Source organism: Podarcis filfolensis (genome assembly GCF_964270895.1).
Source record: "Podarcis filfolensis genome assembly, chromosome: 12".
Classification (NCBI taxonomy): domain Eukaryota; kingdom Metazoa; phylum Chordata; class Lepidosauria; order Squamata; family Lacertidae; genus Podarcis; species Podarcis filfolensis.
In genome coordinates this window covers 6,643,632-6,756,902 of record NC_139614.1, presented here as the reverse complement: position 1 = coordinate 6,756,902, position 113,271 = coordinate 6,643,632, and the positions used below count along the sequence as shown (strand labels likewise).

At 43.0% G+C, this 113,271-nt stretch overlaps 3 protein-coding genes across 5 annotated transcripts; 1 reads left to right on the top strand and 2 right to left on the bottom strand.

Moving 5' to 3' along the window:
* Positions 1-5,702: 5,702 nt before the first annotated feature.
* DPY19L1 (dpy-19 like C-mannosyltransferase 1) lies at positions 5,703-45,399 on the bottom strand. The gene is made up of 23 exons (XM_083577908.1): positions 44,951-45,399; positions 43,167-43,235; positions 41,842-41,866; positions 40,912-40,999; positions 38,460-38,597; positions 37,163-37,283; positions 35,556-35,649; positions 32,459-32,516; positions 25,983-26,074; positions 24,725-24,824; positions 23,604-23,681; positions 21,976-22,062; positions 20,869-20,934; positions 19,215-19,295; positions 17,845-17,946; positions 17,332-17,403; positions 16,860-16,900; positions 16,255-16,282; positions 14,793-14,912; positions 14,008-14,182; positions 13,434-13,533; positions 9,976-10,101; positions 5,703-7,831 (listed from the first exon to the last, which is right to left on the bottom strand). The coding sequence occupies exons 1-23, from the start codon at positions 45,327-45,329 to the stop codon at positions 7,675-7,677; spliced, it is 2,397 nt and encodes a 798-aa protein (XP_083434034.1). The 5' UTR covers positions 45,330-45,399; the 3' UTR covers positions 5,703-7,674.
* Positions 45,400-58,664: 13,265 nt separating this feature from the next.
* LOC310745480 (uncharacterized protein) lies at positions 58,665-60,865 on the top strand (the record flags this gene model as incomplete). 2 transcript variants are annotated; one of them, XM_083578163.1, is made up of 6 exons in its annotated part: positions 58,665-58,868; positions 59,226-59,367; positions 59,445-59,563; positions 59,650-59,799; positions 60,203-60,613; positions 60,725-60,865. In XM_083578163.1, the coding sequence occupies 6 exons, from the start codon at positions 58,665-58,667 to the stop codon at positions 60,863-60,865; spliced, it is 1,167 nt and encodes a 388-aa protein (XP_083434289.1). The 2 variants fall into 2 exon arrangements, with proteins under 2 accessions (XP_083434289.1, XP_083434288.1); XM_083578162.1 differs by having other exon boundaries at positions 60,203-60,865.
* A 5,750-nt stretch (positions 60,866-66,615) lies between these two features.
* Positions 66,616-110,311, bottom strand: TBX20 (T-box transcription factor 20). Of its 2 annotated transcripts, none has more exons than XM_083578149.1 (8): positions 109,865-110,311; positions 101,466-101,706; positions 97,468-97,632; positions 90,933-91,041; positions 88,087-88,245; positions 82,970-83,046; positions 72,565-72,677; positions 66,616-71,050 (listed from the first exon to the last, which is right to left on the bottom strand). In XM_083578149.1, exons 1-8 carry the CDS (start codon positions 109,989-109,991, stop codon positions 70,710-70,712), a joined length of 1,332 nt encoding a protein of 443 aa, XP_083434275.1. In that variant the 5' UTR covers positions 109,992-110,311; the 3' UTR covers positions 66,616-70,709. The 2 variants fall into 2 exon arrangements, with proteins under 2 accessions (XP_083434275.1, XP_083434276.1); XM_083578150.1 differs by lacking the exon at positions 109,865-110,311 and adding an exon at positions 104,692-104,946.
* Between the last annotated feature and the right edge of the window lie 2,960 nt (positions 110,312-113,271).

Here is a 113,271-nt window from a genome sequence, read left to right as displayed (position 1 = left end):
ACATCTGAATGTGCAGTTCACAGACACGGAGTGGATAAGTGAAGCCCATTTCTGCAAAACTCGGGAACAGGACTAAAATTAATACACAGGTGACGTTGAATTCTGATTTAACTTAGTTACATTAATCTGAATCTGTCAACTCTGTGCTGCGGAGAATGTTCAATTAAGGGTACACTGCTTTACCCATGGTGAACCTTTGAAAAGGAACTGAAATCCCGGGGAACAAATTTCATTTTAATAAGCTAGATTGTACTGCAACCTGAGCTACCTGACCCTGCCTGGGCACTTCTATTTTTAAAGATGGAAGTTGACAACCCCTTGATGCACAAAGTACTGATACTTAAAGAGCTAGTAGCTTCCAGGCTGGAGAAATTATGCTACTGGAAAGATTTGAGGAACCCCTCTGTTAATAATTGGGATAGGAGGCTCTGGTAGTTGGCTTCAGACAAGAAATGGACTCCACAATGTAAAGGGTCAAGGGGAGAAACATAATCAGAAAAATTATTGGGCGTTTGCTTCCTATTTATTACTTACAGTAAGGCAAGGGATTCAAATGCTGCTCCAATTTCTTTTGGGAGTGATTTTCTGGTCTCCAGCTATGCGAGCATGATTTTTCTTTTATTGCGTTGTAGGCTTACCTATCTGTAACAATACTACAGGTGGTTACTTAATTGTGGGTTTCTTTATTGTTGTTAAACAATAACAACAAATTGATTTTTAAAAAAAGAATCAGAAGGGACTTTAAAAGCTCATCTCGTTCACCCTCCTGCTTGATGAAGGATCTGCAATGTAGAATCCAACTGCAACAAGCATCCTCTTTAATGGAGAAGGGCAGTTCTGGAAGCTTCTGCAGTTGGTCTGTGCATGTTTAGTTCACAGAGCTGGACTGCTCAAAGACCACAAAGAACATCTACAGCAAGGATGGAGAACCTGGTTCTCCAGATATTGTTGCACTGCAACTCTTATCATCCCTGACCATTGGCCATGTTTCCTCCCAGGTAAGGGGCACATCCTTCAGTATTCTCCCAAATTCCAAAAAATTCTATGCTCAGTAGATATCCAGTCTTTAAAATTTATCCTGAAACATACCTCAAAGTCTGAAAATAAGAAACCATTGATTTTGAAAAATGGTTCTACTGCAACACATTTCTTCAGCTGCCCCTGTTTCTTTATTCTAACCGCAGGGAAGCAGCTGTAAGTCTGTGCACCTTAATTCTGTCTATTCTTCAGCCCTAGATTTCTTGCCATATACATATGTTCAAATAGCAGGTAACAATGTGGCTTAGCTGCCTGATGAGCCCACTCAAACAGATGGTCTTCTTGCTTGGCAGACTTGTAGCCATAATTGAAACACATAGACACTAAAGCTTCAGAAACAAATCCAGGCTGAATGATGAAGTCTTTGGATGGATGGATGCATTATGCATTATCATTTTTGGGGGTTGGGTTTTCGACTTCCCCACACCCCAGGTACTTAGTTGAACTAATAGTCAACAGAAGCATAGGGCCCCAGTCAAGGGAAGTAATAGTCCCATTCTATTCTGCCTTGGTCAGACCACCCTGGACTGCTGTGTCCAGTTCTGGGTACTGCAATTTAAGATGGATATTGACAAGCGGGAACGTGTGCAGAGGAGGACGACCAAGATGATAAAAGGTCTGAAACCAACCCTTATGAGGAAATGATTGAGGGATTTGGGTATATTTAGCTTGGAAAAGAGGACACTGATATGATTTTGTTGTTTAGTCATTTAGTCGTGTCCGACTCTTCGTGACCCCATGGACCAGAGCACGCCAGGCACTCCTGTCTTCCACTGCCTCCCGCAGTTTGGTCAAATTCATGCTGGTAGCTTCGAGAACACTATCCAATCATCTCGTCCTCTGTCGTCCCCTTCTCCTTGTGCCCTCCATCTTTCCCAACATCAGGGTCTTTTCCAGGGAGTCTTCTCTTCTCATGAGGTGGCCAAAGTATTGGAGCCTCAGCTTCACGATCTGTCCTTCTAGTGAGCACTCAGGGCTGATTTCCTCAAGAATGGATAGGTTTGATCTTCTTGCAGTCCATGGGACTCTCAAGAGTCTCCTCCAGCACCAGTTGTCTTTGTCCATGGAGTTTTCTTGGCAGGGATACTGGAGTGGCTTGCCGGTTCCTCCTCCAGGTGGATCACGTTTGGTCAAAACTCTCCACTATGACCTGTTCATCTTGGGTGCCCTGCTCGGCATAGTTCATAGCTTCTCTGAGTTATTCAAGCCCCTTTGCCACGGCAAGGCAGTGATCCATGAAGGACTGATATGGTAGACATCTTCAAATATCTGAAAGGCTTTCACATGGAAGATGGAGCAAGCTTGTTTTCTCCTGATCTGGAGAGTAGGATCCACACCAATGGATTCAAGTTACAAGAAAGAAGATTCCAACTAAACATTAGGAAGAACTTTCTGTTTGACAGTGGAACAGTCTCCTTCCTTGAAGGTTTTTAAGCAGAGGGTGGATGGCCATCTGTCATGAATGCTTTAGTTGAGATTCCTGCGTTACAGGGGGTTGGGTTTAATGACCCTCAAGGTACCTTTCAACTCTACAATTCTATGATTCTATATTTCAAGGGAAGAAAATGTATGAAGAATCCAAATTGCAATTGCAATCTATTTTAGGAAGCAAAATAGTCACCTTCCAATCTTGGACCTGAATAGGGCTAGCACAGTTGTAGAATCATAGAATTGTTGAGTTGGGAGGTATCTCCAAGTGTAATCTAGACCAACCTCTTGCAATGCAAGAATCATAGCCTTATATTCAGCCAGACAATTGGTCTGTCTAACCCAGGAATCCCCGAGCTGAGTGCAGCCCCAATCCAGCTTGGTCCCCACCTCCCAGGTTTTCCCCAAGCTGAAATTCTCTAGAAAAACACATGACCTTCATTGTCATTTTTATACAAAACAAACCACCTTTGGAATGTATAGCCTTTGATAAGAAGCCCAAGTGGCCAGCATATCTGATATAGGCAGCAGAACTGAACTGCTAGCTGGACGTTTGACTCAGAAAGTAATTATCTTCAGCAGCAACTGGAGTTAATACTTTTGCTGTATTTGGCAGATACTATGATACATCTGTGCAATCAAAACATACTTGAGATAGCCCATTAGTTTTCTGCTCAATGGCAGAGCACATTGTGCTGTTCCGATGTGTCTTTTAAAGGATAACTTGCACTGTGACCCTCTCCCCCAGTAGTATGAAAGGAAGTCTCCATTTCTGGCGCAACTGCTCACTCAAAGGAATTTCATGTTGCACCAATTATTGCTTAAAGGTCAGTGTTTGGTGGCCGTTTTTGTCAAGAATCACTTGCGGTATTGAGAGCAGAAATGGATTGATTCACTGAGGTTGCTTCACTTACACACACCCAGTTTCAACGTATTGATCTACATTAGCCTAAGCCATTGTAAGTTTAAGTGCTGTCACAAACACGGCTGAAGCAGTGTCCTTCCAAGGAAGCGAGAACAGCACGTAGGCTGCTGCATCAGCAACTAGGCTGTGTCTTGAAGAGCCCTAAGATAAGGAAAAGTGTGAGTCTTCACTATGCCAAGTCCAAGAATGTAGGGAAACTTTTTGATTTGCATTTAAAACTTTGCTGGCAAACAGTGGCTCCCCAACTCCTGCCGCTCCCCTGACCACAGACCATTTGAGAATTGCTTGGGGTCTTGGAAGAGCGGATAGTGAGTTTCTTGCCTGTGGTAGCAATTGTGATGCATTGTGCTGGATGCCATACAGTTTTTAATTGTAGTTTCCTCTGGAATTCAAAATTGTAATGCACTATAATACAGTATAAGAAATAAAAGGCAAAAAAAGAGAGTTAAAAATCAATGTGAATATTTGATGCAGGCAAACCACAGGCCACCTGAATGAAGCTCACAGACCATAGTTTGGAAACCCACAGTGGAAAATTAATCATTTCTTTAGGAAAGTCTATACAATCATATTGAATAACAGAAGAACAGTTAGATCTTTTGTATTTGCTCTAAGAAGATCAGGTGCCAAGCATTCCACCAGAGGGGTTATCATGCATCGCCAGTATGTTTGCCTCCTTAAATACTCGATTGGCTATAATTTGATATTATACTGCAAGTATTGCAAATTCCTTCAGTAGCCAAGTGTCACCAATTTAGCAGTATAGACCGTGTATACAAGATCTTATTTTACTACACTAGGGATTATATAGCTATATCTGAAATTTCATGCATATCAGTTAATATCTTGACCCTCCTCCACAAAAATAGCTGTTTACTTGGCAGTTTTCCTGTCATGAAGGCTGAAATTTCAATTCAGTGGAGCAGCGTCAAGATATTAACTGATATGCATGGAATTTCAGATACAACTATATAATGGACTGATTGACATTTTCTTCAGCCCCAGACTTTAAACACAGCCAGTTTCAGGTGAGTGAATGTTGGGATGATGGTACGTGAACATTATGAGATTCACATGGTGTTCTTCAGCTGTGATGCAAGGGAACTGAGCTTCATGGTGTAACTGAATAGGTTAGCAAGTCAGCAAATGGAATGTCACCTTTGCCCCTGCTCTCAATCCACCCACTCTGTCCCTACCATCACATCAAGCCAAGTATATCACAGCCAGTCTCCTTTGTTGCCAGAAAACCAACTGTAAGGCTGTTCTCACTGGCTTGGAGGAAATAAAAAGTAGTATTAAGAAGGGGCAGGAAATGGCTGGTGGCTTGAGTCATTGGTTTATTCCATTTTGAAGCTGGAATAACCCACAGAGAACCTTTTTTTTATTATTCTGTGTCCAAACATATTCATTCTGACCCAAAACATCTGTCTTAGCATCAGAGATAAAGGGGAAAAGTCAGCAGAAGAAGATTGGAAGAAATTCAAGGAATATCTACAGAAATACTATAAAATTAATGAACTTTGAAAAGATGTTGATTTGAACTTTGGTGGTCTCTAGCTGTTATGATAAAGATAATGGGGATTATAATTGTTTTTGTTATTAAATTTTAAAAAAAAGTTGAGTGGAAAATAAGGTGATATTTTAAAAGGAATGTTAAGAGATTAGGATTTGCTGAATTAACAAATTGAACTAGAGAACAAGAAGGGGAGGTATGAGGAAGTCAAAGAAACATGTGACCGAAAAACTGTTATTGAAACCGAATTGTTTTTAATATTTTTCTTTTTCTTTTTCTTTTTGTGTTTATATAAAATTGGAAAATTCAATAAATATTCATTTAAAAAAAAAAAAAGATAAAGGGGAGGGCTGACGGTCCCCAAACAAACTTTTCTGTTGTCAGGATGCTCTTGGAATCACACCATTCATTGGAGGGACTCAAAACCTCTTCCATCAGTTTGGGGGTATCAAAACGCAATACCTTAAAAAAAAAAGCAATATAAACTTTACACTACTTCATATCAAAAGGTGGGACTTCTGGTGAAAAGGCGACGAGGGTCCTGTCACTTTTAGTTTAATATGTGGTAGTCACCTTCCAAGACACTTGCAGACATGGTCTTGTCACACCCAATAACATTCTTATAATATTGAATATTTATTTATGGATATTTGATTTATAAATTGATGCCTAAAAACAATGGTGGAATTGCAGCTTTTAAAAAGAAACTTAAGGCTAACTGATGCCATTTTATAAATACTTGCTGACCAAATGTTCCAACGATAAAGTTTTCCAGAAATTATTACACAGAAGCACAAATATGAACAAAGCTTTTATTTTAACCACGAACATCAACAATTGGCATAAAATGCATAAAAATACAGTATTTTTGTGCTGTAATATAATTACAAAAGACATCTTCTTGAATGTTAATTTTCCACAGCCCAATCCTCGTTAGTGGTTGTCTTAACAAATAGGAAACAAAATGAGTTTTTTCTAAACAATCAATTAAAACCCTTTCTTTAGCTCTCCTCACTTTAAACAATCAGAGACACAACCAAAATATGGCTAATCCCTCTTATATCACTATCTTGAAATCCACTTTAATAGTCTATGTAATAAATTATGCTTCTTGCTGCAGAATTTACTACATTTAAGTCACAGACAAAGCTGTGCCTGCAGTACAGAAGTTAAAATTCAACAGAGAGCTGAACAAACAGTTTTCCAGATGGTTCCTTATCTAGATGATTTGCAATGTTTTTTAGTAGCTGTTGCATAAACAGAATTCATATTGCCTTTTTGGCAGACTGTTCCCCCACCTCTCGCATATGACAATTTTGCTCTAACAATAAAAAAGCAAATTCCTGCCTGAAGTTGAGCTGTGCATCATCATCATCAGAATCTCACTAAAAGCAGAAATCAAAATACGTGGCAGTTTAAAAAAAAAGGCAAAGATACTGTTGTAGTTTATGTAATATTTGCCAAACTATTAGTTTTACTTTTACATAAATTAACTATTCTAAGATGTATAAAAGAGCCACAAAAATTGAAATGAGTTTATTTCCATTTATTTTACATTGCTCTAGTGGTTACATTTTGTTTCTCAGGGAATGGTATTTCCTATCAATTTAGACTCTCTTTCTACAAGGTAGGCAAAATATGTTCTATTACTAAATTAAGGCCAAAGCATAAAAAGATTTTTCTAAAACCTGAAAACTTTTTCCTTGTTAATATTTCATATGTGCAAAATTTGTTAAGTTTTGTCTACTTTGGTGATAAACCATTTCAACAGCTGGTAGCAAAAATACTGCTTACTAAAATTAGTTTCATTGGTCTGATTTTAGCAACTATTTTAAAAAGAAGGCTGAAGATCGTGGATTGTGCACACTTGCCATCTAAAATATGAAATTCAAAGTTATTCAGAATAATTTCCATGTAGAACAAAAACTTAAAATACATTACCTAGCTCTAAAATGACCTAAAACATTGGGGGTTTTTCATCGGTTTTCATAAACAGCCACTTGCACATAAATGAGATAGTGGAAACTATCCAATTCCTTCACAAAAAATATACATATTCATAAAAGGTGCAATATGAGATGCATGCTGGGGGAATGGGGTTAGCAATATAATGTGGCAACTGTGTATGGAATGCTGCGCCTTCCTAGCTATTTCGGGTTGAAAAATGCACTGACTATACTAGGAAAGATCATCCGCCTCTGCAATTTCACTGATTTTGAAACCTGGCATACTTTTCCACAGCCATTTTTGCTCACTTGCTTTGGATCAGTATTTATTTAAAAATGTTTGAACACATAAACATTTGCATAGCAAATTTTAAAGAACTGACCCAAGTCTACGACTGAGAATATTTTAAAAATGTCCTCATTGTAAAAGTCTAGTAATCCCTGCAGTATACTGTACTCCTGGGACCCTAGCGCTTCCAATTCTGAACGCATTTATTCAGAAGCCGTTATCATTTACATCAATGGAATGTACTCACCATTTAAGGCTGATCCAATGAAGTAGCCCTATATGCAGCTACACGGTTTTAAATATGAAAAAGGGATAGAGCCTATGTAGGCACAAAGCTTTGGTTGCTACAACTGACAAAGGAACTTCCTGAGCATAGAATTCTCTGGAACACAGCCTATGTCTAATGGTGCAATCCATTAAAATGAATGTCAAAAGTCCTGTTGGTTTTAATGGACATTGAACTGAGAGCTCTCTTTTACTTAGTTGCCAGTTTAAAAAATACACATACTGTCAGAAAATGCGTTGCACTGAAGAGTCATTCCCGGGTGACTTCTAATACTTTGTATATATTGTTGTTGAACACGGTTCTGAAGTATGGCCTGGAATCCATGCTCATGAGGGTACATAAGGGAACTTTTCCAGCATTGGCAGTATCTTCTATATCCCAGATTTCTGGCATGCTGCAGCCGGGCCTAAAAAGTATTTAAATACTGTCAGCAAACAGGAAACACATCATTTGAGTGAATGGCGGAAGAACAACACTGATCAAGTGTAATTATTTTACTGACAACAAAGCTGATACTTTCCCCCATGTTACTTTTTTACTTACTAAATCACTTTAATCCTAAGACCCCACTATCCCTCCTCTCAAGCCTCTCCTAAGGGTTGGGGTCCCTCCTGAACAATGTGGGATGCAATTAGGAAACTTTCATTCCGTGAACTAGTCAATTTAGGATCTAGGCCAAAATTGGACACCATTTTACACAGCTTAGGCAAGGTCCCAACCCTCAGGAGAGGCTTTATCAAGTGTGCAGATTCCTGCTGGGGAGAGGGGGTGATGGGAAACTTTTCATCCACAACCTTTCTTAGGATCCATGCTACAGTGGTACCTTGGGTTAAGAATTTAATTCGTTCCGGAGGTCCATTCTTAACCTGAAACTGTTCTTAACCCGAGGTGCCACTTTACCTAATGGGGCCTCCCGCTGCCACCGCACGATTTCTGTTCTCATCCTGAAGCAAAGTTCTTAACCTGAGGTACTATTTCTGGGTTAGCGGAGTCTGTAACCTGAAGCGTCTGTAACCTGAAGCGTCTGTAACCCAAGGTACCACTGTATTAAAATCCACACCAACAGGATGGGTTCCTAGAATGTTGAAGGAAACGTGACACACTTTTTAATTTGGAAATCCGCCATGATGGAGTAAGACCGAGCTGCAGAGTTATAAATAGTCACAGGGGGAGGTGAGCTCTTAATATGTCATTATATCTGTATTTCAAGTCCGAATTGGTCAATCTCCCCTGGAAAGGCTAATGTTTGATGCAACCGGTCTGGGAAAATTAACGAGCAAACGCCTAGATTTGATTTCATCGGAACTGAGAGAAGATGGCGTCTGCCGGCAGCGAAATGACTTTTGGATTGATTTGGCACAAACACCAGCGTTTGGCACAAACACCAGCAACAATAGAGGAGAATCATACATATAAAATCCACACAGAAATACATCATTGCTTACTTCAACTCGCTTGTGGAAACAACTCAGAAGCCATGAAAGAAGGAAGGTTAACAACAGGAAGATTTAATGGAACTATTGGAAAGACTATCCAAGGCAGCAGAGATATGAGATGATCAGAGGCCCCCTGAACTTGAAGCATGGGAAGTCCCAACAAAAAAAAATATAATTTAGGCAGAATATTTGGACTATTTGATATGTATTTGTATAATTTGGAACATTTAATGTGGTTTGATTGGATTGTTAAAAGAGGAAACTTAATAAAAACGATTTAAACAAAATAAAAAAAATAAAATCCACACCAACATTTAAACAATGTAGTGGAATCTAGAGCAAAATACTATGAAAATTGGCATCCTTGCCAAGAAACTTTACAATGACAGTGCTGCTCAAGCAGCTTCATTCAGAATCTATCTGCAGTCACAATATAAAATGACTCGAGGGATGAGGAGGAGGATTTAAATCACACACAGCTCTATCCAAGACAGGGGTAGCCAATGCAGTGCCCTCAATGTGTTTTGGACTCACATCCCTATTAGCCCCAGCCAGCAAAAGTCAGGGAAGACAGAAGCTGTATTCCCAACAAAACTAGGAGGAGGGGGCAGGCACAACCACATGGGCTGTCCCTGATGTAAAAACCCATTTAATTTCAATGACCAATCCTTACTAAGGGTCATCAAAAACTCAGGGTCCAAAGTTCCACAATGATGCTCATACGAACTTAAGAAAATCCTTAGAGATCCAAGTAGATCTTATTAATATTCAGAACATAAGAAGCAACAAAAAACGAAATATATTGTATCCGACACAGCGGCTACAAAAGCAAAATTCTAATTTTAAGGATTGCTTTGAAGATCACTTTCAACCATTAGCACCAACTGCCCAAATTCCAAAAACTAAAGGTGGACACCACCAATAAGAGTTGACCCAATGTCTCGTGGTTTATAGAAGGTTTATAGAAACCACCTCAGCATGACAAGACGTCACAGAAAAACCCCAAAGTTCTGCACCTGCACTTTCTCCTAACCAGCCGGTGCAAAGAAAGCACTCAAACCCCTTGATCACTGGTAGGAAAAGATCAGGGTAAACTTACATACTGATTACTTACTTAGATCTCCTCAGGCACCAAGAATCTTCTAAAATGTAGTAATTTACTCCCAACTTCAGCAATTCCCTTTTAACTTCTTTTGCTGGTTTTCGGCTATACATGGAATAAACTGTTTTCGTTCTTGCCCTAAGAGGAAGAGAAAGCTACAAATATACCAAGTAACCAAGAAAAAAAAATAACTTGAGCAAACAATACACAGCTCATCACTGAAGTAAAGTGGAAAAGAATGTTTGCGGTATACAGCTAATTTGGTGTATTTTTTTAATATAGTTAATAACACACTTCATGAGATGTCTGACATATATATTTGTGGTAAAATACACAGGAGGATAAACAAAACTAGTAAGATAAGGACTGAAGGAAATGGAAAAAGCACATAGTGGTAGCTAATACCTGATTTAGTTAACATTTGCCAGAAAATCAGAAACAAATATGAAATAATTGCTGGAGCACAAATCCTAACCCCAAATGGAAGGAAGGTGGTTACTTCCTGAAGTGTAAGAACAGAAAGTGAAAAGCCTCACTTACCATGAGTTTTATTTTTAGTCAAGAGGCAAGGGACAGGGAACAGCAAAGGGTTAACTCCTCCTGTGGCAGAAGGCAGTGCCAAGCAAAAACCTGGTGCTGGATCCCAGGGAGAACAGCTCTCTCAGGTTCAGAACTCAACTTTAGTAGGAAAAAACCCAGTACAGTGGTGCCTCGCAAGACGAAAAGAATCCGTTCCGCGAGTCTCTTCGTCTTGCGGTTTTTTCGTCTTGCGAAGCAAGCCCATTAGCGGCTTAGCGGATTAGCGCTATTAGCGGCTTAGTGGATCAGCTGATAAGCGGCTTAGCGGATCAGCTGTTAAGCGGCTTAGTGGATCAGCTGATAAGTGGCTTAGTGGCTTGGGAAAAAGGGGGGGAAAGGAAAAAAACCCCGCAGGAACTCGCAAGACATTTTCGTCTTGCGAAGCAAGCCCATAGGAAATTCGTTTTGCGAAGCACCTCCAAAATGGAAAACCCTTTCGTCTAGCGGGTTTTCCGTCTTGCGAGGCATTCGTCTTGCGGGGCACCACTGTACCACAGCTCCGACACAGGGTGCAAAACGGGCAGACTTTTGGCTCAACAACAATGACTAAGAAAGCACACATAGGCCTAACATTGTATGTCAATGTGTTTGCTTCTGGGGATGCGTCCTTCAACAGGAGGGTTTTCCAGCTGGTATTTTAAGCAGGTCTTTGTCCCACCTTGGAATATAGGTAACTGTTTTGGTGTTGCCCTCCTGATTGCTAACTAAGGTTGGGAAGATGGGACTTTCCATGAACTTCCATTATAGTAAGCAGGCAAGAGAGCATGGATATTCACTCAGTTATTTAAATATTCTGTGACAGAGATGCATTTTCCATGTTTCAGTCAAATGAGATCCTGAGTGGGGAGAGGCATTACTTTTTGAGTTGGTGTTCTGCCAAAGGGACTACGACCAAACAGGAAGCACACCCTGGGCAGATCTCTGTGAAGCTCAGGTTGAAGAATCATATGAGCAGGCTTGAATGATGTTGCTTTAACACAGACTAAGACTTACATAGAGCTGCAGTTCTGTGTCAGTGTCTAGTTCCACCTCTTATGAAGAAAAGCTAAAGGGGCTTTGTCTGTTTCCACAACTGTTGATTCTAATGGAGCAGGGAAAGTACCATTGGTATCTAACTGGGCCATGGCCACCTCAGCGCCGCAGACCCAAGGTTACTATTGTTCTTGGTGCATCTCTAAAGGGAGTCCCTCTATGCAGATTGGAGTCCGTGGTCTACCATCACACGGCTTGACAAAGCTACTGGAGAACTCTGAAAGGAGGAAAGTGGCCACGGCAACTGGTGGGAGCAGTGATTGCCCCAAAGTGTCATTTGGGCTGCTGAAATACATAGGGCAAGAACTTTTGCCATGGATGGGATGTTGGCTTTGTTGGACAACATCAAAGTCCTGGTCACCACCTTGATCTTTGTGATGCGCTCTGGGGAGAGCGATATCAGCCCCTCTGAACATTTGGCTTCTTGAGGTGAACAGAACTAGACCCTCCCTCCCTCTGCTTCCTTCTCCCATCTGTTTAGAAGCATTAGGTAAAGGTAACGGGACCCCTGACCATTAGGTCCAGTCGTGACGGACTCTGGGGTTGCGGCGCTCATCTCGCTTTATTGGCTGAGGGAGCCGGCATACAGCTTCCAAGTCATGTGGCCAGTATGATGACTAAGCCGCTTCTGGCGAACCAGAGCAGCTCATGGAAACGCCGTTTACCTTCCCGCTGGAGCGGTACCTATTTATCTACTTGCACTTTGACGTGCTTTCGAACTGCTAGGTTGGCAGGAGCAGGGAGCGAGCAACAGGAGCTCACCCTGTCGCAGGGATTTGAACCGCCAACCTTCTGATCAGCAAGTCCTAGGCTCTGTGGTTTAACCCACAGCACCACCCACGTCCCTCCTAGAAGCATTAGGGAGAACAAAAAAGGCTGAAGAAAAAACAGGGGTTCTATTGCCAAGTAGGATCTCTTTAATAGCAAGGAGATGCTGCTTTGAAATCAAAGGCAGAGCCACAAAACTGAAAGGACTCTCCTCCTTGGGAGGAATGCAAATATTTTGCTGTCTTTTGTCAAGCCTTGCTTTCTTTTAGAGGAGGAGTTTGCCCTTTGCTGCTGCCTGCTCTCCATCTTGTTGATACAATAGCAACTCACACTCTTTATTTTAAGCCAGGAGAAACCACAGGATTAGTGAGCTTGCATGCCTGAAGGAAACAAGTCTATTGCTGACTTACTCATCTCTCTCTACAGCAAAGCTTCTGTCTAAAGCCAATAACTATATTTTATTCATCCTATTTTAATCAATTAAAAGGCAATACAACATAATGCTATATTAAATCAGTTGTTTATTTGAAACTACCCAGCTAATTTCAAACTCATCCAACCCTGTATTTTAATCTTTCCTCCCAAACAATACAAAATAAGATTTGCTCAGTTCACCACCACCTTTGATCCATCTCTATAGATCATACTCCAGTCACCAGCTTCCCATTTAAAGCACCCAGTGACAACCAGTTGTTTTTTTAATCCAAGAGTATGATAATTTGTGAACAATATATTCAAAGTACACAGGAGGCCAGAGACCTCTATACAAGTATAATAAACCAAAGGACCTGAAGAACACAAGCCAGACCCATTTCATTGTTTGTTTCAACAAAAAAGGTACATGCTGCACCTGTAGAACCTCACAGAATCATAAAAAAGAGATAAGATTACACTAATCAAAAGTGGAAACAGCATTTTAGATGCAATCTGAAAAAGTCCAAGTGTCCCAGCACACAAAGCTCCAGCTCATATAATTCAGGGAGCAAAAGGCACAGCTTTTATTCCCAATTTTTAGAAGTCTTGTTACATCAATTTCCTTGTTGAGTGAATCAGAATATAGCTAGCCTTAAAATTTGAAGTTTAAATCTTACCGTAAGCCTGCATCTTCATAATGAGGATGGTTCACGATAGGCCGAAGAGCAGACAATTTTACACTTGCCATTGTAGGCATTGGACCCGCAAAAACAGCATCTGAAAAAGAAAATTAAAAATCAAACAACTGAGCAAAGTATTGTAAAAATGTAGAATAAAGTAAAGATGACTAAACTTTTTAAAAATCAGAGCTCAAAATGTACATTCATATTAATACATTCAGGCATGACATCATTCTTAGTGGCAAAACTAAAACTACATCAGATTTCATCTAATACTCTAATTGTTCTTACCTTGTTCTTGATATTTTAAAATTATAATACTTCAAATTCTCTACTTAATACAAGTCTTAATGTACTATAAAACAATACAGTTACAGAAACCTTAGAGACTGGTCCTTTCATTCTTATGTCACTTACTATAAAACACAACACTGGGGAAAACAGCATAATAATCCTGTTCTTCAACACAGGACACAAAATTGCTGCTCGCCTTATGATAGATGCTGTAGCAGATACTGGGGGAAAAAACACAAAAGCACAAAAAAAGCCGGGGGTCAAGTGTTTGTTTTACCTGGTTTGGTCTTTTCTTTTATCCATAACAGTAGCTCTTCCTGGGGCAAGTTGCTAAATTCTCCCACAATGCTCCATTCTCTTTGAAGGTTCGCTACTCCTTCAAATGCCATCATTGCTAAAATCGCAAGAACAAGTGTTCCAGGCTGGATTTTGCTAAACAGCCATCCAAACAGCTGATATGAAGAAATTAAAAGCCATTTAACTGTACATACAACTTAAGTTTCTAAATTTCCATTTTTTCAAAACACCAGCTAAACACCAGCTTAACAAATTACACGGAACAACATGACAACTCAGTTCACAATACATTTTCCACTGAAATTAACAATAACCATAAACTCTAATATCAATATTAAAAGTATCCACCGTAGCACAGTGTGTTTATCTCCTTGCATGTTAATGCAATCAAAATTAAAATAATTAAGCTGTGTCATTTTATTGACTAAGGCATGGACGCTCTGTATGTATATCCATATTGACCACTGGAACAAATCTATGTTGAGAGATAACATTAGACAAAGGTATTGTCACTAACACAAGTTTCCATTGATTTCTTATCCTTTATATTGTATAAATGCAATATGTTTTCTGTCAGCTCACAATATTTTGATAGCATGTTTTTTCTGTATTGTGTATTTACTAATAACTATATATTTTTGTAATTCTATAATCAAGTAATTCAAAATATTAAACATTTGGCATACTGAAATGCTATATCAGCCCCTCTGTAAAACATATTAAGTAAATTACTACAACAGCCGGACAAATAAAACAGTAGCTTACTTGCTTTGAACATATCAAGGATGCCATGATGCACATATGAGGTGTCAGAAACAGCTTTAGTCTCATAAATAAAATAGCAAGAACAGTAAAAAATATAAGCTGTAGTGCATGGTATACTATCTGAAAACAAACAAACACAAAGGCATAAGAAAATAATGCTTATTAAAAGAGCTGTCAAAACTATTAACATAAACCTATTAACTATAAGAAAGAAGGCGTACCTTTTTATGTAGATGCTCCTTGGAGCACTGCATTATTTTTACATTTAAACCCATGGGGGGGCAGGGGAGAGAAAGACTATGAATAAGAGACAAAACACTTTAGAAAGATGAATACCCCCGTGGGAATGGAAGAGACTAGTTTGAAGCTCAGTTTTAATTTCTGCATTTTTCTGTACATTTATTAAAATAACCGAATTCCATTTCATTCTGGTTTTATCCCACACCACCACTCTAATCCAACAATGATTTGGATGCAAATAACCCATACTGATGAGTTTCACTAATAACAGAGAAGATAACTCTGATGTGTAAATGGAACTTCCGGAAGTATAAGGATTTACTCGTTCACTTTAATGAAGAATATGCCCCCTTTGCTGCCTGGACCTGTCCTCCTACACTGAAGGAAATTGCAAGATATTATGCATTTCTTCTGTGTGCGCACAGCACATGTGATTAAAGGTAAACTGTGGCTATGCTTCAAGTAATCAATAGGGGTGTTGTGAACATTCAAGCAATCCTGGGGCAAAGTATTGGGGCGCATACATGTTCCCAGGCCCATTCTCATCCTGATATTCTTAAATCACCACCACCACATCCACTTGTTCCATAAATTCCCCACAAAGTACAGGAAGATGTTAGATGCCTCTGCAGAGCATCTTTCCCCTCTGGGGACTGTGTCTTCGTCCCAGAATCCCCAACAGAAACCGATAGCACATCATTTCCCCTCGAAAGCAGGCCTTGGAGGGTTTCTACCCTTCAGAATTGACACCTGCAGTGTTATGTTTTCACTGGAGGTTTTAAGATTGGCAATCCCAGTCCTGGGCAGGAAAAAATAAGCTGCAGGGAGATTTAAGATGTTGGACGCTCTCTCTTTGCCCTTGTCCCAAAGTATATTTCTGAGCTCTGAGGCAGGAATAGGAGGCAAAGTTAAAACCTGTCATTTGATACTTAGCACTTCACACCTATGTAAAAGAACAGTTTGATGTAAATCCACACCAAACAAGCAGTTTTTGTCCACGTCAAACAACTCGGCAAGGAAAGTGGCCTATGTTTGAAATTTTAATTCTAAGAACCCTGATGTGCACCACCAATTTAAACTTGTGCAATCATTTCCCACTATCTCCATTGTTTTTCTTAAATCGGCACTTCCATTTCCAACAGAAGGTAACTTTTCTAAACTTATCGAGGGAGAGCTCAATAAGCAGAGTTGTAACATAATTCATGCAGGATGAGATCCTTACCTCCCCATGATTGAAATTTTCCTCCTGTCTGAACAAAGAACAGTAAGACTGTTATTTGTTTATTGAATGGAATCAATATGCCTTATGCTACAAATAGTTATTTATAGGACACATCCTCTGTTTACAATCAAACTAAATTAAAAATATTGCAGTGTTTTTAATTTATAAGTCCCTTAAGTTATTACAAAGTTACAATAAAAATGTTACTACTAAATTTATTTTGTAAACTTATTTTTTTATCAATCTGGGGGCTACTCATATGTACAGATGCTCTGATGCATTTGTTGAACTGCACTAAAAGTCTTTCATTAATTTCCAATTTTCAGTAGGATCATTGCTTTTAAAAATGTAATTACAGGGCATGGAAGACTACATAGCAAGACCTCTATACACACACTAATTGCAACCCAGCTAGATTACTGACATGTTCACAAGGCATAAGAAACATTTACTTGCTGTACATATTCATTCCACAAAGTGATGGGAAAACTAACTGGAGACTAGAAGTAAACAATAGGAGCAAAGCTTGGCTGCACAATTACATATAGTCCTTTAGGTAATAATTAATTCAGTGGATTTGCACTCTCATTTCAAAATTTATTTACCTTTCAGATAATTCCTTGCGACACACAACATGTTGAAATGTCTGTGAACAGACAAGAACATGTTTTAAATAGCCTTTTCTCTAAAGCAGATTTAATCATATGCCAAAATTACAATTTCCCAAAGGTTAACAGACAAAATTTTCCAATTACATACTTTGGAATAATTGCTCTTTTTAACAGCAATTCCATCTTCAGGATTATGTAGACTAGATTTTCATTTTTGGTAATCAACATGCATGTCTTTAATGATTCCTGCAGAAATAAGTCTGGTATATAACGGAGCATGTAGCTGAAAGTCCAGATCCAAGTTCATATACTTTGATTTGGCTTTTTGGTCACATGTTCTGCTCTTTTTGTATGTATGTGCAAATACATGCATGCTAGACATACTCAAATTTAAGTATTAATTGCCTCCTTTTAGCATAGTATACACACTAAATGTAAACCAGATGAAAAACAGAAAAGACCTTACCTTCATAACAATTACTGAAAAAACAACAAGAACTACCGGAAGCAGAAGTGTCTTCATGTACTTTACTGGAGTCTGAAACACAGTTTCAATGGTGGTAAATTTTATGCACAGTAATTTTTCTTACAAAACCATTTTCTTTTAAGACATTCTTACTCTAGATTTTCACAATGAACCTCTCCCCAAGTTATTCTATCCAAGAAAAAATGTCAAAACTATTGTGCAGTTAATCTGAATAATGTTTTTCAGTGATTCCATTTGTTGCCCGAAGCTTTCAACCTTCACTGTTCATGAACATAAATTATGGCCTGTAATAAAGTCAAGACACTGACACTTTATCCAAATATTTTGTTTTATCAACTGCTAACTCAGTTTCATTAAGCAATAGAAGAATCCTGAATTGTTATATTTGTTAAAAAAAATAGCATTCCAATCAAACATTATTTTCTGATTAAGGAAGAAAAAACTGCATAAACATTAAGGTGTTCCATACTTCATCCACTGATTTTTAATTACCTGTTTTTCCATGAAATCAAACTCCACAGCACATGTGTACATTGAAGTATGAAAATCCCTATAACCAGTAAATTTTGCCTTCAGCAGGTTGCTTATATGAGCCTGGTAAGAAATTAGAGTGAAAATGTTTGTTAACTGCATTATTTCAGAGATTTTTAAAAAAATAGAGTGGAAAGTACAAAACGTTGGATTATGCTACATTAAAATTGGTTCAATACAAATAAAAGATCATGGAAATGTCTGAGAAAAAGAACAGCAGTTAATTTGCCATGTTAAGAATAAACAACTTGTAAACCATACAGTAGACACTAGGCGAGGGGCTGTCAACTTTTTGGGTGTGTAAGCACATTTGAAATTTTAAAGAAGTGCCCCTGGGCACCAATCACCAACTGGCTGCTATCGGGCATGGTGTAACACAAACTGACTGCCACATCTAAAGAGAGATGGGATAGCAAAAGTGTGTGGACATGCCTCCATATGTAATGGGAAATGCACCTATATTATCCACTGCTCAGAGATAACTATTCACAGCTCTCCTCTGTTCAGAACAGGACTGTGGGTGTCCAATCCCAGCATCCAATGAAAAGTGGGCATGCTGAAGGGTGCGTGTTCAATGTAGGAGAAACCAAGTCAGTGCAAACAGAAACTGTGGAGGACAGCAAGCAGCCTCTCTCACGCATTGTGGGATTCTGAGGGACTACTTACCAAGACTTTTTGCGAGTGTCATAGGAGATACACGTGGGCACAATGGTATCAATGAGCACCACATTGGCAACCCCTGCACTAGGCCACATATAACTGACATGTTGCAGTTTTATTAGATGAAATTTGCGATGCATCCAGTGGAAGATTATATGTGTTTAATTCTTAAGGTGCTTGAAGATTATTGTAATTTTTACACTCTATAAAGTTCAGAATTCAAAATTTGTGCTCAGAAATGTATGCTCTATGAAAGAGAGAATTTGGGGTGGTGTTTGTTTGGTTGTTTTGAGTGCTTTACCATCCTGACAGATTTTATTTGATTAAAAGACTCAAACAACTGCACTACTTGAAAGTTTTGCTGAGTGCTCAGCAACGAATGTTTCTTTTCAATAGTTTGTAACACTTAATTTTCAATAAATTCTGAGTCCCCTATAAAAAGAGACTGATTTTTAAACCACTATGAGAACTGTAGCTCTGTGAAGGGAATAGGGGCTCCAAACAATTATCAGACCCTTAAGAAACTGCATATCCCAGTATTCTTGGGGGGGGGGATTAAAGTGGTGTGCTGCTGCTTTAAACGTATAGTGTAGATGGGGCTATATGATGAAGAAGACATACAAGAAGAATTTTGACAGTGAACAAATGAAACAATGAAGTTTTAAACTTACGTCATCAGCTGTTCCAAATATTAGGCACATCAAGAACTTCAAGGTAATTGTCCCCAAAAAGCAAGAAAATCCTTCAATGGCCTGTAAAATGAAAGGCATGGTTCAACTGAAGAGCAGAAGCAATACTCAGCATTTAATACAAGAGGCACTTTAATTAAAATACATATTATTATGCAACTGTTTCTCTTATTCCTATCTACAATTTTTTATTATGTTGTGTGAGAGCTGAAATGGTAGGTTTTTTTTAAATTAAACCAATTCCTATTGGTGAAAGTGAAGTTTTTTATGCTACTTTCATGCAAAATTTAATATTCACACCCTCTGATGCTGAATTTGGATGGGCTATGCTGATGGCTTTGTGGCCAAAACAGAGATACCCATGAACGCATGGAAAGATTAAGCATATTGGAGGCATTCAGGAGTATACAAAACACTCTGAAAAAAACAGCTGCAAAGGACGGTCAATCCTTCCCCCTAAACAAGTAAACTTAGCTGTTGTACATGCAACCTCTCAAGAATATAGGAGAACAGCAAGAAATAAGTGCACATAGCCCACCAAGATGCCAGAGACAGTTACTTGAGGTTTAGAGGAGAGTGAAGTCAGGAGGAAACCAATGTCCACAAAGGGCTATCCAACCAGTCCCTCAGAATGCCAGTCACCTGCACTGTACAACTACTGAGCTGTGATGCCAGCATCACATAGGTGACTGGTCTAGAACCGAGAAGAGTTTAAAGGCAATACTAGACCGTGCAGCATCTAGAGCATGGGAGGCTACGATGTCCACTGATGCTTCCCTTCTCCAATTCATTTACTACTTTGGCTTCCCACCTACAGAGCTTGTTCACAATATGTGATGGATTCAAGGATTCAAGGCAACAGTCACACACAAACACACCCCACTCCAGCCGACGTGTAATGCCAACAGGGAAGTGAATGGCTGCATGAAGTAACCTCATAGCGCAGCATTTCATTCAGGTCTTACTTGTTAATAATAAAGATGAGGTTATAGAAAACAAAAGGATCTACAATGCATCTATTTCATGTAGTGTTCTCTCTCAAGAAGCCCTTAGCAAATCAAACAGGAACTGACATTAGCAAAGTTCAGTTATTCAACTTACCAAAAAGTTGCTTAAAAGGGATAACAGTCTCCCAATAAATTATTCTCCTTAATACAGTGGTACCTCGGGTTAAGTACTTAATTCGTTCCAGAGGTCCGTACTTAACCTGAAACTGTTCTTAACCTGAAGCACCACTTTAGCTAATGGGGCCTCCTGCTGCCGCCGCGCCGCCGGAGCACGATTTCTGTTCTCATCCTGAAGCAAAGTTCTTAACCTGAAGCACTATTTCTGGGTTAGCGGAGTCTGTAACCTGAAGCGTATGTAATCTGAAGCATATGTAACCCGAGGTACCACTGTAAATACAAAACGCATTCAGCCCCAAAACCAGCTATCAATCACTCAGCTGCTGGCCGAGGACCCCCAAGGCCTTGGGATAGCCTTCCATCAGCCCAGCCCAGCCCCCTCTCTGCTAGGCCCAGATGCTTTTCAGTAACATGTGGCAATGCTGGCTTTGAAAGGAAACTATCACCTACAAATCATCCTACTGACCAACATAGCTGGTAATATATTTATAACACAAAATGTCAATCCTTACCCATACGCTGATACCTCTTCTACTACACATTTTCAGGATGTATTTAGGACCCAGTTCAAGAATACCCTGAAAATAATTAAATTAGTTAATTAAACAGCAATGTTTATATAGCACTCCTCTCAAATGGAGTCCAGAAGGATGAAACAATAAATAAGTCAAAATGAAGTTAGAAAATGCTCAAAACCAGCATTGTAAAAGTATTAATACCAGACACTGAAATTATTGGTTTTATTGCATTACACTTCCACAGAACACTGAGACCCATTGTTACTGCTTTTTAAACATATACTGTACTGTCTGTTATGCAGGATTCTATTGTACAATGGCACAAACTATTTGGACATCACATAATCAGACTTAGGCAGACCCACGGACGTCCAGTTTTGCAATATGTTAACCCAATAACCACATGACAGCATGGAAACAAGTAGTGAGCTATGAATACGTAACTTCTCCAAGCACATACATAGCCAATCATCCAAAAAGACAAACCAGGAATGTCAAAGGACCACCCTACAGTGTCATTCTGCTATCTTTTTGAAGCTGTACTACATGCATACTTCTTTTGATTTAGTTCACTATTTTTGGCTTTCATAAATAATGAAAAGTTATATAATCACACTAATTATCTTATCACCAAATAAAGGGAATGTTACTTCTTCCTGCAAACCTATGGTGCTCAGACGTTGCCTGTATTCAGATTAAGTTGCTTTCAGAGCATGAGACTTGCCTCTTGTTTATTAAGCTGATCCAGAAGATGGAATTCTGATGCATATTATAGTGCTCTTGAAAACCTGAGTTCTTCCCCATTCACTGTAATGTCAAGGCACACAAATCCATTGTGACAACAGCATTTGTTCCCAAACCGCAGTGAGTAGGAACAGTCACAAGGGGCTCTATGTATTCACTGCAAAATGTTTCATCCTTTTGGATAAAGCTTATTTCTGAAATGGTAAAATCTCCTGTCTCCAAGTAAATAACCAGTATCTCCACCCCACCCAACGTCCCAGCCTATATGAAGCGTTTTGTTCAGGTAATCTTGTAAATTATTGCAGTAACTCAGTATAGTACGACAAAGGATTCTTGAGTATTCCTTAACTAACTTACCCAACTAATTACCAAAAAGGCAGCATAATATGATGTCAGCAACATAGAGTTTCCAAACATAAGGACAAAACATACTCCAAGTGATGCCTAAAGGGATATAAACATTTGAACATATTTTAATGCAATCTTTAAGCTAATAATGGATGTGACAGATGCAGTGTCTATGAAAACACTAAGTTTTAATAAATCTTAAGACACAAAAGGTGCTATCTTGAAACAGCTTTATTTCATTTGTAAATATTTCTTATCAGAATAACGCAGCTTCCTAAAACAATTTTTACAAGAATCTCTCAGAATATGCAAAATATGACAATATATTGCTCTTATGTACTACCCACAGCACCATACTTATTTTTAATACTAAACTAACGTCAGAAAATAAATAAAAAGAATCTAGTGTTAAGCTGTTACATGCTGCAGATACGCAATATAAGTCTATAAATATCTACTCAGACGTCTCATTCAGTTTAAAGGGACTTAAGCTGAAATAAGCAAAAAAGTAAATACACACTTTCATTTTTTGTCTACAACCCCCCCCCTTATGAAAAACTTACAAATATAAACTTTTATATTTCTTTTTTGATAAAGAATTCGGCCTCTTTTTGTATCATGACATTCGGAATTATTATTTTCCAGAAAATTTGTAGATAGCCTTGCTTGCCCATTGGGGGTGGAAATGGAAGTAATACATGTATTCAGGCCAACTAAATTGCCACAATATAGCACAAGTTCTCTTGAACTCATTAGGCTGGATAGCAAGCAAAATTACCGCCACCATCAGGGGAAGAAAAGGCTGAGCATGATGGGAATGCCCCAAATCTATTCACACAGGGAGGCTACTCTTCAGTGCAGTAATCTTGGGGCAGGGCTAGAGCAGTCATGTGATGTTGGGGACAGGCCCCCAGTCCTTGCTGAACCTGAAAGTGCTCCCCTCTCCCCATGCTAAAAAAAATGACGATGCCTAAAGTCTGCAATTTAAAATATCTTTATACAAGTGTGCAGGAAGGTATTACACAGACCTGGCTGAATACCCAGTATGAAGTGTCCTAGGGAACTCAACATGTCTGTTCATTAATGTGTGACATTTGTTTGTCCTTATAAAAGTGTTACCCTTAGGGCTGTAACTCTTGAATTTTTCAGAAAGCTACAATGTATTTGGAAAATTCACATCATTTTTCATTTTCTGTCTTCCTTACCCTTCACAGTGGAAAGTCGTCTCTTGACAATGAATCTTAGCACATATTCTGTATATTTGGTGGGATATAGGAGTGATCATCAAGCTTGCACACTCTTTGTTTTAACTGAATTTATATACCGCTCTATACCTGGGAGTCTCAGGGCAGTTCACTCTCCCATCAAAGCACACAGAACCTTTAACACAAACTAGGACCTGCACATGTAAATGTCTAATTGGATGGAGGATAGTTCACCTGAGTGGAATAGGGGAGTGAGAACTTAAAATCATATGCAGAACCATTTACTGAATAAGCCTCCAAGTAATTTAGTTTCTTTCTTCAGTTGCTTTCTTATTTTAAAAACCAACTCTGTGTCCACTATAATCATGATTCAGAAGTAGGTAACTTTAGAAAATTGATTCTACCCCTAAATAATTTAAGACTAAGTATTACCATATGTGCATAAAGTATCTTCTGTAGTTTGGATGAATCAATCAATCCTAAAATATAAATTCCAAAAACTGATGCCACCTGCAATTGAAAAGAGTAAAGTAATTGAAAAAAAGTTCTGTTGAGATCATTATTAAGTAAATTAGCTAGGTTCCAAACTACCATGCAATTCCTTCCGGGAGACATGGGGGTGGGCTGGGGTGGGGACTATTTCTTATGTGAGCCTAAACAGTAGTTTGGATCCTGGCAGTTGCATCACAAGTAATCTGAAGAGATCAGCCACTTCTATGAAAAATTGGAAAGTGAGGCACTGCAAAATGTCTTTTCCAAAGACAATGTGTTTGCATCATTGTAACAATCAAACACAAGAATCACCATTCAACATCACAGGATTGATTAAAGTTATTTCACCCATGGCAACTAGCTCTGAGGGTGAATTTGACACACTTTCAATAATGGCTACTGAAGCCACTGCATCAAACTCAGGAAAGAAGCAAAGGCTGTGTTTGCCCATAATGTTAAGTCATGATTTGTTCAATAAACCACACGTTGTCTCAAAGACAAGCAAACCATGACTTGTTTCTCCAAAGCTTGGTTTATGTTTCTCCCATCTACTCCTCACTCCTTGGCCTGAGTTTCCTGCCAGGCAGAGATAGGAGCAAAGGTTTCTGTAGGGAAAGCGTCAATGAAAGCTTACTAGCTACTCATGCCTCTAGGTTGGTGAGTATCTGGGGAAGGTCTGACCAAATATTAAGAATGGATGTTGTGTGCAGATAGAATGCTAACTCAATACAAAGCACACTTTGGCTCAACAAACCATGGCTTAGGGTTATGAGTAAATCAGACCATAGAATTATTGTAATGCATTCCTTGAACACATGCCCACCATGCAATACAAATTACACCATGAGCTTATTTGTACAAACATACACATACTGTATTGCATATACCCTCCCACCATCACAAAGGAACCAGCTATGAAGAGAGCTAGTGAAAAAGTGCAGCAGCAGCAGCAGTCAGGTCCTCAAATGAGCCTGCACCTCCCACAAACATATGTGTGAACTGCACTATAAAATAGAAATGGATAATTATAATTCAGATCCCTTTTACTGAAATTATCTTACCTGTGTTAGAAGAACAAACTGAGCAAACTGCCACGGAAGCATGAAAAAAACATTAGAAACAGATAGTGCAATCAGGCTTCTTCTATTAACATTCTGAGTCCTTGGGGAAAAAATAAAAGAGTAGTAAGTTCAGTATTAGGATTGTTCATTAATGTGAAGATCAATAGAGAATTAGCTATTTCAAATTGCTTTGTATTTTCACTTACAGTAGTCACAGCTAAAAATGTATAATTTTAAAAACTTTGAATAAGCCTCAGTGATATGAATTCTCACACTCATAATAAATGAACTGTAAAGTAGACATTTACACACACAAAGGATATGCAAATCAAAATGTATGTACCTACGATATTTCTCATCACCATTGTAAAACTATTGTATCAACACAGGGGAGGAAAACCCTCAGTAACATTTTCATCTAATGTCAGACAATATGTCTTAAGCTCTCACACAACCTCAACCAGCTACCCCTTTTACCAGAGGCAGAAAGCAACTTCTGACCAAGCCACTTACTGGATTTAGGTGTATCCAGGATCACCCTGAACCCACTATTCATCCCTAGATTGAAAGAGGAGAAAAGACAGCAGTTTCAGGAAGATCCTGTGTACACATAAACCTGGTATTCAGCCATGTCAGACAGTACCTTTCATTTTCCCCAGTAAAGGTTGATGTCTATGGATATGTAGCAAGAGAAAAATGCCTTTGCTACATTGCCACATATGGAGAAAGAAGAACCCACAATTATAAAAACCTCTGACTGAGGGGAAACTGCCATCCAACCATAAGCCCCAAGAGTGATAGCGGACTGGGAGGCAATTGTGTTCCCCACAACCACCAGGTTCCCATGACCACAAACCTTTCTCTAATCAAGCCAATGGAGCAGTAGTAACAGCACTGATTTGTATAAAGAAAGGAAAGTTAACCATGAAAAAGAACCACCATGGTGGGATGGGTATTCACTTGCAGCAACCATGTTTCTGGGGCTGCAATATTACTTCCAAGACAAAGACACAGCTAAAAACAGTTGTAGTGAGGATGAGTGTTTCCTCGGTGTATTTTCAGCTCCCTGCTTTTGTACCACTGCCATTCACTGGTCCAGTTTTAAGAAAGCGGTGCTGAAAACTTTCAATAATGAACATTCCAAACGTAATAGGAATATCATGCTCTCCACAAGATACAAGTATATAAATCAATACCTTGTTTGGGATTTTGTTTTAATTCTTCATATTTAAGGAGAAAGGAGAAAAATGGAAACTACCTGAGAATGTAGGTTAGTAACAGCATCTGAACCACAAGGAACGGATATGAAAAGCTTTCACGAAGAGGGGGAGTCCACATCACACGAGTACTCTGGAAGTAAAAACTAGGTTAATTCACTGTGTGTTCCAATACTTGTTTTCCACTTCAAAGCAATGTGTTTGCAACTGAAGCTTATATATAGCAAAACTGAAATTGTGGACACTTCCACTAGCAATTAATATCTAAAACAATGTTGCAGTAAAGACTGTAAGAGCAAAACAATGTATGCTTGAAGAATAAAAAGGTAACAAAATTTTGGAATGCTGCTGAAAAACAACTGATTTTGTTTTAACAAAATTTTATCATCTACTCTGGTAACTTCAGTTGAGAAATGCACTGGTGCAAAGTAGTAAAAGCAAAATAAATGGCAAAAATCTCTTACACGTTCATTATTTTACAGATTAAATGATGCAGCTAATCTTCTTTCTGGCATTTTTAGTTCCAGGTGGTATAAAAACATTAGGTGGCATTCAGTGAAAGTCCTACTCAGAGTATGCCTATTAAAAGTAATTAATATGACTAATTTAGTGTCACTAACTGAGGGCTCTTGGAGAAGAGATGGATATAAATTCAATAAATTAATTTTTGTGGGTCTACTCATGAGTAAAACACTTGTTGAATACAACCCATTAGTCCTATAACAGACCAATTGATTTCATCAATACATTTTTATTCAAATTTTTGTAAATAAACAGATTCTTATAAATGTAAGGTACACAAATAAACATGCTAATAAATCTTACAATATATGTACATATCTTTCATTTACATAGTTTATTATATCCCTTCCCTAAACAAACAAACAAAAAACCTTTGGACTCCCCTCTACCCTTTTGGTAAGTATCAAATAAGAATTCTATAATCATGTACTTTGTTTTTAAACTTATATATTAGCTGCTGTTAGCGTTACTCCATCCCCGCTAATATCATCTACAAATTATTTCCAATATATTTCCAATATTTATTCCAGTTTTTATGAAATTCCTGTTCATCTTGATCTCGTATTCTTGCTGTTATCCTGGCAAGCTCTGCATAATTTACCATTTTAAGCTGCCATTCATTTATATTAGGTATAACTTCCGTTTTCCAGTTTTGAGCCAACATAATTCTTGCGGCTGTAGTGGCATAGAGAAATATTATCTTATCTTCTTTTTTGATTTCTTTACCCAGAATTCCTAACAAGAAGGCTTCGGGTCTTTTGGGAAATGTATATTTAAGAATTTTTTTAAGCTCATTATATATTAGTTCCCAAAAACCTTTCACTTTATTGCATGACCACCATAGATGATAGAGATCGCCCTCCGCCTCACCACATTTCCAACAACTTTTGTTCTTTAATCTATACATTTTGGCCAATTTCACCGGTGTATGGTACCACCTATATATCATTTTCCATACGTTTTCCCTCAGTGCCGTACACGCTGTAAACTTTATATTTTTATTCCATAATTCCAGCCATCTTTCAAATTCAATATTATACCCGAAATCTATCGCCCATTTGGTCATTGCCTCCTTCACCTCCTCGTCTTTTGTATACCACTCGAGTAGTATATCATATATTTTAGACAGTATTTTACTCTTGCCTTCAACAACCTCCACATTAAACTTAGATTTTTTATCCTCAAAACCTGCCTTCTTTTTGTCTTCTTTTAGCAAATCATTCACCTGGTGGTATTGCAACCAACCAGTAAGTGAGTCTTTTATTTCTTCATATGGTCTAAGTTTAATACCTTGTTCTGTTTTACTTATGAGATCTTCATAGGTAACATTTTTCTCTTCCATATTAGATTTCTTGATAGTTAACACCTCTGTTGGTGAGATCCACCAGGGGGTCTTCCTTTCCAATAAGTTTTTATTTCTCTCCCATACCTGAAATATTGGTCCCCTGAAGATGTGATTTAGAAAGCCCTTGTGCACCTTCACCTTTTCGTACCATAGGTACGAGTGCCACCCGTACCTATTATCAAAGCCCTCCAGATCCAATATATCTCTATTTTCCAGTCTAATCCAATCTCTTAACCATAGTAGACATGCCGCTTCATAATATATGCTCAAATCCGGTAGAGCAAAGCCCCCTCTTTCCTTTCTATCAACCAATATTTTCATTTTTATTCGTGGTCTTTTTCCCTGCCAAACATACTTCCCCAGGGCTCTCTGCCATTCTTTACATTGTCTTAAACCTTTGAGTACGGGTATGGTTTGAAATAAAAACAGCATTCTGGGGAGAACATTCATTTTCACCACTGCTATCCTCCCCAAGAAGGATAGCCTCATTCTCCCCCAGATTTCAAGATCTTTCTTAATATTCCTCCAAGTGACCTCATAATTGTCTTTATAGAGATTAATGTTCTTTACCGTAATCCACACTCCAAGGTATTTCACTTTCTTAGCTGTCATAAGTCCCGTCCTTTGCTCTAAATCTAACATTTCTTCCTTTGTCAAATTTTTAACCAACATTTTAGTTTTGTTCTTATTGATCTTAAGTCCTGACACTGCACCAAACTCTTCAAATTTTTTTAAAGCTTCTTTTACACTGTGTTTTGGGTCTTCCAGTGTTAATACAATATCATCGGCAAAAGCTTTTATTTTGTGTTCCTTCTTTCCTACTCTGACTCCTTTAATCTCTGTTGTTTCCCTTAATCTCTTATTGAATATTTCCAATACTATTATAAATAATAAAGGAGACAGAGGACAACCTTGCCTAGTCCCTTTAAATATATCAAAAGATTCTGACATAGTATTATTTATTATGAGTTTTGCCTTTTGTTCATAATAGATTGCTTCGATACCTTTTCTAAATTTTTCTCCCATCCCCATCATTTCCAAGCTTTTCCTCATGAACCCCCATGAAACATTATCAAATGCCTTTTCGGCATCTATAAATCCCAGGGCGGCCTGCTTATCTATTCTCATATCCAGATATTCAATAATATTTATCACATTTCTTACATTGTCCCTCAATTGTCTCCCTGGAAGGAAGCCCGTTTGATCTTTATGAATTCTATTATTTAATACCTTTTTTAATCTTTCTGCCATTACGTCTGCGAACAACTTATAATCGTTGTTTAGTAACGAAATTGGTCTATAATTCTTCAGCTCCAACATATCGACCTCTTTTTTAGGAATTAAAGTAATATATGCTTCCTTCCAGGTGTTCGGGATCCTCCCCTCTTTTAAGATACCATTCATCACTTCGCATAGAATTGGGGATATTTGATCGCTTAATGTCTTATAATACTTAGCCGATAAGCCATCCGGCCCCGGCGCTTTTCCAATTTTCATCCTTTTTATAGCCCTTTTTATCTCTTCTTGTGTAATAGTCTGGTCTAGTAACTCTTTTTCTTCTTTTAAAATCTGTGGCATCTGATATTCTTGCATAAAGCAGTCTATTTCATGATCTGTTTCTTTGCCTCTTTTGTATAGTTCTTTGTAGTACTTCTGGAAAGTCCTTTTTATTTCTTTTGGTTCTTCTACAATCCTTTCTCCATCCTTTATCTTACTAATCATGTTTTGTTTCCTTCTTTCTCTTATTTGCCATGCCAAGTATTTCCCTATCCTATTGGCTGATTCGAAATTTTTCTGTTTCATCATTTTTATTTTCCATTCAATTTCCTGATTAATTATTACTGAAAATTTGGCTTGTAATATCTTTATGTTTTGTTTTACGTTCTCATCACCGGGATTTATAGTTAATTTTCTTTCATTTTCCATAATCTGAGTTAGAATTTGCTCTTTCTTTTTCTCTTTTTTTTTTTTAATTGACTGTTTTTCTGGATCAGGAAGCCTCTCATGACTGCCTTTCCTGCATCCCACACTACCTCTAGAGCTGTTTCCCCATTTAAATTCCATTTGAAGTACTCTTCAATTGTTTCCTTAGCTTTAGTTACTATTCTTTGATCGTTGAATAAAAATTCATTCATTCTCCATCTACCTATTCTAGTATCTTTGCCTTTTATCTCCATAGATACCGGATTGTGATCAGAAATAGTTTGTGCTAGAATTTCGCATTTGCTTAAATTCTGCGTCAATTCCTTCGATATCCAAATACTATCTATTTTCCCCCAGCCTACTCTTGAGTATGGGCTACTTGGATATTACACTCCATATTTCACTCAATCACTGCCATGTTGGCTTAGTAACACTCCTAGTCAAACTAGTTAAGTAATACAATTTATATACAGCTAAATATTAAAAGAATCAGATGCGAAAGATACAAAATTGAAATATCTGGAAACAAAACAAAAAACGTAGGACCAGTCATAGGAATTATTAGTTTATATTAGATTTTAAAGTGGCTACATGCATATAGTAACATTGCTTCAAGAGGTTACGGCTCTTTTCTTTGTCAAGTAACACAGGTGTCATGGGGGAAATTTTAGTAAAATAATTTCTAATCTTCCTGGAAAGATTAATACTTGAAGAGAAGGGGGGAGGAAATATCTTCTGGAACAATTAGCTCTTTAATGACAAAGCTTTATTTATTTCCTTAATAAATATATTGTGCAAAGAAGTTTAACGGTTATGCTGTTTTAATGGGCTTGCTTATTTCACTTTTTAATTATGAATATTTTAATGTTTTGATGAAACAGTTTTACTATGTGTTTTAATTATGGGTAGTTATATTTTTATCATCTCCTTTATACTTTCTGTTAGCTTTTACTTGTTTTACCTTGGTTTTTCTTCTGGAAATGAAAGGTGGATTATAAAGTATTTTAATAACAACTTCGTTCAAGTGCTATCATTCAAACAGATATGAAGGCTGGAAGCAACACAATCTTTGCTTGGGCTATTTCCTGCTAATTTAAGTAGTGGCTTAGTATTATGTGTAAACCAGACCTATGCTTTAACAGTTATCGCCACATTTCCATAATTAAGAACCAATGCACACAAAAAAGCTTTCTCATTCGTTTATTACAGTGACAAATAAATTAGCAGCTATGGTTTAACTCTCCAGTAAGCAACATATTGGCCACATTTGCGTGTTATGCTAAATCAGAGCTCAGTGCAAAGTTCGTAAGCAAGAACTAGGTACAGCAATAATAATACTAATACTAATACTAATTTATTTATACCCTGCCCATCTGGCTGGGTTTCCCCAGCCACTCTGGGCAGCTTCCAACAAAATATTAAAAGCCTTAGGCTCACATGCACCTCCCCTTCTCTCACAAAGTGGCAGGAGTTCAAAAGCTTCTGGCAGGGGTACAGTCTCTGCAGGTCTCTGGGTGCCTAGGCATCCACAAATTTTTCAGTGAGGGGATCGGGGCTCCTCAATATTCCGCAGCCAGCCCAACACAGCCTGTTGCAGCGCTGCTGGAAGGAGCCCTGGTCTACCTTCCGAAAGGCTCAGCATGGCCTGCTATGGCTCCGACAGGCTCTGTTGGGCCCTCCCATTGCAGCAGTGGGCCTTTTGGGGGACATGTTGGGGCTTCTCCCAGCGTGTGACATCACATGCACACTCCAGGCACCCACAATGTGGGGTGGAATCCAGGGCATGCCTAGCTTCTGGAGTGACACAATGTGTTAACAGCGAATATAGTTAATTTCAAGAATGTCAGTGGTAGGCTATCAAGCTGGCAGAAGGAAAGGTTTCTGAACTGGTAGCTTACACCATGAAGGAGGAAAAGGAATGAAAGGCAAGCACACAAATCCAAGGTTTGCTGCATTGTTCTAAACCATGGTTTAGTGTGACATATGAATGCAGCAATTAAGATTTATGATATTTTAATCACATAGAGTTACATCAGTACCCAATCTGTCCCACACAATGAATCAAATATAGTCACAGATTCTAGACACATTTACTTGTGAGTAAGCTCCGCCAGTTCTACTGAACTGTCAAGTAAACATGCATAGCATCATGAAGCACATTACAGGAGTTTTTGATTTGCAAAGGTAAAGGTAAAGGGACCCCTGACCGTTAAATCCAGTCACGGACACCTCTGGGGTTGCAGCGCTCATCTCGCTTTACTGGCCAAGGGAGCAGGCGTTTGTCCGCAGACAGCTTCCGAGTCATGTGGCCAGCATGACTAAGCCGCTTCTGGCGAACCAGAGCAGCACACGGAAACACCATTTACCTTCCCGCCGGAATGGTACCTATTTATCTACTTGCACTTGGACGTGCTTTCAAACTGCTAGGTTGGCAAGAGCAGGGACCGAACACCGGGACCACACCCCGTTGCAGGGATTCGAACCACCAACCTTCTGATTGGCAAGCCCTAGGCTCTGTGGTTTAGATCACAGCACCACCCACATCCCATTTCATTTGCAAGCAAGCAGTGTAAATAAAGGAATACTGACCAACAACCTAGGACACTTTCAACCTTCCAAATTATTTTGTGTTTTAAACCAAAAGTTCATAAACTTTAAGGGATATGAACATTATCAAATTATCTGACCTTGTATTAAACAAAAGATTTTAAATTCTGAGTAACCTACCTCCCCATGGTTGAAAAAGTAGCATGCCACTGTAAGTAGTCCTCCAAACCTATTGCCACTGTAGTACAGAGGAAAGAAAAGGAAAATAACAAATTTTGGAGTCTTTAGAAGGAGCAACTCAACATCTTTCACTACAAAATTAAAATATTGTTTACTGTATGAACTTAACAGAAGTTTACATCCAAATATCAGATAAGCAAAAAGAATTACTTCTTAGCAAGAGTGCTCAAACTCTACTCTACATGTGAAAGATCAGGAATGATCCTGAAGTTTGTGTAGTTGCTTTCCCAGGTTTAGAAAGTAAGGACTGTAACCTTTCAGGCTACAGTAGCTGTTTCACAAACTTGGTCTTGATATTTACATCTGAACCAGGAGCAACTGTCTCATACAGAGCTAGAGAGGATGAGAATAAATACTGCCTATTATGTTAATATGGATTCTGCTTTCTGCCTTTGAGAATGCTTTAAACCAAGCATTCCATTCTACAAGATGCAGAAAGGAATTCAAAACATTAAGAATTTGACTACAACCTAACCATTATGTAGCTGTTAAACATTCATCTACTCTCCTTAAGAGGATGCTAACTGTTGTAGTTACATAGTAGTAAGACAGCTCTTTTGAGCTTTTTCTTTTTTTAAAAAAAAAAAAGATTAGAAAAGACTTGGGACATGGTAAGCGCAATGCAGAGAAAGTTGACTGGTAATTTGAAACTACAATAGCTTCAAAATTAATTTCTAAAATATCCATCTAATTGCTTCTCAAACACTGCCATCTAGGGGATTAATGGAACCATGATTTAAAAGTAGTTCTAAAATATGTGTCTCAGTATTAAAACTGCTAATAATTTTGAATTACAGTGCATATGTTATGTTTGCTGTTCAGTCAGCAGTGGTATCTGTGGTGTTTTTTGTTTGTTTGTTTTTGAAATCTTCTATATGTGATCCCAGCCAACTGAATGTCACATATTTTATGTACAGAATGGTGACGCAACACACTTGGATCACTTTGCAATGATGTGTAAATAATTAAAAACTCAAGTAAGGGCAATGATTCCAGCCCTCTCTGTAGCAGCAAATACTTCTGCCCTTATTTGCACAAGCACACACAAAAATTGCCAGAAGGGGCTTTTCTGTCACAGTCCACAAAAGCTTTAGTGTGAAACTTCCCCTTCTCCATTTTGGCTTAGCTTTATTTTGCGTATACTAGAGAGCAAATATGGAGCAGCTCATCTCTGTAAACTATTATGTTACCAGTGTCAACAAAGCACACAAAGATCCATAGAGGGCACAATTTACTCCTGATTTCACAGACTTTCCATTCTCTCAGAAAAACAAACAAAAAACCTTAAAGCTGCTTACATTTTTAAACGAGTGACCAAAAAAGAGTAAAAAAAGCACACAAGTGAAACTATCAACATAATATACTGCTACAGATTATTGCAGAGAAACGCACTGCCACCCATAGAGCTTTTTCCTTCTGGCAGCAGCTTTTCATGTTTCACGGTAGGAAGAATATTGGGGCCTGCTGCCAGAATTGGTGGAAATGAAAAGCCTGCACATGCATGCAAAAAAAGCACTTTGGTTCCTGACCCACATCTGCTACTGTTATTCCCCATGGCCACTGGTTTCCACTGCAACTGACTTTTATGAGAAAAGCTGCTATTCAACTGAAATTTTGAAATTTAAGCTACACTTTAAAAATTCTATCAGTGATTATTCATATTTCGAAACTATTTAACCACTTCAGCTACTCAAGCTTTCACATATGCCTGAAGCATCCAGTCAATTGCAATCAATTACACAAATACAAGCAAAGGGAATTGTTTAAACTACAAATTGCTAGAAGCTAAATGTAGCTTTAGACATATACCCAGGAAATGGAAGGTGCTACTTTTTATGCACCCCTACTCTGGGAAGACGCTCATTTCTGTTACATGCCTATTGACATTTGTTCTGATTCAGCAATAAACAACGGGTTTTCCCAAGGAAAGTGGTGGGACAAAAGAAAAATCTCTTGGACCCATGCCTAGAAATCAAAGAACAGAAATGAGCCCATAGTTACTGTGATATCCAACTCTGAATTGATTCATTGAAATCAATGGAAAAGTGCATTTATTTCAATGGATCTGAGTATGATTTAGATGCTTATATGCTTGTATGATATTACTCTAGCTTTATTCCAGTGAAATAGAGAAGTGACTTCGAAATCCTAGCATAAATGTTTAGCTGAAAAATTAAGTACAGTACTAGCTTCCCTTAAATTCAACCAAGAACTGATATTCTGTTAGTAAAAGTCCAAATTTACAAAGTAAAAAGGAAAGGAAAGAACTCAACTTTTGGTGACATGACAGCATCCTGACTCACGATTCAGAAGCAACAGTCTCTGAAGGCTATGTTCTAAGATTGTATCACCATTGTGATCCCAAGCATACCCTTGGCATGTATAAGTGTTGCTTCTGACATAGCTTTTCAATGTAACATAAATAAGCACATTTATATATTGTGACCAGCTTTTGGAATTTTGCCAATGTTAATAAACTGGCACACTTCCTACAAAGGATTGAAGCTATTCAAAATCAATACTTCAGAACTATACTTAAGGTGCCGAATGGTACTCCGGTAACCTTGTGCCTTCACATTAACACAACTTTGGACCACATCCAGCAGTATATGTATGTTAACTTGAGTTCAGATATAATTAAGTTTGCAGGGCAGGGTCAAACAGCCTAAATTAAGAATGTGATACAGACTGAACTACATTTAGAGGCAGAATAAATATTCCCTAACACTATGAAATCTGTTCTTGTTCTATTATCCTGCCACATTTCCTTTGGTATATTTTTCAAACAGGAAGCTACAAAAATTTAGTTCAGATTTCAAGAAAGTAAATTTTTTGTTTCAGTCTCATAAAAAGGGAGATTTAAAAGAAAGGGGGAATTGCTAGGAGATAAGATTAGAACAAACATCTTAAAGCTCAATTACATCATTTGGCTCTTAGTGTGCAGGACTCCACATAAAATGCAGTGTGCTGTATATTTAAAAATACAAAAATCGATAGTAACTTTCAATGTATCAGCTTTTCTTCTTGTGCACCTTACCTTAGGTATGTGCCATATAGGAAGAATATTGACACCATTAATCCATTCAGAAGAAATATCATAGCCACATAAAAAGAAGCAGGATCTCCCAACCCTACAGAACAAACAAGTATTATTAAAACTATATAAAGCAACAGTAAAGACAAGCTACAAGGAAAAAAGCATTTCAGAAAGCCAAATCTGTTCTCCCCTCAGAAAAAGATGATCTTTGTGATGGCAGTTGGAAGAAGGAGGGATCACTTCAGCTGGAACATCAGAAGCTCTATTATGAACATCTTCTGCAGTATGGAAGCATAGAGGAGCAAAGAGCAAAAAATATTTAGATAATTCACTGTCACATCAGCTAATAAGAATAAATTATGAACTGACTTTAATTTTTCCCTGTTTTTGTCTATTTTTGGTCTTAAATTAACAAGTCTTCAACATGCTGATAAAGAATATTTATGTATTTATAAAAACGTTTATATATGACTAATTCATTTGAAAAAATAAAAGCAGTTTACAACTATACATAAAACCATAAAATAAAAACTATGCACAAAGTTAAAATCAGACATCAATTAACTGTTGTGGAAAGATATATTCCTAATTGCCTGCACAGACCTGGCAGAATAGAAAAGTCAGCAGGCATTTAAAAGTTGAAACAAAAGATGTCTGCTGTCATAAATTAAGCCCAGGAACTGAGACAATTTTCTCCACTGTCATTAGTTGCAAAAGATATTTGTCAATATGCATGTATCTATAACTTTTTATGACCGCAGTTGTAAAACAATACAAGGACAACAAAAAGGATGCAACCGTGTAACAGTTAGGCATGATGCACACCTAATTTGTGAAAACAAATCCATAAGACTGTACATTTTGTTATTTCCATCTAGGAGATTGCAAATTTCCAGCCTGATATAAAAAGAAAACAGACTGAGATTCAGGAGCATTATTGCAAGGAATCAAATGTATGAGTGTTGTGGCTGCTAATTGGAAGTATCCAATCACAGCAAATGCAGTACTTCCTGCCATCTTAACAGCAGTTAAGACGGAGTAAGGAGCAGGAGAAAGGTCCATGAATTTACAGAAATATAGCAACCAGCTACTAATCTTTCTCCTACCCTCCTAGCTATCCTAACTTTCAGTCTGTTGCTGAGATACTGGTGCCATCCTTATTATTTTGAGATGAATGTTTATGCTTCATCAGTCATACTGATGACCGGTGTGAATTTGCCCACATACTCCCTGTTTCTTGGTGATATAGAGAACAGCCAAGACACAATGTGTGGTTAAGGTTGAAGGTTTCCAAAGTGATAGAAAAACTAAAGATGGCGTTTTCATCTAACAAGTTTACAAAACCTGAAAAAGCACACATGCCCTTCAGTATCTTTAAAAAGCCACTTGAAGATTTTTTGTAACATAGTAAATTATTTATTGCAATTTATTTTTGTAATTTAGTAAATTATTTATTGCAAGCTAAAATCTTTCATCAGTCCACAGATGTAGCAAACACCTCAGTTTTTCTTCGCCTGCACAAAGGAAGCTTTGTAAACCTTCCTCTGGTGTTTCATATGCCGTCATGCAAAACATCCAATAATGAACAAAGACCAAGCAACACTTGCCTTCACAGCTCTCAACAGGACTGAGGTCTTCTCCTCTATTCACTGTCCAACATTTCTTTGTCGGAATACCCATCACATTCATCGTTTCTGTGTATAATCGGTACCAAAAGCCTACAACAACCTGTGCAGAAAATTGGATTTAGAATTTCAAAAGCATTTTTTGACTCAGATTATCCTGATGATTAAAAGAAGCTTATCTGTTGCTATTCAGCAATATCTGTCTAGTTTAAGATGTTTTTTCTTCCAGGATACTACATTTGACCTCTTACAACATTGTTTATGAGATGGAAGCTCAAACTACAGAGCCAATAATCTTGTACCACAAAGCATACTCATACAGCCTTCTCCAGGTTTTATGTTAAGGGTGGAACCAGCTGTTGCACTGGATATGCATCTGGCACTAAAATAACCACAGTGTATTTATCTCCCTCCTACAACTGGCAAGGAGTTTTGTAGAGTTTTATCTACGCCTTGACATCAAAACGTGAGTTCCACTGGCTGTCCATTTGTTTCTGAGCCCATGCAAGGTACTAATTGTGACCAGTGCTCAAGGGATGGTCATCCATGCTAGTGCCTTCTCAGTGGTGGTGACCTCATTTTGGCACTCTGTGCCTCTGGAGTTGTATCATGTGTCATCAATTTTTCAGTTGCATCCTATTACAGTATTAAAGATGGACCTCTCTCTTCACTCAGGTATTCAGGCTCTCTTGATCAATGCATCTATATACTCAAATATTTTGACCTGTGGCACTGTCTACAGAGCAGGTACAGAACCTATGGGCTTCCAGATGTTGCTGGACTCCAACTCCCATTAGCCCTAGCCAGCAGGGTCAATGGTCAGGGGATGATGGAAATTCCCCAACAAGTCCAACAAGATATGTTACATGACTACAATTGGCTATAACACTCAGTAATTGAACAGCAGCATTCTTACAAAAAGCATTTTTAAAAGTGTAAAAACTAGAACACAGCAACCTAAAACACACCAATAATATACATAAAAAGGCACATCCAACTCAACCTCATTCCAGTAAAAGATAAACAGGAAATTAAGATCTAAAAGCCTGGGAGACCAACGTTTTTGCCTGGCACATAAAAACAAATGGTGATGGCGCCATGCGTGTCTCACTTGGGAGAGTGTTCCATAAATGGGGAGCCACCACTGAGGAGGCCTGTTGCTGTCTTGCCTTTTAAGTAGAGATGTTTAATTCTACACAAGAAGTATCATTTATTTCAACAGGAATTATGCATACAACCTCGTAATGGAATTAAAGCCAAAATGTAAGAAGTGCCTTACCTCTGGATAGACATTAAATCGTTTCAATGTGTTGATTACAAGAGGATACTCAGTTAGCTTGTCGTTCATAATCGTCCAGACTCCATTCAAAAAGGATGGTGCCTCAGTGATGGTCTTGAAATACGAATAATAGAGACCCTAAAGAGAATATATATGTTAAGATGAAATTAATTAGCAGGAACCTTCACATTGTATTCTTCTCTTACAGCAACAGAGGTAAATAAATTACAGCTATTAATTTAAGTACCAATGAATCTACTTAACCTTTTTAAAACCACACCTATACTACTGTAACTGAGCAAAAACACAACACCCCAGTCAAAGCTTTCCCATTCTATGGTTTGGAAAGCAAAATTTCCTAACTGGCTTGTGGCACTCTTGCACTATACTGGATTGCAATTAGTCTATTCAAAATACAATGGTATCTCTGGATGCGAATGGGATCTGTTCCAGAGCCCCGTTCACATCATGAGCAGAATGCAACCTGTATCTGTGTGTGTCGCGATTCGCCGCTTCTGCGCATGACGTCATTCTGAGCGTCTGCGCATGCGCGAGCGGCGAAACCCGGAAGTAACCCATTCCATTACTTCCGGGTCGCCACGGGACGCAACCTGAAAAGACGTAAACTGAACCGAACGTAACAAGAGGTATAACTGTAGTCCAAATCACTGCAGACCATCAATGAACAATTAAATGCAATGAACTGATTTTATACATATATTGGTCATATAACGTTTCATTGACAGAAAACATAGTTGTTACACGCAGTACTAATTCAGTTAACTGTGGTTTTAATTACAAGTAAGCAACATCAGTTGCAAAATTCTCCAACACTAGAAAGGCTGCATTCGGAAGTCATAATAAACTATGGTTGGTTGCTATTTCTCCTTTACATCAGCAGGTGTGGCAGTGGGTTGGGCTAGACAGGTGTCTGTCCTCAATGATGGACTGGATGAGATCCAATAAACTGAAGCTCAGTCCAGGGAAGACTGAGGTACTGTTAGTGAGTGCTTCCTTTAACTGAATACGTGGGGTTCAACCTATTCTAGCTATACTCTGTGTAAAGGAGCAGGTGTACAGTTTGGGGATATTTCTAGCGTTACTTGAGGCACAAGCGGCTTCAGTGTACTGGAGCACCTTCCATCAGCTTCAGCTGGTGGCGCAATAGCAACCCTATCTAGACAGAGATAGCCTAGTGTTTTTTTGTCTATGCTTTGATAACCTCTAGGTCAGCTTAGTGCAATGCATTATATGTGGGGCTGCTTTTGAAGACAATTCAAAAACTGCACCTGGTGCAGAATTCAGTGGCCACATTTGCTGACTGGAAGCAGGAGGTTTGAGCATATAATGCCAAACCTGGCCCAACTACATTGGCTGCCAATTAGTTTCTGGACTCAATTCAAAATACTGGTTTTGACCTATAAAGCCATATGACTCAAGACCCCGATAGCTTAGGGATCACATCTCCCCACATGAACCTTGAAGGAGATGTGGAGAGTGACAACATGAGATCAAGTCTTCCCAGCGGCAATTCCCCAACTGTGCAATTCTCTCCCCAGAGAGATGTGCCTAGTTATCAACACTAGCATCCTTTAGGCATCAGAAGAACATGTTCCTATCTACCCAGTCTCTGACATTAATCTTTAGATGGGTGGGGTAGGATGTGCCCTTCTTATATTCTTAAAGGATGGGCACTGCTTGTTAGTACAAAAGTGATATTTCGTACTGTATGTTTTCTTAAAAACCTGTAAGATGCTTTAAGACTATTTTTGCAGTTAGTGACAAACAAACAAACAAATAAGGTTCATTGAAACACAGCAGCTTCAAAAATGCAGTTTGAAGTTAACTTATTTCAATATTCATAGCTAAAAACTGCAATTCAAAGTTGGCTTATTTAAAAAAACCCATAGATAGAATTTACTGAAGTTTGTTGGGACAGTGAAGTGAAAAGCTGCAGTTAAAAACACAGAAGGGGAAGCTTCCAATCTTCTCACAGACATGCTGGAGAACAGGGTGGGAGTAGGGAGTGAATGAACCTAAAGGGAGGCTACACTCATTGCTGCCACAGTTTGGTGTGATGTTCAAACTCAGCCAAAAATAATTTGTAAGCAATGTTTGCTTTCAAAAAGTAGAAGACCAGAAATGTTGAATAAACACGACTAAATATAAATTTAATCATTCTAGGTAATTTGAGAGAATGAAAGAACAAAAATTAAAATCTTATTTTATTAATAGGTTATCATACCAATATTTGCAATACCCATTTGATTCAGAAATCCACTTTCATGGCTGTTTCATTTTTTAAAAATAAATCACAGGCAAGAATGTATACTATTTTAAACTACTATTACAGAACTGGTAAGCATCCATGGCTGGCTGAAAAACACTAAAAACACATTTTGGGTAACGGCTTTAAAAATAGCAGTGTCGCTTAAAGTACAGACGCTCTAACCATTTCAGTTCGAAAAGCCATTTCCCTTTCCAGGGTTGAAAGATGAGAAAAGTGACGGTCATTTTCAAAGAGAGCTGTTATATGGCACCTAAAGAAACAAAAAACAACAAAACTCAGAAATAAATCTGCAGCTTAAAGGAACTAGTATAAAATTACAGCAGCCTTGTAAATAAGATCACAAAAATAAATGGTGTACTTTTTTTTTGTTAGCCTACACAGAGAGGATAGCAGATGAGGAACAGGGCAATACAACTGTCATCCCCCAGCCCACTCTGTTTCTATGCAGGATGCAGAGGAGCAGACTTCCCTAAGCAGAACCACATGGTTCCTTAAACCAGGATGACAGTTGTCAAAACGGGGCCAGATGGCTCAAAAGTCGTATTTTACGATACAGCTTTTTAGTTCCTGAAATTTATTCTGATTGTGCAGATAAAATATCACAGATTGAATTCTACAGAGTGTGAATTGCTAGTGTGTGAAGGCAAACAAGACCCAAGGATCCCCAGGCATGTACTTCCAGATGATGGAAACATCAGGTGCCATCCTGGTGCCCAGATATCAGCCCATAAGTGGCCAGTAGCCAGGTGCAAAATGCGCCTGGCGAATTTCAAACTCTGGATCCACCCCATGGCAGTTCATCAGGAAAGGGTCTAGCTTTCTGGACCTGGGAAATAAACCATCCCCCAAAGAGAAAAATATAGCAGGGGAAGGTGCGTGCATGAAGATGTGTGGGTAAACAAAAAAGGTTGGGTAAAAAAGAACGAGAGATTGAAGCTCTGATTGCTTGTCCGTATAAAAGGAGAGAGACAGGAAAACTCAAATATAGGAACCATTGCCTAAGGCATTAATAATATAACAAGATCACAATTTTAGGTGGACCTTGATGAGACACACATGCCTGCTGAGACCTTGTAACAGAGATAAACTTACCAGTGAAGAATTCCAGCAATGGCGGCTGTTTAAAACAAATCACAAAAAAGGTAAGTTACTTCAACCTCCTGTTTAAAAAATCTTTAAAAAGTTACACCTAGTTCTCAGGGACAGCAATAGGGACCCAGAATATTACTCTTTCTTATTTTTAATGTATTTTAGATATATCTGTATAACTGAACTGTACAACTGAACTGTATAACTGAACCAGACAGAGGGCCTTCTCGGTAGTGGTGCCCACCCTGTGGAACACCCTCCCTTCAGATGTGAAGGAAATAAGTAGCTATCCTATCTTCAAAAGACATCTGAAGGTTCAGGGAAGCTTTTAACATTTAACGCTGTATTGTTTTTAATACTTGATTGGGAGCCGCCCAGAGTGGCTGGGGAAACTCAGCCAGATGGGCGGGGTATAAATAAATTATTATTATTATTATTATTATTATTATTATTATTATTATTATTATTAATGAGAGCATGACCCAGACCAACAAAGACTGAAGTCAAACTATTTAAATACTGGCTCCTCAGAAGGTAGAATCATGATACTATGTCCAGAGAGCAATTTCATTACACTAGAAGCACAAAGATATGCACACTTAAACTATCAGTGTAACCTCTGCTACGTAGTATGAACAAATCAGAAAACAGTAGAGATTGAATCACCAGTACATGAAGTCTATGGTGAATTGTGCACATGCATCTTACTTTCAAATTAGGGCCCTTGTCATCAGAATTGTGAAAACCTCACGTATTTGGTCACTAGATGTCTGAAAATGTGAAATCAACTCTAAGAATGAAGTTAAATGAACTTAAGCTGCATCTACAGTACTCAGTGACAATATCACACTTAATGCACCAAAGTAATCTACTAATATTGGCCTCTATCCAATTGTGTCCCTCCACTGACAGAACCCTCCTCAATCCAGCGAAGTTTCCATTATCAAAAGGTAGGTTTGTGTGCAGTTTTCAGTGACCCTCACTTCCTTATGCTACCTCCTGTACTCTCCCAAGATCTACTCCAGAGGGTTGGGGACCCTTTAGAAAAGCATGCTAGGTGACTGTAGAAAAAAATCATTTTCTCTACACTAGCTCACAACAACCTCTACTGGATCAAAGGGCCTGCCAACACCAGAGGCACACAACTGGATGCAACCCTCTGTCCTTATTAGAATCAAAAGCATATCAACAGCTGAGACTTAGCTTGCAATCCTGTATATACTTACCTAGAAGTAACTCCAACTGAACTCAGTAAGAGTTACTTCTGAGTAGAAATGGAGGACTGCATTGTTAAAAAACTACAATTTTAAACATATATTTCTTCCTACCCATTATAAGGGTAATCCATATCTTGCTATCTGCTCTTGCGATGAAGATTCCTGTTTCATTCAGATAAGCTGTGTTAAAAAACAAAATAATTTCATTAGACTTTCTAATTGCACAGTTATTTCTTTAAAAGTTGTATTTCAACTTACAGCAGTTCACAAATTTGCTCTGGGCAAAAAGAGATGACTTTTACAAAGTTCTTTCATGTGCACTTTTTTGCATTTTTTTTTATTTGAATCTAGGGCTTTACACCACTACCACCAACAATAGCAAGTATCAATACTGAGTTACAGCATGTATAGTCCAAACGAACCTGAATAACATTTTATTTAGTTTCTGCATGATTATTAATACTTGGACTAAATGCAGATCTAAGTTCCCAATTCAAACAAATGGCGATCATTACTTTAAATTCATGCTACTGGTTAAATTAAAAGCCTTAAAAGTTCTCTAGGTAATAAGCTTATTGCACGTGAAGACCAATCCTATGCATGTTTCCTCCTAAGCAAATCCCAGTGAGGTTAGCGGGGTATACTCCTTAGAAAACAGATGGGATTGCAGTCTTATGCCCTGTATTATAAAGCATGTTGCCTGAGGAAAGGACAAGTATGCACAGTCCTTAAACAATACTGTAGTAATCCAGCAAAAGATACTATGTTACCTAAGGAAATAAAAATCAAGTTCTGCACTGTTAAGGAAAGCTGACAAACCCCGCCATATTTTTCTTACGTCACAATTTAGGAGACAGCTTGATAGAACACAATCTACAGAGAAAAAGGTACGGCTCTTTATGATTTCAGCACTTTTAAAAATCACAGGAACATGGAAAACAAAAGCCCCCCCCCCCCCAATAACCCTCACAACCCTTTGCTTAAGCTCTATAAATGTAAACCCAACACCACTGAAATGGATCACAAGGATTTTCATTAGGTTGCCAACCTTCCAAGTATCAGAGAAGCAAACTGAAGAAATGAAAGAGCCATAGAGGTTTTATTGGGTGTCTTGATTTAAAGGAACAATTTATCGTCCCAGCGAAAGGGTGATTTAGAGAGCAACATCCCTAGTTGAAGTCCGGGTGATGGTCTCTGCCTTCTCACTCATAAATTCTCGGTCCCATCAGTATCTAAGCCCTTCCCATTTTCACCCCTTCCAAGAATAGAGCAGCAGGTTGCATCCTTTCCATTCCCATTCAAGCCCTACCCGCGAAATATATATAGATATATATATATTTAAAAAATAACCCGCTCTTTCATCAACCTGCAACAAGGTGGCTCACAGCACGCAAAATGCAATAAAGACCAATCTACAATTAAAAACATCCAAAAGGACAAGTGAAGTGACTTCTCATCCGAAGGGGGCAAACCCGTTTCCCGTTGCACGAATGTGTCCCCATCTCTCGCCTGTCCATCCATCTATTTCTAACTATCCTGACGACTCGCTGACTTCCTTTCTGCCAACCTGATTTCTGAAATTTCCCCCCAAAAAATGCCGCATTTTGTTACACGTTTGGATACCTCCCTTCAACGTCATTATTTTTTTAAAAAAGTTTTTTTTAATGTATTTTTTTAAAGGGGGGCGGAAAGCAAATATTGCAAGCGAAACACCCCCCAATCCCCGAAAGAAGAACTCCCGTTAAATCCGAGGAAGGGTTCGCGTTCACACGGAAGCGAATTCCGCCTCCGCCACATCACTTCTCGGGGGGAGAAGCCCCGTTGTGGGCTCGCTTACTCCCGAGTAAGCCCGCCGGGAAGGGCCGGGCCCCGCTCCCCCCGCCGCCTCCTCTCACCGCGCAGCCAGTCCTGGCACTCGCGGAGCCCCCGGGCCAGGCGCTCGCGCTGCTCCTCCGGGCGGGGGCCGCCGTTCTTGGCCGCCGCCCTCCTGCCGGCGCCCCCCCGCTTCATGGCGCTCGAGGCCCCGCCGGGGAGCTGCCTGCCCAGAGGCTGCTGGAGGCCGCGGGCGGCGGCGGCGCCGGCCGGTCCCTTCTCGGCGTGGGCTCGGCTGGGGCTGCGCTGGGGCTCGCCGGCTCCGCTCAGGCCCCGCTGCTGCTGCTGCTGCTGCCGCCGCCCGCCTTCCTGAGGTAACGGCGGAGGGGGGGAAGGCGGAGGGGAAGCGCCGCCTGAGGGGGGCGGCGCCTTCTTGGCCAAGCCTCGCCTCGGCCGGCCCATTCCCGGAGCGGGGCGGGACGAGGCCCGAGCGGGGGAAGAGGCTCCCTCGCAGCGCACGCGCGCGCGCGCTCCCGCGGCGAGGTAACGGCCGAGAGAAAGAGCCTCTCGCGCGCCCGGGCAACTGTCGGTCCGCAGCGCGCGCGCGCCCCCGGCCCCGCCCCCTTCCCTCTCGCCGCGTGGAATTCCAGAGTTCGAAAGGGGCTCCTGGGGGTCATCTAGTCCAACTTGCAGTGGCGTAGCGTGGGGGGTGCAGGGGGGGCCGGCTGCACCGGGCGCAACATCTGGGGGTTAGGGTTAGGGGGCGCAAATCCACGGGTTAGGGGGCGCAAATCCACGGGTTAGGGGGCGCAAATCCACGGGTTAGGGGGCGCAAATCCACGGGTTAGGGGGCGCAAATCCACGGGTTAGGGGGCACAAATTACTTGCCTTGCCCCGGGTGCTGACAACCCACGCTACGCCACTGAGTCCAACCCCCTATCTCCCCCCTCCCACGTGGCATCCTAAAGGCAGGAAGGGAATAGGCCTCCTCTCTCCGATGTCCCATCTCCCCAGCAGCTGGGATGCGATCACTTTGGCGATCAATTGTAGCTGAGTAAGATTGGCTTCCACGAACATGGTTTTAACAATGAGTCCGTAAGTGACTGCGGAGGCCAATTCTGGATCCACACGTCCTTCCACAGTGGGGACATGGGTTTCCGGGTGGGAGTTGATCACTGTGGATTTGCCAAGCGTGCCTTCCTCTTAGCACTTTTCTCCCTTGCATCCTGAGTTCGAGTGTCTTCAAAGCCCATGACACCTTTTTGGTAATGGCTGTTCTCCAACTGGAGCGCTCGCAGGCCAGTGTTTCCCAGTTGTCAGTGTTTATACTACATTTTTTTTTTAGATTTGCCTTGAGACAGTCTTTAAACCTCTTTTGTTGACCACCAGCATTACGCTTTCCATTTTAAAGTTTGGAATAGAGTAGTTGCTTTGGAAGACGATCACCAGGCATCCAAATAGCATGACCAGTCCAACGAAGTTGATGTTGAAGAATCATTGCCTTGACACTGGTTATCAATGCTTCTTCCAGTACACTAGCATTAGTTCGCCTGTCTTCCCAAGTGATGTGTAAGATTTTTCGGAGATCTATCAACCATACCGTATGCTTGTGAAACAGGGCCACTTATAAATGCCACCTCCAACTCCTCGAAAGATTCCATCAGCGGTGTCTCCGAAAAATCTTACACATCACTTGGGAAGACAGGCAAACTAATGCTAGTGTACTGGAAGAAGCAAATAGCTCTGTAAACAAGCATTTTGGTTTCTCCGCGAATGTCCCGGTCCTCAAACACTTCAACTGGGAGAAAGCTAGACTCCATCTCCCCAGCAGCTGGGATGCAGGAATAGACAGCCCCTGCATGAAGAGGCTCCGCAGCTCAGGATATGACAGGCCAGCTCCATTGCTGATAATAATAATCAGGCCTCCTCTCCTGACAACTGTCATCTGGGAGCAGCCATTCTGTCCATGCCAGGGCTCATTGTCCCTGCTTTGCTGGAGGCCCAGCTCCACGAGGCACTTCCTGCCTCTGAACAGTGTCCATATAGGAACAACTGTCTAGAAAATTGGTGCCTGCGTTTTGAGTTTTATTTTCCTTGGCCTTCCTTCTCCTTTTCCCCTTGTGTGCGATCTATTTATTTGAATGTAAGCCTGCAGGTAGCCTTGCTTTGAATTCCTGTAAGCTGCTTTCGGCAGGGTACAAATGCTCAGGCCTAGTTCTCACCTGTCTCACAGATAACAGATTCAGCAATCTGCCTTCCTTATGCCTTTTATGGAGGTTTTTTGCACTAAATAATCTTGCCAAAGAAGTAAAGTTGCTGTGCGGACAGAGTCTTTCTAACTCCCAGCAATTTGAGGGAGGGGGTGGCACCCATTTTCTTTCTGGCACAGAGCCACTTCCTTTGTTACCTTAATGACCCATACTTAGATGGTCATTACCTTACCAGGAAGCTAGCCTGGCTGTTCCAGGAATTGAATCCATGATGGATTCAGAAATTAAAAGGAGCTCTGATATACAGCCTACCACTACCACCACCCTGTACAAACTCATAAGAGTATTCTGGATTCTCCCAGTTGCTGCCCACACGTCTTTGTGATTAACTGATTTTTATCTCCAGCTTTCTCCATTTCAGATTCCTTCCACTTTTGCTGCTGCTCCTTCGGATGCCTTGTCCATCCTGTCCTGATATTTGTTTGGTCAAATTTTCAAAAAATTAAATAAATATTTCCTGCCAATCTGTTTTAAATTTACAAAGAAGGAGTGCACAGTCCTAATCTCCTAACAGTTCTTGCATCACTGATCTGCATTATATGTTCTTGAGTATGTACTCTTCCTTAAGAGCGTTCGGAACCTTCCTAGATCAAAATCTTCCTTGTCGTATTACAAGAACTTGCTAGCAAGGATTAAGTGATCCATCCAAAACTGGTGAACTGTAGTGTTCTGGTCAGGTGAACCGTAGTGTACCTTCTGCCTATCAATGCCATAATCAATAAACTGTTCATACAAATGAGCAGCTTGTACTTTTCAATATATATATATATAATTTTAAATGTGCCACTTCACTAGCTAGCTTCTGAACCACAGAAACAGCATCCCATTAGCTCTTGCTTTCTGTGTACTGTTACACTCTCAGTCACGTCCGCCCACATTCTAGAAGCTTTATCCAGCTTTCTCAATCCTCCGGCGAAGAATGCTACAAATAAAGCACAATGTCTTTGAAACGAGAACTGTCTTGCCAATTCATTATTTAGAAAGTCTGAAGCGGGGCTTGCTGACTTTTGAGGCTGCTTTTTCAAACAAGAGTCAATCCTTTGCTGGTCTAGTCTCCCAAATAGCTCCACCAAAGTCAATAGATAAACACTGATTTATGCCAGCTAAGCATCTAACCCTGGATTTAACAGTATCTGGGTTTTGTGATAAAGGATTTCTTTGCAGATGGATTTTACTGAGACATAAGTCTACTCTTTTTAATCCCACTGCTGCAAATATTCACATATTGAGAGCTCTTTGTACTGCCTGCTGTAAAGCAGAAAGATTTAAGGACATGTTCGTGGGGAGCAGTAACGCTGCAGTAATTTATATTCCTCAGAACCCATACCCAGAGTTCATACACAAAACCACACTTTGTACTCTCTTATTAATTGATCTGGAATAACTACTACCCGCCTGGTTTTGTATGCACAATTGCTCATGCTAATTGAAATCCTCTTTCCATTTGTAACTATGCGTTAAAAATGTGGGAGAAATTGCACTGGGATCTTGATTGTGACTAAAACAGGGTGGTCAAAAGGGTCAAGTCACATTAAGCGATCAAGAATATTCAGACATATGAGTAAGTTCCTAATCAGCAGCATTCCTGTTTTTATACTGAATATTCAAAGCTGATTAATGGACAGATCCATAACACGAAGCCTCTACGCTTATAAACGATCCCATTTTAATTACTTTTTTTTAAAAAGAAGAAGACGATTGATTTTGAATTTTAACGTCGTTATTTAATTGCACATACATTTGTTTTGGAATGGCATCTAATAAATCTTGCAAATGAATATATTCAGGCTGCAGTTCTACACAGACTTTCCCTGGGAATCATTCCTGTTGAATTTAGTGGGACTAGGTGCTCAACATCCAACCCCAGTCTGAGGGCACTTCTACACAGTCCCCATTTTCAGGTGGGATTCAATCATAGAACAGCAAATTTGAGTTGCACGGTTAAAGTCGATTAGCGTTCTTGCATAGCAAGAGTTTTCCCCGCCCCCCAAATAAGACTTCTCATGATATGTAAATGCACTAGAAGGGGTGAGAGAATAATTGTTTGATGCAACATTGTCTAACCTCCATGCACCCTTCGTGCAAACAAATCAGGGTGAACGCCCAGTAAATAGGTCATCCGGAAGCAGCATGAAATTGTGCTTCTGTTTGGAAGAATTTTTTTCTTCCTGGCTGGACTGATCTCTTGAAAAGCCTTTGTTATATCACTGTATGCATTTCTAAGCAAAACAATAATGTTCTGTGCTTGGCTGGAGGCTGGTTTTTTCAGGTTTACAAAACAAAACAAAAGTGCCTGTAAAAATCGCTGTGACAGACTATACATGGGTGTACATAAAATTAAATATTTAATCACTATACATCTTAGAATAAATTACATTCACACCAGTTGGCCTTTATATGAGATTCTATTTTAATAGATTCTTTATCATATAGGTTCTGTTTGTAATTGTGCTGGGATAAATAATTGACGCTTGCTTATCTGCTTAATTTTCTGTGTGGTGGCTAAAGGCTAATACTGTCATCATGCATGGATAATTGCCTGGAGCTGGACATTACAGTATCAAAGTCAGAACGAACCAAAATGCCATCTAATCCAATCCTCTGCCTTGAGGCAGAACCATCCACAGCCTCTCGCAGAACAGCCATGCAATCCTGCACATGGTGTGCCACAAGCAGACCGCATAGGCATTGCAGGGGGTGCTTTCAGAGCAAAAAGCTCGAGATGCATTATTCAAATGACCAGAGGGCATTATTCGCTTATTAAAAACATTGATAACCCACCCTGCATATGCACAGATACCAAGGTGGGGGTGCAGAAGAGAACATTTACAAACCATGTAGTGCATGGGTAGGCAAACTAAGGGCTGGGGGCCGGATCCAGCCCAATCGCCTTCTAAATCCGGCCTGTGGATGGTCCAGGAATCAGCATGTTTTTACATGAGTAGAAATGTCCTTTTATTTAAAATGCATCTCTGGATTATTTGTGGGGTCTGCCTGGTGTTTTTACACGAGTAGAATGTGTGCTTTTATTTAAAATGCATCTCTGGGTTATTTGTGGGGCATAGGAATTCGTTCATCCCCCCCCCAATATATATATATATATAGTCTGGCCCCCCACAAGGTCTGAGGGACAGTGGACCAGCCCCCTGCTGAAAAAGTTTGCTGACCCATGATGTAGTATATGGAATGTTAGGGGAGGGGTAGCTGGTGGGAGACACTTCTTTGGGGGTAACTTGCCCACCTTTCGTCCCCGCATTTTGCACTCAGCTCTCACCTGTGACTCCTAAAAGATGTCAGCATATGACAGAAGCCACACTCTGGGAAATGGCTTTTGAATGGCCGGCTAAACCAGGTGAGGGGAACTGATGGGTCCCAAACCGTTGCTGAGTTAGGAATAGGAAGACAGACTCCGGTGGGTTGAGTGGATGAGATCAATAAAGGTAAAGGGTAAAGGGACCCCTGACCATTAGGTCCAGTCATGGCCGACTCTGGGGTTGCGGCGCTCATCTCGCTTTATTGGCTGAGTTACAGATAGGTAGCCGTGTTGGTCTGCCATAGTCAAAACAAAAAATTTTTTTTCCTTCCAGTAGCACCTTAAAGACCAACTAAGTTAGTTCTTGGTATGAGCTTTCGTGTGCATGCACACTTCTTCAGATTATTGGCTGAGAGAGCCGGTGTACAGCTTCCAGGTCATGTGGCCAGCATGACTAAGCCGCTTCTGGCGAACCAGAGCAGCGCACGGAAACGCCATTTACCTTCCTGCCGGAGCGGTACCTATTTATCTACGTGCACTTTGATGTGCTTTCGAACTGCTAGGTGGGCAGGAGCAGGGACCGAGCAACGGGAGCTCACCCCATCGCGGGGATTCAAACCGCCGACCTTCCGATCGGCAAGTCCTAAGCTCTGTGGTTTAACCCACAGCGCCCCCCGCGTCCCCTGATGAGACCAATAGTGGGTCCCTTATTTAAGAAGGCAGGTTCTGCACATGCTGTAGAGGGAAGAGAGGGGCAGATGGGGCTTGTCAACCTGGGAAGGGAGCCCATCTAGGAGAAAACCTCTGAACGTAAACCTCTGCTGCCTTATGGCTATACTTGTCAGGGACTGAGCAGAGGAGGAACGGAGGAGACCGCCTCCCCATCCTGACCCTCCCAGGGAGGAGGAAGAAGAAGACAGTATAGATTTACAACAGGGGTTTGCGGGAGGTCACAGCGCAGAGGCAGAGGAGGGGGAAAGTTGGGAAAATCATGGGAGGGGAGGAGGAGGAGGCAGAACTGGAGCAGCAGCTGGCGGACGCATTTTCACAAGAAAGCATTCCAGACCCTCCATCTCCCAGAACCTGGCGAGCCTTAAAAGTAGGAGAGCAAAGAGCTCAAAGACAGAGGACACTTAGTGGCACCCGTAGAGGAGGTGATAAGGATGACGAATGTGGAAGTGGGAGAGACACAGGGGGGTGTTGAAGATTCACTTGGGACAACGCCATTATCCAAGAGGCTGGGTTCTATAGCCTCTCTCTGTAAAAACTGAAATAAAATAGGACTGTAAGAAACTTTTCCTTGTCTTTATACTTTCCTTGGCAACCAGCTGGGAGCCACTGACAACACCTTGACAACACTCATCTGGCGCCATCTGGTCTTGCATGTTTATAGTGCATTCAAATCGCTGTTTCTTTACTAATGTGCTGTATCTGAGTCCCGAGACCTCCATACACACTGCCCAGGCTTGCGCCCCAGAGAAGTCATTGCCTCCAACACAGCAAAACCAATGCAGGAAGCAGCAGTTACGAATTACTAGTCTTGGAAGCTACAGCAGGTGTCGTGATTCTCCAGTATTCACCCTGAGGCACACTCAATTGTCTCTCAGGACAGACAGATGCCAGCAACAAAATACACTAATCGATTAAAAAACCCAAAAGAGTCAGTTGGGTAAGGAGGCACCCAGCTTTGGGAAAGAGGTGGGGGGGTTCTGATAGGGCCCTAGAGCCCTCCCACCCCCTCCCCAAAACTGAGAAAGTGCTGACTAGGCTTTGGGAAGGAGGAGGGAAGACTCTAGGGCGCTCTCTTACCCAAGCTTTGAGAAGGCATCCTTGGTTCAGTGCCCAGTACCTGCACTTTGCTCACACAGCTCTAAATCTGCCTTTGAAACAGTTCAACAGAACAAATAAACGACAGTTATAAAAGCAACAACACATGGAAATAGAATGAGTTAACAGTCACCAACTTAAAAACCCTTAAGCTTTCTGGGGCCTGTTGTGGCACCAAAAAGCTAACAATGTTGGTACCGGTCATAATATAAAAAAATATAATATATATATAAAAACAGGCCACAGGTAAAGATGAAGGGGCCCCTGACCATTAGGTCCAGTCGTGACCGACTCTGGGGTTGTGGCGCTCATCTCGCTTTATTGGCCGAGGGAGCCGGCGTACAGCTCCTGTAGGACTACCGTAATTGCAGTCGTTCATACCCATTGAGTCAATCACCCATCTCCTACTACCCTCCTGAGAAAAACCCCACCCCACCCTCCCACTATATATAAGAGTCTGGTGACTTCTGTTTCAGTGTATCTGAAGAAGTGTGCTTATACCATGATAGCTTATACATGATAGCTTATACCAATAACAAACTTACTGTATTTTTCGCTCTATGGGGCACACTTTTTTCCCTCCAAAAATGAAGGGGAAATGTGTGTGCGTCCTATGGGGCGAATGCAGGCTTTCGCTGAAGCCTGGAGAGCGAGAGGGGTCAGTGCGCACCGACCCCTCTCGCTCTCCAGGCTTCAGGAAGCTATCCGCAAGCCCTGGGAGCCCGGCGGGAGTTCCCGCTGTGCTTCCTAGGCTTGCGGATAGCAGCCTGCATCCTGAAGCCTGGGGCGCACTGAGTAGCGTGCCCCGGGCTTCAGGCAGATATCTGCAAGCCTGGGGAGGCTTGCGGATAGCAGCCTGTTCTGGGGGCTGCTATCCCCAGGCTTGCGGATAGCAGCCTGTTCTGGGGGCTGGGGTCGGGGGAAGCTCGGGCTTCCCCCGCCCCAGCCCTGCGCCTGGGGGGGAAATTTTTTCCCCCTTTATCCCCCCCCCCACAACTAGGTGCGCCCTATGGGCCGGTGTGCCCTATAGGGCGAAAAATACGGTAGTTGGTCTCTAAGGTGCTACTGGACAATTTTTATTTTTATTTTATTTTATTTTGACCACGTCAGACCAACACAGCTACCTACCTGAATCTAGGTGCCAGTCAGAGTTCCGCAGTTCTCTAGGAGGGCATTTCACAAACATCAGCAGTACAGAGAAGGCTCTCTCTTGTGTCACCACACAGTGGACATCCCCTAAATTTGGAACATGGGAGATCTTCCCCCAGATATCTTTTATAATATCTATGTTGTTGTTGTTATGTCATAGGAGATCCCTATTTTCATCGGAGAAATGTTGAAGAGTATGTTTAAAGGTGATGTCCTTGGTTGGATCCAACACAAAATATGTATTTTAAATTGTGACTTGTCCACTATGAAGCCAAGTGTAAATTTGTATGCCATTATTTTCAACAGGAAGGTGTTGTGTAATTTAAATATAACAATATTATTTGCAATGAATTCAGTCATTTCATATGCCCCAGCTATTTTGAAAAAGTCTATGACTACAATATATTTTGCAGGATATTCCAGCTCAGCTAAAGAGGTTTGCCTTTTTAAACACAAAGAAAGACTGATGGATTCTCTGTCACACTGCATAATGTGCTTGCATGTGCTCAAAGAGGGAGATGGAAATTTATGCAGGCACAGGAAGTTCTTGCCATAGTCCTTTAAAGCTATAGACAGTTATATCATACCTGATATGTGACCATATCTTGTTATGGCAAAAAAAGACAATAAAAGTGACTGGAAGGACAATAGAAATTTATTTATTGTTACACTTTTATTCTGGCTTGTCAAATGGCTAAATGCACATCGTGGTAAATTATCGCTCAGTAAATGGTTACCATGTTCACATTTTGTATAGTGGAAGAAAAATTAAGCACCGGAAAAATTTCCACGCAAATCACTGATAGCTAGATGTGTAACCTCTTCAAGAGTTCCACCACCAGTTAAGTGTCTGAACTTCCATGGGGTTTTACAACAGCAAATCATTTATGTACTGTTCATTTAATATGTAACTCAACTAAAATTCAGTTGATTAAGCTAAGCATATTTAATCAGTTGACATCTAATTTTTATTCTTTCCAATGCAAAGTTACTACAGAATGTGTAGCTTAAAAGTCATAGTTAACAGGTGCTAATAGAATGTTTCTGCCGTATATGAGGATTACACTGTATAACCAACAGATGGCACTGTGTGCAAAACTATATTAATGTAGCATTTAAGAAATACCATAAATGTTTCCTATCTTTAAATGATACCGTATTACTCTAATACTTGGAGTGGCCAAACTTTTTCAGGCCAACAACTACATTGACTGATGCTCAGCCCTTGAGGGCTCCTTGCCAAAGTGGGAGTGGTTGAAATATGGAAGTGGGTGTGGCTAAAGTGTAAACATGGGTGTGGCCAGTTTTTCTTTTTAAATGATATACCGTATTTACTCGAATGTAATGCACACCTTTTTTTGCCAAATTATGTTGCAAAAATTAGGGCGTGCATTAGATTTGATGGCACATTACATTCGAGTAAATATGGTATTTTGGAAATCGGGGAAGGGGCATTACTAAAAGCATTTATTTATTAAATGAAAATGCCCCAGTTATTTCAATTCAGTTTATAATGGATCTCTGGTTAAGATTAAACAACAACAAGAATCAAATAGTGTGTTAGAAAAGAAACAGCTGTCTTTTCCCCTATGCTCAAGGAATTGGGACTTTTTGACTAAGGGAAGAACATGATATAGATTCATAAAAATGTGGGCTGATATTCAATATTATTCATAGAGTCATTGAAATCAATGCACTTAATTAACCTAAGCCCATTGATTTCGGTGAATCTACTCTGAGTATGATTTAGTTGGGTATCATTCCTTGTATTACGGGGAGAACAAAATAAGTTATTTTCTGCCTCTCAAAGTGCTGGAACTTGGAACTATAAAATCATAACTCCCTGTAATAGTGAACTCAGGTGATTAAGTACCTATAAGATTGGAAGCAAAGTAGAGGCACAGAAAATAAGGGTTTGTTTTCTATAAACTTTGGAGAATGCCTAGGTATGCAGCACGGCTGTGGCCTGGCTGGACGGAGCTGGCTGAGAGAGGTTCCCTGACCACCAGCAGGACCGTCTTACCCATAGGCACTAGGGGTGCCGGGTACCCGGGTGCTGGGCTCTCAGGGGCGCCAGGCTGAGAGTCTGGGGCCCAAGAGTTAAGTCCAGGGAAGATCGTGCCCATCTGTCGGAGCGCCACAGAAGGCTTTTCTGCTGCGGGTGGCTCTGCGCCGTGAGTTTGGGGACGAGTGAGCCAGCAAGGCGCTGAGGCAGCTGGCCGGTTCCACCCACCTGCGTGCCTGGGACTGGGCAACCTGGGGAGGGGGGTGCCTAGCGGATCTTTGCACCCTACGCCGCATATAATTAAGACAGCCCTGACTGTCACAATGGTCCCTGGGAGCCAGAAGAGCCTCACCCAGGAGCAAACCCCCAGCTGGGGTGGCCACCTGGCCTTCCAAAGATGGATTGGTTCTGTTTTAGCGGCACAGAGTCTCCTGCTCCCTTTGGGATGCCTTTGGTCATGTTCTAAGAAATAAAATGTAAAAGTTTTCCCCCACACCCTAACCTGCTTGTCTTGCGCAGCCTACCTGGCTAGGCACCTCGCCCTCCCTCCCTAGCTGGCTGATTGACGCTCCAGGCTAGCCAACAGAGCTCATCAGCCAGCAGGCTCTTCTGGGGTGGGAGGCGCTTGATGCCAATGGCTCCCAGAGAAGCAGCAAGACCTTTCCTGGAGCAGCAGCCTCTGCTTGCAAAGCTCCGCCTCCCTCGGCCTCTCGCTGGGGGTCTAATGGGTCTCTGGGCTCCTTCCCACCTCTAGAATGGATGGTGTGGAGGCTGCGGAGGAGGCCTTCTTACCTTGAGGGTTCAGTCACTGAAATGGCCCACATGAAGGGTGGCATGCAAATTTAATAAATAATCACCACCACCTGCCATTTCCTGGGCATTAAAGCACCATATACAGGCACCCCAAAACTCGGCCCTCCAGATGTTTTGGGACTACAACTCCCATCATCCCTAGCTAACAGGAGCAGTGGTCAGAGATGATGGGAATTGTAGTCCAAAACATCTGGAGGGCCGAGTTTGGGGATGCCTGCACCATCACCTTCCTATATTGGAGCTCTCAGGGGGATGAGGGGTTATGCCAACTGGAGGCAAAGCTCCATGAGGAAGAGAAGCAGAATCGGTGGTTATCTCTTCCCCCTTTTCTTCCTTCCTTCTATTTTGGATTGGTTTCTACATTTACGATTATTCTGACAGTTAGAAATTAAGCAGGTGGGGAGCATTTGCCAGGCACTGCCTGCTGCCTGTGGGGCCCAGATAAGCCTCCCGAGGGAATCTGAGAGGGGCTTGAGCCCCACAGCCCCTTGAAGTTGGGCATGAAGGCCTACAGGGTCAATTGCTGCGTCTCTGTCCAAGAAGAGCTGTGGGTGAGGAAGGTCAGCTTGGGCCCAGCAGGACAGGACTTGCCTGGGGACACCTCAGGCCTCTCCTTGGGCCTTGGGAAAGGGGCTTTTCCTCTTCCTTTTTCCTCCACATCCCTTCCATTCAGTGTCTTTGGACTTTCCAAACCTGAGGACAGGACTTGTCTCACCTTCTTTTAAATTGATGTCAGCTGGTTTAAGAGGCAACAAGAGTCTGCAAAGCAGGATAAAAATAAGAGGAAAAGGATTAAACTGTACATTTCAAAGAATATATACACCACCCTTGAGTTGCATGGCATTAATATTGTTCTAACCACTAGGCCACATGGACTGTCCTAGAACCTTGGCATTGAGGCCGGGAATTCCACATTCTCAACTGCTGTTGCCTAGCAATGGAACTTGTGACTGCTTGAACGGAGGTTCCTGCATCCTCAGCATCTCGAGGTTTGCAGAGGTGGCCTGTAGTGACCGGTGCTCAGTCACTACGTTGGAAGATGGCATCCCAAAGACTCCTGGAGGTAAGTGGAGGTTGCCATGGCCAGGGGACTTAACTCTAGAACCTAGATCAATGGTATCACCAAGTTTGGCAAAGAGCTATCCAAAGTCAAAGAAAGGGTTGAGCTTTGCCCAAGTTTCTGAAAGGGGAGAAGGAATGCCAAAAAGGAAAATTTAGTGTTCTATATTGCAGTTGATTGACTATTATTTTGAACAGAGGACTCCTTCTGATTTCTGTACATGTGAATCTGGGAGAGGCTTCGTTTCCATTTCTACACGCTGGATGTTATCTTTGTACTATAGTTTGGAGGGAAAGAGAGTGTGAGCGGCTGGCCCAGTGGAGGGGAAGGGGGTGCTAGATGGATCTGGTTTTTCTGCAGAGCTGATGCAGGGAGCCCTGCTGCCCACCTGTCCACAGAGTCCATCACAGGAAAGAGCTGCTCCCAGGTGCAGGCGAGGGAGAGACAGGAGGCCTGGCGGAGCTCTGCTCCTGGAGGAAGGATGGATGAGAAACAGCGCCATGGGCTCTGCTGAGACAGGCCAGCTCCCTCAGGCCTCCTCTCCCCCAACTGGCATCTGGCGGCAGCCAATTCAGCAGGTTGCCTCAGTGGGAGAGATGAGAACAGCATTCTAGACCCAGGGGCCTGAGCTTGTGAGTTGTCTTTTCCTCTGCCCTCCTTGCCCCTTTCCTTGTGTGTTGCATTTCTGTTGGTCAGATTGTTTCTTACAATAGAAGTTTGTGATTAGGGAGTTTCTTGCATTTGATTTCATGGAAGGCTCTCTTGGAGCTTTTTTGGCTTAAGAGAGGGCTACAAATGTTCTAAAGGAATGAATGCATGAATAAGGTCTCTAAGAAAATGGAGGACAGAGATTTTCAGTTTGTTTCCCAACCTACCTTGCCTGCGCTTTCCTGATCAACACAAAAACATGAATGGGTCTGATCCATTCTTCACATTCTGACGTTCATGTTTCTCTTTCTCATGGACAGGGCATTGATTTCGATGAGGATCAAATCTCGGAAATCAGTCTGGAAGAAGGGGAGGATCTTCCTCTAAGGTAATGCTGTGCTAATCCCCTGCCCCCAATCATCAGTTGTGAAATATACTCGGAATCGAGAGTGGATTTCATGCTCTTTATTCAGCTCATAGTGGTGAGGAGGAATGGAAGTTCCCCCATAATGTCTGCTTTATATACATTATTTACACAATGGGTCCCACGTGATTGGCTAATTCTGGGATTCTCCTGTAGGCCAATCAGGGTGCGGATTCACTTCCACCTGGAGCTGGATTGGGTGGCTCCTGTGGACCAATCAGACTGCTGCATTCTGAATCCTATTGAACTCAGTACATAACAAATTGCTTTCAAAAGCCACCACCCCGTCCATTTCTATGGTGGTGGTACTAGGGGTCTTTGAAGAATGGGAGGCAATAAAACCTTTTGATGCAAGTGCTACTCCTCTCTCCCCTCAGCATCCCAACCACAGGTTCTCCAGATGCGGCTGATGTTCCTCCCGAAGGCTTCAGCAAGGACCAGCTGAAGGCCAGATTTACGGATGTCGTCACCACGATGAAGAGTGGGAAGAAGATGGTCCGAAGGAAGGTGCTGCGAGATCTTTCCGACCTCCTGCAGAAGATCCAGGAATATGTGAGTTACTGAAGCAAAGCATTGCAACCATGCAGGGCTGTCAAGGCTTTCAGGCTGTCATTTCTAGGCCCACCCTGCAAGTTGCCCTAGGGACAATCAGGCATCCCGGTACATACCCAATTTTGAGAACAGAGCTGGGCCATAGCAGAATGAATCCTAGTGAGTAAAACAGCTGAGAAAAGACGTAAAAAGCAAACATCAGGGAAAGAGGGGTGGGAAGTCAAAAAGAAATTGTTTTTTTTTTCTGTATAGGATGCTAAATGTTTCGGAATGTTTTGAAGATTGAATATAAATGTTGTAGGATAAATGGTGATGGGTTGCTTCTCTTATCAGTCCCTTCTCTGGGTTTCTTCTCAGCCATCGGTAGCACTTCCTGCATCTTCCCTTGGCCAACTGGTGTCGATTTCCTGTCTGTGCGCATTGGATCCAGACCCGGAGTGCAGGCAGCGAGCAGCAGAGGCCCTCTGCCATCTTCTGCCCATCCTGCGGCGCAAAGAAGGTAAGACTGGAAGAATGCATCCCAGCATGGGGTGGGGTGAGCAAGACCCAAACTAACCCTTTGGCTTTCCTTTGCAGAGACGCTGGCACGAACGTCCAGGAACCAAACACTCATCATCAGAGCTCAGAAGGTCCTCAATTCCACCAGAGGTCCGGTTCCTGAATTATTCGTCAATGACTGCTACTCTCTTGCCAGGGTAAGTCGCTGTCACACAAGGCACCTGGGCTTTCTGCTCGCCAGCCCTGCCCTGTGGGCATCTCTGACCTTCCTCTCTTGCTTCAGGTCTTTGGCGCCTTTCTCCCTGTGGAGCAGCTCTTGGAGGCCATGTGCTTCCTGGCCAGCAACCTGGTTCTTGAGAGCAGCTTCAACCCCTTGGACATCTCCCACCTGCTGCAAGAGTTCATCAAGCAGTTTAGTGGCAAAGCAGTAGAGGTAAGGTGTCTGCAAAGGTGGGAGAGAAGAAGAATCTCCGCTTTGGTGTAGAGGAGGCAACCTCATGTCATTGGGTGGCCATGTTTGTTGAGAGGGGCCTGGCAATGTCAGGACAAGAAGCTCAGCCAAGGGTCCTGAGAAACATGGGTTCCGGAATGGGGAGTCTTCCTTCTGGGAGCAGACGGGCAAGCTTCTTCTCTTGGCCTACAATGGAGAGGGGAACTGGTTCCCTGGAGCTGCCTGTGTCCAATACTCCCGAGGACCCTGATTGGTACCTTTGAAGGAAGATGGCTGTGGTGGCACAGGTCAAGGGTCCCTCTTTTGATGAGGGATGGAGGGATCTGCCTGCAGACAGCCCTGCTTCCTTTTACTCTCCAAGGAACCCTTTCCTTTTCTCTGACAGGTGGAGGTGCTGCTGGAGGCCTTCTACAAATTCACCCAGGGGCCTACAGTGGAGGGCAGAAACATGGCCGTCTTCGCTTTCTGCATCTTGTCACACCACCGCCTGGAGAAAGTGGTTGAATACCTCCTCCAGTTTCCCTTTGGGCATGGAGCCCTCCAGGTTCTACTGGGCTACGGGAAAGGTTGGCAAGCTGCAGAGCTTGGTCAGAAAGCCCTTGCTGCCATTTCCTCTCTCTGGGGCAGGGCAGCAAGCAGAAGACTTGAATCTGACCATTGCTCTTGTTTTTGCATTCACAGAGGCTGCCAGAGAATATGGAAGGAGGTTTTAGCATTGGCCGACCAAGAGCAACTGCTCCATCTCATGGCCGAGCAGCTTTACCAAAGCCCCTTGGTGGAATCTGCCACCCAAGTGGTAAGGACCAACCACCTGCTTTCTGGCTTCCTTCTTCCCAGGGTGATATCGAGGGGTTTCCGTATTCTGCACAAAAGCAGGGAAAGTGACTTGCACCTCTCTCTCTTCCAGGAACATCTCACCAGCCTGTTGCACACCATCTTCAGGATGGAGGAATACAAGGCAGCTGTGCGCCGGAACTTCCCACAGCTGCTGATCGCTCTCCTGGGGATGGTTGTCAACTTCCACTATGACCAGGAATTCCTCGGGTGAGTAGTGTGCTGCAAAGACGCCAATGGAGTCCTTTTCCCTTCAAGCTCTGGGTGTTTCCAGTCCAGCTTGATTTTCCAAGGGAGGCTCTCTTTCAGGCAGCTGCTAGGGAGCAAGGATGGGGAAGGAATTTGAGTGTGGAGGTCTTTAAGCAGAGGCTTGACAACCATATGTCAGGAGTGCTCTGATGGTGTTTCCTGCTTGGCAGGGGGTTGGACTCGATGGCCCTTGTGGTCTCTTCCAACTCTATGATTCTATGATTCTATGACCCTCCTGGTAAAACTGGCCTAATCCAAGGGAGGGCAGAATTCTTCTTTGGAGCCCTGAACAAAAGTTCTTCTTCCTTCAAAAGGCTCGGGATACAGTGCAACACTCTGTTGAAGGTCTGACTTGTAAAATTGTGAATGCAGTAGATGCACGACAGATACCGTACATGCAGTAAATCTGACTTGCAGAGTTAATTGCTGCTTCAAGGTAGCAATGGCCTCAAGCTTAAATGTCCTTAAAAGATCCATCTTCTAAAGTAGACAAATTCATGGAAAATTATATCTGTCAGTAGAATATATACCTGTACCTTTCTCATCTGTACATATTCTGACAGCTCTTTTAAATCAAAAGGTTTCAGTAGGTCTTTGTCTGTCCTTGTGTTCTTGCCATCATATTCAGAGGCAATGCATCTCTGATTAGCAAATATTGGAACTAAGTGATCCAGGAGGTTTAGATCTCTCATGAGCTTCCTTGTTCAGCACTGATGTAGGCAGAAGGCTAGATTTCATGGCTGGTTGGTTGAATCCAAAGGTAATTCTTGTTAGATTATGCTATTCTTCCGCTTAGCGTTCATTCCTTTAAAATGAGAGCTCCTCAGTGGAAGACTGTTCCCTCTAGCTCACAACCCCAGTGGTGCAACAATGCCATCGTGTGGCCAATTTTAATAAAAGCTGCTGGTGTGAAATGCTGAGAGGTCATTTGTTTCTTCGCCTAGGGTCACCTCCAGACCATCAGTATTTTGCAGTAGAAATTCAGTCATGTACCAGGAATGTAGGTGTGCACAGTTTAAGTGGATTTAAAGCACTCTGGTGCTCTGATGCAATCAATTCATTTTTTATTTTTTTTAAAGCCAGACTTTTTGCAGTTAGAAGAGGGACAGATGTGGGATAAACAACTAATTAATGGGAAGACAGATGACATCTATCTTTTTCGTATTTAACATTTGGCATTTCTGTATTGAACTGTTAAGACTTTTTTTTTCAAAAATGGCTGCTGCTTAAGTTGTCTGTTATTGCTTTAGTTTTCTGTACACCACTTTGTGATAAGTACTATAGAAATGGTAATTAAGTACCCAAAAAACTTTAAAACAACCACTGCACAAGCAAATCTGGATGGCTGCTCCTTGTTGTATAGCCTCCCGCTAAGCAGAACAAATGCTTGATGAAGAAAGGACATGGTCCAACCTCTGTGTAAACATCGAGCAAGCAAATCAGGATGAATACTCAATACTGTAAACAAGTTGTATGGAGGAGTCCCAAGGGAAAGCATGGGTGCAGAGAGGAAACGTCTGTCCTTTAGGATGTTCGACTCAGGAAAAATAGGACACCGTAAGATATCCTAGAAGTCAGACAAAGGGAAATAACCTCTCCATGACACACACACCCTTCCACACCTTCATTATAGGCTGTGCCTGAAAGTACAGGACAGGCACAATGGAGTCTGGCTAAGACCCTGATGGATGGTCTAATTCAATATATGGCAGTTTCCTATGTCCCTACCATGGCCCTATCTACCACTGGGTGAACCAAGTCAGAGGAGAACAGAAAAGTAGACTAAGGGAAAGCTGCACACACATGAAAATCTGCTTCCTGCCTTCTGTTTTAATGAAGAGCCAGTCACCAGGCCCAGTTTATAGGTGCCTGTGGCAATCACACAGGGTCCCCGGACGTTTGACAGTCTATTGATCCCTGTGCCACCACTATGATCACTTCCCCGCTGCCACCAATAACTTCTAACTGATTATCCCAACTGTCTATCTGACTCCTCCTAACAGTTTCTCTCACTCTCTCACATCAAAACTCAGCCAACCCACAGACTTATTCTCCCTCTTCCTTCTCCAACTCCCAACTGACTTCCCAACAACTCCAACTGTAACTCTAACTCCTCCCCTTGGGTTCCCACTGGCCAATCACTTCACACTCATTTAACCCTTTCCTTATGACCCACCTAGGAGGGAAAACGCCACAGGGCCCCTTGGTACTGTGCAACTGGATTTGTACAGATGCTGTTTCTTACCAAACCCAGACTGAAATCTATCTAGATTCCAGCGCCAAATTAGCTCTGTTGAGCTAAAACACAAATAAAAAGGGAGTCGTGTGGTCAAAAGGGCAAAGAAGAAGTCTCTCAAAAAATGGCATGTGCCACTGGTTGGCCACCAAGCTTGTTCCTCCCCACTGGAGATACCGCAGGATCAGGCCTGCACTATCTGACGTTCGCTACCACAGAGCATGGCGACGGCTGCCAACTTAGATGGCTTTAAGTGGGCATTAGCAGGGCCGGATTTAGGTTTGATGAGGCCCTCCGCTACTGAACGTAATGGAGCCCTTTATATGTCCAGCTGCCCTTTGTCAACAACAAATTGCCGTTGTTTTTTGTGTTGAATATATGCTATATGGTAATTTATGGACCTAATACGTATCTAAAGCCATTTGCACATAACAAATATGCATTTTATCAAAGTAACTGTTGAACGGAAATACAATTAAGAAGAAGTATATTAATAGTGAAATAATTATTGAGCTGTAACTGTATGTAGGTTTTCTTTTATTTGGGTTTTTTATCTTATATTTTGGAAATGTACATCCAGTTGTTTTTTTCTTTAATTTTTTTGGGGGGCCCCAAGAGAGTGTGGCCCTAAGCTATAGCTTGTTTAGCTTATACATAAATATGACATAAATCCAAGGAGGAGAGAGTAATCAGTGGCTACTAATCAAGACGCGGGTGGCGCTGTGGGTTAAACCACAGAGCCTAGGGCATGCTGATCAGAAGGTCGGCGGTTCGAATCCCCATGATGGGTGAGCTCCCGTTGCTCAGTCCCTGCTCCTGCCAACCTAGCAGTTCGAAAGCACGTCAAAGTGCAGTTAGATAAATAGTTACCGCTCCGGCGGGAAGGTAAACGGCGTTTACGTGCGCTGCTCTGTTTTTTATTTTAAAATAATATTTATTAAGAGTTTAAAGATTACAAAGAAAAGAAAAGAAAAGAAAAGTTAAACAAAGCAAAACAATACAATACATGAAAAACAAAAAAAACAAAACACTGCTTATCTTTACAAAACAAAAACAAAAGCAAAAACAGAAACAATTAACAACACATCCAGTATTTCCATATCTTATCTTTCATTTACTTGTTTCGACGACCTCCTCACACCTCCCTTCTTTGTATTCTAGTTCAGTTAGCTATTTCAGCAAATCCTTTCCATCTTTCTCAGTTTTTGTCCTATAATTTATCTTAACACAATCTAACCTTATTTTTTCCCCTTTGGCCCATTAACAGTCTATTTTTACTTAATTCTTTATAACATTTCTGCTAAAGCCATATAACTTCATTCCAGCATCTTTCTAACATTCATTAATTTTAGTGGTACATGACACCAGTCAAGCTTGCAAAAATCTATCATTTGCCCGATAATAAATGTTGGAAATGTAAAGAGACTGAAGGTACATTCTTTCACCTTTGGTGGACATGCCCAAGGATTAAGACTTTCTGGGAGATGATCTATAATGAAATGAAAAAGGTATTTAAATATACCTTTCTGAAGAAACCAGAGGCCTTTCTCCTGGGCATGGTCAGCCAGTTGGTGCCAAAGAAGGATAGAATTTTCTTTATGTACGCTACAACAGCAGCAAGAATACTTATTGCAAAGTACTGGAAGACACAAGATCTACCCACCCGGGAAGAATGGCAGATGAAGGTGATGGACTACATGGAACTGGCAGAAATGACTGGCAGAATCCGAGACCAGGGAGAAAAGTCGGTGGAGGAAGATTGGAAGAAATTTAAGGACTATTTACCTTCAGTCTCATTACATTTCCAACATTTATTATCGGGCAGATGGTAAATTTTTGCAAGCTTGACTGGTGTCATGTACCACCTGTAAATCATTTTCATTAAATTCTCTCTTAAGGCATTACATGCCGTAAACTTCATACCTGTGGTCCATAACTGTTCCCAGTCAGCCATCATGATGTTGTGTCCAACATCTTGTGCCCATTTAATCATAGCAGATTTCACCGTTTCATCCTGAGTGTTCCATTTCAACAGCAAGTTATACATTCTTGATAAATTCTTAATTTTGGGGTCTAACAATTCTGTTTCCAATTTTGATTTTTCCACCTGGAAGCCAAGTTTTTTATCCAAATTATATGCCTCCATTATTTGGTAGTAATGGAGCCAGTCTCGCACTTTGTTTTTTAGTTTTTCAAAACTCTGCAGTTTTATTCTATCTCCCTCTTGTTCCAGAATTTCCCAATATTTTGGCCATTTGGCCTCCATATTGAGTTTTTTCTGAGCCTTCGCTTCCATTGGTGACAACCATCTTGGGGTTTTATTTTCTAACAAGTCCTTATATCTTATCCAGACATTAAACAGTGCTTTTCTAACAATGTGGTTTTTAAACGCTTTATGTGCTTTAACCTTGTCATACCACAAATATGCATGCCAACCAAATACGTTGTTAAAACCTAAGTCCAACACATCAGTGTTTTCAAGAAGCAGCCACTCTCTCAGCCAGCAAAAAGCTGCTGATTCATAGTAAGGTTTAAGGTCTGGCAGGGCAAATCCACCTCTTTCTTTAGCATCAGTTAATATCTTAAATTTTATTCGAGGCTTCTTGCCCTGCCAGACAAATCTAGAGATATCTCTCTGCCACTTCTTGAAACAGTCCATTTTGTCCAAGATTTGCAACGTTTGGAACAAAAACAGCATCCTTGGCAATACGTTCATTTTTATCACAGCAATTCGGCCTAACAGTGATAACTTCAGATTTGACCATATTTCTAAGTCCTTTTTCACTTCAATCCAACATTTTTCATAGTTATCCTTAAATAGATTCACATTCTTAGCAGTCATGTTCACCCCTAAATATTTCACTTTCTTAACCAGTGTTAATCCTGTCTCCTTCTGAAACTTATCTCTCTCAATCACAGTTAGGTTTTTCTCTAAAACCTTAGTTTTCATCTTGTTCAACTTAAAACCTACCTGACCAAATTCTTGAATCAGTTCCAGTACTCTTTTAGTACTAGATTCTGGCTCCTGTAAAGTCAATACCAAATCATCAGCAAGAGCTTTCAGTTTATACTGTTTAGCTCCCACTTGTATACCTCCGTGCGCTGCTCTGGTTCACCAGAAGCGGCTTAGTCATGCTGGCCACATGACCCGGAAGCTGTACGCCGGCTCCCTCGGCCAATAAAGCAAGATGAGTGCCGCAACCCCAGAGTCGTCCACGACTGGACCTAATGGTCAGGGGTCCCTTTACCTTTACTAATCAAAATGGATACTTGCTGCTTCCACGAACAGAGGCAGTTTGGCTCTCAATACCAGCTGGGGAATATAAACGTGAGAGAGACCTATTTGCTCTCAAGTCCTGCTTTGGGTCTTGACTTTGGGGTGCTGGTAGCCAGCAGGTGCTCTGCATGGCCATTCAAAAATACTGTATGTCAAATGGTTTAAAATCGAAACAAGCTTGAACAAATGAACACATACCATATTTAAAAATCCCAGTATTTTAATGAAAGGAAAAAATGAATATCCACACATTTGCACTTATGTACAACTTTGTGATATATATATATTTATATATAATCATTTTAAGCTGTTTACAAATCACATTTAGTGCTTGAAATATCACATCATGTTGATATTATATTTCTGGCAGAAATAAATATATTGCACTTAAAAAGAATCTTTTGGTTGTTGATGCTGGATATTGTTTTCTAATTTGCAGTGCAAGCCTATACACTTCGACACAGATATTAGTCCCATTGTGCTCAATGGGATTTTCTCCCAGATAAGTGGATTTCGGATTGCAGTCTTACATACTCAACTTCTTTTTCGTAAAACATTTTGCCCTCACCTCCCAAATTACGCACGCACACACGTCATTACATGGTGAATGTGTTCACACAATTAATTTAAACCATTTAACACAGCAAACAGACCAGTAATACATTCTGTTAAGAGAGACTACCTCCAGTTTTTACTTTCCCTATGTTTACAGAAACACTTTCCTCCTATTTCTGGTATTACAGTAAGAAACTAAATGCTCGTTTAAAATGTGCCAAAGCTAAAATACAGCAATCTGTATTTTTTTTGTCCAAAATCATTTTTAAAAGAAGTTATTTAGAAAGTAACACAATTATTGACTGAAATCACTTTCTTCAGTATTTTAAAACAATATCAAACCCTGATCTTTTAAACCAGAAACTGTCATAAATAAACCCTTCATCCCATTAAGATTCAGGAAGTACCAGAACCATATTTACTGCAAATAATGAGCAGGAAAAACAAAGAATCTGATTTTGTGGTAAAAGCAAGTTGGAAAAGTGAAAAGGAAAAGGTTTAGCTGACTCCCCAACCCTAAAGGCATCGTAGTCCAACAGCTTCAGTGCTCAGGTGCAGCTTCTCCCAAATCTCTGCAGTACAGTGGTACTTCGGGTTAAAATTCGTTCCGGAGGTCCGTTCTTAACCTGAAACTGTTCTTAACCTGAAGCACCACTTTAGCTAATGGGGCCTCCTGCTGCTGCTGCCGTGCCGCCGGAGCACGATTTCTGTTCTCATCCTGAAGCAAAGTTCTTAACCCGAGGTACTATTTCTGGGTTAGTGGAGTCTGTAACCTGAAGCGTATGTAACCTGAAACGTATGTATCCCGAGGTACCACTGTACTGGGAAATGCTCAACACATGCAAGTGGGACATGACACGTTTTGCAGAAATGAGAAGAGGCAACCCTTACTTACGTCATGAAATTTGATGGGTGCCTAACAGCCCCACAAAGTCTTCTACTGCGCCCACTATTTTGAGCAGCCGTTTCAGTGTTTATCTGCCCACAATTGGCAGATAAACTATATGTGCCCCTTAGTCTGGTTTAAATCACAGGCCCTTAGGCTTAGGATGAACCAACTGCAGCAGCTATGAACCTGTGGGGAGGAACGGATTGTTTAGTCTTCTTTCCCATCACTGTCGGATTAGCAGTTTCTACCATCATTTCCAACCTGCTTCCATGGGTTTGCAAGCAGATTCAGGCAGCGGAGGTAGGTCCATTAGGGCAAAGGGGACAGTGCCCCACAACTTCACTCTGCTCTCACTTTCCTGCTACCTACCTTCTTACTTACAACTTGTCAGTGGCATAGCGTGGGTTGCCTGTGCCCGGCGCCATGAATAGGGGGTGGGATGGAGAGAAACGGATGGAGGACACATGCACGTTCAACTGCCTAATGGTGTCCGTATCACTTCCTGGTTTGCATGGAGAAGCCGTTTTCAATGGAGCCAAGCAACGGAAGCACACAGCTGTATTGAGGCAGCAGCAAGTGTTGAAATTTTTCGCCCCTAACAATTTTGTGTCTGGGACAACTGCCCCCCACTACACCATGACTCACTGTTGGTTTTATAGAACTTGGCAGCAAGAAGGGTGAGGACAAACTAATAATAAGTTGTCTCAGCCTGTCCTTGGCTCTAACACCACCTACTGTTGGGTGCCAACAACCACTGGGTTCTGGGAACATGGTAAGGTAATGCTTGTCTCATTGCAGAGCCAGATCCTAAACACTACAGGCTCTCCACATTGCTAAAGCAGCCAGAGAGTCAGTTTTAAGCAACCCCATACAGCTAATGGTTCTGTGATGCCACCTTCCCTTAACGTTCTCTAGATCTTTCTCAACAGGATTGGGCAACACCAAAGTTGCAATCCTTTGCAGCCCCCCGTTTATCCATTGGATAAATCTTCATACTATGGAATTAGAAATCAAGAGAACTGAAAATTTATTGGGCCTTTTAGAATGTAGTTTCAATGCTTTCAGTTCTTTAGCTAGGAACTTGCTTAAACAATGACTTGAAAAAATGGTGGTTGGGGCATTGTTGACTCATCTTGAGATGGGGCTTTCTGCTCCTCTCGGTCTTTCCATATTACAGATACGTGTTCCCATTCAGGGCGTCTGATTGGGAGTGGGTTGGATTTTACCATCCTTCCAGGACTGAGGTTTTCCCTATTGCTTTTTTCTAATTTTCAGCAAGGACCACACACCAATGCACCTCTTTTAGTTTTTTCATGCTCGTTCTCATTACGGAAACTCTTGATGCCTATCTACTGAATTTGTAGTGTTCTGCGTTACATAATAATCAGGGAAAGGAAACGCTTCACGTCTCACCTTTTGTTCCAAAATGCAATTATGCAAGGAAGAAGGCCTTGAAGGTGAACAACGGCAGGTGCCAACAACCTCCCGCTTCTAAATGTTCCTCTGCCACATATTTTTCTAGCACAGGTAGGCCTCGTAGATACAATGTCACATCAACAGAGTTGTCAGTTATCTGTTGTGGCCTCTGAAAATGCTCCAATAATGTGGGTGTGCTCTGGGTCCGCATGATGCAGCCATCTTGCAGTTTTGGCATATGCCCAGATGGGAAATCACCTGGAAATCCCATGTATCCTACCTTGAGTTCCATGATGGAAGAAAGGCAGGATGGAAAAGTAGAAAAATAAATAAATAGGCCCCCAGGGACCACATGAACACACCCAATATGGCCCACAGACACTGGTATCAATACTGCTTATGCCATCCTACCAAATTACTGGGCAGGCATGGGATCTAGTCATAAGATCAGCCCCAGAGCAACATGTATGGATCAGGGCTGAGTAACAGACAGGTGAAGCCTGAAGCTGCTGCTCTTCAGCCTTGTACAATGTTCTTCAAAGTAACACTGTGCTAAACCTCACCCTCACCAATTCCAGATATATCGCCATTGCAGATGGTAAGAGTGAGGTGCATGTGACAGACGCCATAGATTAGTAGCCCACAAATTGTCCCAACATTTGCAATGAGCTGTGAATAAAATAACAGAATGCAGAGCAATCTTCAGTCACCCTGTTTTACCATCAGTCCTCCCTGCTGCTGTCAATATCCAAGAAAAAAACACCTGAGCTATATGAACCATTGGCATGTTCTATCATCTGAATTTGGCAAACTGTGGTTAACCTTATCTATGGTTTGGTGAAACAGCTTCCATTCATTTCAAACAAGGCTCATGCAGGAGGAATTCCAGCGGATTATGCCCAGTGTTCTTAACTAACTGGATTCCATATTTAAAATAAAGGAGTTTAAAGGATGGTAAGGGGAAGGGAATGGTGCAGTCTTTTCCTTCTGTTTCTTTCATAGCGAGCTTAATGCTGAAGTAGCCTAAACATGCTCAAAGCAACAAATATCGCCCCCCCCCCCATTCATAAAAAGCAATGAAGTTATCAGCACAGTATTGCCTCTTTGGCCTCTGTCAGGAGGGGAAGTCTATACACAATTCAAACTATACACTGCTGCATGATGGCAGCCTCACATCTAGTGGTTATGATGCACCTTCAGATCGTTCAGTGTTTAATTAGAGACCTTGCAACATTTGGAGTCCCTCTGGCCATGCCCATTTTCAGAGCCACTCAAGCTCCCTGAACCATCCCTTAAAACGGATCCTCCAAGAGGAGGGATCTAACTCCACAATGCCTTTATGCAAGCTGGTTTTCTTAGTCGTTTCGCCCTGGGCCTTCCCAACAGGCCCAGGCTGGTTTGCCTGCCAAGTCTTGGCTTCTCTCGCCTTAGGTCAGTCATACGAAAGGGGTCATCACCGCAGAGGAGTGGCGCAGTCCTTGAATTGCTGCGTAAGGACCCTGCTGAAAGTAGTGGTGGTACCTGGGCATGTGGAAAGAAGGGAACGTTGGGCCACTGCCCTGCATCGAGCTGGCAATGGCAGAAGGGGTTAGAGGCATTCCCAGGCGGCTGTATGGGGGCAGGGAGCCTTGGATCGGGTGAGGAATCGGCGTAGCTATGGACGCAGCACCGGAACCAAGAGCGGTCAAGGACTGCGGGTGTTGGAATCCCGGGAAACTTGATGTCGACGAGACCCAGGAACTGAGGGGCAGGTTGTCGGAAGTGGTAAAAGCTGATCCTGCAAACAAAGGAAAAGAGTGGAGGTTTGCATAAGGGCAACTAAATCCAATGTACCAACTGATGTACCATATTTTCCGCCCTATAGGACGCACTTTTTCCCCTCCAAAAATGAAGGGGAAATGTGTGTGCGTCCTATGGGGCGAATGCAGGCTTTTGCTGAAGCCTGGAGAGCTAGAGGGGTCGGTGCGCACTGACCCTTCTCACTCTCCAGGCTTCAGGAAGCTATCCACAAGCCCTGGGAGCCCACGGGAGTTCCCGCCGGGCTCCCAAGGCTTGTGGACAGCAGCCTGCAGCCCGAAACCTGGGGAGCACAGCGGAGCACAGCGGAGCACCCCAGGCTTTGGGCAGCTCTCTGCAACCCTGGGGAGCCCGGCGCGAAGTCTCGCCGGTCTCCCCAGGGTTGCGGAGAGCTGCCTGCATCCCAAAGCCTGGGGCAGGCTGAGCAGTGCGCCCCGGGCTTCAGGCAGCTCTCCGCAAGCCTGGGGAGACCAGCGAGACTTCCCGCCGGGCTCCCTAGGCTTGCGGATAGCAGCCTGTTCTGGGGGCTGGGGTCGGGGGAAGCTCGGGCTTCCCCCGCTCCAGCCCCGCGCCTGGGGGGAAAAACAATTTTTTCCCCTTTATTCCCCCCCCAAAAAACTAGGTGTGCCCTATGGGCCGGTGCACCCTATGGGGCAAAAAATACGGTAAATATTGGGGCTGCCGTAGCAAGACCACATGAGGTTAGGGGGCATACTCAGCCAGAGCCAGGGCCTTTTCAGCACTGGCTCCGGCCTGGTGGAACGCTCTGCCTCATGAGACCAGGGCCCTGCAGGATCTGATTTCTTTCCTCAGGGCCTGTAAGACAGAGTTGTTCCGCCTGGCCTTTGGCTTGGAATCCCCTCCCCCTCTTTCATTTTCCTTCTGTGATGGAACTCCTATTTGGGGACTTGCCTGGCTTTTTTCTGGCCCATGTAGGACCAGTCTGGAAAGTTAGCCTTGGTGAAGACTTGACGTTACCATCCCCAAAAAAGTTTTTGATTTGAGTTTCCATTGAAATGAGGCCGTATTTTAATATTTTAATGTTTTAATGTTGTATTTTAATCTTGTTTTTAAGTTGTATTTCAATCAATTTGTTTTTATATTGGGTGTTAGCCACCCTGAGCCCGGTCTTGGCTGGGGAGGGCGGGGTATAAATAAAATTTTTTATTATTATTATTATTATTATTATTATTATTATTATTATTTATTATTATAAAAAGGGGTCACTGCCACATGCACAGCAGGCACAGCTGATTTTCTTCAAGGGGCCGGTTATTTATCATGTTATTTATTTATCTTGGATCATTTAAAAATAATCGATAAATAAAAGGAGAGGGCACGCAGATTCCAAGCATTGTGCATAATCAGATTCACAATGATACAGGAATCGCATGGAAGAAGGGGTACCTCCTCTTTCCAAACTGTGGGCTCGTTTGAAAGTACCAAAGGTTCTGATCTTGAACCTCTGCTCTTCAAGATCAGATGTTCTCCTACCTCTGCTTTGGGCTGCTTGGTTCTCGTCTCCCAGAACTTCATCCTCTGCGCCATAGGTTCTGATCGGGGATCGTGCATAGGAATGCTTTTGAATAAGGCTTTCTACGCTTTCTCTGCGAAAGACAACATTCCACGTTAGCAACAGACTGAAAGCCATCTATGCACTTCTTTAATAGCTCCCTCTACTCCTAGTATGGGCCAGCCCAGTCATGAGGCATGGTGAGGCCACTGCCTCAGGTGTCAGGATGCGCAAAGACAGCAAATTCAGACTTAGATCTTTATCCCCTCATCTTGTTCATGATGTAAATCTTCACTTCACGTTCCCCTGGTGGGAAAGCGGGGCATTTTGTGGTTTACCTCAGGTGTCAAAATGTCTTGGGCAGGCCGTTTGATGGACATACAATGGAAGCATGTGCTTGGATTCTTTTGAACTGGCAGCCCTTTCAGATATTCCCGTAAAAAACACCAGGAACCTTGACTGAGGTAAGTCAGGCTGAAAACTGACTTCATGGGATACCCAGTAAAATAGAATACCCCATAGACTAGAACAGAGTTGCAAGAGCCCCAGTTATGATGGGGGCATAGAGAGGATCTTAAACGGCATGTTAAAGGTAAAGGGTAAAGGGACCCCTGACCATTAGGTCCAGTCGTGACCGTCTCTGGGGTTGCAGCGCTCATCTCGCTTTATTGGCCGAGGGAGCCGGCGTACAGCTTCCAGGTCATGTGGCCAGCATGACTAAGCCACTTCTGACGAACCAGAGCAGCACACGGAAACGCCGTTTACCTTCCCGCCGGACCGGTACCTATTTATCTACTTGCGCTTTGACGTGCTTTCGAACTGCTAGGTTGGCAGGAGCTGGGACCAAGCAACGGGAGCTCACCCCGTCGTGGGGATTCGAACCGCCGACCTTCTGATCGGCAAGCCCTAGGCTCTGTGGTTTAACCCACAGCGCCACCCACGTCCCAAAAGACACATTGCAGCCAGGCAAAAGCAGTTTGTGGAGTATGGTCAGGAAGAGATATGCAAAAAGCATAACCAGGGCAGAGTCCCAGGGGCCACATAAAGAAGTCTGAAGGGCCACATTCAGTGCCACCCCCAGACCTGAGGTTCCCTACCCTTGCACTAGCACATAATTGTGTAAATTCTCCCTGGCCGTGAGCCAGATTATTTCCAGAGCTGCCAAAGCATCACAAGCCAGATGGCACAGAATTCAAGCCAACTCAGCAATGACTACCACTCACTGTAGATTTTACAGGCAGAAGATTATGATAGAGGATGGTATTTATTTTTGACCCCACTGTGCTGGGGTCACTGCAGTTTGGGTCGCTTTGAGCCAGTCTGCCTCAAATTCTCATGGGACAGGTTTTTGTAATGTTCTGATTAAACTCATGCAGCAGGGCAGAGAAGCATTTTGCTTCTTTTTCTGTGTGTTCGCTATGAGTACAGAATTCACCCAAAGTTTCATTTCATTTCTTCAAATACTTAACAAGAAACATCACATAGATTTCAGCTGCACTGCTAGAAAGCTTAGTAGTAGTAGTAAGAAGAACCACCGATTTAATGAACAAAGCCATTTTATCTATCAGGATTCCCCAAAGGCCAATCTGACCTGATGCACTTCAAATCAGCTGTCTATCCCTGCTCCCATAGACAATCCAGTTAATTGAAGTCATTTAAACCTAGCCTTTGGCAGAGATCCCTGCTGAACCCGCGTTTGGTAACTCAGGCTAACTAAAAATGCATTGCCTTTCAGCAAAGCCTACTACATTTAAAAATAAAATAAAATGGGGGGACAGTTTACCAAACAGTGCAATAAATCCATCACAGTGATCCCACCTCCTTACAAAAGGACCGAGAATATTTTGTCCTTGGAATATCACTGGTATCATTACATACGGTATACAAGCCTCTTGGAGGAGAGGGGAAATGAGAGTAAAGAGTGAAAGGGGGAAAGGGAGGGGAATCTTATTGAAGCAATTTACTTGCAGGGACTGGAAGTGGACAGAAAGCAATGGCAGTTGCTACTGAGAGGAGGCTATAATTGAATTATTGCCTTTTAAGTGATTGAAGACAGTGGCCATCCAGCGTTATCTCCCAGAAGATCTTACAAGGGAAAGGGGGGGGGGGAGAGAAAGAGGCTGCATTGGTTACATTATGGATCTGAATGCCCCCTTTCCCCCTGATTCTAGCAAAAGGAGAAATGCAAAAAAAAACCCATTTCATGTTATTACAAAGGCCATGGAGTCGATGAGCAAGGCTCTCCAGGCTTTGGTTCAATACACTCCCTTGAAGTAAATATTCCATTGTGTTAACATTTAGTTACTTTTTCAGCTACTGGTTTTGATGGTGGGGGTGCTCTAAGGAGGGGGTAGAAGGTGGGGTTTTGGTCCCACGCATCTGTCAAGCTGGATTACCAGCAAAACTCCTTCCTATACTCCTCTCTTGTCTGCAAATTGGCATGTCAGGGGCCAGTGGGCAATACTCAAGGGACTAGACTCATCCCCAATGTCTCCTGTTCCTGACCTCTAACGCAGTGCAGTTTGCCAAGCATGCGCCTACCCAACCTCCATTCATTTCTGTCAAGCATGGGCAAGAACCCTGCGGCATTAATGGAGATCACTGCCAGGAAGCGCTCATCAGCTCCACCTCGGTTTGAACGGCAAGATCACCTGAGGCAACTTGAGACTTGCGTCTGTGGCTCCAGCCCCTGAGCTTGAGGTGCTGTGAACATCTGCACAGAGGTAACTGTAGAAGCAAGCCTCTCTGTTCTTATTTTTTATGTTATAGTGGTACCTTGGTTCTCGAACGGCTTAGTTGTCGAACAAATCGGCTCCCGAATGCCACAAACCCAGAAGTAAGTGTTCCGGTTTGCGAATGTTTTTTGGAAGCCAAACATCTGACGCAGCTTCTGCTGGAGTGCAGGAAGGTCCTGCAGCCAATTAGAAGCCACACCTTGGTTTTCAAACAGTTTTGGGAGTTGAACGGACTCCCGGAACGGGTTAAGTTTGAGAACAAAGGTACCATTGTACTTGGATGACAAACCTAAGTTGAAGCCTGTAAACTGTTGGACTTCAGCTCCTTCCATCCCTGATTACTGGGCCAGGTGGGTTGGGGATGCCAGGAGTTGGAGTCAAACAACATCTGGGAAGATAGCAGGTTCCCCATCCCTGTTGCATACACATGAATACGGTAATTGCTCTCCTAGAGAGTTCAGCAATGGCCATGCACGATTTAGCACAAATGTGAGAAAACCTGGGGGTCACAGGCTGAAATCATAAAAATCTATGCATTGTTGCTTTCCAAATGTTCTTCAAATACAAACACATAATTCCTACATGCAGTTGAAACATGCACACCCACTAGGGAAGTACTTTGATGGTCCCAAACAAATATAAGCTAAGAAATGGGGAGCAGGCGGGTACTGGATCCAGCTCTCTTCACAAATAGCTGATCAGCACCATGACTGACCCTACCTGTGAACAGAAGCTTTGTCACCCAATTTAGTGATGCAAAGATTCCTCTCATTTATGTCTCAACAAGTTCTTAGGCTGCAAGATCACCTTGTACTGTACACCACCACCTTGCGATGGTGTTTTTCATAAGCAGATGCAGATAATTTTATAAATTACCAGCAGGCAGATCAATATATTTCCTATTACAATTCTACCCCATAAAAATACGTCAATGGCAATTTGAGGCAGAAATTCAATCTAGGGTGTTTTTAGACTGCACAACTGCACATTTTTCAAAAATGATACATATCGAGCCAGTCAATTTGTGAATAATTATATAATTCTACTTTAATTTTAGAAAAGCTTTGGGCATGTTTATAAGTCAGATATACATTGCCTCTGATGCTTAATCCCATTTTTCTCTGAAGATAAACTTTGACAACACCATCCATTAAAAGCAATCCTAAATAACAGTCACAAATGCTACAGATATTTTTCTTCCATGATTGATAGAAGCCATAGCTTCCAATCAAGAGCTCTGAATAAACACACACATGAGCACATATATATGTCCCAGCACTAGATGACTTCCCCATTCACTTCAATGGATGGGACAGCTCTAAGCACACATGGAGCTCCTCGTCCTTTGACGTGAATGGAGAACCATTTGTAGGCGCAAACCTGGTGCACAAAATTCATGGCTTAGGACCTCTAGGTCACTCTCTAACAACACTCTTAGTTTTGTGCCCTCTCTGCACAATAATCACCACCACCCACTCAATAAAATGGGCTGCAAACAGGAAAGGTTTAATTACAGGTGAATGGGCTCCTAAAAGCCTCAACAACTCTTTGCTTGTTTATATTAGACAGGCCAATCTTGTAATTATATTATATTAGGGATGAGGAGAATTTTGTTCATTCCACATCTTTAAGCAAACCAAACAGATTCACACATTCTGGACAAATACACAATTTGGAATGCAGTTATCCCTTCATCTTCCTACTTTTCCCAATTTTGAGGCTCAGAAAAGCACCAACAATCTGTATTTGGGGTTTAAATGCATACGAAATGCATGCTTTGGGACACAACGTGCACAAAAATGCATCTCAGATGAAAAAATTATGTTCAAGAATAATGCAAATGTTTGGTTTTTAATTTACAGATTGATGTGGAAATAGGACAGAGCAGATTTATTAATAAGAACACAGGAATACTCCACATAAAACTGACAGGGCCTGGAAATACGTCATACATCAATTGTGACCAAAACAAATTAACCCACAAATCAGGGCTGGAAAACACAGGTCAATACAAAAAAAAAGTGGACTCCAACAGGCCAACAGCAAGGTCAGCTGGGCTCTCCATAAAAAAGCGAGTTAACAAAGAGCAGCAATTCCAGGAAAGGGCTCAAGCAAAAGCAACCCAACAGGTAGGCCCAAAATATAAGATAGCACCACTCTTTGAGCAGAGTTGTGGGTCCAATGGTGAAGAGGGCACTTTCTGCATGTGCTGTCTGTAGAGGGAAGTAAGGGGCAGATGGGGCTCGTCAACCTGGAAAAGTAGAAAAAAAAAACTCTGATCCTAAAACAAAATTTTTTTTCTCCTTCCAGTAGCACCTTAAAGACCAACTAAGTTAGTTCTTGGTATGAGCTTTCGTGTGCATGCACACTTCTTCAGCTTTCGTGCATGCACACGAAAGCTCATACCAAGAACTAACTTAGTTGGTCTTTAAGGTGCTACTGGAAGGGAAAAAAATTTTTTGTTTTGACTATGGCAGACCAACACGGCTACCTATCTGCATCTGATCCTAAACTTCCGCTGCCTTGTGGTTTATCTTCAGAAGAAAAAGCTAAGCAACAAACCCTACACAAAACCGGAGTGAAGTCCCTAAGACAGTTGGGTGTCGCCTTGTATGCCTCCTTCTGGCAACTCCTGCAGGCAAACTGGTGCCAAATTTATTACCGTATGTTCCGGCATATAAGAAGACTTTTTAACCCAGGAAAATCACCCCAAAGGTCCGGGGTCGTCTTATACACTGGGTATACGTGGAGCCACCTGTGGTGAGCAGAGGTGCCTCTTCTGCCATTGCTCCTCCTCCCTCCCCACGGAAGGGGGCGCAGCCTCTTGTGACGCAGCGCGTGGCCCCTCCTCTTCCGTACAGGCACAGCGCGTGTTCGTTGGCCACCGCTCTCTCCTCACTGAAGAAAGTCCTTCCGAGCGCAGCGCTCCCCCCACCCACCCGCCTACTGCTGCCGTCGTTGTGGGAGCTGGATCCGGCCTCCGCCATGGCCGCGCGGGCTTCGCTCGGCTCGCGGGCGCCATGAAGAGCCTGCAGTGGCGAGGTGGTGCGCGGCTTTGGCCGGGGCTCCAGGGAGCTGGGCATCCCCCACAGGTGAGGGCAGCAGAGGCTGAGGCGGCCGCTCGCAGCCTTTTCCCGGAGGGAGGGAGGGAGCCAGGCCGGGCCTCCCTCCCTCCTGGTGGCGGGTTTTGGTTTTGTTCCACCCACCAAACGCCTCACCTCGGGCTGCTGCTGCTGCTGCGACAGCAGAGGCAGTGAAGGGGTGCATGCTCTGCCCCTGGCGGTGCTTGGCGGTCGGCCAAACTCTATAATTTAACATCAAAAGTTGGGGGGTCGTCTTATACGCCCAGTCGCCTAATACGCCAGAACATACGGTACTCTGCTTTCCTTTCCTTTGGACCACATCAGTGAGGCTGAGAGGGGGGTCTTGTCATCTGGGCAGCCCAGGACCTCCATGCACACTGCCCAGGCTTGCGCCCTCGTGCTGCTAATGACTTCACCTCCGGAGGCACACTCTATTGTCTCCTGAGACAGGCAGGTGCCAACAACTACCCTTCTTGTTTGTACAACCATATGTGTTTAGTCTCTTGACTCGAACCTACTGGGAGAGGCAACTGGGCTGCACTGGGAACAGAAGTGGTTTTAGGGTAGCGGGACTGGTTCAGCCGCACTGCAGGGGGCACCACAGCAGTGCTGTGGAACAGAGAACAAGAAGCAGGGAAGCGCCAAATGTTAGCGTAGGCGCAGGGCACCGCTGAAATTTGAGGGCCCAAAGTCTGCCACTGCTGGGAAGGGAAGGCAGGGTCTGATCCCCAAGAGTCACAGACTTCTCCCCATGCCATAGACTGGCCACCCATGCAGTAAGAAGTCACCCACTCATCATTTCTCCTCTTTTGTTTTCACGTGATTGCCGGTGAATAGAATATTAATGAGAGAGAACAAATAATAAAAGCTCACGAATCAAATTTGCTTCTCCATTCAACGCCCGACAAAAGAAAACCACCAAAGCGGATGTGGAGTGCATGGCTTGGCAGTCACCAGCGTGAAGGACTTCTTTAGTTCTAAATTTCAAAAGGTTTTCGTTTCGTGCAGTTGCCTCTTTGCACATTTGGAAGAATGCCCAGATTGCAAACAACAACAACAACCACCAGAGGTGAGTCATCGAAATGGGTTCCAAAGGAGGCATAAAAATAAATTCACCAGGCACCTCAATGCAGAAGAAGGGAAAGGGTGACTAAAAGGCAGAAGACAAAAGCAAACTGTACCATCCTCTTCCTCACACACACATGTACAACAGCCATATCCGTCTTCAGTATGTGTGCAGCTATCAGAATCACATGATCACAACATGGTATGATGGCTGTCCTACTTTTGTGATGGGAGCCTAGCTGGGAGAACAATGGCTGAGTGAGCAACATCCACTCAGATGGCCTCACCCATGTGCTTCTGTGTAGACATGCAAACTATGCTTAAGGGGGCAGTGACAGTGAACCCTCTGGCTCTGAATACAACAGAATACCGATAGGAATCCATTTGCAGAGAACTGGGCCCGCAGAAATGCTACCTAGCACTGAGTAGGCAGTCTGGTATTGGGCTAAGGCTCAACCTGCCTGGAAACCATTCTGTATGAGTTTGCCCTTAAGCCCAGGTGTTCCCTCAACAAGGATCTCAGCAGTGCATAGCTGTCAACCGTCCCTTATTTGGTGGGAAAGTCCCTTATCCCAGCGCCGTATCCCGCTGCTGTCCCGGATTGATGATGTCCCGTAAATTTCCCGGGTTTCAAAGGAAGCAGCTCCTCTCCCTCCCTCCCTGCCAGCCAGGGAGGAGGGAGGCTCCAACTGTGTTGCTTGGCTGCGTTGCTCACCCAATAAGGAGTTTAAGAACAACTGGGGGGTGGAGCTTGCATGCCTTGTGCCGATCAAATTGGCCGCGTTGCCTGGGGACTCGCCTTTGCTCCGTGCTTCGCAGCGGAGAGGTGACGGTGGTTTTCCTTGCTGCATCCCCTTTGCCGGGTTGCTGCACTGTGGGAACCACTGCTTGAGGCTTCGTTTGGCTGCTGGCTGGGCTTTCTGCCTTTGGCTGGGAGGGGCTCAGAAGTTGAACATAGCTGTGCTCTGAAAATCCCTTATTTTGGCTGCTGATCCCTTATTTTCGAGGCTGCTTATTTCGAGGTCCCTTATTTTCAAATCTGTAAGTTGACAGCTATGCAGCAGTGGAGGGAAAGCACTCTGTCTATGCTCAGATGCTTTCTTAGACAAAGCCCTGCCATCGAAACAGGCTGAGCTCACAGATTCCGCAGTTGAGCCCTGGCTCAAATTAAGTCCTGGCAGAGACCGTAAATTTGAAATGGGGAGTTTGAAATTGTTAGAGTCGTGTATTTATAAAAAACATATTCAATTAGGCTAGAAAAGTGCAATGTCTGTCATCATGTCATAAAAAGATGTGTTTTTTCTCTCAGATCAACCAAAAGGAAGCCCAGCCTCTATTGCGGCAGATAGAAGCAGTGTTCAATCAGTTACATGGAGCAATCCAATTACTAGATGGTTTAGTGCGGTAACTGACTCCAGCCTAATTTGATTTCTTTAGGTCTCTAAAGATCAATTGATCTGATTTGCTTCCCTCCCTAAAGGCTAGTTAGGAAAAAAAGCAGACTTAAATATCTGGAAATTAAATCCAAAGCTTTGTCCCACATTCACACTATTTAGGTCAACCCAAAGACAGGCAGTGTGCAACGAATAAAAGTCCTCACAGATGCTTTGCCCAGCACAGGTGACCATGCTGTAGCCCAAATTGTTCATACACAAAAGTGTGTCTGCCTTAGGAAGTCCATTCAAAAAATGGATTATCTGATTACAAGAGCTAATCAAATATCCACCTTTCAAGAAGGTGTGAATGTGAACTGGCAAACCGTCCGTGCCAAGGCATGTAAATAGAACTGATAATATTGTTTGTTTCCAGAAATGGCAGTTGAGACTCTATTAACTTTGCAAGTTGTTTTCAAGGTCCGTCATTCAATGAAATGAGTGAAGTTGTGAAATGAAAGGTTTTTGGTACGTATAAATTTGCACTAAGCCGACCTGCTTCCAACCCACTAGGCCTCAGGTAGCTGGTGTGGTTCTCTCCAGATGTGTTTGGACACCAACTTCCATCAACCCTGCCCGTTGGTCATGCTTCCTGTGGCTGATGAGGCAAGGAGTCCAAGAATATCTGAAGGTCACCACATTATTGACGGAGTGGTAATCACATAGCAAGCCGGGCATGTAAGTAAGGGCACTTGCCCAAGGCGCCAGCTGGACTGGGGTGCAACTTGAATCTCAGAAATCATGTGGTATATAAATAGCCCAATCCAAAACATTTTTGTTGCACGCAGGTGTGTATGTATTCGTGGGGCTTACTTCTTAGTAAGGACTGCCGCCTTCTTGCAGAAATGTGTGGTTTAGTATGATCCTTTCAAATGATTTTGATGCCGGGGGTATTCAGTGAATGGGGTTGGGATTGGGATCCTGCCCTTGGCATACAAATGACCAGCTAAAATAATCTGTGCTAAACCAGCTGCCATCCTGCTAAGGGACCAAGATGATCTGACCACACTGTTAAAATGTGGGACAGAAATAAAATGTTGTCTTCATACACCCATTACAGTGGAACCTCGGTTGTCAAACGTAATTCTTTTCCAGAAGACCATTCGACTTCCGAAATGTTCAACAACCGAGGCACAATTGCCAGTCGGCAAAATCCACTGAAAAAAATGGAGAACCACGCCTGGGAAGCCATTCAACTTCCAAGGCATGTTTGAACACGGAAGCATTCACTTCTGGGTTGTTGGTGTTCAAAAGCCGAAACATTCGACTTCCGAAGCGTTTGACAAATGAAGTTCCACTGTACAAATGGAGCAAAGTAGGCCATTAAAAATAGCCATGCAAATTCTCATTCTCATGAGACAAAAGGACATTGTAATGGTCCAAGAAAGAGAAGAGAGTGCCTAATGATGACAACATTGCCTTAATATCTGCACTGGGTTCCAGTTGTCCTTTAGTTGGAGTTAATGAGCCTTTTTTAAATCCAGAAAAACCTATACCTTGTCCTAAACCTATACCTTGCCCCTTAGGTTCCATCAACATCTTTATGATCACACAAACGTTCACACAAGCAAGCAAAAGAAGAAGCATGTTCATGTTCTGAAATAGTCTGATGGTGAATATCTCCATGACCTTGCAGAGGGTTTGAATGAGAAGGTGAATATTCTGGTTGTGGGCTTGGACAAAAAGACATACAGGTTGTTAAGAAAAGACATGAGAAAGACTTAAAAGTGGCAGAGATAAACGGCAACCACTAAGTTATGTGTTTATTTTATACGAAGTCATGCATATGTGTGTTTATGTGAGATACACATATGAGTTATATGAGTGGCCAGCTCACTAGATCATTTTGCCTTTAGAGCAGTAATTGGAAAAGGTGGGGGGATCTTCAGGGGAGCAAACTTATTATTTTTGAGTATTTATATAAAGTACCTGAGACCTCTTACAGTGCAACATGAACTTGCAAATGCTACAGCTTCGTGGGAGAGGACAGAACACTTTTCACGACAGCTCTTCCTCTCTCCTCAGCATTATCTTATCTTGAACAAAAAGTAAACAAAATGTCCTTCTTACCTCTCAATATCAGTGAGTCTAGATGAGTCCCTGAATCCTTTAGCAAAAGGGTTGCTGTCAATCTTCAGCTTGGTTATCTGGAAACAGAGAAGAGCAGAGTGCATTTGCGGCCAGCTTTTGAGGAGACAGTCTTACAGCCTACAGAGCATGACCTCAACCAAACCATCCATACCAAGTCCCCTGCTGCGCTTCTACCAAATTTATCTCATCTCAGAGGCAGGCTGGCAAAGACGTGACTTCCTGCTTCTTCTGTAATGGCATTTGAAGACCACCATTAGCCTTCAGGGCTCAGGAACTATAGTTGTTGCCACTTAAAGCAAAATGTGAAGCATTTTTTGTAATATATATTTCTCCTCGGAAGGACATGAGAGGAACTTTGTGAAAAGCGAGGAGGCTTGCTACAAAACATGAGAACTTTCTTGAGACCTAAACTGTCCCTCAACTGTCAAAGACAATTTTGCAGCAAAAGTGGAAACTCCTGTTCAAGTTAAACATCCCAGGAATTTCCAAGGAAAGCTAAACATTTCAATAAGTCTAGCAAAAATTTCTCCTTAGGGATTTGTGAAAGCCCCCAAAGTGTAAAAGTCTGGTTTTCTTGCTCAAACCATTGTAAATCAGGAGTGTGGTGTTATTGGAACCCAGGACAGCTACTAAAACCAGGCCTCCTCTTAAGGACTGGACCAGTTCACGGTATCTCCGCCAAAATAACCATCCAAAATGGAGAATGTTGACAGGGTGATAAACTGAGACATAGTTACACAGGAATGCAATAAAGTTGTCTCGTTTTTTTAAAATACTATGAAGGGTAGAGGGACGCGGGTGGCACTGTGGGTTAAACCACAGAGCCTAGGACTTGCCGATCAGAAGGTCGGCGGTTTGAATCCCCGCGACGGGGTGAGCTCCCGTTGCTCAGTTCCTGCTTCTGCCAACCTAGCAGTCCGAAAGCACATCAAAGTGCAAGTAGATAAATAGGTACCACTCTGGTGGGAATGTAAACGTCGTTTCCGTGCGCTGCTCTGGTTTCGCCAGAAGCGGCTTAGTCATGCTGGCCACATGACCCGAAAGCTGTACGCCGGCTCCCTCAGCCAATAAAACGAGATGAGCGCCGCAACCCCAGAGTCAGTCATGACTGGACCTAATGGTCAGGGGTCCCTTTACCTTTTATGAAGGGTAGACATATCTCAATTCCATGAGGAGAATTAACATTTTCAATCTTGGGCACCACCAGTACAGAAGCAAATACTTTTTCTCACTATGGGATGGTATTATTCTTATTCTTATTCTTATTCTTATTCTTATTCTTATTCTTATTCTTATTCTTATTCTTATTCTGGCAATGTCATTTCAAAAGGGAAGCAAAGTGACAAAGTTGATTCCTACAGAGGAGAGATGGACCATGGAGAAGACTATGGTGAGCAATCTACAAGGTATCTGGAGCAATCTAGATAAGACAGAATTGGCCAGAAACAAGTAAGATAAGCCATGTTTGCCTGGGGAAATGGTGTGGTTAATATTTGCTTATTTACTTACTTTCACCCTGAGGTCCCAGGGTAGATCACAATGTCAAAACACAATTTACCAACACAAAAATAAGATTAATCTTAAAAATATACACTGAGGTTGTTTTTCAAAAAAATATTTCTAAGCTCTGAATTAAAAAAAAATGGAAGCTGTTCAGGGGGACAAACAAAACAGGACTCTTTTCACAGTATTGTGCAGATGCTCCATAAAAAGGGAATCCACAAAGCATGGCTGTTGCACAGAAAATGCTCAGTACAGGAGCAAACCAGTTTAACATCAGAATGGGAAGGTGGTTTGTAGATTTGTTGGATGCTGTTGCCGTCATTTTTTAAACTCCCAGTTCCCAAATGAATCATGAGAACATCTCCAAGAAAGCTTGTAAAAATGAAAGTTGACCTACAATTCAACTCTCCCGTAGTGGCTTGACTGTTTAAACAAATGCATGACCTTTAAATCTTAAATGTGAGATAGTTTGTTGAAAGTGTAATGTATTTAGCCCTTATCTAATAACCCACAGAAATGTAATCATCCCCCTTAAAACCAGCAGTGAAAGAAATGGCAAAAATAAGAGAGGTTCCATTTTCATTAGTCATACGTAATACGACAGCCTCTGTCTCTAGGATTTCCAGAGGGAAATTTGGCAGTATTTACGGGATGTGCTTGAGAATCAGACCACAGCTTTCTAAAACTGCTTTGTCCAGGCAAACACCTTTCCCCCCTTCCATAGGCCTGAAGCTTAATTCAAAGTTTAAAAGACAGTAGGATCTATATGAAGGGTAAACACATAGCTGCCAGGCAGATAAATTCTATTTTTAATTTAAGTAATTCATTTATACACCAATTACTTCCATGTGGTAAGTTTCTTTTCAAATTGGGTTTGAAAACCTAGAAGATTTGGAACTTGGCATAGTTGTGTTCAGCAGAGATCCCTGTCATGTAAGCATACAGAGGGTTGCCGCTCACAAGTAAGACACACTGTGTTCAGTGTGGATAATGTGATAGATTGTGGCTATTTTTTAAAAGGGATTGTAAAGGTAAAGGGACCCCTGACCATTAGGTCCAGTTATGGCCGACTCTGGGGTTGCGACACTCATCTCGCTTTATTGGCCAAGGGAGCCGGCGTACAGCTTCCAGGTCATGTGGCCAGCATGATTAAGCCGCTTCTGGAGAACCAGAGCAGCGCATGGAAACGCCATTTACCTTCCCACCAGAGCGGTACATATTTATCTACTTGCACTTTGACGTGCTTTCGAACTGCTAGGTTGGCAGGAGCAGGGACCGAGCAACAGGAGCTCACTCCGTCACAGGGATTCGAACCGCCAACCTTCTGATCGGCAAGTCCTAGGCTCTGTGGTTTAACCCACAGTGCCACCCGCGTCCCAAAAGGGATGTAAACTGCCAAAAATGCAGCTATCTACTATTCTGAGCCTTTTGGAAATGTGCCAAGTTCTAAGCATCTAAATAACTGAAACTACATATACATTTGGTCAAAACAGATTCATTTTGGGGGGAACAAAGTAAGGGTGCTACTGAAATCAGGGTGGGCTGCGCATGGTGCGCCAGCTCTGAGGTGCAGACAGAGGGCAGGGCCACCCTGAGTGGCCAGAAAGGGTTCGTGGAGTGCAAGGAGTCTTGATTTTAAAAAAAACTGCTTTGTGCATCTGCGTCTAATCTTGCCCCTTTCTTAAAAAAAAAAATTATCGGTGTGTGTTTTCCTTTTGTAAATCTACCAAAGAATAAAATTAAATCGGGATTAAGGGCTTTTCTCGGGGGGGTGGCGGATGTGTGTGCTGTGTCCCATTGGTGTGGTGATGGCACTTGCCCTTCTTCTGACAGAAATGCTCTGTGGGGGCAGGAGGGGACCCAAAAACGGCAGGTTGAGAAGGGTCAGTTGCAGGGAGTGAGAAATGTCCCTATTTTCATCTGAGGAATGTTGAAGGGCATGGGGAATGTGTTCTGGTCTTGAATTCGTAGAGAGTCTGCCCCTGTGGATTGATGAGATGCACATTTTGGATGGACATCAGACTCTAGAAATTGTCTAGAAAGGGTTTAGAATTCCTCATTCCCCTACTGGGCCTTGCTGGTGCCATTTACCTGCCCAGTGTAGATCTGGAGATCTAGCATGCTGTCGCGGCTGCAGGCCGCACATTCAGCTTCAGCCAGATCACGCACCATGTCTCACGGCTTCATCAGCAAGCTCAGACTTGCCTGTATTAGGAAGGTGTTGGGAAATGCTGCTCTCCTTTCAGACATAAGCAGTTGCGGTCTTGTGATTCTCCAGCAACACCTCTCCAAATGGCTTGGATGTGAGGCCCTCATCCGGGACCAGAGAAGAGTTTTTCTGACATGGCTTAGGGATGAGTGTCAGAAAGCTATTTTGAGATTTCACAAAGCAAAGGGCAGAGGGAGATTCTTTCGTCAAAGTCTCTGAAGGTTCCATTGTGGAACTGGCTCATGAGAAGTCGTTTGCCCTCTTTGTTCTGTGAAACTGCTCCCCAGACTAGCCTAGAAAATGATAGATTCCCATAGGAAGTCCGCAAGCAGAACATGAAGGGAATAGTGCTCTCCCCACACAGCAGCTTCAATACCAGAAGTAGAGTCATAGAACCATAGAATTGTAGACTTGGAATATGGCCGCCATAGCTAGTGCCACTGATAGGCTTATCTGCAGTGAATTTGTCTAACCCCTTTTAAAGGCATCCAAGTTGGTAGCCATTGCTTCGTCTTGTAATAGCAAATTCCACATTCACAGTATAAAGACAGACTGCCTTTTGCCCAGGGCTGCCAACTTGAATAAAATATTGCGGGGCCCAGGTAAGCCTGGCCACACATAATAGATCAAGCATGCACACCATTCGAATGCATTGGCAATGTCCATCAATTTGGGGGAGCATCCCCTCAAATATTTTATTGGGAGAGCCAAAGACCTCTTGGCCCTTAGGAGTTGGCTCCTGTGCTTTTGTCTGTCTTGAATCTTCTCACATTCCGTTTCATTGGATCATCCCGGATTCTAGGATTATGAGAGACGGAGAAAAGCCTCTCTATCCATTTCCACACATCCCCAGCTGCGTTATTTTATACATCTCTATCATTTCCCCTCAACTCGCCTTTTTTCTAAATTAAAAAGGCCCAAATGTTACAATATTTCCTCACCGTGTCTGGAATGCCATCACAAACTCCCAACGAATTCCGATTGCAGTGTAAGGCTGCAGCCGGTCTGCCCAAAGAAGACATAAGACTTCGTGACATCCTTAGGACCAAATCATGTCACATTGTTCACACTTTTTAAGGAGGTCACTTGCATTTTTAAGAGAAAGCAGCTGCAGGGCCCCAATCCAGTGTGTGCTCCTGCATGTGTTCCTCCTGCATCAGTTGAGTATCATCTGCTACCCGCCATATTTGTCTCCAAAGGAGGGGATGGTTTTCAACAGGAACCCGCTGCAGGGGCCTGATCCAGTTTACAAGCACAAAAAGTAGCAGGGAAAGAGGGGGAGGTCCTCTTCATCCTTGCAATTCAGGCACTCAACCCGCATTTTCATTTCTCAGTCCAGTAGTAGCACTGATGAAAAGACTAATAAGAGTTATAAAACACTCACCAATTGGTTTTGGTAGGCAGTGACAGCAGTAAACACAGTCTCTGGAAATATGAATGTCCTGAATTCTTCAGACTTCAGGTTGAGCAAGGAAGCTGTATGGTCTTTCTTCTTGATGATGTGCACCCTCGGCTGGTATTTGTGCATTGAATTTAAGATTATCTGGAGAGGAGATAAAGGGAAGAGCTACTCAGATTCAAGTCAACGCTCACTACTGTGGGGTATTTAAAGTGCAGTCAAACCAACAATTCATCTTTTGCTAGATAGGAGCTGAAGCTCACAAAGTTTTCTTGTAAACTTGCTAGAGAGGACTCTGTGAGAGACACCCCCACTGTGCCCTGACAGGGGGAGGGCATAGCTATATATTCTCCTGCCTGCTTTGGCGTGTTCTCCTACTCTCTTACCGCTCATCACCATGCCAGCAATGTGAAAGCATCTGCTAAGTCTGAGCTACGTGCTCCATTTTAAGCTAGGCTTAAGTAAGCCTTTGTAACTGATTTACCATTTTAAGTCTGCCTGAACAAAGCTGTGGTATTCATTATTCTTCAGCTAGTATTCTGAGTGAGTAAATGTTGTTTTTACCTTTTATAAGACCGTTTGTGTGATTATTGTTTCAAGGGGGAGAAAGGTGGGAAATACCAGGAGAATCCGGTCTGTCTTAAAGCATCCTGGATTACTTAAACGAAAAGGCAAAAACTAGCCCATCTTTCTCTTTTTAAGCTGCAAAGGGATGCACTCTGCTGAACTCACAAACTTGAGGAAGGAAGGATAATACCTAATAAATATATTCTCTCTTAGCATCCATTCAAATCCCAACAACTACCAACTTTTTTACTTCAGCCCAAGATTTTCGCAACACCTTTCTGCAACACATATATCAACAGTTCCACAGATCACGGCTAGGACCTTGTAATTAGCAATGTGCAAGAAATTGTCCCCTCACAGATATCTTTCCTAATTTAAAGATTTCTAAGAAAGGAAAACGATGAATCAGAAGAATGATGGGACAGACTGCAGGTGAGGGGTGCCGAATGCTTCTCTGCATTTAAAAAAATATTCCAGGACAAACCATCTACTCCCTAAGAACAAAAGCTGGAGCAGAATCTTCCGTCCTATCATTTAGCTGTTAGTTTTATTACTATTTGTACAGAATTTGGATGCGCGTTCAGAAATGTGATCCTTTTCTGCCGCCTGCCTCACTCAGCTGACTGTAGACCAGCTCATGTTGTCTTTATGAACAATTGCAAAAGCAGAAGGATTTGATGCAGAAAAGAACTTTCCCTAGTTTCTGCCACTATGTGGTTTTTTATAGTCTTTGGGAACATAGTGGCCTTTGCTGATCCTGATCAAAGCCAATAGCTCTCTGTAGAGAAAGTATAATCACAAACACTCTGTGAATAATTGTCTTCCTTGGAGGGCACCAAGGCTCATATCACTAAAAAAGCAGCAGTCTGGTCCCAGATAATGTACCACACTACTAAGGGTTAGTTGCCCTGAGCTCTTGGGTTAGATTCTATGAGACAAGGAAAGACAATATATCTTTGTCATATTACTGTATTCTTGACAAGCTGGCTCAACTACTGCTATTGCAATTTTTTTAAGCTCTCATTTCTATTTCTTAGAAACACACTTTTCATATCAACCATCACATAGACACAGCTGCAAAACTTCAACCCAGGGAGTTTGGTGCCTTCTTTAGGGTTAATGAATAATGACATCCAGTAAGGACAAACAATCACACCATCATTTTTCCATTATGACAGTGGGGGAAATAAATTCTTCTTAAAAGCTAACCAGGAGAGTTGTGTGAGTGCAGACATGCCTACTCAGAAGTAGGTCCCACTGAATTCAACAGTCAAATATGCATAGCATTGCAGCCTCAGTTTGTTATGCTTCTTCCCCACTGAAATCAATGGGACTTAAATCAGGACAATTTTTTCACACCAACGGGCCTTCCGAGCCCAACCATCTCAGGATACTTCCAAGTGGAGGACATCTATTACAAGTCGACCTGATTTTCTGTGTGTACGAGCTTACTGTGTTAGCTTCCGCACATTTCCAGTTTTTTAGGGACTGGTGTGCATTGCTGTTCCACCATTTGCCATCCATCCCAGTAAATGTTTCACAATGGGCAAAATGGTAGCTTGTGATCCGGGAGGGAGGGATAGACATTTCCATTAATATTTAATACAGAGAACTTGCACAAAACTGAAATTTAATACGGAGATCTTGTGCAAAACTGAAATTTACTTCACTAAGGCTTGCACAAGACTGATAAAGAGAACATGCCCAATAATACTTCCATATTGTAATGATTATATGGGGGGAAAGATGCACAAGAATCTGTTTTTATAATGAAATGATTTTAGAATGTTGTATCATTTTACTGTTGTTAGCCGCTCTGAGCCCTGCTTCGACTGGGGAGGGCGGGATATAAATAAAAATTTATTATTATTATTATTATTATTATTATTATTATTATTATTATTATTATTTGGGGGCAGGGACATGCACACCACCACAGAACCTGTTTTAGGAGAGAAATTGTTAAATGGGGTCATGGGCTGGTGAGTACAACGATGTTAAGATGCTGGGCTGCTGAACCAAGAGGACAGAAGCAAGAGAAGGATAAATGAGGTATAAATGACAGAACCTTCTCCCCGACCCAAGGCATCCCTGGTTCCCCCCATTACATTTTGCACCCCTTAACAGCCACCTAAAAACAACAGCACCTTCCCAACAGCCACCCCGGCTCTGCTCATAACGCCCGTTCCCAACAGGTGTGCCGGCAGGTGTCATTGCCTGAGAGAGCGGACATTGTTTCCCTTCCCACAGGACCAGCTACTCACGTGACCATGCTGATCCAGCTCGTTGTTTGTTAGCTTCACTTTTTCAAAGGACACCATCTGCTTCAGCAATTGTTCCCCCGTGAACGGAGAATCCGGGTGCACGTACAGTCTGGAAAGCCAAGAGACACAGGGCCTGTCAATCAACCCAATCTGTGTTCGGGACGTTTGCTTTTGTAAGAGAGTTGCCCTACAACTTCCTAGCCTAGTCTACAAGGCATAGCCAGTTAACAGCACTGACAACCCAGCTCAAGTTCAGGCACCCTATTTACTAATTATTATTATTATTTTATTTAAAGATCTGCCTCTTGAAGAAAAAGATTGTTCTGAAGGAATAATATAGGAGAAGGCTCAGACCGAAAGATATGCCAGTGAAAAGGGGTTCACTGGCTCCATTTCCTATAGATGTTAAAAGGAACAGCAGCTGCTCCAGTGGCAAAAGTAATTAGTCAGAAAGAAAGCACGAAAATTCAGTCATCTATGGATGTTCAAAATATCCGGAATTCTCTGGACATAGCCCGTATTCAGCTCTCTTAAGCGGTGTCTGGGCAAAAATCGCTGAAGTGTCCGGGAAAATCCACGTTGGTGTAGATTTGGGCAATTTCCATTAAAAATAGCTCAGAAAACTTTCTTTTTGTTGCGATTTTGCACTCAAAAATAGCTCAACAACTTTGCCAAAAAAACCTGCAACAACTTTTGTGTCCGGATTTTCACTTTTTGAAATATGGCAACCCTACTTAACAATATATTCCAGTCAGTGCCGGATTTACGTATAAGCTAAAGAAGCTATAGCTTAGGCCCCACTCTCTTGCGGGCCCCCCAAAAAATTAAAGGGAAAAAAACTGGATATACATTTCCAATTGTATTTCAGTCCAACAATTACTTTGATAAAATACATATTTTGTTATGTGCAAATGGCTTTAGGCCCATAAATTACCAAATAGCATATATTCAACACAAAAAACAGTGAGAATTTGTTGTTGACAAAGGACAGCTGGACATATAAAGGGCCCTATTACCTTCAGTCGCTTAGGGCCTCATCAGACCTAAATCTGGCCCTGTTTCCAGGGGTAGACTTTCAGCCTTGAGTGCTGTACAATAGAATAGCCCGTTCCAGTCCCACCCAGATCAATGGCCAGGGAAGCGGAGACCTAGCATGGCATCATTGCCAGCCTCTGCCAGCAGATAAGAGAGCCACCAATGGGTGGGGTTTACCACAGTGGAGACTCCAAGTTACCCCCAGCTGGGTAATAAGCCTTGAAATGGGTGCTAGAGGGTAGGGGAGCAGCAGCTTTGGATCAGCTGGAGCTGGTTTGCTAACCTGGTTAGCCACCCGCTTTTGCCCTTGCCAACATGATCCACGGGGCTTCCCAACCCACACCTCCCCAGCTTTTCATTAGGACTCTTCTGGATGCAGAGCCGGCTCTGCCGTTAGGTAAAACTGAAGGGGCAGAAGCCCTGTGGGTGCCCCGCTGCCTCCGGTATTGGCTGAAATGGCACCCAAAATTGCAGAAGCAGCAGGGCGAGCAGAGAAGCAGCAGCAGGTGGCACTTCCTGTTTTGCCTCAGACGGCAAAATGGTACACACAGCTCACCTGGACGCCTGCCACGTTTGACGTTCTCGAATCCACTTCTGTGACAAACATGGCAATCCCATCAATGCTAATCTGGGAGTAAGTCCTTCTGAACCCAGTAGGACATACTTCCCAGTCAATCTGTCTCAGATCCAGCTGCCTAAATAACAGCAACCCCAAGCACACTTCCTTGCAAGTAAATTCCACCGAAATCAATGGAACAGTCCCAGGTTAATAGGATTGAGATAAGCGATGTCTGAAACAGGCTCATTAAGTTATTCATTTGCTGGCCTGAATCATGAATGCCTGTTTCTCTTTTAAAGCTTTATTATTTCCTGGGCCTTTCATTCCTTTTGCAATCTCAGTCAAAATTTTATTTCATTAGCTGATGTTTAATGCTTCCATTTTAGATTATTATTAAGCAAATCCATTGCATTGTCTCTCCCTCCTCCCAAAAAATGGAAGATTGTTTGCCTCTTCCCTTGCAGCTGTTCTGATCAAGGCTTGAAAGAACAATGAATGAGTACCAACATGATATAGTGACTGGACTAAGAAAAGGAAACTCAGCCATTAAGCATTCCAGATGACTCTCTCTCTCTCTCTCTCTCTCTCTCTCTCTCTCTCTCTCTCTCTCTCTCTTGTCCTCTCCTTCAGCCTAACCTACATCATAGGGTTTTGAGCAGGATAAAAATGGAGGAAAGGGACTATTTAGAGAAAAAACAATATAAAACAAACAAACAAATCACTGGATAGTTTTACTCAGAGCCACTGAATTTAATGAATGTGACAATAATAATAATAAAAATTATTTATACCCCGCCCTCCTCGGTCAGAGCCAGGCTCAGGGTGGCTAACACCATTAAAATTACAGTATAATAATAATAATAATAATAATAATAATAATAATAATAATAATAAACCTATTTAAAATACAGGTTAAAATGCAATTTAAAATGCAGCCTCATTATAAAAGTAGCCCATAGATCAAAACCATAAGAGGAGGGAAACATAAGGGTCAGACTGAGTCCAAACCAAAGGCCAGGCGGAACAGCTCTGTCTTGCAGGCCCCGCAGAAAGATGTCAAGACCCGCAGGGCCCTAGTCTCTTGTGACAGCGCATTCCACCAAGTCGGGGCCAGTACAGAAAAGGCCCTGGCCTTAATTGAAACCAATCTAACCACCTTGTGACTTGGGACCTCCAAAATGTTGTCATTTGTGAACCTTAAGGTCCTCTGCGGGGCATACCAGGAGAGGCGGTCCCGTAGCTAAGTGGGTCCTAGGCCGCACAAAGTCCCACCTGCACTATACATTTAAAGCAGTTATCATACCACTTTGAATCATCATGGATCCTGGAAACTATAGTTTGTCAAGGGTGGTGAGAGGTGTCAAGAGACTCCTAATTCCTTCAAAGAGCTACAGTTTTCAGAGTTTCCTGGAAACAGGATTTGGTTGTTAAACCACCCTGGCAATTGTAGCTCTGAGAGTGGAACAGGGCTCCCCTAAAAATTCTCAGCCCCCTTAAAAAACTGTGGTTCCCAAGATTCTTTGCGGAAGGCCCTGTTTGTTTAAATGTATGGGGCAGACAGGACTTTAGTCTGGTCCATTATTTTTAATAGGTGTTCTCTGAGTAAAACTCCGTTGAACACCGCCCACTATCCAGCACATAATCAAGAAACCGATTGTACTTTTACCTACCACTGAGCAACAAGTCATTATTTTGCCCTGTGGTGGATCTTAGCTTAGTCAGCAAGGAGTTAAAAGCACAGGGTGGCTTGCATTGTCAAGGAAACTAATCAACACTCTGTACCAATGTTAAAGAAACAAAACAGAAAACCCCAAAGGAAGAAACAACAAGCAGAATATTTAACTACAAGCTAGAACTCATAAGACAGGTATGTCTTTCAAAGGTTTGGTCTGGTTCCTAAAGCCATTTAAGCTAGTTGTATTCTGGGACTGGGGACCCGCGGAAAGTTTCACAATAGATTTTTCCAAAAGAATTTTGTTGCTTCCATTCACAGCGCCAGGGAGGGAGAGCCGCTTTGCACGCTGACAGCAGGAAAAGGAGGATTTAATGGTCATCCGCAGTGAAGGTTTATGAATGGAAAGGCTTTCAAATGATATTGGCTAATCCTCGTTAATTTCGGTCTCAGCAGTTGTGGTGCTGAAAGTTATTTCTCTACAAAAATGATGGGGGGGGGGAGCCTGGGGGTATGGATGTCACCAAGGCTTACCTACGGCAGGGATTCCTCCCCCCCGCGCCCCCCCTTTCTCTTGAGAATCACCTATGTAAGTAAACTTATGGATAGATCTTTTCGACATCAACAAGTTAACTTCATTTGACTCAATCTTGCCAAGCACGCAACAGATATATTTCTATCTTCAACACTTAAACGTACACACACAGAGATGTGGGTTCAGTCTACAAATAGTGATCACTGAAAAAATGAATTTAAAACCCCTGGAACTTAATTTATATTAGATTGCCAACATGCTTAAAGTTTGAGCCATTGAAAGATTCAGCTTAATCTGCCAAAAAAATCCTCATAATACAATAGACAAAAGCATCATTTGAAGGAGACAGGCCAAGATCCCAGTCCTATACCAGGTGAACTTAGTGGGACTTACTTCTGAGTAGACATGTATAGACTGCATAGTGAAGGTCCCATTTCTGAACGAAGTTTATCCACATCTGGACAGTTACAGGAATTTTTTAATATATATTTTACTCCCATAGGAAAAAGCTTTGAGGTGGATAAAGTAGTCTTTACTGCCTGCCAGCCAAACTCTCTATCAGGAAGCCATTCCAAATTCTGAGGGCCACAACTGAGAAGCCCCTGTCCAAGGTAGCCATCTATCATATCTTATAATTTGGTGGAATGATGAGGTTGTTTTTGAGCCAGATTGACTCATTTCACTCTGTGCTGCATCTTGTACAGGATGACATCACTCCAGGAGGTGGCCAGCGCTGCTGGATCCTATCACCCACCATCCCAGCCAACACCACCAGTGGTCATGGAGGACTGGAGTCATAGCCCAACAACATCTTGGGGGAAGGGTCACTACATCGCCTGACCCTGCCCTAGACAAACCATTCTAGGAAGTACCAGACACCATTTTGGAGCAGTTGTGGTAATGAAGAGGTCTCATTCAGAGCTTCAGTGTGAAACCTCTGGGGCCTTGAATGCTTCACTGACGGGCATCAAAGAAACAATGTTCTCCCAGTCACCTACTGTCCACAGTTTAAGGACTCAGTTGCTTTGGCGAACTACACTGAAGCATCTCAGGTGCCGTGGAAATAGAGGAAGGCTTTCCATGGGATGCGGGTGGCTCTGTGGTTTAACCCTAGGGTTTGCCAATCAGAAGGTCGGCGGTTCGAATCCCCGCGACGGGGTGAGCTCCCGTTGCTCGGTCCCTGCTCCTGCCCACCTAGCAGTTTGAAAGCATGCCAAAGTGCAAGTAGATAAATAGGTACCACTCCGGTGGGAAGGTAAACGGCATTTCCGTGCGCTGCTCTGGTTCGCCAGAAGCGGCTTAGTCATGCTGGCCACATGACCCGGAAGCTGTACGCCGGCTCCCTTGGCCAATAAAGCGAGATGAGCACCGCAACCCCAGAGTCGGCCACGACTGGACCTAATGGTCAGGGGGTCCCTTTACCTTCTTTACCTTCCATGGAGGCCTCCAAGTGAGATAGCACCCGTGTCAGCACAGCTCTGACAGCAGGCCAGTTTGGGAGAAGGGAAGGAGTGGTTCATGGGATTTGGAATATTGCAGGAGTTGTGGAAAGAGATTTGGATCTCAATGTGTATTTTGAAACATCATGGGGAACATGAAGGGGTCTGAATTTAGAGTTGTACTTGGGGAAACTAGCAGCTTTCCCGAGAGTGGAATGACTTGGCTTACTGAGTCGGATTGCAAACTAAGCCAAGGGGAGTTCAATCATTCCTAGATATTCTCTCTCTCTCTCTCTCTCTCTCTCTCTCACACACACACACACACACCATTTATTATTCAGAAGTTCTGTGGATACAGAAGCTGAAAAAACTGAGCTGTTCAATTGAAAAAAGGATGGTGTCCCCTTGACTTGCAGAGCAAGTCGGCAATTAATTGACTGCAGTGCATAAACATGACCCATGGTTTAGTCTTCAGTTGAAAAAATAATGTAATTGCATGAATCAAGCTGTAATCTAATATTTTTGACTTGCACTTGGCCAAACATGCCTGGATTTCTTTGAAGTTAAAGAGTGGAAAGTATTGTAGCAAGAAGAAAATAATGTATATATTTAAAGGGCCATTTAAACTGTTTGGCACTAAAACTTTTGCAAAGTTTTTTGGGGAGGGGAGGGCAGCAAATCCTTAACATCTCTGGGCATGATTAAGCCAACATTAATGGAACCTGTTTTTACTTTGATTAGATTGCACCTAGGATTCGTGGGGGCCGATGTGCAACTCTCCTTTTAAAATCTGCTTGCATTTAGCTGGATCATGCATACTGCCACACACTGCTCAAAATTTTGGGGGTTTCCTATAAAAAAGCTCAACAATACAGCAGGAATAGACAACCCTTGGGGAAATTTCCTTGGAAGTAATCTGTCAAGAGCTGCAAAACAGTGGTGTGTGGAACAGGAGTCAAAAGGGGGCATGGCTAGGGCCAAAAGTAGATGGAACCACCTCCTTTTCTCTCACCCCCTTTCCTTCCAGTTTTCTTCCTCCTTGCCACCTGCATAAAATTGAACCAAGGGCCACATAACATTAGACCAAGGGCCAAATGCAGCCATAAGGCTGCAGACTGCCCACCTTTGGAATGCACAGAACTTTTGGTTCCTATCAAGGATTTTGTTTTCCTGACCATTGGTTTCAGCAGTTGTCAGTTCTTGGTCTTACCCCAGTATTTACAAAGCAACACTGAGGATTCACAGCAGAGATTTGAGGGGTGTGTGCAATGGATATAACTTGCACATGAACTGACCTTGCAGGCAGAGGAGGGTCTGCTTTGCCAGCAACCAGCCAGGAGGACCTGTGGTAGGCATATCGGTACCGCTTATTGTCCACTGGAACGATATCCATCAGCACAATGAACTTGGCTTCCGGGTCCACGCCCGAAAAGGAAACCCTAATGGTCGGAAACATTCTTCTGAAACAGACAGAAGCAAACAAGATGATGAATATATAAATAAGGGACCAGAGAAAACAGCCCCTTTGAAACTGATCAGAAACAGACATTATAAGCCTAGCCTACCAGAGAGACGGGGAAATTCCAAGCATTTTCTGTATATCTTTGTTTGGGGATATTTAAAACAATCCATATCTCCCTACAAATATACATTGACTGAAGCCACTCCGCATTTTAAACATTTAAAATGCATTTTAAACTGCAGCTTGACAGCCACATGCAACTCCCAGGCAGTTAAAGAAAGAGAGTCGTGTAAGAAGACTTGTCATGTCCCTTCCAGCGCAGGGTGAGCAAGCCTGAGGTTGCAAGTGGAGGGAGGTGGGAAAACTGCAACTGTAGATCTGTAGGAACACAATGGAATGGAATCCTCTGGCCCTGTGGAGCTCAATGGGGGAAATAGGGCAAGGAAGCAACAAGCAAAATGGAGGCTATGCGGGAGAAGAGTGAAAATTAGTATAATAAACAGCAGTCATGGCTTTGGATATGACAGCAAGCTTGCGAGTTGAGGCATCTCACTGCACATTCTAACCTAGAGAGTGGAAAAATACATGTGCCTCCAGGTTTTTAGATGTGTTGCCGAATTAAAAGTTGGTCATACTTCCATTCTGCATCATATCCAAAGTAAATACAGTGGTACCTCTGGTTAAGAACTTAATTCATTCCGGAGGTCCATTCTTAACCTGAAACTGTTCTTAACCTGAAGCACCACTTTAGCTAATGGGGCCTCCCACTGCTGCCGCCATGCCGCCACCGTGTGATTTCTGTTCTCATCCTGAAACAAAGTTCTTAACCCAAGGTACTACTTCTGGGTTAGCGGAGTCTGTAACCTGAAGCGTCTGTAACCTGAAGTGTCTGTAACCTGAGGTACCACTGTATATTGTTTTGAAGAATATTATGGTGTTGATAAATGTAATAGCATTGTATCTATCATCTGCCCAGGAAACAGTCAGGATGAAAGGTGATCTGTTTTTAAAAAAATAAAATGTGCATGCCATTTCCTAAGAGTTAACTTTTTTAAAAAATCAAGGGGAATTTTGGCTATGTGTTTCCAATTTATATCCCTCCTTTCCACATGAAATGGCATGAAATCGTGGTATTGTTAAAAAAAAAAAGCAGCCTTGCAGGTATTAATGGCTATTTCTGAACTGTTTAAGCGCCCCCATTTTAAATGGGACAATAAAGAAGCAGTCCAATGAACAAATAGGAACCTGTAAAATATCACAAAATGATGCAGCGTGGAAGAAGGGTTGTGATTTCACTAGTGATTTCACAAGCACCATTTGTAGCCCTTAGCTGCAATTTTTGGGGAGGAAACCCCACTGAGCTTACTGGAGCTTCCTTCTGGGTAAACACTTAAAACATTATAGGTCTAAAAAGATGAAATAGTGTGGTAAACTCAGAGTTGTTGCTCAAGAGTTGCATGGGATCGTGACAGCTCTTTTCAAAGTTCCTGTTGTGACAATGGCACTTTCCCAGCATTTACGGAACAATATTTTGTCAATGGGAAAGTGCAAAGTTCCCACCACTGCCTTCATATATACTGCTTTCATTGAGAGCACAAGTTATATTTTAAGTATATAGTGTGATAAATATGTGTACGTCAACACTTGTATCATGCAGGTACCTTTGCCAAAGGAGATGAGCTTGGTTGCAGAGCCCGGCTGAGTTTTGTATAGGTCTGTGTTAAATCCAGATTTCCTTTGTGTAAAATAGCCTTAAGGAAACTGTACTGTAATCTGGAAATGCCCAGGAAGAGGGAGGGAACTCACTTTTGAGTGTTTATGAGAAGAACAAAACCAGAATCCTAAATCCTCAGACAGGCTTTCCCAAGTCTGATTAACTTTAGAGCTTTTAGCTCTGGGTGGGACTTCTGCAAAGGACACTAAGAATGGGGTAACCAAGAAAAGCTTTTAAAACAAACAACTACAGTTTTCCCTTTTTAAGCCATGGGTTTTGGCTTAAGGAAATTTTGTAATTTAATTATGTTTATACGGGGTATATGGAATGTGCAAATTATTGGCAGAAATGAAAACAAGGAAGAAATGAGGGTGAGCATCTCCTCTGAGTGCACAGGGTCCACGATTCAGTATCCTAGCATCTCCATGTGGGACTGGGTGAAACCCCTGCCTGAAACCTAGAGAGCAGCTGTCAGTCAGTGTAGGCAGTACTGAGCTGGATGGGCCAATGGGCTGATTTCATAATAGGCAGATTCCAGTGTTACAAAGCCCCCTGAATACACAGCAATTTTATGCCTATTATGGATGGGGTCCTCTGCTTATTAGCTGTAGAGGCTGATTCATATACTCATATACTGCACAAAGTGGACTTTAGTCCCCAAAAGCTCATGTCACAGTAAATTGAGGTCATCTTTAAGGTGCTGCTGTACGGGACGCGGGTGGCGCTGTGGGTTAAACCACAGAGCCTAGGGCTTGCTGATCAGAAGGTCGGCGGTTCGAATCCCCGCGACGGGGTGAGCTCCCGTTGCTCGGTCCCTGCCCAACCTAGCAGTTCGAAAGCATGTCAGAGTGCAAGTAGATAAATAGGGATCGCTCCAGCGGGAAGGTAAACGGCGTTTCCGTGCACTGCTCTGGTTTGCCAGAAGCGGCTTAGTCATGCTGGCCACATGTCCTGGAAGCTGTACGCTGGCTCCCTCGGCCAATAAAGCGAGATGAACGCCGCAACCCCAGAGTCGGTCACGACTGGACCTAATGGTCAGGGGTCCCTTTACCTTTACCTTAAGGTGCTGCAAGCCTTTTCTGTTTTTGTTTCTGCTACAACAGACTGATTTGGTGACCCTTCTGAAAATAGCATTAATCCATAAATTATATTATTGTAGGTTTGTTTGAAAAAAAATTACTGGTTATTTTACAGATTTCAACTGAAGGCACACATTTTTTTACTCCATCCTAAGCTTCTCAAGTACTGCTCATGCACTATAATGTAATCCTACTTAGAAGTAAGTACCATTGCGTTCAATAGGACTTACTCCCAAGTAAGTGGGTGCAGGATTGCAGCCTAAAAGAAAATGAAACAAACAGGTCCAGACAATATCCCAAAGCTGGTTTTTGCACTGCAGCAGTTTGTATAGTTAGTATTCTACAGCTGTTCCCTCACATCAAAATAAAAGGAAGCATAACATTCTCATTCTAACTATTACTCTGATATTAATAACCTTTAGGTGCAGACTACAAGCAAATACTTCAAGTGGTCTAATGTTACAGTGGCTGATACACAAGGCAGGCGCATCACTTGGAGACACCAACATTCAACCCATGACATGCATGTGTTAAACAGCCATCACAGATCAAAAAGGAAAAAAGAGGACAAGAACCTTCATGTCATCTGACAACACCTCAAACTCAGTATTTTTAGCAATGAGGCGTGGAAGCGGAGAGGAGCAGATCAGACCTTTTTCTGCGTAAAGGAAGCTTTTCTAGCACAATCCAGATGCCTGAAGCACGGGCTGGATAAATCCACAGCTCTGCACGCTGGCTGGTGATAAACTACCCCTTTCCCAGACTTCTGAGTCAACTTTTTCGCCCTGTGCACTTCTATTCTCACCCCTCTTTCCTTTCAGTTGCTCCATTGTAATTTTGCACAACAAATAAGCAAAAGCAGTTGTGCTGAAGCAACATCTCCCCCAAATCTCACACGCAGCTAATGCCTTGCTTAGGACCACCAACCAAAGCTCGTCACTATTTTGTGACGTTTTTGGTTAGTCCTAACGAAGGCACTGTCCAACTGTGGATTGTGGTGCCAAAATATAACCGATATCTTTGAAGGTATAGCCTTACCTTCCCGATTTGGTGATGATCATCTCGGTGCCCAGGTCGTGGAATTTGTCCCAGAGGTCCTTGGTCTCCAGGCTGCAGGAGATCTTGGCCATCTCCTCGCTGGGAATGATGGGGGTGGTGGGAATGAGGGGCTCGGTGCACAGGGAAGAGGGGCTGGCGCTGCTGAAATCCCCCGGCGGCGTTTCCAAAGCGGGCAAGTCGCCGAGCGTTTGGGAGCAAGACGACTTCTCCACGAATTGCTCTGCAAATGGGACAGAGAGAAAGGGCGACGACGGAGTGAGACCGCTGCTCCTGGTGAATAATCGAGTCACCACAGCAGAGCAAAAATGGGAAAGCAAGTCAGCCTGCTGCCAGGAGGAGCAGAGAGGTGAACCTGACAAACACTAGGAAGGATTCCAGCAGAAAGCCAATAATAACCAGGAGGGGAACTGATGCGCTCGCAGAAAGGTCCTGAACTCCCGCAAATGAAAACAACGCGCACGAAATTGGAGAGATCGTTGTGGCTATAGCCGATCCAAGACTATCCTGGGGTCTCTTTTCCATCTCCCTGTCTCTTCCCTCACTCATATGAACTTACGGCCCCTTTGGGAAAGCGGAGGCTTGAAAACTGCGGCCAGGATCCCGCAACATTAACCCCCTGAATTTCTCGAGCGGCAGAGGATACTGTTTTTAAACTCCCTGCCGCCTCTGCGTTTTACGCACAGCAACAGCAGAGGCGTTCGGGCGCTTTTAGGCAGGGAGCCGGCTACACACAGTCACCGCAATTGGCAGTTAAAAGCAATCAAAGCGCAGCGAAAGTGTTGCATCTGGAGAGCTTTCTCCACTGCCGCCGCCTCCTGATTTCCATCGCGTCTTGTTCTCAAGATTTCAGAAGAGAGAACGGGGAAGAGAGAACTTGTCGGTTGCCTCGCAGACGAGTGCAGACGCCGCCCCGAGACGGCTTTGCCCACTCTCGAAGCGCGCCACGGACAATGTTTTGCAAGCAAGTACAAGAACGCTGGCCACTTGCTTTCTGTGGCAAGAAACCTGTGTTTCATCCGCTTCACTTTAGATGTGAAGGCCTGGGAGAAAACGAAAAAGATTGCGCGCGGGAGCTGGGTTGTGTCCCCCCCCCCCAGTTTGTCCGTTCCTCCCACCTATTAGTTTCTGAACAATTGGAGAGTAGACAAGGAGTGGGAATCAAATTTTACGTCCCGTTCTCACTCCCATTTTTTTCGGAAACAAGGAGTGGGGAGGGAAGGGAAAATTGGGAGAAAGCAATTTCCCCCAGTTTTCCTTTTCCCCACCAAGCAGGCTTGTGCTCGGGTTCACATGAATGAATGAATGCTCTTCATTTTAAAACAACCTGCAAATAGAAAAGTAGCGCGTCAACCTTCCAGACTTGCTCTGGCATTCCGTTTTCGCAGTGTATATTTATTTATCTTGGAGCATTGTCACGTGAGCTTTCACTTGCCACCTAAAGATTTAGATGTTTGCCTCCTCACTGAGGCCTAGAACCTCGAAGTGTGGCACAAAGCTCCGTCCTTGAAAACATTATTTACCGTACAAAAAAGGTTTTAGCTCAAAAAACTTTGTGTAGAAAACACCAAGCGAAAGGGAGATGATTTGCAATCAAGGACGCGGATCTTTTTAGGGGGTGCAATTTATTTATTTTTTAACGACCCTGCTTACTTGGAAGAAAGGAAGTACCTTTGAACTCCGTAGGCGTTTTCCTATTTATTCAGGATGAGTTTAAACTACTTTCCCGCCCCCCCTTCCCCAACCGAAAGCGCATTCCTATGCAAGTCTACGCGGAAGGAGATCAGTTGGGCTTCCTCCCAAGCAAATAGGTACAGGAGCTGCATCTGGTTGCAAAAAACGGGTGAAACACCATCGGGCCCAGCTAACCTTCCCAAAATTCAAAGCACTGTTACTTCTTTTCTTGGATTTCAATAGAAGGCGCAGGCTGCTAATCCTTTAGCATCTCCTTGGGAGTAAGCCTCGTTGCATTCTGTGAGACCAAGCCTAGGATCGCACCTTGAGCCTGAAATCCCAGGCACACTTACCTGGGAATAAGCCCCATTGAACTTAATAGGATTTACCTCCGACTAAACATATAGTTCAGAGGCTTCCCTCTCTCCCACTGTGTTCAAAGGGGATTTCACGAGGGGCTGGACATTCTCCTTGGAGTAGCTCTCGCTGAGCCTTCTGTGAATAAACATGTTTAGGTGAACGCTTCTTGACTGGATCCTGCCCCAACTTGTGATCAACAAAAGAACTACATAGAATAGGTAGCAGAGCATCTCTTTATTGTGGCTTGCTTCTACCTGCAAAGGGTAACTGAAATTAAATGGTTGTCAGTTACTGGGGAAATGAATTCTTGGAGTCAGGAGTGCCAAGTTGGCCCTGTGACCGTGGGTGCCCAGGCCCGTGGGTGTCAGGCAGCATGCATGGTGCTGGCATGGACATTTGTGGGTGCCCGCACAGCGCCTTCATGGGGAATTTTGCGAGTGCTTGGGCACCCAGAGCCCTAGGGAGTTGGCACCTATACTTGGAGTGTCATGCTGGGACCAGGTAGGGTGGCGTTGGGCCGGTACTTACCTCTCAGTTTAACTTACCTCACAGGGTTGTAGTGAGGATAAAAGCGATTTGGGGGGGCTAGAACTTGATGGAGAAGCAGCATATAAATATTAAGATATAGGTAGGAAGAAGGACCACAGATTTGGGAACCTTCCCAAATCTAGAGGGAAAACCGCCTCCAAACACCCTGCGGCTTCTGATCGTCCTGATCAATCTTCCAGATTGATCACAAGTTCTTCTGATCGGATTTCTTTCTCCAGTCCCTCCGCCTGGAGAGAGATTGCCCAGGAGGATTCCAAAGAAACCCCCATTTTCATCAGGCGAGGGGACCGAGAGGGAAATAAAGCCATCGCTTGACCTCCTGGCATTGTAACTTTCCGTGGGGCGCTATCAGATGTGGGCATCGTCAGCACGCCTCACCTTCCGCACAAGTATAGAGCTCAAGTGCCATAAACTGGAGACGAAATGCGAAGGAAACGGATCCAGCTGGAGAAAGTAAGTCAGAGATCCCCCAACGCCCCAGCTGTATCCGGAAAATCGGGATCTAGTGGTTTGTGCGCAGTCGGAATGGAGGCGAGAAAGGCTTGACTGTGCTTTAGCTAAAACCAGATATAGGACTCTTAATTCTAAAACACTCAGGATGTAACCCTACCCTACGTCCACTTACCTGGGAGTAAGCCCCACTGAACTCGGAGGGGCTTACTTCTGAGTAGGCTTAAATTTGATTGCATTGTAAAGCCCCGGGCCCCCTCTTAGCAGCTGCTTGTTAAATCCAGTCCAGGGGCCAGCATCCACCGGGAATTTTTCTCAAATGTGCTCAGGAAGCTTGCGCAGGAGAGCTTCTCCTGCTGGTCGCGCGCCTCGGCGCTGTTGGAAGCCAACTGATAAGGACCCAGTTACTTTGAAGGCAGGGAGCCTGTCTAAATGCCCCGATTATCGCCGCCCTTAAATAAAGAAACCACTTGAGGGCCTTCGTGGTGGTTGGTTTATCCAGCTGGCGTCCGAAGCGAGCGGCGCGCTATGGAAGGGAAACCCAAAATAGAACTGGTCCCAGATGGGCAGGATCGGACCAGCGACGCCGGCGGCCCATTCCCAACCAACTCACAGGACGCATCCTGTGCCAAGATTCGGGGCCGCACCAGCCGGAGACTGGTCCCGAGCAATTCACCCACTAAATGCCAGAAAACACCCACCACCAATTGGTCAGATACACGTTTCCAACCGGACTAGCCCAGTGAAAGGTTGCGACTCCCTGAGATGTTAAAAACGGCTGAGATTTCCTTCCCAAGGAAATATGCGCAGATTTGGAGCACGCAAGATGTGCGCTGCGACCCCAAGCGAAAACCTCATTCAATTCAGTGGGATCTACTTCCAATAATGAAGCAGATCTAATTGTCCAGTCCAGTCCAGATCCCATAAGGCAGGCTCGAAGCCTGATCCTGACAGCCGTGTAGGATTGAGGATTGGAGTGACCATTCTGTGATATTATGGCAGTGAGCAAAGCTGTGTTGTAACCTTGGAATAAAGTCAAGGAGGGGTGGGGAGAAAAAGCCTGATTCTCGACCCCTTTATTCAGGATAAATATTTCAGCTTCAGAGGGATCGGACAGATGTAAAACCTCGTGCTTTATTCAAAGTCAGGGTGCGCTCAAATCCAAATAACTTCGTGGCTGGGTTGCCCAACTCACTGATCCAATGTAAACTTCGGAGCTGAGTGGGGTATTAAAATAATTACGGTTTGGAAAGGGACATAACTAAGGATGACATATGCATCCAGACTTGGGGGTGGACAAAACGTCTCTGTTCCTAACACTCTTCCAAGGTTCCCTGCAGGGCGCAAACTGACCAGTAGTTTCACGCACCATTGAAAGGAATGAACTCTGCTTTTACGCAGTCTCGCTCCTTTGAAATGGGGTTTATTTAGGGAGAAACGCTCAGGTGAGTTGTGGCTTTCCTTGGGATGAAGTTCACTGACTTCTAACAGTCTGCACGGAAATCACTGCGTCTCCCTCGATCCAGGGTGTATAAACCCATCCACACAGGATCGCACCCTCCGGAAATCTCAAAATCTTCATTTAAAATATCTCACCTCCCAGCAAGGGACTTAAACGCAATGGATGCTTTGTGGCAATTGTTTGGTTTTGCGTTCCGTACCCCGCCCTGGTATCTGTATCGATGGAAGGCGGGTTACACATATTTATGATAAATATATAAATAAAAGTACTACGAAAAGAAGAGAGCACTCGCTTTGTTGGGATTTTAGCAGGAACCTCTGTCAGGTTTTTGTTGTTCAATGGTTTTGTCACGCTCTTAAGCACGGTTATGTCAACGGGACACCCTCTAGAAAGCCAGTTTTTAGTTGATTAAACTAGTGGCACAAAATACCCCATAACTCTCTCCCACGGAGATCTAGCGATTTTTTAATTCAGAGTGCCGAAGACACTCGAGGGACATTCTAAGCCTTCGTTCTCAGTCCTGGTGTAACCTTTCAAGCGCATTTTAAAGCACACGCTGCCAAGAATCCTGGGAACTGTTATTTACCAACACCCAGAACTACAGTTCCCAGCAAACTATGGTTCCCAGGATTAATTGGGGGAGGGGTGCGCTTTAAGTGTATGGCGCGAACACAGCCAAGTTGCGTCTCACACGTTCAGCAGTGACTCCTAGCTCCAACGCATAAGAATGGATTTCCCAGATAGCTGTCCCATTGGGATTAAATGGACCGAATTAGATCGAAGTGTAACCCCCAGTTCATGGCAGCGGAATCCGCCACCGAGCAAAGCCAACCGTATCTGTGACTCTGACTCTAATCAGCCCCTGGGCGCGCAAGACTCCGCGGTTGAGTCTGCGAAATGGGCTGAACAGAAGAGACGGCAAGTTGGGCCTACACTTCCAATGGAAGAAGGAAGAGGGGAGCTAGAAGGCGAGGCATGTCTACAGCGAGTCGATTTGGAACGCGCTCCAAAGAAAACCCAGTGCCCTCGGCCTCCGGTTTCTTCCTCAGCAAGGGACCAAACAAGGAAACCGAATAAAAACAAATCGAGATCCCGCCCGGTCCAATCTCTTGGTGATCATCTTAGTCGGTTTAGCAGAACTTAAGGATATGGTCGTACCGAATCTCTTTCAACCTGTCCAGGATCTTTCTGCTCATTTTTACTTAAAAACTGCCATGGGAGGCGGGAAGTAATATTTTCTTAAGAGCAGGCGCAAAGACAAGTCTATGCAACCAGGAGCCAGTCCATACTCGGAACAGGGGGGGGAAAGAGGCTGTAAATAACCGGAAACAAATTCGCTGTGACCGAAGCTCAGAAAGATAAAGTATAAAATTATCTTTAAAGTACGATGTTTGGGATGAGGGAGCGGTTTCTATTTTCTACGAAAGTTTCTTAAGCATACGCATTGCTTATATTGAATACGTCTTTTTCGTACTTAAAAGCCTTCGGATTTTTGTTTTGTCTGTTTAAATTACCCTTTTTTAACAACGCCAATGAGAGCTCTCGCTCTTCCTAATAACAAAACGCAATATCAGAGTATAATTAGGAAAACCATTAGTTGAGGAGGAGGGAAGTCTCCGGCCAAGATGACCAAGAAGTTTTTATATATTATATGTAAGATGGACGTTTTGTCAAAAAATTTTTAATAAAATTTAATTAAAATTATATATATAGAGAGAGAACTCTCGCTCTTCCTTTCATTCTTCACCAAGAGAAAAAGGTAGTTTTCTAAAGGTGCATTATTTCTATTAATGGTTAAAGGGTGGGCTAGCTGACAGAGGGAAGAGGTGTTGAAAAATTTATAGTTAAGGGTTTCTGGGTAATGTTTCTTAAACAGCCATAAAAGAAACCCACACAAAGAGCTGAGCAATGATTTTATGAGAAGTATTTTTTGTTAAAGCTTCTGTAAGAGAAAATGATCTAAATACATAATGTACCTAAAGCTCAAAGTGCTATAAAGGTCAAAATCAACAAAATAGTATCTTAAAATAAACAGAGTGCAATAATTATTTGTTATTTTCCTTGTAACGTCCTTGGAGCAGAGACATATTTACTCTTTTCTTAGGAAATTCTGTAATTGAGGTTCTGTACAAGTCGACAGAACTTATTTAAAACAAAACGCACAAAACTGTTCACATTCTCCACTATTTATCATTATCATTATTAATCACCTGCCCTTTACCCAAAAGGCGGGTTCCAACATTAAAACACAATATTTAAAAACAGTTTAAAATAACTTAGGTGAGTCCTAAAAAGCATACACATCGAGTGTCAAAAGCCAAGGTAAATTGGGTTGGGTATTTGGATTGACGCACTAAACCTCTGGAATTAAAAGCAAGTTCTCTTACGAATCAAAATGGCTTATTTTCAAGTCAAAGTGGAAAGTTTCACTAGAGAGTATGAAACTGTAGTCCTGGCGTGTTTATCAGAAAGCAAATCTTATTTACTCAGCGGGGGGATGTTTTAGGATGGGACGTCCATCCATGAAGGATAGCGCAGATTGACTTCAGAGGCTTTAAGGATCACAGTCAAAAATTTGGGCTCCCTGTTGTGGATTGCAGAAAACCAGCGAAGTTTTGCCTTCGACTTCAAAGGGATGTGAACGGAGTCGTTGTATTTGAAAGCAAATCCCATTTCTTTCAGACTCCTTAGCTTATGATCACCTCATCCTAAATATATTTATCTGAAATAGGTCGGGTTTACTTTTTTTTAATGGCTTCCAGATTCAGAATCACAGCCTTGGCTATTACGAATTCCAGTGATTCCAGAGGACAAGTTTATTTTGAATACAAACTAATTCCAAAGGAGGGCCCATTTTCATCCTGAAGCAAATCCTGCCAAGCTAAACGTGCTTGCCCAGCGATCCTGGGACTTGCTCCCAGCTAAATGTGCACAGGATTGCAGTCGTCTCCTGTGCAGCAAATGTTCACAGAATTTCGGGGTTTTTTAAAATCTTGATTGCTAGTAATTACTTTAGCTGAATCTCCCTCTCCTTCAACTCTATCTCCCTAGTTTAAAAAGTGTACGAACAAACTGGGGAGCAGTGGTTCCCACGTAATCAGCTGGTCCTTGGGCTGATTTTACAACTACAGCTGCGCCCCAATGTTCTCGGATGAAAAGTTTGTTTTCCGGATCGATGGCCTCTTTTGCCCGGAGAGAGGAAGAGCAGTCCAAGAAAACTCAACTTAGCAAAATCGTATCTGGTTTTTATTTCTAACTGGAGATACGGCACTGGGGCCAGATCCTGTATCTGATCCCTCTAAAAGCAGCAGCTGCTTAAAAGGAAAACGACGCGTCGGATAATCGCAGCCTTTAAGGAACCACGGAACTCCCTATCGTAACACCGGGATATTTTAATTGTTCTACCAGGCTACTTAGAAAAGCGTTTGCTTCCGTTGCCTTTTAACACTTTCCACTGGGCGTTTGGAAGGCGTCCTTGAGAACATCCCAGTCAAAGGGAAGTTGAACCATCCAGTCCAACTTAGGAAAGGCATTTTCCCACCCCACGAATCATTATTGTTCTGGAAAGCTGTCCTTTCTAAAGGTATCGCCCCCGCCCGCCCACACAGCTACCGGGGAGTAAGGCCCAATGAGCTCGGCGCCGCATTAAAACTGCTAACACATTTGCAAAACTAAGCAGGAACCTGTCTGTTTTCCTGCACTGCAGGGGCTTCGCCTGGATGACCCTGGGGGACCCTTCTATGATCCTACGACACGATCACCCCCCTCCCTCCATTCCCCCAAGCGACCACTCCAGCATCCCATGCGAAAGCCCCTCTAGGCTGGGCAGGTGGGCTTGGAGAAGAGGACCCCCCGACGGCGCGTCCCTCCTTCTCCGGAGACTCACCCAGAGGCTTGATGGTGCTCTCGGCGCTCTCCTTCTCCTTGGAGCTCCCGCTGGACATGAGCGCGGCGATGGAGAAGGCGTTCGCCCGGGAGGAGAGCTGCGGCTTGGGGGAGGCGGTGTACTCCATGGTCTCGGAGCAGAGGACGGCACCCCCAAAAGAGTCAGAAGGTCGCGCAGAGCCAGGCCGTTCCCTCCTGCTACCCAGACGGCTCCAAAGGAGAAGCAGTGAGGAGGAAGGAGCCCACGGGCTGAGAGATCGGGAGGCCAGAACTTTTTGCCAGACTCCCCAGGAGGAGTTTGGAAGGTCAGGGAAGCGCGCGGGCGCAGTTTACGCGGCGACCATCGTTTTCCCTGCTCCCTGGATGGAGGCGAGGGAGAAGGAGAGCGCGCGCTTCGGTGCGGATGGAAGAGGCGTCTGCCAGGGCCGGAGGGCTTGCAGTGAGATCCGCCTTCCTTCCTCCTCCGCCTTAATTCGCTGGCCGCCGAGATCCTATCGGCTGCCAGCCAATCAGGGCCTGCCCACGTCAGGCCTCGCTGATCCCACCGGAGAGGAAGGCAGAGCGCGCGGGAGGGCAAGCGCCGGGCTCTCCAAACTCGCCTTTTCTTTCAAGCCAACAGTTTAGTTCTGGGGAGGAAACCAGAGTTTGGAGAGGTCTCCCCCTGGTCCTTTTTCGGGGTTTCAAGAGGGAGGGGGGACCCTCCACGGAGGGCATCGGACCACCCCTATTCTGTGTTTCAGCCCACGCGTTTTGATTTCTCCATCTCCGGGCAGCTCGCTGGCTCCACGAGCGTTCAGGGTTTCCTCACCACGAAGTTTGTTTGTTTATTATGGGCCCAGTCACAATGCCACCCCCCAGCAGTGGCTAAATGCAATATGTGATATTATTGCACACAGGTGGTGTAGTGACAATAAAGATTTATTATTGTTATTATTAAACTCAAGCAGACAATGATTTGGATTAGAAATGGCCAAAACTTGATTACAGATACTGTATAGGTGGATTTTTGGCTCAGGCATTGGGTGTATTCCAGCCCCCGACCCCGGACAAAAATATATATGGTAACGATGGTAAGGGAACTCAGTCCCGCCGAGTTCCTGCTTAAAACACCCCCTGCATATATCCACAACAAAGGTTCTTAACATTATGCTCTTTTGCCCTGCGTCTAAAAGGCCTTTAACCATTCCTAAGACTCTTCTGCCTGCACTGAAAACTGAAAAGGTTTCAGACGACGGGAACTGCAAGGCCAGATCTCTGGTTCCCAGACTTCTTTGCTCCCCCCACCTTCCTGTCAAGTAGTACAGTGGTACCTCGGGTAAAGAACTTAATTCGTTCAGGAGGTCCGTTCTTAACCTGAAACTGTTCTTAACCTTCAGCTAATGGGGCCTCCCGCTGCGCCACCGTCGCACGATTTCTGTCCTCATCCTGAAGCAAAGTTCTTAACCCGAGGTACTATTTCTGGGTTAGCAGAGTCTGTAACCTGAAGTGTCTGTAACCCAAGGTACCACTGTACTGACTGCCGCTTTGACAGCCCGCGTTGCCTACGGGACTCCTGGCTACTCCGACCCACTCGGTCCCCAACAGGCCCCATTAGCTAAAGTGGTGCTTCAGGTTAAGAACAGTTTCAGGTTAAGAACGGACCTCCGGAACGAATTAAGTATTTAACCCGAGGTACCACTGTACTAAAGGTGTTTCTCAAAAGGAATTATTATCCTTTTCTCTTTCTCGCCCTTCAGCGACTCTGTCCTGTCTTCCGCCCGATCCTATGCAAGAGCGCTTGTTCTCAAAGGGGCTTCGGGATTTCGCGGCTCCACAACCGCCGCACAATTTCCCTTCGCCCCTTTTGTTCAGGGGCGTAGCGGGGACTGACTGCAGCCCAGAAGAATGAATTTACTCTGCCCTAACTCTAAGGAACTCTCTTTGCCTACGCGGCGACGAATCTGCGTAAAAATGGACACGCCTGTCCTTTAACCACCTTGTTTCGGAAGCTGGACGTTTTCTGGCAACGCATTTCCTAGGGAAGAAAACGCCTTAAAAGCGACCTGGCTGCTCCAGTACCAGCTAGCTGTGGACACTGTCTTCCACTAAACCACGCAGCTTCCGCTCCAAGGGTTGGTTCACGCGTCTCTTGGTGGCTGAACCTGGCTTCTTGCACGTGCGAATGAACCGGCAGAGCTCTAACACCAGAGACAGATGTGTCTGCTTTGTTCCTTCGGCTGTGTGCACGCTGTACACTTAAGAGCGCATTTAAAGCACACTTCCCCTAAGTCATCATGGGAACTGCAGTTTGCTCAGAATGTTGGGAATTGTAGCTGTGGGATAAACTACAACTCCCAAGAATCTTTGGGTGGGAGAAGCATATGCTGTCTCGTTATTCTTTCCTGCTAGGGTCCATGCACATTCATTCAGGTCCAAGTGATGGCAGAGGGCCATGTGAATCAGCTCCAAGAGGCGCGGGGACTTAGTCCCAACCGCTGCGTGCAAACTATGGGTGTGTTCGTGTGTGTGTGAATCGCACCATACAAACACGCGTGTTTTTTAAAATTGTTATTATTTACTCTTCCCTTTCCTTATAGCAAAAACACAAATATCTTCACTGCTTTTGAGAGCCGATTTACACTAAATTAGATCCCTGTTGGTCTATACAGTGGTACCTCGGGTTACATACGCTTCAGGTTACATACGCTTCAGGTTACAGACTCCGCTAACCCAGAAATATTACCTCAGGTTAAGAACTTTGCTTCAGGATGAGAACAGAAATCGTGCTCCGGCGGCGCGGCGGCAGCGGGAGGCCCCATTAGCTAAAGTGGTGCTTCAGGTTAAGAACTGTTTCAGGTTAAGTACGGAGCTCCGGAACGAATTAAGTACTTAATCTGAGGTACCACTGTACTGTCTTTTTCTAACGGAATGAGGTTAAGATAATGCGGCCGATCTCAAATATGCTTCTTACTTTGGAATGAGGTTTGTTTTGCTTTTGCTTCCAGCGAGACTTCCTTCCAAGGCAGCGTATTTTGGATCGGCGCCGGAGAGGGCAAGCTTCGAGCCACTTACTCCGGAACAATCCTACAGAAAGCTTACTTGAAAATAAGTGGTGTGAGGCTTTCCCCCCCCCACTCCCACCCCTATTCAAAGAAACCCGGTTGGAGTGGTCGTTCAAGGGCTTCGCAATGCGGTCCCCTCGCTGCGCTATTTGGGAGTTTGCTTCCGACTAAATAGGCTTAGGATGGCGCCACGCGCCTGTAAGCAGTGAACTCAGCCCCACGGGGGAGTCAACCCCACAGGTGGCAGCAGTGCTCCCTTCCACGCAGGCAGTGTGCGAGAGATCCTGAAGGCTGCTCACTTTCACCCACAGCTCTGCGCTGCATTTACGCACATTGACCTTCCCAGCTGCCCCATGCGTAAATGGAC

Excerpts from the sequence above, each read along its gene's own strand:
- TBX20 (XM_083578149.1), bottom strand. The coding sequence starts at position 109,991 with ATGGAGTACACCGCCTCCCCCAAGCCGCAGCTCTCCTCCCGGGCGAAC. Across the intron at positions 101,707-109,864 it reads GAGCACCATCAAGCCTCTGG|AGCAATTCGTGGAGAAGTCG; the intron begins GTGAGTCTCCGG and ends TCCCATTTGCAG. Across the intron at positions 83,047-88,086 it reads CTGCCTACCAAAACCAATTG|ATAACCAAGCTGAAGATTGA; the intron begins GTGAGTGTTTTA and ends CTCTGTTTCCAG.
- DPY19L1 (XM_083577908.1), bottom strand. The coding sequence starts at position 45,329 with ATGGGCCGGCCGAGGCGAGGCTTGGCCAAGAAGGCGCCGCCCCCCTCA. Across the intron at positions 43,236-44,950 it reads GTGCCAGGACTGGCTGCGCG|CTTATCTGAATGAAACAGGA; the intron begins GTGAGAGGAGGC and ends TTTTTAACACAG. Across the intron at positions 7,832-9,975 it reads TGGTGCCTGAGGAGATCTAA|GCCCGGCTGCAGCATGCCAG; the intron begins GTAAGTAATCAG and ends AATACTTTTTAG.